This window comes from Pongo abelii, chromosome 12 (assembly GCF_028885655.2).
Source record: "Pongo abelii isolate AG06213 chromosome 12, NHGRI_mPonAbe1-v2.0_pri, whole genome shotgun sequence".
Lineage (NCBI taxonomy): Eukaryota > Metazoa > Chordata > Mammalia > Primates > Hominidae > Pongo > Pongo abelii.
In genome coordinates, this window is record NC_071997.2 from 122,961,360 (window position 1) to 123,105,538 (window position 144,179).

General features: G+C 42.2%; 1 protein-coding gene and 1 long non-coding RNA gene across 7 annotated transcripts; one reads left to right on the forward strand and one right to left on the reverse strand.

The window, feature by feature from the left end:
- Positions 1 to 8,623: 8,623 nt before the first annotated feature.
- Positions 8,624 to 103,051, reverse strand: TAF1B (TATA-box binding protein associated factor, RNA polymerase I subunit B). 6 transcript variants are annotated; one of them, XM_002812302.6, is made up of 15 exons: positions 102,867 to 103,051; positions 101,112 to 101,210; positions 96,956 to 97,043; positions 94,789 to 94,886; positions 92,003 to 92,098; positions 77,935 to 78,088; positions 70,420 to 70,573; positions 63,722 to 63,821; positions 41,519 to 41,666; positions 35,555 to 35,732; positions 34,911 to 34,957; positions 32,779 to 32,869; positions 27,232 to 27,302; positions 26,526 to 26,748; positions 8,624 to 11,351 (listed from the first exon to the last, which is right to left on the reverse strand). In XM_002812302.6, exons 1-15 carry the CDS (start codon positions 102,882 to 102,884, stop codon positions 11,150 to 11,152), a joined length of 1,767 nt encoding a protein of 588 aa, XP_002812348.3. In that variant the 5' UTR covers positions 102,885 to 103,051; the 3' UTR covers positions 8,624 to 11,149. The 6 variants fall into 6 exon arrangements, with proteins under 6 accessions (XP_002812348.3, XP_009235821.1, XP_024098419.1 ...); XM_009237546.4 differs by having other exon boundaries at positions 102,730 to 102,883; XM_024242651.3 differs by lacking the exon at positions 102,867 to 103,051 and adding an exon at positions 102,684 to 102,766.
- A 4,249-nt stretch (positions 103,052 to 107,300) lies between these two features.
- LOC134759670 (uncharacterized) lies at positions 107,301 to 130,509 on the forward strand. Its single transcript, XR_010136226.1, has 3 exons — positions 107,301 to 107,797; positions 127,348 to 127,525; positions 129,463 to 130,509. It is a non-coding gene; the product is annotated as an uncharacterized LOC134759670 (long non-coding RNA).
- Positions 130,510 to 144,179: the final 13,670 nt, after the last annotated feature.

Genomic DNA, 144,179 nt, shown 5'->3' on the forward strand with positions numbered 1-144,179 from the left:
TGTGATCACATACCTGAGCTCATTTGATTCTTAAAACAACCCTTTGAAGTAGGCAGGGTTCTACCCATCTTGTAGATGGAGAAACAAAGTCCAGAGAGATCAAATAATGTATGTAAGTCTCATGGTCAATACGTTTGGGACTAGAACCCAGATATCTTGTTTCCAAACCCCGTATTTTCCTTCTAGTGGTGGTACTGCCAATGGGTGGGTGTTTCTGCATGAGATTTTGGGTTCAGCCCACAGCACTCATTACAGAGCACCTGGACACATGTGGCAGCCATGGCAGGTGCTAGTGACAGTGTCTGGCTTGGAAGATGGCATTTGATTACTCCCTAAGTTGATTCTCAAACTTAGAGAACACACTGACTGTGCAGATTAGCTCTCGGTTGTTTGGTATCCACAGGCTCTGTTTTCCTGTGTCTTCTGCGACACTGTCTTGAGCATGCTTGCTTATGAAGGTTTGATACCTGTCCCCACCATACCTGCCTGCCACTGCCAGGATGACTGGAGTCTCAGGTGAGTCTTGTCAAATACTTGGGACTTGACCCAGACCCAGTCGCCAAGAGGCCAGCAGCCAGCTCTCCCTATTTCAGAATGTAGGCAGAAGAAGCTATGTCATGTTGGGTGTCACCCACTTGTTGGCAGCGAGAAGAACCTAGGTCTCTCACATTCTTTTCCCGTGGCTTCACTGTAGATCGATCATTCCAAGGAAGGCTCAATACTTGCAACACAGTTACCAAAAAGCCCTGGGCTCAAGCACCCTGGCCTTAACCTCCAGTGAACCTCTCTTGCCTCTGACTGACACTGAGCGGGGCGGAGTCATTAGGCTCAATGCCATTGCAAGCAAACACCCCAGACAGGGGAGCTAAGAGGCCGTGGTGAGGCTTGCTGGCTCACAGGTGCATATTTCACTCTTTGAAGAAAGGGTTATTAATGATCAAACATCTCTATTATAAAATAATGTCCACTTAAAATTGTTGGAGCTGCTGGGTGTGGTGGCTCACGCCTATAATCCCAGCACTTAGGGAGGCCAAGGCAGGTGGATCACCCGAGGTCAGGAGTTCAAGACCATCCAGCCTGATCAACATGGTGAAAACCCCATCTCTACTAAAAATACAAAAATTAGCCGGGCATGGTGGTCCATGCCTGTAATCCCAGCTGCTTGGGAGGCTGAAGCAGAAGAATCACTTGAACCTGAGAAGCGGAGGTTGCAGTGAGCGGAGATCGCGCCATTGCACTCCAGCCCGGGCGACAAGAGTGAAACTCCATCTTAAAAAAAAATAAAAAAATTGTTGGAGCATCTAACCACATTTTAGTACAAGAGAGATTTATCTTTGCTTTATAGGTAGGGAAAAAGCAAAGAGGGATTAAATCATCCAACCAAAACTGACATTTTATTAACTGTGTTTTTACAGTAATCCTTCCCCAGCTGTCAGCTCCCTTACTTGAAGTCTGAGCCTTTTGCAAGCCACATTGATATGTCTTTTCTAAACCATGATACTACTGATTTCAATATCTGTACTTTTGAGTTGATTCCCACAGTATTAATATAGTCACTGATTTTAACATTAATTTTAATTTAAAGGTTTTGTTTTAATCTGCTGTGACTAAATCTGGAATCACTATAGCTGTAAATAAGTAGATTTATCTAGTATGTTAAATGAACAAATGTAAAATGTTCAATACAGCACAGGAGCTTTCAAATAAGTGGGCATCACTGTTGGTGATGATTAGAAAAAGGTAGAGGTTGAAAAAAGGTAAAGGGAAAAATCAGGAGAATTTTTTTTTTCCCGCGATGGAGTCTAGCTCTGTCGCCCAGGCTAGAGTACAGTGGCACGATCTTGGCTCACTACAACCTCGCCTCCTGGGTTCAAGCAATTCTCCTGCCTCAGCCTCCCAAGTAGTTGAGATTACAGGTGCCTGCCACCACGCCCAGCTAATTTTTGTATTTTTAGTACAGACGGGGTTTCACTGTGTTGGCCAGGCTTGTCTTGAACTCCTGACCTCAGGTGATCCGCCGGCCTTGACCTCCCAAAGTTGCTGGGATTACAAGCGTGAACCACCGTGCCTGGCCAAATCAGGAGAATTTTGTGATAAGCATCAGAGGGACAAGAAGGGAAGCAGGTCTTGGAGTTTTGGGATTGCTCTTCAGGAGTGGCAGAGACTTGTGTGTGTTTGGCCTGAAATTATCATGGGCATAACCATGCTCTCCTGGTTTAGAACTGGGGAGCTCCTTGAGCATTATTTACTTAGGTATTGTGGTCCTTTTAATAAAAGTTCCTCAAGACATCATAAAACCTCAAGTTACTCTGCTCTGGGGCCATTATGGGGATCAGCAGACGGCAGGCACTAACTCTGACATGAAATTAGAGAGCTGTTCGTGTAGATGGAGGACCAGGCAAAATGCAAAAGCCAAATCTTAGTATGCATAGGATTCTTAATAAAGCTAAATGAATGTAGTCATTGCATTGAAAATGCAGAGAACAGCAAACCTGGAAAGTTTCTGATGAGCTGGTAAGTGGAAATTAATTGTATAAAACTTGTAATTACAAACTAGATGTGTAACATTTCCTAGATATGCTTCTTTGGCATGTGGCCTCTATTATCGTTGTGATATTTTTCCCGTAAGATCTCAAGTTTCTTAATCTTAAAATCTACCAAGCCGTCAGGTTGGGGAGGGAGCACTAACCGGAGTGCCTACCTGCCCTGTGGGTACTGGCGTCTGTGTGCACAGCAAGCTCATGGGCCAGCACAAGGAGGCTCCATCTAGAGACCCGGGCATGTGGCACAGACGGTGCATGCCCTTACGGAGGTCTGAGCTCTGTGCTTGGAAACCATGAACTCTGCTTGGGGAGCTGAGGTGGGGAGGGTTGAAGGGAGATGGCATTGATCAAGAGTCCTAAAGGAAGAAGAGAGAGGACATTTCTGATAGAGCATACAGCACAGGCAGAGGCCTCAGTGTGTGAGAGGCCATGGCTTGCCTGAAATCGAGGGTGCAAGGCAGGGCGGGGGATGGGAAAAGTGTTGGGGCCACACTGATGGCTCAACCAGAACACACTGTCTTGCCTCTAGGCAACAGGAGCCACGGGAAGATGCTGCATCTCGGGGAGTGGGGCGGGGGTTTAGACCCGATTTGGGAAAATAACTGGCAGAGGGGCAATGTGTGTTGGAGGGGAGAGAGCTTTGCAGCCCCTGGGAGAACACGGGGAGCGCCAGAGCTGGGCAGTGACCGTCGAAGGAGGGCGGAGTCCAGAGGTGCTTGGTGGTAGAAAGTCAGCGAAGTGAGGATGAGATTTGGAGGTGACAGGGAGGGAGGGGCTGGAGATTTATGACTTGGCGCAATTAGGTGGACGGGGCTGTCACTGAGTCAGGGAAGGCAGAGGAAGAACAGGTTTGGGGTGGAGGCATGGAGGAGAGGTGGTGAGGATATATGCTAGTTGTAAATGCTCTAGTTTTCTTCTGAGCAGCTTTTGGGCTCCTTAGATTCCAAACTGACATCACCAGGGGTTGAGTCTTGGTGAGGCAGCACGGTAGGCTGGCCAAGCCCACAGACTTCAGCCAACAGCCTGGAATCGGAGCCCGGCTCCATGCTTACCAACATGGCCCTGGGCATGTAACAACCTCTCTGTGTCTCCACGTCCTCCTTTGTACAATATTACAGGACCATAGGGCTGCTAAAAGTATGGATAAAAGAGTCCATACATGTGAAGTGCCTGGCCCACTCTAAGCACTATATAAATATTTGATATGGCCACAGGAATGCCAGGGGTGAAACTTAGGCCCATTTCCTCCTTCTGTCTTCAAATAACTTCAGTTTGACTCAAAACCAACATTTGTAGGCAGACAACTGAGCCCATTCACAGAATGGTGAAATCACTGAATAGTGAAAACAGTACAGCAGTAGCTGATCAGAAAGTGGGAAGCTTTTTGTAATTTTCCCCTTTCTCATCACTACTTTCATCAAAGCATTTACTGAACATCTGTTGGATTTAGGGTTCTGTAGGAGCCGTGTCTCACGAAAGCCTGTCTAGTTAGTAAACCAGGATACACATAAGCAGGCTATGATAATGTCAAAAATAGGCTGTGCTGTAGGTGCGGAGGAATTGAAGGAAGTGAGTGGAGACACAGAATGATCTGAGGGGTGCAGGAACCTGGGTCCCTCCCTTTCCTGGGCAGCAGCGGGAGATGAGAGGGCGTGATAGAGCTGGGTTCTAAGAGGCCATTCCACAGCTCTGACCCTTGGGCTGTGGTGAGGAGGAGCAGGCGAAACCAACATTACTGACTTTACTACCTGATTCCCATTCCACATGAGGGCCGTGGGCTGCACTTAGCACGGGGCAATGGCAACAAAACAAAACAACAACAAAAAACAAAACCAGTTTTAGAGCAGAAGAGCTGACTCTGCAAACTGCTGTGGCAGGATGGACAGTGGAGGGGGAAGAGGCACAGAGCCCACCTCCCTACCCCCGGGGGCTCTGGGGCCCGAGCAGGTGACCGCTTGGGACCAGAGGAACCTTTCCAGGGAGACTTTTGTTCTGGTGTCAGTTGCTAAGGAGAGAAAGGTAAAAATAAGTATTCATGTTTTACAACATTTTCTTATCCTCGAACATGGCAAAGAATACATTTTTTTCCTACTTTAAACCTTGGGGGCAGTTTTAAAAATTCAGAGACCACCTTTTTCATTGTAGGTAATGTTTAACTTACTTAATTTAAATTAATGTGGACAACAATGGTGACAAAAGGCAACTGCGTTTAAGTGGCATTCTAACTAAAAATTCCTTTAGGAGTGTCTGCAAGTCACCCAGTTCAACGCAAATATCCATAAAACATGTACTAATTGTCCCAGAAGGGAATGATTGTTTCAGAAGGGCAGAAGGCCAACTGAGCTGAAATACCAGGTTCTTAATTTATAAAGTCAATAAAAGCACTCTTTTGTAAGCTCTTCTGAAGTCATAGCATATTATCAGGTAAGTCTGGCACTAAAGCTCTTTATGCTTAAATACTTCACAAGGGCACAAAACAAGGGAACATACACTTAGAACTGCTTGAATTCGTTTTGTGAGAGACTTAATACTGTGTGAATTTACTCAGCTTTCAGGAACACAGAGGCATTTTAATTTTTTTAAAAAGTCACCAGCTACATACTCAAGATAAAAACACACACTCTTAACTATCTGCAGTTTATAATAATCCACAAACTTTTACAGCAGGCATACTTTGGAAACTCTATTCAAGGTCTTGCTGAAGATTCGGGAAATCGTGCTCCTTTCTTATTTAAACAATATGTCTTCTCGTGTGAATGGAGGGATGAATTAATTCTCCTTTTTTTTTCTAGGTGGCTTTGCGCCAACGGAGGGAAAAAGAAAAGATAACAAAGAACTAGACACTGTGGGTGAACTCCCGGCCTCCTGCTGCGAGGCGCCTGAGGACCCTGGGCTCTCCCTCCTCGGTTTGGGCTTCAGAAGGTGGCTCCACTTCTGGGTGGCAGTGACAGGCAGACTTGCTGAGAGCCCAGAGAGAAATGCTACCCTGCAGGGAGATAAGGTCATCAACCTGCCACCATTGGTATATTCCCATAATAATGTCCACTGGTCCCAGTTGAGAGGCACCCACTCCTTTTCCTCTTAAGTCTAACACAGGAGTCTCAAGCTGCCTAAAGAAACCCATTTTTGGGAAGAGGATTAAAAACAAACAAACAACAAAACTGTGCTCCAAATGTATATAACCCTGTAGATTAATCAAATATTTGGGCCAAAGTTCTGTATTCTCATAGGCAAAGATTCTCATAGCATTAATATATTCACCGATTTTAACATTATTTTTAACTTAAAGGTTTTGTTTTAATCTGCTGTGACCAAATCTTGGATCACTACAGCTGTAAATGAGTAGATTTATCTAGATATGTTAAATGAACAAATGTAAAATGTTCGATACAGCACAGGTGCTTAATAAGTGGGCTTCAGAGCTGTGTTTTTCCAACATGTTCTGATGATCCAAGTTTGATACTTAAGACAATTAAAAACAAGAAATTTAACTTAGTTTCAGCACATTTATGGTATACATATCTGTACGGCTATGAGCTTAGGCTGGTCATAGACATAAGACAATTGAAGCACTTTTCCACAGGTATCGGCCGCGTTCTATTTCACTTCCTATAAGCATTTGATTGTGCACTACAGGTATTACAGTAGTTACTAAATCTGAGACCATTTGGAATCTCACTTAGTTTTATTTCCCTTTAGGGTAGTTGCCTAAATCAGAAAATTATGCTTCACTGTAGTGGTAAGAAATCTAATTGATTTATTTATTTATAAGATGGAGTCTCATTCTGTTGCCCAGGCTAGAGTGCAGTGGCATGATCTCGGCTCACTGCAACCTCTGCTTCCTGGGTTCAAGCGATTCTCTTGCCTCAGCCTCCCAAGTAGCTGGGATTACAGGCACCTGCCACAACACTCAGCAAATTTTTGTATTTTTAGTAGAGACAGAGTTTCACCATGTTGGCCAGGCTGATCTTGAACTCCTGACCTCAAGTGATGCACCCACCTTGGCCTCCCAAAGTGCTGGGATAGCAGGCGTGAGTCACCCTGTGCCCACACCTGGCCAAGGAATAATCTAATTTTTTTAAAAAAAACATAAAATGTGTTCATGAAAGAGATTCCACCCAAATCAACACATAAATCACTCTAGTGGCAAAGTAGTTTATTTATTATGTTTCCTTAAAGGAGATTAAGACTCAACTCCTCTCCCGGCCAGGGCAGCCTGGGAACTGAGCGCCCCACTCCAGTGGCGCCCAGAGCCTCCCAGCGCCATGTCCATCTCTCTTCCTCTTGGCATCCATTGTGGCACTCAGCCCACCTCTGCCTCATCTCATGGTTGTGTGCTTTTGTAGTTTAGAAACAGCTGCGGCAAGCATTTAGGTAGAGGCCTCAAGCAGACAACCTACAGGGTGCTCCGTGTCAGTGCAGGTGCCTGGGCAGAGGAGCTGCGGCACAGCTGCAGAGGCGGCCCTGGGGGTGGCGGGGGCCTCTGCTATCAGGAGGATGTGGAAGGCCACTGTGGGGCAGCCCTGCAGGGGACGGAGGGCTTTTGGGACCATGGGAACTGAGAGGAGCCATTAGGAGGGGGTCACGGGCTGCAAGTTCCACACTGGGGCCCTGTTGTCCCAGCCGGCAGAAGCACCAGTGACTGTCCCACCCTGGAGCCTGGAGCGAACCAGAGGACTTGTTAAAACAGATTGTTAGACCCACACTGCGTTTCTGGATTGGGAATCAGGAGTAGGCCTGAGAATGTGCATTTCTAAAGAGTGCGCAGGTAATGCTGATGTCACTGGTCCAGGGACCACACTTTGAGAACCAATGTGATAATCAAGAAATGTCTTTTGAATCAAATTTACTAAAATATTCATAAACCTTTCTCCACCCGAAGGATGTGAATGAAAGGGAGACAGAGAGACTGTCAAAGCTATAGGCAGTCTGCAGGTGATGATTTTTTTTTTTAAATGTGGTTTGGAATCTGGAGTCTGAGACCTGGACCCAAATCTCACCACAGCTTTGTGCTGGCTGAGCACCCCGGGAAGGAAGGTTACTTCACAGCGGAACCCCTAGCTCCACACCTATTATCTAAAGACGACTGCATGGCCCCCAGAGCAGCAGAGACTGAATTTCGTATGGCAGGACCTCATCTGAATATATAGTAGGTGCTCAATACGTGCTATTACCCTCTTCCCTTTTTGGCAGTAGACAGATAAGCTTTTTCTATGACCGATACTATTTTTAGATGTGAAAACACTGACTCCTAGAGAGTAACATTTCATCACTAGCTTTCAATGGTAATTCACAAAATTTGAAATGCATGGAAAGCCATATTTTTCACTTACTTCTCCTCTCTTGTTAATCTTATCTCATATTCATGGGTGGTCCAAAACTTTTCATAGCTTTGAGCGCTCTGTCCCAATACTTTTAAGTACATGGAACTTGTTAGCAACTTCGATTTTTTTATTCATATGAAGTGCCATAACACTTCAAATCATGTCAATTCCATGACTCATCTACAAAAAAGATCTTTCAGTTCAAATCTTAGAAAGCAAGTTTTTAAATTATAAAAGATATGCTTCTTATATTCTCCAAATCCTGCTCCTGAGCAGGGATATTGTTTCAATAATTCATTCCTTTTTCACAGCTAAGTAGTGTTTCATTGTATGGATATACCACCATGTGTTTATCCATTCAGCTGCTGATGGCTGTTCGGGTTGTTTTCCTTTTTTTTTTTTGCTATTCCAAATAAAGTTGCTATGAATATTTGTATACAAGTCTTTGTGTGGAAACATGCTTTTATTTTTCTTGGGTAGATACCTAGTAGTGGAATGGCTGGATCACATGGTAGGTCTAATTTTCACTTTTAAGAAACTACCAAACCAGGCAGGGCGCAGTGGCTCACATCTGTAATTCCAGCACTTTGGGAGACAGAGGTGGGAGGATCACTTGAGGTCAGGAGTTCAAGACCATCCTGAGCAGCATAGCAAGACCCCATCATCTTTACAAAAAAATAAAATGTCTATTGAATCAAATTTACTAAATATTCACAAACTTTTCTCCACTCGAAGGATGTGAATGAAGGGGAGACAGAGACTGTTAAAGCTATAGGCAGTCTGCAGGTGATTTTTTTTTTTTTTAATGTGGTTTGGAATCTGGAGTCAGAGACTTGGGCCCAAATCTCACCACAGCTTTGTGCTGGCTGAGCATCCTGTATATAATTTAAATCACTGTATAAGTCTCATTATAAAAAGTTACAAAAATTAGGCCGGGCGCGGTGGCTCATGCCTGTAATCCCAGCACTTTAGGAGGCCAAGGTGGGCGGATCACGAGGTCAGATCGAGACCATCCTGGCTAACATGGTGAAACGCCATCTCTACTAAAAATTCAAAAATTAGCTGGCGTGGTGGCAGGTGCCTGTAGTCCCAGCTACTCGGGAGGCTGAGGCAGGAGAATGGCGTGAAGCCGGGAGGCGGAGCTTGCAGTGAGCCGAGATTGTGCCACTGCACTCCAGCCTGGGTGACAGAGCGAGACTCTGTCTCAAAAAAAAAAGTGCAAAAATTAAAAAATATTAAAAGTTGTAGTCAGCCAGACGTGGTGGCTCACACCTGTAATCCCAGCACTTTGGGAGGCTGAGGTGGGAGGATCACTTGAGCCGAGAATTTCAAGACTAGCCTAGGCAACATACTGAGACCTCTGTCTCTACGAAAAATAAAAAATTTAGCTGGATATGATGGCACATGCCTGTGGTCTCAGCTAGTCAGGCTCAGGAGGAGCATTTGAGCCAGGGAGTCAAAGCTGCAGTGAGCCAAGGTCACGCCACTGCACTCCAGCCTGGGTGACACAGCAAGACCCTGTCTCAAAAAAAAAAAAAAAAGAAAAAAGAAAACCTTACAATAAGTGAAACAGGTAGAGAGTAACAAAATATATTCAATTCAAAATGAACTCTCTAACCACTGCCCACATCCCCACTACAGTGTACTCATCAGAGTAGTCAGTGATACTTTTATGATATACGTTGGATCACATCATTCGTTTAAAAATTTCCAGGGGCTTCCTGTGACATTTGAGATAAAAGCCAACCATGGTAAGGTCATCCTTACCATGACCTCAGAGCAACCTCTACCATCCCATCTGCCCATCTGCTCTCCCTCTCCCCTTTAACCACAGCGCTCCGGCCACTCTGGACACCTTGCCAGTCCTTGACTGCATCCAGTATGCCCCTGCTCAGAGCCTCTGCACGTCTTTCCTCTGCCTGGGCTGATCTCCCCCGGGATGGCTGCATGGCTGCTCGTGCTCGTGCTACTGTGTTCCAGGCAAGTTGGTCTCTGCTCTAATGCCACTGCCCCAGAGGATCCTCCCTCAGCCGCCCTTTATAAAATGGCTTACCTTATCATTTATCTTTTCTTGCTTTTTCTTCATTGTACTTAATTCCCCAAAAAATAATATATATTTTTACTATCAGCTTCCATCTAGTTGGAACCTACGGTCTTTAAAGGTGGGGGTCTTGTTCAGTGCTGTATCCCCAGTGCTTAGAACATGCCTGAACACAGGAGTTGCTATCTGTTGCATGCATAAATGAACTCAGAACAAGAATGCCTGATTTTCCAAAGTCCATAGCAGGTTTTATACATCTTTATAATCTTTGCCAATCCAATATGTGGGAAACAGTATTCATTTCAATTTGTATCTCTTGAGTATAAGTGAGGTCGAGTATCCTATCATGTTTTTTGGCTTGGCCTTCAGAAAACTAATTTTTCTTTTCTTTTTTTTTTTTTTTGAGACGGAATCTTGCACTGTCATCCAGGCTGCAGTGCAGTGGCGCAATCGCGGCTCACTGCAAGCTCCGCCTCCCGGGTTCACGCCATTCTCCTGCCTCAGCCTCCCGAGCAGCTGGGACTACAGGCGCCTGCCACCACGCCTGGCTAATTTTTTGTATTTTTAGTAGAGACGGGGTTTCACCATGTTAGCTAGGATGGTCTCGATCTCCTGACCTCATGATCCGCCCGCCTCAGCCTCCCAAAGTGCAGGAATTACAGGTGTGAGCCACCGCGCCCAGCCTCAGAAAACTAATTTTTCATATCCCTTACTCAGTTTGCTTTTTTCCTTTTGCTTTGCAAGAGCTATTGATACATTAAATAAATTATTTCTTTGTCCACCATATGCTGCAAAAATTGACTTTGCTATTCCAAGATCATCAAAGCATTCATATTTGTTTTCTACTAATACTTTTATATTTTTACATATGAAAGATTATGTTTAGATCTTTGATCCATCTGGGATTTACTCTGGGGCATAAAGAATAAGGAAGGGATCTAGTTTAAAAAATAAATTTAGCTTTAAAATACAAAGAGTATACATTTCTGGATACAATTACACAATTTGCTATTGTTTTAACTTTCCCTTAGAATATTCATACTCTGAAAAATAAAATCAAACAAAGCTCACCTGCTTTACAATATACATTTTTCTAAGCACACTTGATGTATATGTAAATATGTGTCAGAGTCTATACATACATATGCAGTATTTTCCACAATTCTCTGGAATGTTATATTAAAATCTGATGTTACTATCACTATTAAAATATTTTTCCAGAAAGTTTCTATTTCATTTTCTCAATGTCGTCTCACTTTCTTGGATCTTGATTTCTTTCTTGTTACACTGTATTTTTTCTCAAAAAGTTTCTTCTCAACTAAGCTCACTTCTTCATGGAGAAGGGAAGTCTTTATTCTGAGCAGGAAGGAGAAGAGATTTAGTATAAACTGATAACTCAGAGAATAATTTGATTCTTCATAGGTTGTCACGTGTGTACAATAGCTAGAAGGGAAAAAGAAAAAAGAGTTTATCTTTAGATGGTAACCAAGAAATGCACACACTAACCCCTGAACATCCCCCCAAATAACTTAATATATATGGTTAGGCTTAAAACAGTACCCTGAGCTGGAAGGAAACTTAGAAGAATTTGTTAACTCCTTAACTGCACAAAGGAAAACATGTTCACACTGTCCATGGCTACCACACAAGGGCCACAGGTGGTGCTAGGAGCTGGTCCTTCAACTCTTTGCTCAAAGTTTCTTCACTCCAGATGGGCCACCACTCCACCTTCTTACCATGGTCAAGCAAACAAAAGCACACAGGGAGAGATTCTGAACAGATTTCTAAAACAAACTAAAGAAAACAAATAATCCCTGACTTCCACCCAAAATAAGACACTAGACTTTACAACGTAGCTTGCAATACTATATGTATTGTGAGAGAAGAGTTTACCAAGCCATTTCCATTATTTTAAAATAGTAAAGGCTTCCGTTACAAGATGGCTGAACAGGAACAGCTCTGGTCTGCAGCTCCCAGCATGATCAGAAGACGGGTGATTTCTGCATTTCCAGCTGAGGTACCTGGTTCATCTCACTGGGACTGGCTGGACAGTGGGTGCAGCCCACGTAGGGCGAGCCGAAGCAGGGCAGAGCATCGCCTCACCTGGGAAGGGATTTCCCTTTCCTAGCCAAGGGAAGCCATGACAGACTGTACCTGGAAAATCGGGACACTCCCGCCCAAATAGTACGCTTTTCCAATGGTCTTAGCAAACGGCAGAATGGGAGATTATATCCTCAGCCTGGCTCAGCTGGTCCCTCACCCATGGAGCCTTGTTCACTGCTAGTGCAGCAGTCTGAGATTGACCTGCGAGGCAGCAGCCTGGCAGGGGGAGGGGCGTCCGCCATTGCTAAGGCTTGAGTAGGTAAACAAAGCGGCCAGGAAGCTCGAACTGGGCGGAGCCCACTGCAGCTCAGCAAGCCCTGCTGCCTCTGTAAACTCCATCTCTGGGGGCAGCACACAGCTGAACAAAAGGCAGCAGAAACTTCTGCAGACTTAAACGTCCCTGTCTGACAGCTCTGAAGAAAGCAGTGGTTCTCACAGCATGGTGTCTGAGCTCTGAGAACGGACAGACTGCCTCCTCAAGTGGGTCCCTGACCCCCGTGCAGCCTAACTGGGAGACACCTCCCAGTAGGGGCCGACTGACACCTCATACAGGCAGGTGCCCCCTGGGACAAAGCTTCCAGAGGAAGGATCAAGCAGCAATATTTGTTGTTCTGCAGCCTCCACTGGTGATACCCAGGCAAACAGGGTCTGGAGTGGACTTCCAGCAAACTCCAACAGACCTGCAGCTGAGGGACCTGACTGTTAGAAGGAAAACTAACAAACAGAAAGGAGTAGCATCAACATCAACAAAAAGGACATCTACACCAAAACCTCATCTGTAGGTCACCAACATCAAAGACCAAAGGTAGATAAAACCACAAAGGTGGGGAGAAACCAGAGCAGAAAAGCTGAAAATTCTAAAAACTGGAGCACTTCTTCTCCTCCAAAGGATTGCAGCTCCTCGCCAGCAACGGAACAAAGCTGGATGGAGAATGACTTTGACGAGCTGACAGAAGTAGGCTTCAGAAGGTCGGCAATAACAAACTTTTTTGAGCTAAAGGAAGATGTTCGAACCCATCGCAAGGGAGCTAAAAACCTTGAAAAAAGATTAGATGAATGGCTAACTAGAATAAGCAGTGTAGAGAAGACCTTAAATGACCTGATGGAGCTGAAAACCATGGCATGAGAACTATGTGACACATGCACAAGCTTCAATAGCCGATTCCATCAAGTGGAAGAAAGGGTATCAGTGACTGAAGATCAAATTAATGAAATAAAGTGAGAAGAGAAGTTTAGAGAAAAAAGAGTAAAAAGAAACAAAGCCTCCAAGAAATATGGGACTATGTGAAAAGGCCAAATCTACATTTGATTAGTGTACCTGAAAGTGACGGGGAGAATGGAACCAAGTTGGAAAACACTCTGCAGGATATTATCCAGGAGAACTTCCCCAACCTAGCAAGGCAGGCCAACATTCAACTTCAGGAAATACAGAGAACACCACACAAAGATACTCCTTGAGAAGAGCAACCCAAGACACATAACTGTCAGATTCACAAAGGTTGAAATGAAGGAAAAAATGTTAAGGGCAGTCAGAGAGAAAGGTCGGTTACCCATAAAGGGAAGCGGAAAAAATGTTAAGGGCAGTCAGAAAGGTCGGTTACCCACAAAGGGAAGCCCATCAGACTAACAGTGGATCTCTCGGCAGAAACTCTACAAGCCAGAAGAGAGTGGGGCCAATATTCAACATTCTTAAAGAAAAGAATTTTCAACCCAGAATTTCATATTCAGCCAAACTAAGCTTCATAAGTGAAGGAGAAATAAAATCCTTTACAAACAAGCAAATGCTGAGAGATTTTGTCACCACCAGGCCTGCCTTACAAGAGCTCCTGAAGGAAGCACTAAACATGGAAAGGAACAACTGGTATCAGCCACTGCAAAAACATGCCAAATTGTAAAGACCATCAATGCTAGGAAGACACTGCATCAACTAATAGGCAAAATAACCAGCTAACATCATGACGGGATCAAATTCACACGTAACAATATTAACCTTAAATGTAAATGGGCTAAATGCCCCAATTAAAAGATACAGACTGGCAAATTGGATAAAGAGTCAAGATCCATCAATGTGCTGTATTCAGGAGACTCATCTCACATGCAGAGACACAGATGGGCTCAAAAAAAAGGGATGGAGGAAGATCTACCAAGCAAATGGAAAGCAAAAATAGTATGGGTTGCAATCCTAGTCTCTTATAAAACAGACTTTAAACCAACAAAGATCAAAAGAGACAAAGAAGGCCATTACATAATGGTAAAGGTATCAATTCAACAAGAAGAGCTAACTATCCTAAATATATATACCCAATACAGGAGCACTCAGATTCATAAAGCAAGTCCTTAGAGACCTACAAAGACTTAGACTCCCACACAATAATAATGGGAGACTTTAACAACCCACTGTCAATATTAGACAGATTAACGAGACAGGAGGTTAACAAGGATAGATATCCAGGACTTGAACTCAGCTCTGCACCAAGTGGACCTAATAGACATCTATAGAACTCTCCACCCCAAATCAACAGAATATACATTCTTCTCAGCAACACATCGCACTTACTCCAAAACTGACCACATAGTTGGAAGTAAAGCACTCCTCAGGAAATGTAAAAGAACAGAAATCACAACAAACTGTCTCTCAGACCAAATTAGAACTCAGGATTAAGAAACTCACTCAAAACCGCACAACTACTTGGAAATTGAACAACCTGCTCCTGAATGACTACTGGGTAAATAATAAAATGAAGACAGAAATAAGATGTTCTTTGAAACCAATGACAACAAAGACACAACATACCAGAATCTCTGGGACACATTTAAAGCAGTGTGTAGAGGGAAGTTTATAGCACTAAATGCCCACAAGAGAAAGCAGGAAAGATCTAAAATCGACATCTTAACATCACAATTAGAAGAACTAGAGAAGCATGAGCAAACAAATTCAAAAGCTAGCAGAAGGCAAGACATAACTAAGATCAGAGCAGAACTGAAGGAGATAGAGACACAAAAAAACTCTTAAAAAAATCAATGAATCTGGGAGCTGGTTTTTTGAAAAGATGAACCAAATTGATAGACCGCTAGCAAGACTAATAAAGAAGAAAAGAGAAGAATCAAATAGATGCAATGATAAAGGGGATATCACCACTGATCCCACAGAAATACAAAGTACCATCAGAGAATACTATAAACACCTCTATGCAAATAAACTAGAAAATCTAGAAGAAATGGATAAATTCCTAGACACATACACCCTTCCAAGACTAAGCCAGGAAGAAGCTGAATCTCTGAATAGACCAATAACAGGCTCTGAAATTGAGGCAATAATTAATAGCTTACCAACCAAAAAAAGTCCAGGACCAGACGGATTCACAGCTGAATTCTACCAGAGGTACAACGAGGAGCTGGTGCCATTCCTTCTGAAACTATTCCAATCAATAGAAAAAGACGGAATCCTCCCTAACTCATTTTTATGAGGGCAGCATCATCCTGATACCAAAGCCTGGCAGAGACACAACAAAAAAAGAGAATTTTAGATCAATATCCTTGATGAACATTGATGCAAAAATCCTCAATAAAATACTGGAAAACCGAATCCAGCAGCACATCAAAAAGCTTATCCACCACGATCAAGTCAGCTTCATCCCTCGGATGCAAGGCTGGTTCAACATACACAAATCAATAACATAATCCATCACATAAACAGAACCAAAGGCCAGGCACAGTGACTCACGCCTGTAATCCCAGCACTTTGGGAGGCTGACGTGGGTGGATCACGAGGTCAGGAGATCCAGACCATCCTGGCTAACACAGTGAAACCCCGTCTCGACTAAAAATACAAAAACTTAGCCAGGCGTGCAGGCGGGCACCTGTAGTCCCAGCTACTCAGGAGGCTGAGGCAGGAGAATGGCGTGAACCCGGGAGGTGGAGGTTGTAGTTAGCCGAGATCGTGCCACTGCACTCCTGCCTGGGTGACAGAGCAAGACTCCATCTCAAAAACAACAACAACAATAACAACAAAAAACAGAACCAATGACAAAACCACATGATTATCTCAACAGATGCAGAAAAGGCCTTCGACAAAATTCAACAGCCCTTCATGCTAAAAACTCTCAATAAACTAGGTACTGATGGAACATATCTCAAAACAATAAGAGCTATTTATGAGAAACCCACAGCCAATATCATACTGAATGGACAAAAACTGGAAGCATTCCCTTTCAAAACTGGCACAAGACAGGGATGCCCTCTCTCACCACTCCTATTCAACATAGTGCTGGAAGTTCTGGCCAGGGCAATCAGGCAGGAGAAAGAAATACAAGGTATTCAATTAGGAAAAGAGGAGGTCAAATTGTCCCTGTTTGCACATGACATGACTGTATATTCAGAAAACCCCATCATCTCAGCCCAAAGTCTCCTTAAGCTGATTAGCAACTTCAGCAAAGTCTCAGGATACAAAATCAATGTGCAAAAATCACAAGCATTCCTTCACACCAATAACAGACAGAGAGCTAAATCATGAGTGAACTCCCATTCACAACTGCTTCAAAGAGAATAAAATACCTAGGAATCCAACTTACAAGGGATGTGAAGCACCTCTTCAAGGAGAACTACAAACCACTGCTCAACGAAATAAAAGAGGACACAAACAAATGGAAGAACATTCCATGCTCATGGATAGGAACAATCAATATCGTGAAAATGGCCATGCTGCTTAAGGTAATTTATAGATTCAATGCCATCCCCATCAAGCTACCAATGACTTTCTTCACAGAATTGGAAAAAACTAAAGTTCATATGGAACCAAAAAAGAGCCCGCATTGCCAAAACAATCCTAAGCAAAAAGAACAAAGCTGGAGGCATTATACTACCTGACTTCAAATTATACTACAAGGCTACAGTAACCAGAATAGCATGGTACTGGTACCAAAACAGAGATATAGACCAATGGAACAGAACAGAGGCCTCAGAAATAACACCACACATCTACAACTATCTGATCTTTGACAAAACTGACAAAAACAAGAAATGGGGAAAGGATTCCCTATTTAATAAATGGTGCTGGGAAAACTGGCTAGCCATATGTAGAAAACTGAAACTGGATCCCTTCCTTACACCTTATACAAAAATTAATTCAAGATGGGTTAAAGACTTAAATGTTAGACCTAAAATCATAAAAACCCTAAAAGAAAACCTAGGCAATACCATTCAGGACGTAGGCATGGGCAAGGACTTCATGACTAAAACACCAAAAGCAACGGCAACAAAAGCCAAAATAGACAAATGGGATCTAATTAAACTAACAAGCTTCTGCACAGCAGAAGAAACTACCATCAGAGTGAACAACCTACAGAATGGGAGAAAATTTTTTCAATCTACCCATTGGACAAAGGGCTAATATCCAGAATCTACAAAGAACTTAAATTTACAAGAAAAAAACAACCCCATCAAAAAGTGAGCAAAGGATATGAACAGACACTTCTCAAAAGAAGACATTCATGCAGCCAACAGACACATGAAAAAATGCTCATCATCACTGGTCATCAGAGAAATGCAAATCAAAACCACAATGAGATACCATCTCACACCAGTTAGAATGGCGATCATTAAAAAGTCAGGAAACAACAGGTGCTGGAGAGGATGTGAAGAAACAGGAATGCTTTTACACTACTGGTGGGAGTGTAAACTAGTTCAACCATTGTGGAAGACAGTGTGGCAATTCCTCAAGGATCTAGAACTAGAAATACAGTTTGACCCAGTGATCCCCTTACTGAGTATATACCCAAAGGATTATAACTCATGCTGCTATAAAGACACATGCACACGTATGTTTGCTGCAGCACTATTCACAAAAGCAAAGACTTGGAACCAACCCAAATGTCCTTCAATGATAGACTGGATTAAGAAAATGTGGCAAACATACACCATGGAATACTATGCAGCTATAAAAAAGGATGAGTTCATGTCCTTTGCAGGGACATGGATGAAGCTGGAAACCATCATTCTGAGCAAACTATCACAAGGACAGAAAACTAAACACCATATGTTCTCACTCATAGGTGGGAACTGAACAATGAGAACACTTGGACACAGGGCGGGGAACATCACACACTGGGGCCTGTCGTGGGGCGGGAGGCAAGGGGAGGGACAACATTAAGAGAAATACCTAATGTAAATGACCAGTTGATGGGCAGAGCAAACCAACATGGCACATGTATCTATGTAACAAACCTGTACATTGTGCACATGTACCCTAGAACTTAAAGTATATGAAAAAATAAAAGTTAAACCTGAATCTGATCAAATCTCTAACGAATGCTAACTGCCAATCCTTTTTTTTTTTTTTGAGACAGAGTCTCACCCCGCTGACTGCAACCTCCGCCTCCCAGGTTCAAGTGATTCTCCTGCCTCAGCCTCCCAAGTAGCTGGGACTACAGGCATGCACCACCATGCCTGGCTAATTTTTGTATTTTTAGTAGAGATGGGGTTTCACTATGTTGGCCAGTCTGGTCTCGAACTCCTGACATCAGGTGATCCACCCACCTCGGCCTCCCAAAGTGTTGAGATTACAGGCATGAGCCACCGCGCCTGGCCATAACTGCCAATCTCAAACTAACTACATCAACATATAGGCTATCCAGGGATAGAGGAAGAGGTTAGATGGCATCATATGGCACTGTCTATATGCAAAATCTGGACTATGAGAAATTGTATGGGACACATGACCAGGATTACTCAATAAGTACATTGTAAGAAGAAAAAAGAGAGAGATAAAGAGGGGGGGCCTTAAGAACTGAAGCACTTACGAGCCACGTCAACCACTTGCAATATATGGGCCTGATTTGGATTCTGAGTTAAACTCATTCAAAAAATTATATGACAATTGGGAAAATCTAATCACTGACTGCATATTGGAGAATATTAAGAAATGACTATTAGTTTTTTATATCTGATTAATGGTATTATGGTTTTACTTTAAAAAATATGATGTTTGAGATCTGCTTCCAAATAATGGGGGGCAGAGGGGTAAGCCACGTCACAGTTGCTGAGATTGAGTGACAGAGACGGGGGTTTCTTTATTCTACTCTACTTCTGAGTATACCAGAAATTTCCCATCATCAACTTTAAAAAGCAAGTAAAGAAATAACACATAGAAGCTATAGACATTGAGATATTATGACTTACATAACACATATGGCCCTAAATTCCTGAATGTCTATGTTTGCACCACAAAACTCTGCCACTTGGTCGGGCGCCGTGGCTCATGCCTGTAATCCCAGCACTTTAGAAGGCCGAGGTGGGCGGATCACGAGGTCAGTTCGAGACCAGCCTGACTAACATGATGAAACCCCACTTCTACTAAAAATACAAAAATTAGCCAGGGGTGGTAGTGCATGTCCATAGTAGCAGCCACTCGGGAGGCTGAGGCACAAGAATCGCTTGAACCCGGGGAGGTCGCAGTGAGCCAAGATTGTGTCACTGCACTCTAGCCTGGGTGACAGAACAAGCTTCTGTCTCCAAAAAGAAACAAACACCCCAAAACAAAAAACCCAAAACCAATCAACCAACCAAACAAAACCCTCTGCCACCCATCAGCTGTGACTATGTATAACTACTCTTGGTTCTCTCATCTGTAAAACGGAAAAAAATAACAGTACTTACACTTTTCTGTTTTTTTTTTTTTGAGACGGAGTCTCACTCTGTCACCCAGGCTGGAGTGCAGTGGCGCAATCTCAGCTCACTGCAAGCTCCACCTCCCGGGTTCACGCCATTCTCCTACCTCAGCCTCCTGAGTAGCTGGGACTACAGGCGCCTGCCACCAAGCCCGGCTAATTTTTTCTATTTTTAGTAGAGACGGGGTTTCACTGTGTTAGCCAGGATGGTCTTGATCTCCTGACCTCGTGATCCACCCGCCTCGGCCTCCCAAAGTGCTGGGATTACAGGCATGAGCCACTGTGCCTGGCCAACAGTACTTAAAATTGACAGAGTTGACAAGATTAAATAAGAATGTATATTAAACACTTAACCCAATTCTTGGTACACAGCAAGGGCTCAAAAATGTTCACCTCCTCTACAGTCCTTTAAAATTAGTTTTTTTGTATTCACTTAAAATCTTATGGCTATTTTAATACTACACACAGTAAACCCAATGCCCTATTACTAGTAGGAAATATAAAAGCCTCAAATGTTTGTTCAATTGGCTTAATAAAGATAAAAAATAAGCCATTTACAGTAATTCTCGCAAAAATGGCCTCTTGCTCTTCTATATATATATATATATATATATATATATTTTTTTTTTTTTTTTTTTTTTGAGATGGAGTCTCACTCTGTCACCCAGGCTGGAGTGCAGTGGTGCGATCTCAGCTCACTGCAACTTCCATCTCCCAGGTTCAAACGATTCTTGTGCCTTAGTCTCCCAAGTAGCTGGGAGGCATGCCCCTCCACACCAGGCTAATTTTTGTATTTCTAGTAGAGATGGCGATTCGCCATGTTGGCCAGGCTGGTCTTGAATTCCTGACCTCAAGTGATCCGCCCACCTCGGCCTCCCAAAGTGCTGGGATTACAGGCGTGAGCCACTGCGCCTGGCTTAGAGATACATATTTTTAAGAGACAGGGTCTCACTATGCCCAGGCTGGAGTGCAGTGGCTATACACAGTCACAATCATTGTACATCACAGCCTCAAACTCCTGGCTTAGAGATACATATTTTTAAGAGACAGGGTCTCACTATGCCCAGGCTGGAGTGCAGTGGCTATACACAGTCACAATCATTGTACATCACAGCCTCAAACTCCTGGCCTCAAGTGATTCTCCCACCTCAGACTTTCAAGTCGCCGGGACTACAGACATGTGCCACCACACCTGCCTAAGCTAAGCATATGACATATTTGAGTCCTTTTTTTTGAGACTGAGTCTCGTTCTGTCACCAGGCTGGAGTGCAGTGCTGCAATCTCGGCTGACAACAACCTCCAACTCCCGAGTTCAAGTGATTGCCCTGCCTCAGCCTCCTGAGTAGCTGGGACTACAGGCATGCACCACCACGCCCGGCTAATTTTTTGTATTTTAGTAGAGACGGGGTTTCACCATGTTGGCCAGGATGGTCTTGATCTCCTGACCTCATAATCCGCCCGCCTCGGCCTCCCAAAGTGCTAGGATTATAGGTTTGAGCCACCCTGCCCGGCCTGAGTACTGTTTTTTCACTATAGTTTAAAAAAATAGTTAAAAATAATTTTTTAAAAATTAAAACCACATTTTTGTGGGGCAGCCAAAGCACTTCCATTTCCTGTGGAATGCAACTAAAGACCACTGCTCTGCCTCATCTGTGGAACTCCCAGGGAGGTCACGGCCACCACCTACAAGAAGTCAGGTCTTCTGACCTAGCCAACTGTTATAACAATTGGAGGAATAGTAAGGGCATTTCAATTCATTGAAATTGTTAACTCTGCCTCAGCTAGGAAGAATAAACAGCCTCCCATACCTGAAGTACTCTTGTGGCCTTTCTCTGCTTAGTTCCCAAGCTCTGAGTGTTTTCAGTTTTACAGCAAATGTTTTGTTTCTTCTGAACCCTCAGAAATGAGTCCTTCTGCCTAACAAAATTCTCTACATAGCTAAATATTTGCTCTTATAAGCATCACTTTTCATTGTAACCATTTTCAATGGTTGTCTTAGAGCATATTCAGCATATTTTAGCCTTTACAATGATATTATTACAGTTGCCTGTTTTTATTGTAGGAACATTAGAAAACATGCTAATAAAACCCACCACGAAGCCACACAGCGTCTTGGGACATGTGCTGTGCTGAAGCAGGGATGTGGTCCCCTTATTTAGTGGCATGGAGCCATGAACTTCAGGCTCTGCGACTGGAGCTCTGTCTGCTTTGGATTCTGATGCTGGCTCTCCTATTGTTGTCAAAGGGTGTCATTTATGTTTGCCATCAAGATTTCTATCAGCAGAGTGCTTCTCGGACCTCTCCTTTTGTTTCTTTGATGATGAGGAGTTTGGAAATCAGACAACTCAGCCTAAGGGCAGAGTCAGGGGTTCTGAGCGAGGGGCTAAAGGGCTCTCTGAGAAAAAAGGCTGAGTTTTAGTCACGGTCTCTGTGGCATTTTTACGGCCCAGCTGAAGTCTTTTTTGCTTCCTCTGCAGTTCTAGGCTCTGGTCAAGAACAGGTAAGGTTGACAGATAAGTTTGGTGCCTAAAGTCATGGTATCACTGAAACTTCATACAGTTACAATTTAGTTTTATACTTCATGCAGAGAAAAAAACCTCAGCAGTTTCATCGCAGACTATACTAAGCTCTATGTATAACTCCCTGCATTATACTGCAGTACTAAATCTGAGATAATCCACAATCCACCCTTATGCCCTGTGAAAAAGCACAAAGGTACGGATCATGACATAAGCTGCTCAGGACCAACTCTGCAGCTGGAGGAGGCAGGGCGTGGCACACCATGTCTTCACTTGGAGTTGTGGGCAAGCACTCTTCACTGGGGACTACAACTCTTTCTCCTCTTCAGGATAAAATCTGAAAATCATTGACATGACCAATGCAAAGGAATCGATTACCTCAGACATGGAGCTGACCCTGGGTTGGGGTTCTGGCCTTTCCCTGTGGCTGCTATTAAGCAGTGCCACTCTTAAATCAATTTTTTTTTTTTTTTTTTTTGGAGACAGAGTTTCGCTCTTGTTGCCCAGGCTGCAGTGTAATGGCGTGATCTCGGCTCACTGCAACCTCCACCTCCTGGGTTCAAGTGATTCTCCTGCCTCAGCCTACCAAGTAGCTGGGATTACAGGCATGCACCACATCTCTGGCTAATTTTGTATTTTTAGTAGAGACGGGGGTTTCTCCATGTTGATCAGGCTGGTCTCGAACTCCAGACCTCAGGTGATCTGCCCGCCTTGGCCTCCCAAAGTGCTAGGATTACAGGTGTGAGCCACCATGCCCGGCCAACAGTGCCACTCTTTAATCACTGTAGATGCAGCTCAACTTTTTTTTTAAAGCAGCAAATCTTAATATAGACAACTTCATTTTGTCATCTCCCACTGGATTTTCTACAGTTCAATGATCTTTGATTGATACCAACTTAAGAAATAAATTTTTTTTTTTTTTTTTTGAGATGGAGTCTTGCTCTGTCACCCAGGCTAGAGTGCAGTGGTGCGCTCTCAGCTCACTGCAACCAATGCCTCCTGGGTTCAAGTGATTCTCATGCCTCAGCCTCCCGAGTAGATTATAGACGTGCACCACCACACCTGGCTAATTTTGTATTTTTAGTAGAGGCAGGGTTTTGCCATGTTGGCTAGGTTGGTCTCGAACTCCTGGCCTCAAGTGATCCACCTGCCTCAGCCTCCCTAAGTGCTAGGATTACAGGTGGAGCCACCAAGCCCAGACCAGGAAATAACATTCATTAACAGAAAATTAGCTTTGTTTAAAATAATAATGGTCATACTTATGTTTGATTGAGTACTTACTGTGTGACACACATCAAATACCTCATTCAATTCTCACAAGAACTTGGGGCAGGCCCTATTTTCCATTCATTCATTCAATAAATACTTGGTGGGCACCTAGTCTGTGCTAGGCCCTGGTCTAGCCGCTGGGATTTTTCATTAAATAAAACAGAGTCCTTACATTCTAGTAGTCCTTACATTCTCAAGGCCCTTACATTCTAGTGTGGGGAGATGGATGAATAAGCAAAATAAATATATAATAATATATTCTATTAAATAGTGACGAAAACTACAAAGAAAAATGAAATAGGCCAGGGGACAGAGAATAATGAGGGGTGTTGGGGGAATGATTGGAGCTATTTTAGGCAGGAGGGCTAAGAAAAATCTCTCCAAGGAAGTGAAATTTGAGCAAAAACCTGAAAGAAGTGAGCCCATGAGGATACATGGGGGAAAGAGCATTCTAGGCAGGAGGCACAGCAGGTACAAAGGCCCATGTGAGGAGTGTCTGGTAAATTCAAGGAGCAGCTGGGAGGTCACTCGGAACAGAGGGAGACAGCAGGGAGGTCAGAGGACAGCAGAGGGAAGGTCAAGAGGGCCGTGTTGGCTCCACAATGTTTTCTGGGTCTTCCTTTCAATGAGATGGGAGCCACTGAAGGTTTTGAGAAGATGAAAAGATCAGTATTATCCCCACATTTACAACTGGGTCAGCACAGCTGTAGAGAAGTGAGTAACCTTCCTACAATTAGCAAGTGGCAGACTTAGGATAGAAACAGCCCAATTCTATGATTCTACAGCAAGTCCTCTTAGCTACTAGAAAATTCCCTCTTGGGCAATTTCTATGTCAATATGGGGATGAGATTACTTTAAATATAGTCACAATGAGAAAAGCCTTTATGTTTTTATTTTTCACACGTTAATTACTGAGAACTTTAGTGAGGGAATATTAGTCTAGTCTTTTTATTTTTAACAGGAAGACACTGAAAGATAAAGTAACTTCAAAGTCACAGAACTATTTATTGAATGGCCTTTTCACTATTATTATATACAACGGAACTAAAACTTAAAATAGGCAAGGAGGAAAAAACTTTATGGCATAGCCTGAATCTCTTTAGTTTTTCTCCTTAAACTTTGTTATAAAAAATTTCAATCATACAGCAAAGTTGAAAGAATTTTATAGTAAACACCTATATACCCCACCGATTATCTCTGTAATTTTTAATCCATATACTCCTCTCTACAGCTATTAAGACACTACAGAAGGAAAGTGGGGAAAATATACTCTTATTAAAAAAATCTTCTCTTCAAGTGGACTTGGAAAACAAACTTCCTGAGTTACCTTTGTATCTATCTAGGACTTAGGATAATGACTTATTTTTCTCAAGTACTCAAAAAATACTTTTGGAGTTGATTTTCAGTACAATTAAAGAAAAACGAATGTGCTCTGGGGAGTAATATGTTCTTCACTACCTACTGCCTGAGGAAATTTTCTGAGTCATATGAAAATAGATGGCTGGGCGCAGTGGCTCACACCTGTAATCCCAGCACTTTGGGAGGATGGGGCAGGAGGACTGCTTGAGTTCAGGCATTTGAGATGAACCTGGGCAGCATAGGGAGACCCTCATCTCTGCAAAAAATAAAAAATTAGCTGGGTATGGTGGTGCACACCTGTAGTTCCAGCTACTTGGAAGGCTGAGGTGGGAGGACTGCTTGAGCCTAGGAAGTTGAGGCTGCAGTGAGCCATTATCGTGCCACTGTACTCCAGCCTGGGCGACACAGCAAGACCTCATAAATTACTTAAACAAGAATTTACACTGTATTATTCCATTATCTACCGTTTAGAGGGAATATATAACTCTTCTGAAAAAATAAAGCAAAAATAAGAAGGCAGCCTATTACTAAGCCGGAAGTCTAAGAGCCAGTATGCCACAGAGCCGATCATTAATTAAACCTGATGAAGTCAAAAGCCTGTGTCTTACTATTTAGACATACAAGTTTTCCACTATGTCCTACACAGATTCCTCTCCTCAATGCAGCTTCCCATCTTTAGTCCTACTTTATCCAGACCCAATAACCATAAAAGCGCGTGTTGTTTTCTAGACTTCACATGTCCACATTCGACAGATATGAGGACAGAACATAAAACATGAAATCAAGGGGACAAAGTTGAATGAAGATGAGAGTATTTCACTAGCCAAGTATCTCCCTGCAGATTTTTTATTAGTTGTAAGGGGAAACATAGTAACTACACTGTGGAAAAACCACACAGCACCTTGACTGGGTGATCACTATTAACACCTGAGGGGCAAATGGACCCCTAGTCTCCAGATGCCATACCCTGAGAAATGATACCCTGAGGAGGACACAGCACTTGTTTTGGCCAGGGATGCAGACCCTGAATCTAAACATGAGGAACCATCACAACCATACTCAGAAACATTGTATAACATCACTGACATTTCTAAAAAATACAGGCCAATGTCATGAAAGACAAAGAAAGGCTGAGGGACAATCAGATTAAAGGAGACCGAAGAGATAAAATCAATCAATGCCATACCTACTCCTGAACTTGATCCTGCTATAAAAGGACACTGGGGGTTTAATGAGTAAACTGGAATATGGACTGTGGGTGAGATAAAGGTATCGTATCAATATTAAGTTTCCTGAGTTTGATAACTGTACTGTGGTCACTTAAGAGAATATCCTTATTTTTAGGAAATACTTAAGGAAGTATTAAGAGGCAGAAAGACATGATAAAGGTAACTGACTCAGAGAAGTGATATGTACTAAAAAATACAGCACATTCTCCTGATCAGCATTTACAGCCACTTCTATTGCTTGCCTGCCACACTGCAGGTTAATTTAGGTAGAGGGGATAGTTTGTGCTAATTGCCCTGTATCCTCTTTCTTGATTTTTACCAGCTTTCCTAGAACTCTTACACAAAACTCAATGTATAATTCTGATTTTCGTGACTTTAAGCTCACCAGCTTCTAATTCCAACAAAAAACCTATCTGGCTCTTATACAGTCAACTACTTCAATTATATGTGACTTTTTCTAAAAGCACTGATTACCATCTGCAGAATTTCTGTGTACTAAGCCAATATAATGAATTCTTAGTTAGCAGTGATTGGCCTTTCTCTTTCAGGACTCCCTGAAGGCTGTGTCCATGGAAACACGTTCTATCAGTGTCTTCTTCAGTCCAGTTGAACTGAAAACTTGAAGGGCTTTTTTTTCCAGCAGTTGCTGTTGAATCAACCAGTGTGCTAAATTGTTTCTGTAGATTCACCACCATTTCTGGAAATGGAGAAAAAAAGGAAACAAAATAAGTAATGTTAAATCACAAATAAAGCCTGGAATTTACTTGATAGGAATGTACCAATATTGGTTCCTTAGTTTTGGCAGATGTACCATGGTAATGTAACAGGATAACGTTAAGGGAAAATGAAACTGGAAGAGGTGCGTGGGGGAAACCCTACTTCAAAAAGAATGTACAGTCTAAAAGGAATTCTATAAGCAAAGAATTCCCAAAATCATAATGATTTAGGATTTTAGATTTTGGCAGGAACTGAGGCTCTGTTTTGAAGAACGGCATGTTCCTGAAGTAGATTCCTGCAGAGATTTCTTGCAGAGCATGATGCTCCTTTGGATGTACACGTGCCCTGGAACATTTGTTTAAAAAAAGTAAAAAACTTAAACATTCAACATTTCAAGTCCAGATATTTAACTTTTCCACAACTGTGTTGCTACTTGGTATTAACAAGACAAAATTTGACTTACCTCTTTTTTTATATGCTACTGGTTTGTCGATAAACGAGTAGTAGAGTGGCTTTTCACTTTTCCACAGGTACCTGTACAAGGTAAAGAAACAGCTGGAGCAGGATGGAGATGAAACGGACATAAACACATTGTCTGAAGCACTATCTGAGATTTCTGATATTTCGTTATAGTTCTGGCTTAGAATGGCCTATTGGCACATGTCTATATTGTCTATTGAACTTAGGCCCTAGAAGGAACCACTGACTGAGAGCCCAGGCCAAGAGAATGGTGTGCTCCTCTCAAAAGCCACCCAGATGCTGTGACATCTTGAAGAAGCTACTAATTATACAAAAAACATAGAAACGGTTTCCTTCACCATAAATTTCCCTTGCTCCTCATTCTCATAAAGTGAAGCCACCTCAGAAACAACTGTTCCCCATTGCCTTTATCCCAATGCCTTTTTGCTGAGAGTTGTTAGTAGTACTTCTGATTCTGATAACTTACACAGAGTGAACAGTAAATGCGTCTCTCTGGCACCTGATGCCAGGAAATCTATTCTATTCCTGGTGTAAAGGAGAGGAAAAGACTGGATTCCAGGATGACACAGTCCCAGTAGTCCCTGTCCTGACTCAGCCTATTCTTGCCAAGGGAAGGGCGGCCAGGCAGTTTCCACTGTAAAATGGGGATCCTGGATTGCTCTGGCTCTTGGGGTTCCCTCCAGGACAAACACTAAGAGCCATCTAAGGTTCCTGCAGATTAGGGTGATCAGTTCCAGACTCCAAAAGGAAGTGACATGTTCTATTTCTGGTTCTAGTGGCTGTTGCTAAACTTTGCCAAGCAGACACTGCTGCTCTGGAACAGAGACAACAATGTTCATTCTTAGTCTCATTTTCATTATTTCTGTGTTCCCTAGAGCAGAGGACTTTCATAACTTATAATAATTTAAAAAATCCACCTTCTTCTTGATCCCAGGCCATTTCCTTATTTTGAAAGACACTGTGGCAACAAGAAAGAGTACTGAATCAGAAGACCTGGCTCCATCACTTTCTAGTGGTGTGACCTTGAATGACAAATTATGGAGGTTCTCAAAGGCAGAGACTGTCTCAGCCATCCTTATGCCCCTACTGTTATCAGGGAGTGGTGGATAGTAGGAACTCATTTAAACATTTGTTGAAGAATAATTGGGTGAATAAATGAACAAAAAAATGAATTTAGCATCTCTAAACTTATCCTCTACTTTCACAGGGTTATTCTGAGGAATAAGATAATGTATGTATCGGTTCTTTAAATCCTATACAATAATTAGAATTATTATTTAGTACTTGACAAAGTGCCTGGCTAGTAGATACTCAAGAAATATCTGTGAACTTTCCAGAAAAACAGATTAAAAACAGGAAGCCAGAAATACAAATATTTTTAAAATCTGTAGTATCTACAATACTTTCTCACCATTTATTTTTAATACTAGGAAGTAATACATATATAAAAGCACACATTTTTAACAATATTTTAGTAATATCATTTAGCAAATAATAATTTTAACCAATTTAAGAACTGATGTTTTCAAGAATTTTAAAAAATACTTGATCAAGTCAGTAAAATCATGACTATACATAAAACAGATGTTGACTTTTTCTTTTGAATTTCTGCAATGATATTAAATGTTAAGAACAGAAAGGAGTCAGGCACGGTGGCTCATGCCTGTAATCCCAGCACTTTGGGAGGCTGAGGTGGGAGGATCACCTGAGGTTGCGAGTTTGAGACCAGCCTGACCAACATGGAGAAACCCCGTCTCTTTAGTAAATACAAAATTAGCCAGGCATGGTGGCACATGCCTGTAATCTCAGCTACTTGGGAGGCTGAGGCAGAAGAACTGCTTGAACCTGGGAGGCGGAAGTTGCGGTGAGCCGAGATCGTGTCATTGCACTCCAGCACTCCAGCCTGGGCAACAAGAGTGAAAATCCATCTCAAAAAAAAAAAAAAAAAAAAAAAAAACCAGGAAATTTTTCTAATCATTAGGTAGCAGTAGAGATGTAATTAATGTTATACAGGAGATAGTTTCCTGAAAATCATGTGAAACTAAACTTTAGTGAACCATACAATATTTAAAATATATCAGAGAGTTTGTCATTTAATGTTATGGTAAATGAGTTAGCGATTCTTTAAAATATATTTTTTTGCTATTAATTTTCTTAAATAATAAAATCTCAAAGGATAAAGAAGTTCCCTAAACAGTCTAATCCCAATCCCTGGGCACGCTCACTGTTAAACATTCCTTGTGAATACCTAATCTAAACAGAAGTTTCTTATATGTTTACAGTAAATGCCTATGCAAGTGGCAATCATGCCACAGATCAAGAAAGCATTATGATGTCCTTGGGGTGATATGCCCCAAGAATGGGAAAGGTGATCTAAAATAAAAATACTCTAAGTGTTTAGATACCTGAAATGAAAGCTTCTTCCAAAATTGACTTTACCTTGCCTGCCTTTTCTCATTACATAAAACTACAAAAAGAGACACATCACAAACCATGTTTTCCAGCTAGATGTTATCCATATACTTCTCTCTTGTCTGTCTGCATATGTTTTCTCATTTTTAAAAATTAAGGTATAATTTACATTCAGTAAAATTTACTCTTTTTAGTGTAGTTCTGCTAGCACTGACAAACACATACAGTTGCATGTGTGTACTCACCACAATTACTATGCAGAACAGTTCCATCACTCCAAAATATCTCCCACATCCCTTGACAGTCAGCCCTTGATCTCAGGCAACTACGGGTCTGTTTTTCTGTCCCTACAGTTTAGCCTTTTCCAGAATGTCATATAAATGGAATCAAAGCATAAGTAACCTTTTGAGTCTTTCACGTAGCACAATGCACTTAAGATTCACTCATATTGCTGGATGCATCATAAGTCTGTACTGCTAAATGGTATTCCACTGTACGGATATAACAGTTTAGCCAGTTACCAGTTGAAGAACATGTGGTTTGTTGCCAGTTTTTGGCAATTATGAATGAAACCATTAGAAATATTCCTATGCAGATTTTTGTGTGAGCTCGTTTTCATTTCACTAGGGTAAATATCTAGGAGTGAAAAACACTGGATAACATAATAAATGTATGTTTAACTTTGAGAAACTGCCAACTTTTCAAAATAGCTGTACCATTTTGAATTCCCACACTTGGAATGATCAGTTTTTGTTTTTGTTTTGTTTTGAACCATTCTAATTGGTATATAATGATATGTCATTGTCGTTTTAATTTGCATTTCCCTATTAATGATGTTAAACATCTTTTCACATGTCATCTTGATACCATCTTTGGTAAAACGTCTTTTCAAATATTTTGCCATTTAAAAAAATGGAGTTTTTTTCTTATTGCCTAAGAATTCTTTATATACTCTAGATACAAATCTTTTAACAGATATGTGATTTGCATTTAATTTCGTCTAGTCTGTAGCTTCTTATTCTTTTAAGTTCTTTTGTGGAGCAGAGGTTCTTACTTCTGATGAAGTCCAATTTACCAATTGTTTTTCTTTTACAGATCATGCTTTTGGTGTCACATCTAAGAAATTTCTGCCTAAACCAAAAGGGAAGGCAAAAATTAGCAGTGAACTCAAAACCACAATGAGATATCACTATACACCAATTAGGGCATAGAGATTTTCTGCACAGGCTTAATTTTTCTCCATGTTCTTCTCAACATCTTCTATAACAGCTAGAAGTCATCAAAGTAGCCCCTTATGCTGTTTTAGGTTTTCAACTACTGTTTATTAGTGGTTTTCATAATCTCATGCATAGGAACCCATGCTCAGATATAGAAAATGTTTTAATAATTTTCATCTGATAACATGGATGATAACATTCAGAGAAACAGAGAAAAATTAGAAATTTATGTCAACATGGGGGTGGGGAAGGGTGAAACCGACAGGTGACCATCACGCACCGGAGCTCTGTGCCTGAGCAGCAGTTGGTAGTGCTTCGCATATTACTCAGCAGTGACTCACATTGCACGTGTGTGTCAGCTCTCAGCACATACTCTAGGAAGAAGGACCTTGGAAAGGGGTCCCCTCGACAGCCTCCACCTTGGGGCCCGGTACCTCCCTGGAAAGTGCCATTTTATAACCAGACTTACTTTCTTTGGCCGATAAATTATTCCCTAAAGTAGCTAAAAGCCAGTAAGTCTTAAATGTGCAACTGATATAACACTGCAATAACGAACTGGGCCTCCAAGAGCTATGTTTAAAGTGTAGGCTGGTGTCTGGCTTGGGGTAAGGAAAGCCCTGTCACCACTGAGACACCAGGGTGGAATGGCCCCTAGGCACCCAGTCCTCAGGATCCGTCAGGACTAACCCCAGCTAGCACCACAGAAAGGAAGGCTGATTCTCCAAGATGACCTAAGACACATAACAAACTCTTATTCCTGCTGCTATTCTTGTGCCCACTGAGAGCCACTGACTGAAGAGCCACTCCTTCTCTGATGAGGAGGAGGGGGGCCTGGTTTCCTGGGAATCCATGGGCTGTTGGGATAAATTCACCTCCACCCCTCTTCTTCACTGTGCATCAATCCTGCCTACTGAGAGGGAACCTGTCACACTTCCCTGCTTTGGAAAGGATCATCTCCACAGTGCCTTTTCCACCCCAAGAATCTGTTTTTCTATTTAAAAGCCCTCTGAAATTTAGAGGAAAAATAATCTAGTTCTACTCTCATACTGGAAAATTGGGTCTTAATTACAGTATATAAGTGGGCATTATTATGTCTACTTTACTGATGAAGAAATAGGAGCTGAACAAATTCTCATTTCAACTAATTTGGGGAACCTTGATTTTTCTCAAAGGATATAAAATTACTGAGTCGAATTAGTATTACTGTAAATTTACATTAAATACAGAGATGTCACCTTTTTCTTCAAAGCCTCAAAGAGACTCAGACTCAACAAAAGGTTAAGTAACTGGCCCATGGGCACACAGCTAGCTTGTAATGCAGACAGGATTCAAACCTAGCGCTGCTTATGCTCTCTCTACTCTACCACAATGAGCCCACATCAGAATGACAGTTCAAAGAAAGGCAGTGACACTGGCTGAATCAAATGGACTTGCTATCTGCTTTCCTTTGTTTTAATTTTCACAGGGACCTTTATTTTGGGGGAACATTCCAATTACATATGTTGCAAGGTAACATCTGTAATCTTTTTAATATTGGGAAGCATAGATGAGAAATGACTAAATTTGAGAAAGGGAAAGAGGGAGGAGTATTAGAAATATAGGCAAGTCTCATGCAAATTATAAAAAGTTAAATTATAAAAAGTATACTGTGGTATCCTGCATTGGATCATGGAACAGAAAGAGGACATTAATAAAAACACTGGTGAAATACACATCAAATCTAAACTTTGATTAATAGTAATATAAAAAAGAGAAAAGTTAATTAGAGTGTCGGGCTAATATTTCCAGAAAAAAAAGTCACAATGCAGACCAGCGTATACTGATGAAGCTTCAGCTTTCAAATGTAAAGTAACAGACACAGAAGTAAAGCAGGTGCATCTAAACCAGGAAAGAGAACATACTTGGCCCTTGCTTCTTCCCATTTTTGTTTTTTCTCATCAAAAGCTTTCTTCATAATTTGGTACCACTTTCTGAAATCAAACCATGGCTTATCTGAAAGAAATAAAATCCAAGATTATTAACGAAATAAACCACACTATAATAATATACATTGTTCATTTGAGTTTTCATTAATTGACATAGCTAAACATTTATATACTAGCTCTTGGAATCTATGGATGGAGTCATTGTCTCTCTACTCTAACAGGACTCTCCTGAGGAATCTGTCAATCCCTCCTCTAAGATCCTACCTATATTGCAGCCCCAACTAAATTATACTGAAATCATCTTTTTACATGTCTGCTTCTCCTAGACTTGACTATTACCTCCTTGAGAACAGAACACATATTTTGTTTCCCACTACAAAGAAGGCCTGCTCCTCCTCTCAAACCCAACACCCAGCACAGTGCCTGGCACACGGTGGTGTTCCAATATGATGAATACATGTATAAAGGAACAAATGATGGATAAATGTGTAAAATGATACTATAGTAGCTGAACCCAGACTTCCAGTTTCACCAGCTCCTATTCCCATTCTTCATAATCTTAATTCAAAGAATCTAGAGACAAGTAAGAAAGTGGACTGCATTGGACAGTTGGTGTGAGTGTGTGATCAAGATGTAGACATTAGAGAGACAACAGAACTGAATGCAGTAAAGTATAAAAACTCACTCCTCACTCTTTCACTCCATATAGGGATTATTCTCCATATTCTCTGGTGAAGGCAGTCTCTTTCCATGCCTAACTAAAAATCTTTTCAGCTGGTCAATATGATAATTGTTTAATCCAATATGACCTTGTAGACCATACAGCCACAGAGGAGAGGAAACTACCGAAAGAATTATAAGGATAGAGGAAGACTATAGTAATCAATAGAACTCATGGTTCTTTGACCTGGAGTAAATCACAACTTTTCTAAACCTCAATCTCCCCATCAATAATGCTGGGGGCAGGGGATGGTGATTAGCAGACAGAGCAGAGAGAAATGACAGTGATCTTTGTCCTGCTGACAGCATGGATTTATTTTGAGGCTTACAGGGAGACAGGTCAAAGCACTCTGTTTATTCTACATGTCTACGTAGTAAATTATCACCTTTTAGCATTAGAGGGGATATTAGAAGACAGCTAGTTCAACCTTTCACTCTACGTAGAAGTCAACATGAGCAATATACAGAAAGTAGTATTTTATTTTGCACATATTCTGGAAAGAACACACAAACTGATTGCTTCCAATAAATTCAAGCCTCTAAAACCAATGAACATAAATCCTAATGAGAACATTAAGAAACTGGAATTGAATTTAATAATTCACATATTCACCACACTTCACTGAGTTGCTCTTAGGCTAGTCACTATGTTGGGCACTAAAGACACATTAAAAGAAAAAAAAAAAGATATGATCCCTCCCTCCAGAAGCTCACACTTCACTTGTCTATCTGTCTATCACTTATAAAGTACTTACTAGATGCCAGATACTCTTCTAAGCACTTTACAAATATTGGCAATCTAATAGGGACAGAGGTACTTAGGCCATTAGTTAGACCTCAAGGCACTAAACATCTAGCAGAAGTCTGAACAAGAGTGACTGTGGCAGGAGTTATTAGTTCTGATTTGGGAAGAGGTGAAGCATTGTGAAGTGGATAGGTGTGAAGACCAGACAGAAGAGTGGTGTTTATGCTGCATCTTCAAGAATAAAGAGGCATTTGCCAGGGACTGAACAGGAGTTGGGGTAAGAAGGAAAGAGCATTTCAGATAGAGGGACCAACAAGAGCAAAGGCCGAAAGCATCAGAATAGACAGGATGGTCACAAAGCTGCCTGTAAATTCATGATCTAGCATGGCTGGTGAGTAGAAGTTGGGAATACAAAACAGCCTGGTCTTACATATAATACGGACTCACTGATATTTTTTAGTACCCTAGAGATACAAGTAGGTAATTATATGAAAAAACAATGCTGGTACAATATACAATTTGTATACATGTGTTTGTTTATGTGTATATGTGTATTTTTCAAAGTTGTTTGCCTACATTTATTCCATCTTTTAATCTATCATCTATAACCACTTTGAATTTGAATGATAAAAAATTAAAATACCTTTTTTGTTCTTTTCATTATGCTTTTCAGCAAGATTAGACAAAGACCTGGAGATAACAATAAACAAATCAATTTATTTAGAAGTCATGTATTTGGAAAGATAAATTCTGAATTCTTCTGAGAGAAAAGTATAGAACAGTATTTGAAATTGATACCATGTTTTAATGGAGAAGCAATCACTGAAACAGAGGAGGAGACACTATAAATACTGTCACTCTTTGTTGGCATCTGGGAGGGGTGACATATTAAGATTCCTTTACTTTCTAAAATAATCTTTGAGAACACATATTGCCAGGAGCCTAAAGGGATATAGATAGAGATTTATGAAGATACTTTAAAACTAGGAAATCAGTGGAGCAAAGAGGAACATTGCTACCTAAAGAATAACAGGTATAAAACATGATCAAACAACTGACAACCAGCTGAGTCAAAGTACTGTGTAAGAAATAATTGTGACTACTGGTCAATGTTCTGTAACAATTGAGAGTCTCCATTTTTTGAGATAACATATAATTAGGTAAATACAGTACAAATTTTTTCTTTAGCTCCTTTTTTAAAGTGTCTTCATGACATTTAAAGGTTTCTTAAAAAACTAAGATCAGCACCATAAAATGTTACTTGTCATAAAATTGACGTACACTTACCACTCGAAATTGTCATCCAATAGAAAGAGCAGTTTTAATACCACCACAATGATAGCTACAGCTTGTACATCGTACTTAACAGTTTTTGCCATTTTAGCTATAGGATCAAATGTCAGAAAATCCACTTCTCCCATTCCAGTCATTTTTACCACGTGGCAAGTTAAGCTATGCATTTCATCTGAAGAACAAAACAGTAAAATGTAAAGTAAATTATTTGGCAACTAGACCATCCCCAATGTATATATATCCATAAAATAACCTTTATCTTAAAACACGACACTATGCAAGAACTCAGAGACACACATTTTGTGAAGAAAACATCAAAACATGGCATCTGTATAGAAAAATGAATGGTAGAATCTTAAAACGGCGTATCATTCCCTATTCCAACTTCCTAAAACATCTACTATTTCTAGGACACATCCTGGCATCTGGCAGCCACATACCAGTTGTTTCATCCACATCTCTTGTCTGTGTTTCTATAGCAGTGTTTGCTCACCTAAAACTAACTCCCTATATTATAAGACCAAAAGCTTCTCTAGCAATGTATGTGCACTGGCTGGCATTCTGACTAGCACACTGGAAGCCCTCAACAACTGTTTAACTAGATATATTGCTTTCCTAAAGAAATTATATGTTCAGCATAGACTACACCTATTACTCAAGACTGAATAATGTGGGACTTGGAACCAGAAAACCTAGGACCTATATTTAAGCTTTCCAATCACTAGCTTTGTGACTCTTGGATCAGAGTCACTTAGCCTCAGTTTCTTCACTTGTAAAATGGGTTATAATGAGAATAAATTCAGGTTATGCTCAAGTGAATAGACTTTGAAAACTAAACAAAAAATTTCTGTACTTCCCAATCTAAGTATGTAAGCTGTGACCACACCCTACTCTAATCAATTTCAAGTATGATAGCCATTTTTTATAAGAGATAATGAGCTTGCATGGAACTGAACTGAACCTTCTACATGCATTCAGTCACCATGTCCTGTTAATTCCATTCTCTCAATGTGGCATATAGTACCATGGTTGAGAATAGACTACGGAACCAAACTGCCTGGACTAGAGTCCCTGCTCCATCACTTACAAGCTCTATGACTGTGGACATGTTATACAACCTTTCTGTGCCTCAGTTTTTAAACAATCTATCTAAAATAGGAATAAGAATAGTACCTGCTTCATAGCTATTGTGAAGACTGAATTAATCAATACACCTAAGGCACTTGGATCAGTGCTGACTGCTTTCCAATCCATCCCCTTTCTTCCCTTCACTGTTGCTCCTTAGGCCACCCTTATAACTGCTCTCCCTTTCTCTAGTCTTACTCTCCTGTGGCCCAATCATCGTAGTCCCCTGCTCTTATGAACTCACTAAAGCTTTTAGCTCCCAGCCTAATCTCCATAGTTCCCCCAAACAAGCCATATTCTCACTTGCCTCTCTGCTTTGCACAGCTACTTTTGCCCCTTTGCCTAGAAAGCCAGTTTCTTTCCCCCATTCCTCATCTCAGGCTCTGCCTGGCTGAAGCTCACTCATCTTAGAGAACTTGGTTATACCAGTGACCTCCTCTAAGAATAGACATGATACCACAGCCTCCTGTGACTGGCCCTCTTCTGAGTGCTAAAGCAGATGTCCTGGCAGGTACCCTTCTACTGCACACAGTTAAGGGTTTATCTTTCTGTTTCCCTCTTAAACTTGAGGGTGACTCAATCTTGTTTTATTTATCTTCCTAACTGCTACAACTCACACATAATTCGTACTAATTACATGTTTATGACAAAGAATAAATAAAACACAAAATTAATTTCTTTCTTGAAACATTTAAGTAAAAAAATTTTGCTGATTAAAAAATGCTTTGTTACATAGAAACAGAACACATATAACAATGATAATTCAAAATATCGCATCAAAGTATTTTTATGTTTACCAGATTCTGATAGCTTGGCTCAAGTTTTCACTTGGCTTTTATTCTTCCAACAAACATTTATTGAGCAACTAGTGTGTTCTGGGTACTTAAGACACAGATACAGTCCTTTTCCTCAAGTCTTTTTCCTAATGAGAATGCAGTATGGTACAGGCTATGACAAACATGGGATGGTGCTTTCAGGAAATGCAAATAGTCCAACAAGGCTTTAGTGTTGAATGTTAAGAGGCTGGCAGGGCCAGACAGTGCAGGTCTTTGTGAGGCAGAGAATTTGGACTATTATACTATTAAGATAATTTCAATTTACAGGTGTCACCTGAATTTACTCCCGGGCTTTATTCAGATGCAAAAAGATTAGGAGATAGAAAATTAAGCTCAATTCAACAAGCATTTACTGAGTGTCTACTAGGTACAAGACACTGTGCATTAATATAATGGAGGAAATTAGAGAAATGAATGATAGGACTCTTGCACTCAAACATGTACACTTCAAACACGGAAAAAATTAATTTTAAAATACATTCACTAAAATTTTAACCATTATCTATATTAGGTTGCAGAAGGTATAGTCTCTTCTCAGATAATTTAAAAATCAAAACCATATTAGTATTATTATTCTAAAAAATGACATTTCTTGAAATATTTCTCCTTTTAAAATTAATATCTTGGCCAGGCGTGGTGGCTCATGCCTGTAATCCCAGCACTTTGGGAGGCCAAGGCAGGCAGATCACCTGAGGTCAGGAGATCCAGACTCTCCTGGCTAACACAGTGAAACCCCGTCTCTACTAAAGATACAAAAAATTAGCCGGGCATGGTGGCGGGCACCTGTAGTCCCAGCTACACTGGAGGCTGAGGCAGGAGAATGGCGTGAACCCGGGAGGTGGAGCTTGCAGTGAGCGGAGATCACGCCACTGCACTCCAGCCTGGGTGACAGAGTGAGACTTTGTCTCAAAAAAAAAAAAAAAAAAAAGAATTAAGATCTTGAACTGCTCGCCTTATGCCAAAAGTATAGACTAATAAAAAAAGCAACTGGAAGAAATGATGAGAATGGTAGCAAGGACAGTATAGGGTCTTGGAAGGGAGCAGAGGGTGGGAAGAGCACAGGCCCTGGAAGCGGAAGACTGGGTTGTAGGAATCTACTCTGCCATCTACCAGCTGGGTGTCCCTGAACCGCCCTAAGCCTTATCTGTCAAGGGGAAGCCTGCTTGCCCTCTCCTCCCACCTTCACAAAGGAGAGAATTTATATATGGGCACTTTGGAAACTTCAGAAATTACATACATGAAACAGAAATTACATAAATGATCACGAACGCCAACAGAAACTCTATCCAGCAGGCTCGTGGGTGACAATGGGAGGAACCATAGTAGAGGGTGGAGAGTGCATCTGAGCTCATTCGTGGCCATCAAAGGGGCAGCGCTTACTCAGGCAGGGTGTGTGTGACATACTTGCCGAAACCTTTCCCCGAGCCCCAGAGGCTACCTGGTCACCTTTAAAGGCGTTGAGGAGGGGCGGCTATTGTCCCAGCATGTTTAAAACCACTTTTAGCTTTCTGGGAACCCTAACCCTCTCTTTGTAAAAGTACCACGTACATAGATCTCTTCTTTTTGATCAATGGCACCGCACAACTGATGGCATTACCAAGAGCAATATTTGTCATTACAAATGGCACATTCTGGAAATACTCTTATAATCTTATGTATGGGTGGTTTGCAAACCAACTGTAAACATTTTAGAATCTACATCCTAAGGTATAGGGACTATCATAACTTAATTTGTAGATCTATTTTTTGTTAAAAAAAAAAAAAAAATAGGCCAGGCTTGGTGGCTTATGCCTGTAATCCCAGCACTTTGGGAAGTCAAGGCAGGAAGATGGCTTGAGCCTGGAGGTTCAAGACCAGCCTGGGGAATATGGCAAGACCTCGTCTCTATTAAAAATAATAACAATAAAAAAACTAGCCAGGTATGGTGGTGCGTGCCTGTAGTCTCAGTTACTCAGGAGGCTGAGGTGGGAGGATCACTGGAGCCCAGGAGTTCAAGGTTGTAATAAGCTATGATCACGCCACTGCACTTCAGCCTGGTCAACAGAGCAAGATCTTGTCTTCAAAAAAAAAAAGAAAAAGCTTATTGCACTCCCCGTGCCCACTAATAAGTAATACAACTCAATATAGGATATTTATAAGATACATAAAGGTAGGAGAAGAAAAAAATAACATGTGTTACCCTAACGTAGAAATAGCCACTTTAACATTTTGGTATATTTACTTCTAATCTTTTCATGAATGTCTTCATTTTCTGTAGCTGTGGTTATGTTATACATAATTTTGTAATTTGGCTTGTTTGACTTTTTATTATAACATAAACATTTTCCATGCTTTTATGAACTCTTCATAAACATTATTTTAAAAGCTACATACCTAAAGTTCCACTGAACATACACAACACTGTTTACATAACCCTTCCCTTTCTTTTGGATATTTAAGTTGTTTCTGATTTTTTAATATTATAAATAAAGAGACTAATGACATTTATGTGTAATTTTTTTCTATAGTTCAAATTATTTCTATTGAACAGACTGTGAAAAGTGAAATTTTTCTACCTCCATTTATTATAATACTGCCTCCAAAAAGTCACTTAATAAATATCAAATGACAATAATGTCTCTCTGCATATTATAATGGATTTATTTCTACTCCTTACTCACAGGAAATGTTAGGCAAGAAATACAGTTAAACTATAGATATCAGCCAGAAAACCTATCATCCCCTCTCTGTCCAATAATAAACATGTGAGATAGATGCTTGCTTGCTATTAACCAGGCTGCATCAGTTATAGACGCTTGCTTGCTATTAACCAGGCTGCATCAATTATATTTTGATAATCCCTGGTATTCCTTCCATAACCCAGTATTCTCTCTATAAACTCACGATTTAGAACATAACACAGCATACAAGAACTTTCCGCACTTGAGAGACCCATCAAAGAAGCAGAAAGAAAAAAAAATCCAAAATAGTAATTCTGATCTATACAACATGTCCAAATGCAGAAATAAGATCTTCCAAATTCTGGAATCTTAAATAATTACTGATTTCTGGAATCTCAATAAGAGCCATATTCCTTAGCTTTAGAAATGTTACATTTGAAAAATTTAAATTATTTCTGTTCCTGTTTTAAAAAATATTTTTAAATTATGACAATACTTACATTTATATACATGTTACTACATATTTATATTCATATTTATAGTTATTGTACATACAATTTCATATATTGCTTTTTTCACATAACACATGTATTTTACTCTCCTATTAACAATACATTCAATCACATTTTTTACATTGCTTCAGCAATGGTATAGTCACACCACGTTTGTATTCTCTCTTAAGAATATAAGTCCAAAATTTCTCACATTTCTAGTCTAACAAGAAATTCAGGACTGGATTCCACCAGCAGATTCCATTGAGGTTACCTGTGTGTTCGTATACTACAAACCAGGTATAGTGAGGCTCTTTTTACATTCTATGTTTCACTGCCTTAAAGAGTTCAATATGATCTGACCAGACTTTGATCTCCATTTGTTTTATGGACTGGATATATTATCAAACAACAAAAATGTTACCATAGATTAGCTTCTAGGATTTTTTTTAAAATTAGAATTCATTATGTAATAATAATGCCTCATGCAAATTAAAAAGTGCCGTTTTGGGATGGGGGACAGGTCATTAAAAACATATACTGAAACATTTGGTACTTTACTTGCACTCAGCAAACTTACCAAAAAAATCAAACATATTCTCTCAAGCATAAATCCCTCACACCAAAACAGAACTCTTATTTCTGAAAACTCTATTTCTGAATATTGTCCCTTTAATGATTTTAAAAGGTCTGAATTATTTTAAGAAACGATTTTGACATTAAGTTTTATGTTACCATGGACCTTTTCAGGTGGTTCTAATAGTCTGTGATTTGAAAAGATTCTATACTCTGCTTATTATAACTCTACTAGTTAAAGTGTCCCCACAATATATGAAACACACTTACCAGGGAGGTTGACTTCCATCAAGTATTTCATACACAGTATGTTGGGATGAAGATAGCAATCTTCAGTTATGTCTGGAAAACGAGGCAAATCTAAAAATGTGCCAACTTCTATTGTTTTTTTATAGATATCCTCGTAGTCAGGCCAAGACTGAAATAAAAGAGAGACCACCATAGTTGCAATTTTTGCAACAAAAATTATTTTAAAAAATATGTTCTGATTTAGAATGGCTATTATTAAAAAGTAAAAAACTAACAGATGCTGGTGAAGTTGTGCAGAAAAAGGAACACTTATGCACTGCTGGCAGGAATGTAAATTAGTTCAGCCGCTGTAGAAAGCAGTTTGGAGATTTCTCAAAGAACTTAAAACAGAGCTGCCATTCAAGCCAGCAAACCTATTACTAGATATATACCCGAAGGAATATAAGTCACTGACACATGCACGTGTGTGTTCATCACAGCACCATTTACAACAGCAAAGACATGGAATCAACCTAAATGCCTACCAGCAGTGGACTAGATGAAGAAATTGTCGTCTATATGCACCATGGAACATTACACAGCCCTAAGAACAAGATCATGTACTTTGCAGTGACATGGATGGAGCTGGAGGCCATTATCCTAAGCAAATTAATGCAGTAACAAAAATCCAAATACTGCATTTCTCACTTATAAGTGGGAGCTAAACATTGAGTACACATGGACACAAAGAAGGGAACAACAGACACAAGGGCCTACTTGAGGGTGGAGGGTGAGGATCAAAAAACTACCTTTACTGTGCTTGTTACCTGGGTGACAAAATAATCTGTACACCAAACCCCCACAACACGCAATTTACCCATGTTACACAAACCTGCACATGTGCCCCTTGAACCTAAAATCAAAGTTGGAAAGAAAAAAAAAATTTCTGATTTAGCAAGTAATATGTTCCAAGCCAGAGTATTTGGAATGCTTAAGAAAAGAAAAACGAACAGATACAACTAATATGCACTCACTGAATAAAATTTGGAATTTGGAGAAAAGCATGAAGGGAGAAAATCCCCATAAACCCTTAATATTTTAACTCAGCAATTTTAAGTCATAAATACTAAATGTTAAAAGCCATTAAAATTCTATTTGGCTCTTAAAACTCTTATGGGGTTTTCCCATGATATGGTAAAATCACTACTTCTTGCCTTAGAAGAATGTGGAGAAAGGATGAAAGCTACAACCCAATCAGAGTTATAATGTTGTCATGACTGCTCTGATACACAAATTCCCTCTCACCTTTCCCACCTGCACTCTCTCATTACTCTCCAAATTCATAGCTAACAAATGCGGCTCACTGTTACATAATATTCACGTGCTTCCATATGAGAGTAACGCCAGGCTTTAAGTCTAGTAGTTAAAAATCCACAATTCAACTTTGTACTAAACTCGCACATATAAAAGTATATAAGATTCTCTTACAAAGTTCAGAAAAGCTATGAACAAATATTAATATATTAATTCTGTCTAGCACTTACTTTAAGAACTCGAAGTTTTTTGCATATACCATTTGTATTTTTGCAATTTATAAACATTCCTAATATTAATACTGCATGTAATTTTTCACTTACTCATCTATTCAACATAAAAAATTTAGTTTAGAGCAGCTGGGTACGGTGGCCCACGCCTGTAATACCAGCACTTTGGGAGGCCGAGCCAGGCGGATCATGAGGTCAGGAGATCGAGACCATCCTGGCTAACACGGTGAAACCCCATCTCTACTAAAAATACAAAAAATTAACCAGGCGTAGTGGCGGGCGCCTGTAGTCCCAGCTACTTGGGAGGCTGAGGCAGGAGAATGGCGTGAACCCAGGAGGCGGACCTTACAGTGAGCCAAGATCGCGCCACTGCACTCCAGCCTGGGCGACGGAGCCAGACTCCGTCTCAAAAAAAAATAAAATAAAATAAAATTTAGTTTAGACCCTATTCTATGCAAGGAATTGTGCAAAGTACTTTGAGAAATAAAAACATGAATAAGATAATCTCAGAAATAAAAAGATGAATAAGACAATCTCCTTAAGGAGTTGACAATCGAGAAAGGAGATAAGGCTTGGATAAATAACTATAGTACAACACACATGTGCATGTGGGATTTCAGAAAACTAACATTTCTGATATGGAAGAACACTATTAAAATTGAGCCTAATACAAAAATTTTGAAAGTCCATTTTGCAGTATCTATTAAAGTTGAGCATATGTACCTCCTAGGTCAAGGGAATTCTACTCCTAGCTATGTATACCCAGCAGAAATGTGTATGCATGCCCATAAAAGACATGTACTAGGATGTTCGTAACAACACTATTTGTGAAAACTCTACGCTGGAAATTACTCAAATGTCCATAAATTACTTACGTAGAATAGATAAGTGAATTGTGATATAATCTCACAATGGAACAGTATTCAGTAAGTGAATGTGCTACATGCAACAATGAATCAATCTTCAAAACATAATGTTCAAAGAAAAAAGCCAGATGCAAAAGAGAATGATTCCAGTTATATAAAGTATAAAACTCAGTAACTCTGTCCCCAACTTCTGTACTGTTACAAGTCAGGATGTGATTACTCTAAGGGTGGGTAGGACATGACTGGAAGGGAGCACCCAGCAGAGCTCCTGGGGCGCTGGTAACGCTTCTCCATGAAGCTGGGTGCTGTGACTGTGTTCAGGTTGTGAAAATTCATCACACTGTATATACATTTATGATGTGTAGACTTTCCTATGTGTCTATTTTACCTCAATAAAAAGTAAAAAAAAAAAAATGCTTCATACATCACCTTTGTGGGAGAAATCATCGCTCAAATACAAAGGTGGAAAGACCTTAATGGTACAGGGGTATATGCTTATACAGAGACAATTACACTGCTAATTTTTAGAATTTATAACTATGCTTGATTTTACTTTGCCTGAAGCGAAAATCTTCTCTGTATTATATTTATTTTGGTACAACTATTTCCATAGCTAAACTCTTACATTTCCTTAGGAAAAATGCCTTCAGTTTATGTTATATTATCAACATACGATTGATCTGTAGCTGAAGAATACAAAGTAATTTTCTCTTAATCCAAAGTAGCAATGTGGCATTTTAAGTTTTTTTTTTAATGTTGGGATACAGTTATTCTACTTGTACACTAAAATACTATTAATTGTATTTTAATCTGTGAATTTTAAAGAGAGAAAAGAAAAACATAAGTTCTCAGTAACCTTTGAAAAGAAGGTGTCTTCCCTTTTATTTATAAAATTAATTAATTTAGACCTCTGGTTCATTCTGCACAGAATTTGAAGCATCTTTTCAAGCTGAGACAATTTAACACTACTAATAAGATTTATGGCAATCTTAATCCTTTTAAATAATGCAGGTAAGAGATGCAATTAAGTACTTTTATCTGCAAACAAAACACTAGAGCAGTAAATGTTCCCCTTAGAAAAAAAATCATCTAAAAAATGATTTAATGGATGATAAATTCATGACAAGTATGTGTAAGGTCATTAATGAGAAGCAATTTGGTAGGCTAAAAGGATTTAGCATATTTTCAAAACTTCCACACTAAAAGTTGATACATGAAACTCAACATCTGGTGACAAAGAGGCCACTATTCTTTCAAATACGAATTGAGGAGAAAATAATTATTAAGTGTGCATATCTACCTGTTTATCCTATAGATTAGATTCCAGATTCTGCTAGTCTCAATTCAGTATTACAGATTTCATTTTTTAAAATTGCTTTTATTTTTAAACTGAACTAACTTTCCTTTTTGAGTAACACTCAAAATATTTTTTTAAAGGTGGCTAAAGGGTTTTCAGTCCTATCCCATTTTCTTTTAACCAGTCTTGTCTCATTGTTATGCATTTAGGTTGTTTTCCATTTTTAAACCAGTATAAATAATGCCATGATAAATATGTTAGGAACATTTAAATCTGATTATAAAAATAACACATCAACATTATAGAAAATTTAGGAAATATAAAATTCTATACTAAAAGATAATAAAAATCTCTGACAACTTAGAGAAACCCTCTGTTAGGATCTGGGTGGACTTTTCTCTCAGCTCATTTGGGCACATCCATATTTATAACATTGGGATTTAAATTCAACAGCCTATTTGATATCTCTACTTGGATTATCTCTCTAGTATGTCAAACTTATATATCCCAACATCTTCCACATCCCTAAATTTTAATCCCTCCAGCAGTGTTCCTTACCCAGTCGCAAAAAGCAAACATTTAGGAACATCCTTGACACCTCCCTTTCCTCACACACCACATTCATTCCATTCCACAGACTGTTTACTCCACCTCCAAGCCTGGTCTTCAGTGATAGTCTTTCTCATCACTTTAACAACTCTACCCCAGACCCGAACTATCAAAAACCTCCTGACAGCCCTATATCTGCTTCTAGCTCTTTGCAACTGGGAGCCAGGGTAAGATTTTATTTTATTTTATTATTTTTGAGACAGGGTCTCACTCCATTGCCCAGGCTGGAGTGCTGTGGCATGATCACAGCTCACTACAGCCTTGACCTCCTGGGCTCAAGTGATCCTCCTGCCTCAGCCTTCTGGGTAGGCTGGGACCATAGGCATGCACCACCACACCCAGCTAATTTTTTGTATTTTTTGTAGAGATGGAGTTTTGTCATATTGCCCAGGCTGGTCTTGAACTCCTAGGGTCATACAATCTGCCTGCCTTGGCCTCCCAAAGTGTTGGGATTGCAGGCATGAGCCACTGCACCCAGCCCAGGGTAAGATTATAAAATGAAAATCTGGTATGTCATTCCCTTACTAAAATCCCTCTAATAGTTTACACTGCTCTTAGGCTAAGCTCCTGCCTCTCTGAGAGCTTTTGTACAAACTGGATTAGGAATATAGTTTCATCTCCTGAATTTTGACCTAACATTATGTTTTGTGAGAATTTTCTAATGCCACGAGATAGCCTGTGAGAACATCATTTTGAGTGACTGGAAAACATTCTTCTTTATGAATCCATCATTTCCTTATTACTGGATATTTATGTTAGATAGACATATCATGCATCATATTTAGCAGCTAAGAAAACGTGCTTTGATAGGCTGTTTTATGATTTAGGAAAATATTCATAGCACAATACTCAATTTTTAAAATGCAGGAGACAAATTTGTATATATGCTTCAATCCTAATTTTGCAAATATGTTTATGCACATTAAACAAGACAATCAAAAACAGCAAATGTTAATGGCATTCATGAGAAATCAGACTGTGATTTTCATCTCCTTCTTTATACTTCTCATTATTTTCTACATTCCTTCTAATTCTGAATGCATTACTTTTGTAATAAGAAAAAAATAACATTCAAAAATATATTATGGTTGTCTAAAAAATTAAATATAGACTTACTATACGATCCACTAATTGCACTTCTGGAACTGAAAGCAGGGATGCGAACAAGTATTTGTATACCAATGTTCCTACTGGCACTGCTCACAATAGCCAAAAGGTAGAAACGACCCAAATGTACACCAATGAATGGATGAACAAAATGTGGTATGTATGTACGTAAATGTATATATATTTTATATAACACAAAGCTAGATATTAGCAAGTAGTATATATAGATTTTGAATGTTTTATATATATCATAGAATATTATCCAGCCTGAAAAGGAATGAAATTCTGACACGAACTACAATATAGGTGATCCTTAAAGATACTATGCTGAGTGAAATAAGCCAGATGCCAGACACAAAAGGTCAAATGTTGTATGATTCCACATGTTAAGAGATACCTAGAGAAGTCAAATTCCTAGAGACAGAAAGTAGACTGGTGGTTACCAGAGGCTGGAACAAGTGGGGAATGGGAAGTTGGTGTTTAATGGGTATGAGTTTCAACGTGGGAAGATGAAAAAATTCTAGAGATGGATGGTGGTGATGGATGCACAAAAATGTAAATACACTTAATATCACCGAGCTGCACACTTACAAATGGCTAAAATGGTAACTTTTATGTATATTTTGCCACCAAAAAAAGTATAAAATGGAACCTAAGTTCTCAGACAAGGTGGCAGGAGAAAAAAAAAAGAAAAAAGGAATGTAAGTAATGTCTGTCTAAAGGAAAAAAAAAAAAACACAACATGTTAAAGAAGTCATAATTAGAAGTGTAATAAAGCTGAAAATTTAAAAAATTCAGCATATATGAAACCTACAGACATTCAAAATCTATACCACTTGCTAATACCTACTTTTATCTTACACAAAACCTCTTATAAATAGAAATATACTTTCGGGGGAAATATGGAGTTATTAAACTATAATTATTAAAAATGTAACACCAAGATATGTGTCTACATTTCCCAGAATAAGAAGCCTGCCAGAATCTTCTCCATTAGATACAATGTACTCTGTCAATGACAGAGAGTAAGGATTCTTCTATCTTTTCAGCCTTGATTTTCACTATTTTTATATATGTTAAACTCATAGACCAGTTTCTCAATAGACATAGTTCCCAAACAGTTTTAAACAGAATCCTGTTTAAAACAACACATACTTAATAAGGTATAACAGCATTTTGTTTTATACTGACCCGTTGGTTGTCTGCTAATTCTACCTCAAATTTTCTGTGGAACAAGGTGGAATAACAAAACACAGACATAGAGATAAGGCTTATATAATGCACTGCTCAAAGCACAATCTCCACCAGAATCACTTGCAAGTTGCTTACAAAAAACATCTTCTTAGAGCCCACACTATACTTATTGAATCAATTTCTGACACTGGGTCTAAGAATCTGCAGTTTAAACAAGCTCTCCAGGATATTCTTATGCATACTAAAGCCTGAGAGCCTCTAGAGATTAATGAAATTGCTATGGATACCCAGAAAACAGAATATGCCGGTTGTAGGAAACAAAAAATAAAATGCAGAGGCTATTTTTCTGGTAGACAGGAGGAAGTGCTCAGACAGTTTTACTCTCCAAGTTTGGAAAGAGAAGCACACATACACATTCCAGTGAGGCTGAGATGATGGTAGCTGGGGGCGGGGTGGGGGGTGGGGGGAAGTGGGCTAGGAACACAAGAAAACACCAGCTGGCTTCTCTCCCTCATGCTGTCTGGGAGGGAAGAGTAGAAATGAGGGAACCTGATCATTATGCTCACCTCAACTTCCCTCAAGAAGATTTGAAACCTGTCAGGTTTCTAACAAAGATTGCACAAAAAATCCCAAGCATTACATGTGGCCTGCAAGAGTAAGAAGGTGAACAAATCTAGAGTCAGGTTTGAAGGCTCTGGGCAGATCAAAATAATCCAATAAGGCCTTCATTTGAAGGTGCTTAAGAAGTGACTGACAGCTCTGGAGGAGTCTTTTTCTTCCTTCAACCAAAAGAAACCCAGTTTCACAAAGGGTGTAAGATTGCTCCAAGGCAAAGTGAATCATCCTGGCTGAGTGCCACGCAGTGGGTTTGGCTGACCCAGTATTACATCTTTTCTTTTTACTCATTCAGGGAGAAGATCAGAATGCTGTTGATCAACATTCAAAATATTGGAGATGTACTTCAGAACAAATTTCCAGTTTCCTCTTTATCCCTTCTTGCTGAGTCTAGTGAGGGATGATGAAATGACTAATTCTTGAGGGGACTGAGAAACACTGCCAAGGACTGTGGTAGAATAGTATCTATGTTACATATTATCTATTTTTAAACTGACCTGTAGGTTTAAAATATATAAAGAAAATCAAAGCTGAAAAGATAGAAGTAGCCCTATTTTAAGTCACTGACAGAATAAATTGTATCTAATACAGACAAGTATATCTAGACAAGTATATCTAGACAAGTATATCTAGACCCAATACTTTGGTTCAATCAATGATCTGATTATTTGGTATGCTGTGAAGAGATGTTGCCCCTGAAAGATACTAGATTTTCAGTTTATTCTACCAGGTAAACTGAAAGATTTTTGCTAGAAGTAAATACGGCTTCAAGTCAGCACCATACTCCAGAAAGTTGAGTCACAAATGAAGCAGTAGAGGCAGAGGCAGAAAAAGGAGAAGAGGGTTATCTCCAAATTAATTTAAGTAAACGAAATGAACTGGCTATCTACTTGGGCTCAGGAATCACAACTCAGAAAAAGGAGATGGCTGGAAAGACTAAAATTTAATTTGCACACCTATCTCCTCTCCTGAGCTCTGCTCTTAAGTCAGGGTAATGGCAGGAAGACTCAGACTCTCACGGCCTGCTTAGAAAAAGAAAACAAACCACATCAACACTCTCTGTATTCCATGTCCCTCTGCTTTAAGTGAGTTTTGCCAGATTTGTTGTTATTAAGACAGAGGGGCCACTGAAATACTAACAGAACAACTTAATGGAAAGAAACAACTCAGCTGGGATAAAGGTTTGAAAAGGTTTTTAAAGCTTTTTTTTTTTTGGTTTTTAGATGTGCTCTCAACTTTCTGGAATAACAAAAATAAAACAAAACCAAACACAGAAGGAAAACAGTCCCTAGCAGCCCACACACAAAACTCCACTGGCATATCTTCATCGCCATCTCCTAGCACAATTGCACCTTTTGTCATTTCTGGTGGAGGTACAGCTGCTGAAGAAGCCAAGACTTAGCGGAGAAAGCTAAGGCATGGAAGGGGGGAAGAAAATGCTTCCTTTGTTAATGAAAAGCCGTTTCCATTTAAAAGTTTCAACATACTATAGAATAGTGAATGCACTTTTGTGAGCAAAAGCAAAAAGCACACAATGAAGAAAAGCTGCCTGTCAATTAAATCAACAGTCATCCGAAGGCAACACAAACCTCTTCTTCTTGAAAAAAGAGGGAAGGAAGGGAGGGAAGTAGGGAGGGAGTGTGGACATTTACTACACTTGGCTGAGGATGTGTCTAAAAAGTAAAATAAATGTGACATACAGGGCTTCTAGAGTGACACAGGTCCATTTCATTACAATAGTAAGAAATCACAAGTTTAACATGTTTTTTAAAAGACCACAAAGCTACAATAAATTGTTCCAGCATGCATTAAAAACGGAGTGCTTGGGAAAGCATTTTATTGAATTTCACAAATATTACAGCGAGTTTATTTTCCTTCGTGAAGCAATACTTTAAGACAGGTAAGGACAGGCTAGAGTTTCTGTTACACAACAGCAGGCTCCTGTGATAAACCTGATTACAATACCCTGTCAGAGGCAAACTTCCTGCTCAGCTATTAAAAAAAAAAAAAAAAAAAAAAGAGTGCAGTGCCTCACCCTTACTTATCCTTATTGTTGTTTTGAGGCAGATTCAGCTGAGAAAAAGCTAATGCTAAGTGCACCTGTTAATCCAAACTGTTATCAAGACTCTCCATAACAAAGGAAAATTAACAAGGACTAAAACTATCAGAAGTAATGACAAAGCACTGTAATTATGAAAAAAGAATAAAATGATTCCACATGTATCATGATGCATAAATAGTTCACCTTGCATTTTTAATCTGCTAGACTTTTCTTAATGACAGTAAACCTACCATGTAGTAGAAAAAATACTTTTTTTTTTTCTTTTGAGACAGGGTATCACTCTGTCGCCCAGGCTGTAGTGCAGTAGCACAATCACAGCTCACTGCGGCTTCCACTTTCTGGGCTCAGGTGATCCTCCCACCTCAGCTTCCTGAGTAGCTGGGACCACAGGCAGGTGCCGCCACGCCCAGCTAATTTTTGTATTTTTTTGTAGAGCCAGGGTTTCACCATGTTGCCCAGGCTGGTCTCAAACTCCGGGGCTTAAGGGATACTCCCACCTCAGCTTCCCAAAGTGCTGGGATTACAGGCGTAAGCCACCATGCCTAACTACAAACAATTTTTTTGTGTGTTCAAAATCTAGTCTTCTGGGAGTTTGTGGTGAACATATTGCTTTATGTGAAATATAGTCTTGGCCCTGAGGATGAGGCCTTTTTAGAAACGTGTTGTCAACTTGCACAGACAAACACAAACCTTATGAACAAATACAAAATTATGAACTGCTGACCAATGAGGATTTGCCAACTGAACAGGAGATAATAATTTGTTTTGGCCCCAGGATCAGAGCTGGTAAAAACCTATTGGAGTCCTCCTTAAAATGTGTCTGTTCTCCAAACACTCTGCTGATTGTTGCATAGCCATGTTCCAATTTCACATATCTGTAGTAATGAAGTTTAAAAGATGGTATCGAGAAGAGTAGATAATCTCAAAATAATTTCTATTTGATTCTGGAAGGGTTATGTGATTACTGTTGCAGCAGATTTACCTCTGCTGTTACTCGGTTTAGTTTAGTCTAGTGTAAAACCAGGTTCCCATTCTCTCCTCCTGGAGGGAGAGGTGAGGGAAGCCCCAGGTATACTGGGTACTGGGGCATATTGGCCCAGAATGAAACAAAATCACAGGTAATCCACACAAAATTATCAGCTTCACTTAGCAAATATGAGGTATGATTCTAAAAGAATTGTAAATGTAGCCTCAGATACATTTTCTAGCCTGAGTAATTCACTGTTGGTTTCAGCATACTGGTAAGAATATGAACTGGTAACTTTTTCATATGAATGATACTGACACACCCATAACTCTTATTTTTAAATGTCCTTGCTAACAAGCAGAAGTTATATCCTTTATATATTTACCACTAAAATTTAATAGAATGTTTTTTCTTTAAATTTCTCTTAACCAAATGCCACTATTTAGTGGCCTTCTGATATATTGTATAATAAACATAGCAGCAGCAGTCTGGAAATTTCCCACCTATGTGAGAAAAACTCCCCAACAGATCAATTTGAATTTTTCTGAAAATAAAGTGTTTAAGCTTACTGTTTTATAGCTATTTCAAATCATGTAATCAATAAACACAGACTGAGTCCTTATTTTGTAGACGGAATTATAGTAGGTCTTATAGAATCTATAATATAGATAATAAAATAGAAGCATTAAATACAGTCCTTATGCTCAATTAATTTACACTTTCAGTTAGGGATGTAAGACATATACAAACAAATCATGCACGACATATTGTCTTCTACTCTTCTTTTTTATAAATTCTATTTAGACAACATCCTTTAGCTGCCTTTAAAATTTTGAAAAATGCAAAAGAATACATATACTATATCTGTAAGCTATGAAGCCTGGTAATAATAAACGCCTATGAATCCACTACCCAACTTAAGAACTAAAACATTATCAATATTGTTGTATCTACTAGTATACTTCTTCCCTATCCCATCCCTCTGTCTCTGCCTCCAGAGGTAACTAGTTTACTGAATTTTGCTCATTGTTAACGTGCCTTTTAAAAAGACAGTATTATACCATAGTATGTAGTTTTCTGAGCTTTGCCTTTTTTTAAAAGTTATGATTATTATTTGAGACAGGGTCTTGCTCTGTCGTCCAGGCTGGAGTGCAGTGGCATGATCATAGCTCACTGCAGCCTCGACCTCCCAAGGCTCAAGCAGTCTTCCCAGTTCAGCCTCCCTAGTAGCTGAGACTATAGGGCAAGCCACCACGTCTAGCCTGAGCTTTGCCTTTCACATTCTATATAATGTTTCTTAGGTTCATTCACGTTGCTTGTAGCTGCAGTTCATGAATTTTCATAGTAGTTTAATGTACCATTACATGACTATATCACATTTTTTCCATTTTCCTGTTGATAGACATTTAGATTGTTTCTGGTTTTGTTTGGCTTATTTTTTCATTACTTAGCTACCTTGTTTTAGTCTTTTAAGGTACTCAGGAGTAATAGGTCAGGATGGATATAACTTATAATCAGTGATTCAGAAATAAAATTACACAGATACACAAGTAGGTAGGTAGACAGATAGGAAAAATGGCACAAATGATCAAACAATGGCATAAAATGCTAACAGTTAAATCTGGATACAGGATATATGGGCATTCTTTGTACTATTCTTAGTTTTGCAACTTTTCTACAAATCTAAAATTATTCCAAAATAATTTAAGTGCTCTCCAAGACGTAAGTGAAAAAAAGCAAAGTGCAATGGTTGCTACCAAGATGTAATTTCATATTATTTTCTATGCTTGTATCTTCCACCAAAATCTCTAAGAAGTCTCTCTGCTTTTTTACCATCCCTTCACTCAAAATTAATTTGAAAAGATGAAAGGTAAGTGTTGGCAAGGATGCAAAGAAAAGGGAACTCTTGTACATTTTTAGTGGGAATGTAAATTACTATAGCCATCACGGAAATGAAATGGAGTTTACTCAAAAAACTTAAAACAGAACAACCATATGACCCAGCAATCCTACTGCTGGATAATATCCAAAAAAATCAAAATCAATATGTTGACGGGGTTCACTGCAGCATAATTCACAAAAGCCAAGATATGGACTCAACCTAAGTGTCCATCGATGGATGAATGTAAGAAAACGTAGTACTGATATAGAATGGGAAACTATTCAGCTTTAAATTCAGAGGGAAATTCTGTCATTTGTGACAACATGGGTGAACCTGGAGGGCCCATAAGTAAAATAAGCCAGGCACAGAGAGACAAATACTGCATGATCTCACTTATATGAAGAATGTAAGGCTGGGTGAAGCTGAGGAGGGAGGGAATGGGGAGTTGTTGGTCAAAGGGTACAAAGTTTCAGATGACAGAAGGAACAAGTTTTGAGATCTACTGCACAGCAGAGTGACTATAGTCAATAATAATGTATGGTCATGCATAGCTCAATGACAGAGAGTTTCTGAGAAATGCATCATTGGGCAATTTCTTTGTGTGAAGAGTGTACTTACACAAACCTAGATGGTACAGCCCACTACACACCTAGGCTATATGAGATAGCCTATTACTCCCAGGCTACAAACATGTATTACATGTTACATACTGCTGAATGCTATAGGCAACTGTAACACAATGGTAAGTATTTATGTATCTACACATAGAAAAGGTACAGTAAAAATACAGTATAAACAAACTGTACACCTCTATAGGGCACTTACCATGAATGAAGGGTTCAAGACTGAAAGTTGCTCTGGGTGAGCCAGTGAGTGGTGAGTGAATGTGAAGGCTTACAATATTACTGCACACTACATAAATGCTGTACACTTAGGCTACACAAATTTATAAAAAATATGCTTCTTTCTTCAGTAATAAATTAACCTTAGCTTACTGTATCTTTTCTACATAAACTTAAAAATAATTTTAACTTTTTGACTCCTATAATACAACTTAGTTTAAAACACATACTGTACAGCTATACAAAAATGTTTTCTTTATATCCTGATTCCGTAATTTTTTTCTATTTTTAAAATTTTTATTTTTTGTTTTTTCACTCTTTAAACTTTTTTTGTTAAAAACTAAAACACAAACATACACATTAGCCCAGGCCTATATGGGGTTAGGGGCAATAACATGCATGGAGCTGTCATCTCCTGTGGTAACAATGCCTTCTTCTGGAATATCTCCTAAGGAACCTGCCTGAGGCTGTTAACTTTTTTTTAATAAGTAGAAGAAGTACACTTTAAAGTAATGATTACAAGTATAGTAAATGCATAAACCAGTAACAGTAACAGTTATTATCAAGTATTATGTACTCCAAATTATATAAATGTATTAAATTATCACATGTATCCCAGAAATAGGTACATATATCAGGCATCAGTTAAAAAAATTAAGCATACCAAAAAAATTCTTACACCTTACAGGGAAATAAAGTTGGGGAATAAAAGAAACAGGACAGTAATTTTAAAAAAGTATTCTGTATCATACATAATTATATATGCTATACTTTTCTACCACTGGCAGTACAGGTCTGTTTATAGCAGCATCACCACAAACACACAAGTAATGTGTTGTGCTAAGAGGTTATGAAGTCTACAACACCACTAGGTGACAGGAATTTTTCAGCTTCATTACAATCTTATCAGACCACTGTCGTATACCTGATCCATTGTTGACTGAAACAGTTATACAGCACATGACTGTTTTGTATAATTTAAAGTAAGAGAGTAGGCCAGGTGCAGTAGCTCACACCTGTAATCCCAGCACTTGGGGAGGCCGAGGTGGGTGGATCACCTGAGGTCGGGAGTTCGAGACCAGCCTGACCAACATGGAGAAACCCCGTCTCTACTAAAAATACAAAAAATTAGCCAGGCGTGGTGGCGCATGCCTATAATCCCAGCTACTTGGGAGGCTGAGGCAGGAGAATCGCTTGAACCCAGGAGATGGAGGTTGTGGTGAGCACAGATCGTGCAATTGCACTCCAGCCTGGGCAACAAGAGGGAAACTCCGTCCTCCCAAAAAATAAAATAAGAGAGTAAATTTCAGGTGTCTCACCATAAAAATGATAGGTGAGGCGACAGATATGTTAATCAGCTTGATGTAATCATTTCACATGGTAAACATATCTCAGAATATCACTGTACCCCATACATGTATATAATTATAATTTGTCAATTAAAAACAATATTACCTCAAAAAAGAAAACAAATAGATCAACAAAAGGGATTATTACTATGGCAGGTATTTAGGGGAAAAGATTTAAGTAAAGATCAGATTAGTGACAATATTCATGAACAGAGACTACAATTTTTTAAAAAAAAAATCCAAGAATGAGTGAGCAACAAGATGCTTTTAGGCATCTGAGAAAGAACTGTTCCGGTAATACCTAAAAAGCATCTGAATACTGACTCTATTTCTAAATGTCTAAAAATTAGTATTTGGAACACTTCTGTTTCTGCCCATGAAGGATTACCGACCATGGGAACTGAGCTTCCACCGTATCCAACAGAGAACTAGAAAAAATATATGAAAGAACACGTTCAAGCATTGGACAACAGACAGCATCGGACACTAATCCCTTAGAGAAGAGAAACAAATGGCCCAGCTTACTGTCTGGAGGCAGTTTCCAAACTGCAGTACAGTGCAAGGGTGGGAAGTGAAACAGAGCTCAGTGGTCTTGATGAGCTGAGGAGACAGAGACTGGAGTTTCTGGAAGCTGAGGTGGCTAAAATTTGCAAGCTTAGTACCACAAAGGACAAAATTGCATAGACAGAGAGATCCAGAGACCTGCAAAGGTGCCCTCTCATGTGTTTTGCTGAGTATCAATATGTGCATGTATGAGAAAATATCTGAGGCCAGGGAAAAAAATAACAGAAAAGCAGTAGAGCAAACAATTTCCAAAGCTCACGGAAGGCAAACAGCCAAAGTGCAGAGACTTAGTAATACCAGGTGCATTGGGTAGAGTCTTTAGTAGGGATATGCCTTAGTAGTGAGGCTAAAATAAAACAGTCCCAGAAAAAAAGGGACTATTAATAACAAACCACACACAACAAAACTTAAAAACAAGCTTCTAAAGGACTAAACTGTTCTTCAAGTTACTTAATTATACACTAGAACAAAAAATCTAGCACTCAACAACATAAAAATTACAATGATTGCATATAATAAAAAATTACCAGTCATGCAAAGAGGCAGGAAAATATGATACATAACCAATCAATAAAACAGACCCAGAAATAACAAAGACAATGGAATTGGCAGACAAGGGTTTTAAAACATCTATTACAAATATTGGCAATATAGCCAAGAATATAAAAGAAAACAAGAACACAATGAGAAAAGAAAGAGAAAAAATGAGACTAAAATGGAAGTTCCAGAAATGAAAAATGTAGTATCTGAAATGAAAAACACATTGAATGGGTTTAATGACACATTAGAAGATATTCAAGTAAAGATCACTGAATCTGAAGACATAACAATAGAAATTATCAAAACAAAACATAGTAAGCAGAAAGGCCAGAAAAATAAAAAGGAAAAGCCTCAGGGAGCTATGGTACCATATCAAGTGGTCTAGCATGTAATTAGTATCCCAGAAAAATGCAAGGGGAGGCCAAAAAAATTTAAACAAATAATGGGTGAAAATGTCCAAGTTTGATGAAAACTGCACACCCATAAATCTAAGGTAAATAAAACCCAAGCAGAAGGCTGGGTGCAGTGGCTCCCCACCTGTAATCTCAGCACTCTGGGAGGCCGAGGCAGGTGGATCACCTGAGGTCAGGAGTCCGAGACCAGCCTGGCCCACATGGTGAAACCCCATCTCTACTAACAATACCAAATTAGCCGGGTGTGGTGGCCCATGTCTGTAATCCCAGGTACTCAGGAGACTGAGGCAAGAGAATCACTTGAACCCAGGAAGCGAAGGTTGCAGTGAGCCGAGATCGTGCCACTGCACTCCAGCTTGGGCGACAAGAGCAAAACTTTGTCTTTAAAAAAAAAAAAAAAAAACCCAAGCAGAAGAAACATAAAGAAAATTGTGACAAGGCACATAATAATCCAATTGGTGAGATCCAGTGATAAAGAGAAAATCTTAAAAAGCAGCTAAAGGAAAAAACGCACATTATATAAAGAAAAGTAAAGATAAGAATTATAGCAGATTGACATCAGAAATTAGGCAGGCCTGAAGACAATGGAATGACATCTTTAAAGTACTGAAAAAAAGGTATGAAACCAGAATTCTATACCTACTGAAAATATCTTTCAAAAATTAAGGCAAAGTTAGGACTTTTTTTTAGAACAAGAAAAGCAACAATAATTCACTGCCAGCAGATCTGTACTACAAGAAATGTTAAAGGACGTTTTTTAGACAGAAATTGGGATCTAAATAAAAAGATTACCAGAAATGGCAAATACATAGGTAAATATAAAATGATTTTTCTCATTTTAAATCTCTTGAAAAGATAAATGATTGCTTACAGAAAAAAAAAAATCCTAATGCATTAAGGTAGAAGTGAAATGTTTGACACTAAAGGATGGGAGGAGGGAAGTGGAAATACTCTGTTGTAAGGGTCTTACTCTATACAAGTAATGGTATATTATTAGTTGAGGTAGACTGAGAAAAGGTAAAGATGAATACTGTAAACCCTAGAGCAACCACAAAAAAAAAGAAAACAAAGAGGTATAGTTAATAAATCAACAGTGGAGATAAAATGAAATTATTAAAAAATTCTTAATTAAGCCTGGGCATCACTGCAAGACCACGTCTCTAAAAAAAAAATTTTTTTTAATTAGTTGGCTGTGGGGGTATGTGCTTGTAGTCCTAGCTACTAGGGAGGCTGAGGCAAAAGGATTGCTTAAGCCCAGGAGTTTGAGGTTACAGTGAGCTACGATCATGCCACTGTACTCCAGTCTGGGTGACAGAATAAGACCCTATGCCTTAAAAAACATAAAACAACAACAACAAAAAATTCTTAATTAATCCAAAAGAAGGCAGGAAAAGAAGAAAAAAAGAAAAAACAAGAGATGAGACAAGTAATAGCAAGATGGCAGATTCAAACCCAACTATACTGATAATTATGTCAAATGTAAATGGCTTAAACACATGAATTAAAAGGCAGAGATTATCAATTAGATGTTTAAAAATCAAAACCCAACGACATACTAACTACCAGAAAACACTTTTAAATATAAAGACACAGATAGGTCAAAAATAAAAGACTGGAAAAAGATATGCTGTGCAAACATCAATTAAAAAAAACTTGGAGTGGTCATATTAGTATCAGCCAAGTAGAAACAGCACCAGGAGAAAAAAGTGACATTAGATAATGATAAAGGAGTCAATTTATCAAGAAGACAAAATACTGTAAATGTTACACACCTAGTAATAGAGCTCCAGTAACAGAAGCAAAAACTGATAGGATGTGAAACAAAAGTTGCAATCATAGTTGGAGATTTCAAAACTCTTCTCTCAGTAATTGATAGGATGAGTAAAAATTAGTATTTGAATGGTTTCAGATCAAAGAGCAAGTAAACACAACTCATTTCACCTCTTAATTTACAAAACTTGTCTCAAATTGTTAAAACTTAAAAGAGGAAGGAAACAGTTTAGATGTGATACAATACTGAGAAAATAATATTTCAGGTTGAAACTGAATTGCTGTCAGAAATAAATGCGACTATTATAGTTGTAGGTACTTCTTACCACACTGCCCATAGGTGGGCAATGTAAATCTTTTTTTTGAGATGGAGTCTCACTCTGTTTCCTGGCTGGAGTGCAGTGGCACAATCTCGGCTCACTGCAACCTCCACTTCCTGGGTTCAAGTGATTCTCCTGCCTCAGCCTCCCAAGTAGCTGGGACTAAAGGTGTGCGCCACCGCGCTCAGCTAATTTTTGTATTTTTAGTAAAGACAGGGTTTCACCACGTTGGCAAGGATGGTCTCGATCTCCTGAACTCGTGATCCGCCTGCCTCGGCCTCCCAAAGTGCTGGGATTACAGGCGTAAGCCACCGCGCCTGGCCGGCAATGTAAATCTTAACTGAAGGAATGAGCTAGGCTTCTGGGAAATGTAAGCCACAATGGCTATTATAGAAACAGTCCCTTAATTTGGTGTATTATATCTCTCTCTTGCAGTCCCCTAAACATTTAGTAATAATGGGATCTATTACTATTTGAAAGAACACATAGAATAAATTTTTGAAAATAATTACTTTTAAATAGTGAAATTTGAGTGTCTATGTGAGTACATTTAAAATGAAACTAAATCTCTTAAAAAGGAAATTACTGATTAGATACCATTTCCAAGCATATAAACTCAGCACAGGAAGCAATATCCTTTGCAAAAAGTTGCATACATGGTAACTGAAATTATAAAATACCATCATGAGAAACAAGATACATTATCCTTTCCCATATCCATGGACTTCCTGGAACCTAATTTGAGAAAACCTAGAAATGAAGGAGCGGGTATAGCTCAGAAGTAGAGCACTGGACTGCAGATCAAGAGAAAATCTAGAAATGAACACATTCAAAAGTTAACAGAATCTTAAAATGGAAACTTTATTTTCCGAAAGGGTACCTTTTTTTTTTTTTTGATCCAAACAGCTTGATTACCCTCTTAATCCCTATCTTGGGGGAAAAGTTTTTCCAGTCTGGAAGGGAGCCTATTGCCATTTGAATATCTGCAATATGTCTGCATTTTGAATATACTGTCTCAAATAATCCTCATGAAAAATCCTAATGAAGAATAGGTTTACTTATTCCCAAGTCATATTTCTTCTTAGGTTTGTTTCCTTATTGGAAAAATAAGAAAAGTGGACTAAATGATTTCCAAATTTCCCTCCAGCTTTAATAAATAATCCATGATTCTACATAAAATATTCTGATGTCTGTTCCTGAGGAGCTTATAATTTGGTTAGTGAGTTAAAGATAACAACATAATGATTTCAGGCACTAGCAAAATATACAAATAACCTTAACTAAGCAAAAATTATCAATATAACTTGAGTAGTGAATAGCTCTGAGAATTGTTGGCGATTAAGGGAGAGAAGGAGAAAGTGGGGGGCACGGTGGCGAGAAAGAAGGGAGACATACAGAAGAAAGACATTTTTATTAACCAAGACAAAGCTGATAGCTAATGCAAAAGTAATAACTTAGTTCCACTAGTCGCTCTAGGAAAACTGAATAACTATGAAGACATAAAGATACACACCTAGAATGAGGGAACCAAACGTCCAAGCTTGCTTTCCGCTCTCCAAATCTATCGGAATTGCTCCCACTCAAGTTGTTCTAAGGGTGACACCAGTTTTGCTGTAAAAATCTAATGTTTCTACAAATCACTCACAATGACTCACATTCAAAATAAACCATGAATTAATTACATTTATGCAATATCCTTTACAGTTTTTCATGTGGAGGATCAATTATTCTTTCTGTACCAGTGTCACCTTCTATTTGTGTCATGTATAGTTTACAAAGTTCTTTGACATCTGTGATCTCATGTGATCCCTGCTAAACCTCTGCATGATAAACAGTTCAGCTGATATCCCAATTTTACATATAAAGCAGACACCTCAGACAGACAGAATGCCTCGCCAAGGTCACACAGACGGTAATCTGACTTAGAACTACAGTATTTAGGCTTTTTATTCATTGTATCATCTTTTAGCCTGTTTGCCTACTTTTCTGCCCTTCTCACTACCCTAGTTCTCCAAAACACTTAAATAGGTTCTACGAAGACATACTAAGAATTTGTTACACTATACTTCTAAAAGTACTAATTTTGGAGCATTGAGCCAGAAGGAAATGGATGACTAGAAATGCAGCTGAATATGCATGGAACATACCATAACATTTTATCTCAGATTATTAAATATTGGCAGAATTTGCACTGACTTAGAATGTGGGTCACTATGAATGATTTAGAGTGGGAAGCTCCTCTCTGCGGATAGGTCATCCTGAGAGCACAAGGATGCCCACATCCACAGCTGTGGCTTGGGTGGCTGCAGCAGCACCCGGGGAGCTCCCACCCCAACTCAGAAGGGATGACCAGCTTTAGAGAGAAGCAACCCAGTCCAGGGCCTCCTCTCTGCTGAGAGCTGGGAAGACGATGGGATGCAGAGAGGAACAACCTACTCCAGGGCCTCCTCTCTGCTGAGAGAGCTGCAAAGACAATAGGATGACCTGCCTGCAGACAGGAGCTTCCCATTCCAGAGTATCCTTTCTGCTAGGAGCTGAATGCTCATCAGGACACCCCGGCTGCAGAAAGGAGTTGCCTGCTGTGGGAAACTGAGCTGTTCTGTCGCTCAATAAAGCTCCTCTTCATCTCGCTCACCCTCCACTTATCTGTGTACCTCATTCTTCCTGGTTGCAGGACACGAACTCAGGACCGACAGAATGGCAAGGCTAAAACAGCTGTAACACAAACAGGTCTGAGACATGCCCCTTGCTCGCCATGTTGTGGGCAAAGAGAAGGAAAGAAGAGCTGCGGTCCTTCGGGGAGTCCAGACCTGGGAGCTTCCCGAGCCAGGGCTGTGAATCCCTCTTTGAGGCCCTGTGGTTCCTGGCATCTCCAAGCTCTCAGGTACCACCGTGTTCCCCAATGCCAGTTGCAGAAACTGCTTGCAGTGCGACTGCTCCAGTCGCAGCCTCGCAGAGAGCTGGCAATCATGCTGGCACCTGGAGCTGCCTGCCCCGCTGCCGCAGGTGGCATATCTGACTGGCCAGACCCCATGCTTGCTCACACATCCATCACCATTCCACGCCTGACTTGCCCTTGGCAGGCATGAGACCCAGGCCGGTAGCGTGAGCCAAGCACAGCCTGCCAGGCGGAGTGGGCGAAATGTGCCTAGTGCAAAACTCGGGCAAAGATGCCACCGGCCACAAATGTCTTCCAGCCAGAAAAACGGCAACCCAAAGATCCCGCAACAATATGACATCCTTCCTTTTGCCTTTGATATTATAGCATAACTACAAAGAGAATTATTTCACAAAATATTCAGGGGCTCTATCAGCTTTGCCAGGGAGTACTCTTAATCCTTTGACATTCAAATTTTCCCTTTGGAAGCACCTATTGTGCCATCCTCATTATTGGTTTTCTCTTCTTCAACTTTAAATTCTCTTATCAGCTCTGTGTTTGTCAATGGATTTGCATGCAGTTCTCCTACATTAATTTCAAAGATAACATGAAATGCTGAAAATTCCGTAAAATTTGCAAATTCACTTTATGTCTGCATTTATTAACACTGACAGGCTGGAAAGGGATAAACCTCAACATTAAGTTGAACATCAAAGGGTATCTGAATAGAGGTTACCCTTCATCAAAGTCAGGCCACTATTAAACAGCACTTAACAAATGACTCTTACACCGCCAACAATGTCAAGGTCATGAAGTTCTATGAAAATGATTCCTTAAGTAGGTGAATGGAGGAAAATATTCAACATTTAGTACATCAAAAAAACTTCTGATGAGAACCAAGGGGAAATAACCTTTGAGTACCACCAATAGTGACACAAACTCATAATCAAAGGACAGAAACCCTTCCACTGGAGACATCTGAAAACAGATCTAGAAAAAGACAAACTAACATAAGTGAAGAACTTAAAATAGTACCTTTAGAAACACGGTAATAACTTTCTTCTCTTTCTTCCATAGCAATATAGTGTGCAAATAACAACAACAAACACATATTTTATTTTTAAAAAAATTGAAATTACCTAAAGGTCTCTAGATAAAAGTTCTCAAGTTTAGTCTCAACAATATACCTATCTGCAATGCACACACATCACACTACAGCTATATTTTGAGGATAACCTAAAGGATTAGAGGAATCCACATAAGGAAAATAAAAAATAATAATTCTACTCTTTGTTAAATTATGACTGATGTTCTATATTGGGATAAAACACAAAACACCAAATAATAAGTCAAGCAAGAAACAGAAATTATCATACCACTCTTGTGTCTTATCAGAGACTAGAAAGTAAAAAAGAAAGTAACTTACCTCTATACCAAAGATTCCTCTGTCACGTCCATATAATTTCATCTGTTCTGGAAAATGCTGAAAAGCATTTATGTAAGGAATATGGTTCTCTTCAACAAATCTGTATTTTTAAAAAGAAAAAGGTTTAATGAGAGCTATACACTGGTATAGCAGAGTAAATGCTTTAAGAAAAATCTCTTAATTCAAAGACAAGGTAAGAATTAGTTAAGCATATTCTATTTCCCACGATTTTAAGGATAAGAAATCTAATCATATCTATTATTCTCTTTACCCATATGTTGGCCTATTTAGCCAATTACTGAATGATTCTCTTAAGTTCCTGTCTAAATAAATATGTCTAAGAAGGACTGGACACAGTGGCTGTACATGCTTGTACCCCTAGCTATTTGGGAGGCTTCGGCAGTAAGACTGCTTGAGCCCTGGAGTTTCAGCACTGTAATCCCAGCACTTTGGGAGGCCAAGGCAGGCGGATCACGAGGTCAGGAGTTCGAGACCAGCCTGGCCAATATGGTGAAACCTCGTCTCTATTAAAAATACAAAAATTAGGTAGGCATGGTGGCTTGTGCCTGTAGTCCCAGCTACTCGGGAGGCTGAGGCAGAAGAATCGCTTGAACCTGGGAGGCGGAGGTTGCAGTGAGCTAATGCCACTGCACTCCAGCCTGGGCGACAGGGCAAGACTCAGTCTCAAAAAAAAAAAATGTGTCCAAGAAGTGTGTATCCTACTTGTTAGTTCACCACTAGGCTTTCCAACATGGCATTCCCTGTATCCCTAGCTCCCCTCGCATGATAGGCTCCTACTCATAAATCAATCCTTCAAGGAGGTCTACCTTGATCCCCATTTTCTGTGACAGCCTACCTCCCTTGTCTACCCTTCTGTCTCCAATACCTATAATAGTACATGTTAGATGTTTGTTGCTGAAAGAACCATTAAGGAGTGGGACCTTGCCTGTTTGCTCACCACTCCACCCCAATGCCTGGTAAACAGTGGATCAAATATTTTGAGTCAATTATTGAGTTTGAAGAAAATAACACATATATATAGACAAATATATTTATTTACGATTCATTAATTTAACAACAATTTATTGAATACTATATACCTAGTCCTATTCTAGGCTGCAGGGAAACAGCAGGGAACAAAACAGAAAAACATTCTTGTTCCTATGGAGTTTACATTCTAGTGAGAAAAGAAAGATACAAAACAGATAAGTAAAATCTGTAGTATGTTAGGTAGAGTGAAATGTTAAGGAGAAAAATAAAGGAGAACTGAGAATGAGAAATGGGGGTCTTGCAACCATGTCAAATATATACATATACCTATATACATTTAAAATAAGAAAATTAAGGAAAGTGAGCTAAAGACAGGAGTAAGTATACAAAATGCATTGCCTTGAAGAGCTGGGCTGACATTTGGCTTTCAGCTTTGTAGCACTTGAAGGACAAAACTGATTCAACTTTTTTTTTTAAGACGGAGTCTCACTGTCACCCAGCCTGGAGTGCAGTGGCATGATCTCAGCTCACTGCAGCCTCCACCTCCTGGGTTCAAGTGATTTTCCTGCCTCATCCTCCCAAGTAGCTGGAATTACTTACAGGCACCCACTACCATGCCTGGCTAATTTTTGTATTTTTAGTAGAGACAGGGTTTCACCATGTTGGCCAGGCTGTTCTTAAACTCCTGACCTCAAGTGATCTGCCTGCCTTAGCCTCCCACAGTGCTGGAATTACAGAAGTGAGCCACCAGGCCCAGCCTCAACTTTAATTTCAAATTAAAAATGTGTTTTCTTTAATTTTTACTCTACTGAAAGTTGAGAAATATTTACATAAAAATGGTGTTAAAGCTTCCCCAGCTAAGTCTTTATTAGTATATTTCGTTTATATGAAAGTATTTATGCGCAGTCATCAGTATTTGTATTATTTTGAAATTATATTTTTTGTTTAATATTATTTTATGTACAAGATGTAATGTATATCTGTCACTTTTTAAACTACCTAGTATTCCACTATGTTAATGTGCTCATTATTTATGCAGTCTTCACTCCTATGTGATAATACATGCCAGCACTATGTGGAGTGTTAGGAGTCTGCAGAGATAAGTAAGAGATGAAGGGTCCTCCGCACTCTCACCCTAATAGGTCAGACAAACAGCCTGAACATGAGTCAGTAGAGACACTGTCTCAAGCAGCACAACAGAGGCACAGTCAGTTCTGTAGGAGCAGAGGAAGAAATGAGAGGCCTGACTAGGAGAAGCAGAAATGTCCGCAAAGAGCAGGTCTTCAGTATCTGGAGTTCTAACAGTTTTTCACCATTTATAAATAGTTCTGCTCTTAGCCTCGTTCAAAGTTTTTTTTTCTTTTCAACTTTGAATTTCCTTTTAGAAAAGTATTTGTTTTTCCAAAAAAAAAAAAAAAAAAAGCTGCTTACTCCAAGTTCTGAACAATCTATTTCCCTTCCTAGTTATTATCAGCTGGTTCTCTAGATCAATCCAGGAAGTTGACAGAAAAACTGGTATAGACTAAAAGCATCTCATATGCCTCTCCTGACCAACAGACTTTAGCCATGTCCCCTGGAAACACTGTCTCTACTTATAATTATGTAATTTTCCAAAGTTTCAATCTATGATGGGTTAGAAATTTAATAAACTTAACCTTTGTCTCAGATCACTGAAAAAAAGCACTGCATTAGAATTAAGTCATGTCTACCTGTAAAAACAGATCCTGAACCCAGTCACCATTACCACTGCCATAATCCAAGCCACCATCTCTTGCCTGGAGGATAGCAAAAGACCACCTGGTCTCCGTGCTTCCACCCTTCCCTTCCTAGAACTCATTTTCCACAGCTGCCTGAATGATCTTTTAAAAACATCAATCAGATTTTATCTCTCCTGCTGCAATCTTCCAGGGGCTTACTCTCACCCTGAAAACCCGCAGTCCCCCTGGGTATGAGATTTCCTTCCAGAGTGATGTGTCCTGAAAATAGAGACTGCACAGCTTTGCAAACTTCGAAAACCACTGAATTGTATATTTTTAAAGGGTGAATTTTATTATATATAAATTATACCTCAATTTTTAAAAATCCAAATTCCTAACTTGGTTTACAAAGACAGATATCTGCCTCTGATGATCTGTTCACTGTCATCCTCCTACTCCGCCCTAGAATTCTCTGACTCCAGTCACACTAACTCTCCTCTGATCCTTCATCACACAGCTCTTTCTTTAGGGCTTGGCACTAGCAACCTCCTTCTACCTGGAATGCCAGTACAGCAGTCCCCACTCACCCTTTCTTGTGTTGCATGGTTTCAGCTACCTGTGCTCTGAAAATATACAATGGACAATTCCAGAAATAAACAAGTCATAAGTGTTAAATTGTATGCCATTCTAAAGAACATGATGAAATATCATGCCATCTCTCTCTGACCCACGTGAGATGCGAATCCTCTCTTTGTCCAGCACAGCCAAGCTGTAGCGCCACCCAGCCATGAGTTACTTGTAGTTCATTGGCTCATTCTCAGATCTACTGTCAGAGTGTTGCAGTGCTTGCATTCAAGTACCCCTTATATTTTACTTAATAACAGCCTCAAAGCTCAAGAGCAGTAGTACCAGTACACTGTAATAATTATTCTATTTTATTATTAGGTATTGTTGTTAATCTCTTACTAACTTATAAATTAAACTTTATCATAGGAATGTACACATAGGAAAAAACATAGTGTATATAGGGTTCCGTGCTATCTGCATTCTCAGGCATCCAATGTCTTGGAACATATCCTCTGTGGTAAGAGAGGTCTATTGTACTCTTGATATTCACACTGGCTCTATTTTCATTTAAGGTGCAGAGTAAATGCCACCTTCTTGGTGAGGCCTTCCTGAATAACCAATCTAGAGTACCCATCTAGTCATTTTCGATATATCATACCATCCTATTTTAATCTTCTGAATAGCCTTTCCCTGTCTGATCCTTTTCTTATTTATCAGATTAGTGTAAAATTGTGGTTTTTGCCATTAACTGCAATGACCTTTGCACCAACCATATGTATGTGTTTGTTTTTTCCTCCTCTGGTCTTGAAATTTGTGAGAGCAAGGACCTGACCTATATGATTCACAACTGCATCGCAAGGGTCTACATGCCAGAACGACACCTGCATATAGTAGATATTCAATACAAATTACTATGGATGCTGCTAGAGGACTTAAAAAGGGAGTGACATGCACAGTGTTAAGGTATGTGGGTACTTTGGCCAGGCTAATAACGTACTCCCTTAAAACCGTGTTCTTTAAATATTTTTTCAAAGTTTGGCAGTGGTTCTCAAACTTTACCATCCATGAGAATCCTCTGGGCCAGGCATGGTGGCTCATGCCATAATCCCAACATTTTGGGAGGCCAAGGCAGGAGGCCAAGGTAGGAGGCTTGCTTGAGGCCAGAAGTTTGAGACCAACTTGGGCAACATCACAAGACCCCATCTCTACAAAAAAATAAAAATAAACAATTAAAAAAAAAAAAGAATAATCCCCTGAAGGGCTTATTTTAAAGCAGAGATTATCAGGCCCTACCCCAAGGTTTCTGATTCAGAAGGTGTAGGATAGGTCTAAGAATTCACATTTCTAACCAGTTCCCAGGTGATACTGAAGCTCTAAGTCAGGAGGCCACATTTTGAGAACTTATGACTTAGAGCTCTTTCTGGGAGAAAAGCAAAGGAAGAATATCAATGGTGAGAGTCTCTTCTCCTATAGCCCCAAGCAACTAAGCTCTGTTCCCAAACTTGTATATTCCACAGGGCAAAACAAAAGCCCCCCAGCTAACTAGATTTAATCTCCTTGAAGGCATTTTAGAATTGCCCTTGGTGGGGGAGGAGAGGGAAAGAGAGAGAGAGGAGAAAAGAGGGAGGGAGAGAAGAGGGGTGGGTAGTATCGGTATTATCCCTATTCTTCCAACCACATATAATATTCTCCCTGAGAAGAATTCCAGGTAAATACGACTTTCTCCAACTTGTTAGATTTCTAGGAGAGTTCTGTTAGCCCCTTATAGATTGTCCTGGGTAGGATGGGTAGCCCCTTTATCCAGCTCTAATGACATGATTAGATTTATGTTTTTGTAAGATCCTTCTGGTTATCAGGAGGAAAGGATAGAACTGACACAAGATTACAGACACAGAGCTCATCTGGGAGACTATTAAGCAATCCAAATGAGGGTAGAGAGGACAGAGAGAGAGAGGGAATGCAGAGAAGAATGGTTCTGTGAGTTTTTGGACATGTAACTGAGTGGACATAATGACCAACAGTGTACGTAGAGGGGAAAGAGTCAAGGATGATTCCTAGGCTTCTGGATAGGATGCAACAGGGTGGATGGCATTTACTAACAAAGAGAACACTGGAGAAGGAGCTGGATCAAGGAGACAGATGATGAACCTCTAGTCATGCTGATTCTGAGATATCATAAAGACATCTAAGTAGCCGTGTCCAGCAGACAGCTGTACATATGAATCTATGGGTCTGGCCCTCAGTAGACAAGTCTGGGCTAGAGATATAAATTTGAGAATCATCAGTATAGTGGTAATTAAAGCATTGGGAAAAGATGAGATCACCCAATGGGGGCATACAAAGCAAGATCAGGTTTTTAAATTAATAGCAAAACTCACTGAATCATGGGCTATCTGCTTGCAGAGTTAATCAGACCTGAGGAAAGCGTTTTTATTTGGTTGATGTGGCCAAATTCAAAGGCACTATCATCATTTACTGGAGGCATTACATTTAATCAAAGGGGCTGTGCCAATAATGATGATGATGGTGGTGATGATGAAAACAAAAATAATAATGACTAGCACTGAGGTCTTATTATGTGCCAGACACTGCTCTACATGCTTTCCATGTAGCGCTAATTATTGAAAGTAGTTACAACCCTATGAGGTAGTTAATATTAGCCCCATTTTACCAATGAGGAAACAAAAGCAGAGAGAAATTAAATGACTTACTCAAGGTCATATAATAAATAAGTGGCAAAGCCAGGATTCAAACCCAGCAGTTTGGTTCCTAATTTGTGCTGTTAAAAGCACCCTACATATTGATTAAACCCAAATGTTACTATGCAGAACACATATAAAGCAAGGAGAAAAAAATCAGCACATAAGAATTTTGGCACATCTATTAAGTGAGAAATTCTTACACATAAAACTGTAATTTATTCATTAACCAAAACACTCCGTAGATTATCCTGAAAAATATAAATGCTTACTATCTGGATAACACATCCTTTCTACAGTTTTGTCTTCAACTTTTCCTTATAAACATAGACAACCTATATTTTAGCTCTTAACGCCAATATATGCTTTTGTGTAACTACGAATAACCATTTTGCTAATGTAAAGATCACCTGTTTATCTTTTCTTAGAAATGAGAAATATTTACTAATATTACTCAGGTACTTAAATGTCACTTTTCTCTTCAAAAGATTATATTAGATAATTAATTTTCCAATAGCCCATGTGTGGTAAGTACTATAATTTCTACTACATAAATAAGAAAATCAAGAAGATGAATTACTAGTCCAGGGGGGATTACATTTCAGAATTAGAATTCAGGCTACTCAACCTTTCCAGTTCCTTCCTCAAGTTAAGCCTTCTTATAAAAATCAAAATATCCAAAGTTTGTCTACTTAGTTCATGTAGTAACCAGCAAAAATATTATTATACAAGAGGTCTAGCTAACCTCAAAAGATCTGAAAGTGTTATTGCTTCTCTCTGCCAAAGTAAGGACAGATAACAGAAGGCAAGTGTCCGTGGCACGGTCATCTTCACGATTCCCTTCTCCTTTCGTTGTGAGTATTCAACTCCATCCAGAGATCCAGAGCAGACAGACGTTTCTTAGGAGATAAATGGAGATTTTTAAAAATCCAGGTAACTATTTGGATAACAAAAGAAAAACAACAAAAAATCTAAACAGGCATTTTAAATATTGACATGGTTTGGCTGTGTCCCCACCCAAATCTCATCTTGAACTGTAGTTCTCATAATTCCCACGTGTCATGGGAGGGACCTGGGGAAAGTAATTGAATCATGGGGGTGGGTTTTTTCCATGCTGTTCTCATGAGAGTGAATAAATCTCACGAGATCTGATAGTTTGATAAAGGGTAGTTCCCCTGCACACGCTCATCTTGCCTGCTGCCATGTAAGACGTGCCTTTGCTCCTCCTTCACCTTCTACCATGATTGTGAGGCACTCCCAGCCCTGTGGAACTGTGAGTCCATTAAACCTCTTTTTCTGTATAAATGACCCAGTCTTGGGTATTTCTTCATAGCAGTAAGAAAATGGACTAATACAAATATCTTAAAACTAGTTATAAAACCTTTACAAAGAGCAATTTGGCAATAAAGAGTAATGAAAGACTAGAATAAAATCCGCCAAAAACGTAATCATGGTATCTGTGGGAGTGGGATGGGACAGGATTCTAAAGAGGGATTTGAGCCAGGCACGGTGGCTCACATCTGTAATCCTAGCACTTCGGGAGGCCAAGGTGGGTGGATCACTTGAGGTCAGGAGTTCGAAACCAGCCTGGTCAACATGGTGAAATCTCGTCTCTACTAAAAAATACAAAAAATTAGCCGGGTGTGGTGGACGCCTGTAATCCCAGCTACTTGGGAGGCTGAGACAGGATAATTGCTTGAACCGGGGAGGTGGAGGTTGCAGTGAGCCAAGATCATGCCATGGCACTCCAACCTGGGTAACAGAGCAAGACTCTGTCTCCAAAAAAAAAAGCATTTGAACATTTGAATTTTTTAATAGTGAATATAAACAATTTTTTAAATAAAGGAAAGGATACACAATTACAATGCACAACAAAAGATGTGTAACTGCTTTGACTCTGACCTCAACTCCCATGTCCCCTTCTCTACAAGGCCTCTCCAAAACTCCAAAACTTAGCTAGAGCAGCACCTTCTCCTATCCCCATCTTCCAGGTATCCTCTACCATATGACATTATGGTATCTTCATTCATTCACCAGATGCTTATTCATCTCATTCTTTGTGCCACTCTTCTATGTCTCAGGAAATGACAAGTGAACAATGTCTCATCTCTCTTAGAACTTCTATTCTAGTAATGGGAAACAGACCAATAAACAAACAAACAAGAAATACAATTGGCAGAGTCAGGTGCCATGGTGTGCACCTGTAATCCCAGCTACTAGGGAGGATGAGACAGGAGGATCACTTGAGCCCAAGAATGCGAGACTAGCCTGGGCAACACGGAGAGACTTTATCTTAAAAAAAAAAAAAAAAAAAAAAAATTACAATTGACAGATAGTGATGCTACATAGAAAAATAGCAATGTAGAGTCATACTAAGTGATGGGAAGGGAAGAGAGATGTGCTATTTTATATGGGTGTCAGAGAAATCTCATTGAGAAGGTGATATTTGAGCAGATACCTGAATTAATTCAGAAAGTAAGTCTTAAGGATGTTGGGAAGAATACCAAGTATATCAGCAGGAGTGAACTGCAGGAACAGCAAAAAGGCCAGTGTAGTGAGAGCATCATGGGATGCAACATAATATAGTTCCTACATAAATCTGCCAAGATTGTGAGGCCTCCCCAGCCATGTGGAACTATGAGTCCATTAAACCTCTTTCTCTTTATAAGAACAGAAATTTCTGAGGGAAAGTGGTGGGAACGATACTGAAGAGAGATTAAGAACTATATTATGTAGAATTTTGTAGGTCATTATTTGTACTTTGGATTTTATTCTAAGTATAAGAAGTTTCTGGAGAGTTTTAAAACATGGAAGCAACAGGACCTCGTTTATGTATTTAAAAAGGTCACTCCAGCTGCTGTGGGAAGAATGGAGTTATGGGAGGGCAGGAGTAGAAACAGAAGACCACTCTTCCAGGAAAGCCATGACTGGTACTTGGACTGGAGTGGTAGCATTGCAGCTGGTGCGAAATGGTTGGATTCTAGATAGATTTTAAAGGCAGAGTCAAAGAATTTGCTGATAGATTGGATGTAAAGCATGAGAGAAAAGAAGAAAACAAGTATGATTATAAGGCTGTTGGCCTGAGCAACAAGTAGAATGCATTGCCATTTACCAAGACAAGGAAGATGGCAAAAAAAAAAATCCAGTTTGATGAGCGAAATCACAATGTTAGAATTATATGTATTAAGTGTGAATCTTATTAAATACACCAACAGAAATGTTGAGTCAGCAGCTGAATATAAGAATCTATACTTTGAAGGAGAGGTGGGACTAGAGATAGGAATTTTAGTTTCAGCATATAGTTGGTGGTTGGTTAAAGCTATGGTATTAGGTGAAGTCACATAAGGAGTAAGGGTAGAAAAGCAGCAGGACTAGGAATGACCCTGAGAAGCTACACTTTCTTAAACACAAACTCTCAAAATAACTCCTCAAAATCCCTTTCTCCAAATTCTGTAAGTCCTTTATTCATAGCACTTATTAGTGACTAAAATGTTCTTTATTTGGTCGCTTATTGCCTATCTCCTCCTACTACAATATAAACACCTTGAAGGCGGACAGTCTTGTCACCATTATGTCCCAGTGCCCAGAACAGTCTCTAGCACAGAGTAGAAACCTGATGTGCAAATAGGCCCAACAGTTCCACTTTGAAGATTTCATCCCAGTGAAATGATTTGAAACCATGCAAAGGTTTCGGGTCAGGGAATGTTGTGGCAGCACTGTTTATAATATAAAAAAATTTAGAACAACCTAAATGCCAAGAATAGAAGTTTAATTAAGTAATTCCATGCAATGGTATGCTACAAAACAATGTCCATAATACTTTTAGATCAGTGGTTCTCAAAGTACACTCCTGGACCAGCAGTATTAGTATCACCTGAGAATGTAATGGAAATGCAAATTACTGAGGTTTAACAAGCTCTTCAGGTGATTCTGATGGATGCTAAAGTTTAAGGACCATCGGTTTTAAATGAATATATAAAGTCACAGATTTCCATAAAATAAATGTACACACACACAATTTTTTGTATATTCCTTGTAATGTGTAAGGACTTCCAGTTAAGGTGGCAAATTGAAAACACATGTTAGCCTCTGCTCTCTCCTGCTATCACAATTATAAAGAGAATTTTTTAAGCATGTAAACCTGAGGACAAATAACATGAAAAAGGTGACAAGAACAATACAATTTTAGAAGTCAGAAAGCATACAGATAGGTGATTATTGGCTTGGCAGTCCTGGGAAAGCTAGATTCAAAGCCAGCAGCGGGGAATATGCCAAAAAGCAGTTTTCACTGGGGATCCCTAAAGAAGGCTCAGGAATTGGAGAAACTCACACCCCTAGAAACTGGATGAAGGCAGGCCTAACACCAGGATGACTGCTTAAAATCCAGATTAAGAAGCAGTTAGACATCCAGATTCTTTTTTTTTCTTTAGATGGAGTGTCGCTCTGTTGCCCAGACTGGAGTGCAGTGGTGTGATCTCAGCTCACCACAATCTCCAACTCCCGGGTTCAAGCCACTCTCCTGCCTCAGCCTTGTGAGTAGCTGGGACTACAGGCGTGTGCCATCATACCCATCTAATTTTTTGTATTTTAGTAGAGACGGAGTTTCACTACGTTGGCCAGGATGGTCTCAATCTCCTGCCCTTGTGATCCGCCTGCCTCGGCCTCCCAAAGTGCTGGGATTACAGGCGTGAGCCACCACACCCAGCCAGACATCCAGATTCTTATCCCAAATCCATGCAGCTAAGTGATGCCCCTCCCTAGTCTTGGCCAAAAACTGGAAATTTCTTCTCCAGAGAGAAGGGTCTCTAGAATAAGGCATGCCACTCACATGCACTGTTGAGAAGTGAAAACAGGAGGCTTAAGTGAAAGTTTACATACTGAATACTAAAACAATCCCCCCCATTCCCCTCCAGTCTTCTTCTTCCTACCCAGTTCCTAGAACAGTGATAGCCAAGATTACAAACCTGCCAAACAGAAGACTCAAAGAGATTTCTCTGAGGAATCTGATCAGCTCGGGAGGAAAAGATTTAATAATGATAATGCTGGGGTTCACTGAGAAAATAACCTTGCATACAGAGCAGAGCTGACAAGACTAACCGCGGAAATAAAGCCTTTTATCAACTTTTTAGTCTCCATGTTTAAGTAAGAATAGCTATCTTAGGCTCACTAAACATTTGAAGCCTTTCCTGTAAAAAGCAGAGGCCAAAACAATCAAGTCAGGGGTGAAATATCATTAATATTCTCTGTGAAATAAAAGATGCTCCACAAAAATGAGAGTGTAATCCAGGAAAGAAGAAATGGGATGCAGAAAATAAAAAATTCCAACAAAAGAAAAATGACAGAATCTCAGGATGGTGGTAAAGAGAGATCCTGGGCAGGCACAGTAGCTTACGCCTATAATCCCAGCACTTTGAGAGGCCGCGGCAGGCAGATCACAAGGTCAGGAGATCGAGGCCATCCTGGCTAACACGATGAAACCCCGTCTCTACTAAAAATACAAAAAAAAATTAGCTGGGCGCGGTGGCGGGCGCCTGTAGTCCCAGATACTTGGGAAGATGAGAAAGAATGGCATGAACCCGGGAGGCGGAGCTTGCAGTGAGCCAAGATCGCGCCACTGCACTCCAGCCTGGGCGACATAGTAAGACTCCATCTCAAAAAAAACAACAACAAAAAAGGAGAGATCCTAAAGTCAGCCAGGCCACAGGTCTAGCGATATCATTCTAGATCAGAGCAGATCAGAGGCTCCAGGGAGACTTCTTCCAGAAGATGAAACTGATAGAATACGTAAGGTATTAAGAGATTATAAGAACTGGGAGGAAGTGTGGAGATACATTAGTAATAAATTATACAGTAGTAATAAACAGAAAACTAAATAAATAACAATTATCAACTCCAAGAAAACCACAGGATATACAGAAAAAGTAATCATAGTAAGCTATACGGCTCAGTCCAAATAATGTGTATACATTTATAATAATTTAAGCAGTAAATACTGATCTAGTAAAAAATTACAGCAATTATATTGAGAAGAGAGAGAATGAGAAATGCACATGCATGTACTGGTGACTATGTGCAGATAAGGGACGGTGAGGAATGTGTGAAAGAGCTAAAACGGAATTCAATAGCTAATGTCCCAAACCAGAAATCAAGATGTAATACTAGAAGCATGTGATACAGAAATATGGAAGTTACAAAAGAGCTGAAAATGAATGCCTCTTGGGAACAGGACATTAGCTGAAGGTAGACTACAAATTTTATTTTTTTTTAAGACAAGGTTTTGCTCCGTCGGCCAGGATAGATTGCAGTGGCATGATCACGGCGCACTACAGCCTCGACCTCCTGGCTCAAGCACTCCTGCAACCTCAGTCACCTGAGCAGCTGGGACTGTAGGCATGCACCACCATGCCTAGCTAATTTTTATTTTTTGAGAGATGGAGGTCTCATTATGTTGCCCAGGCTGGTTTTGAACTCCTGGGTTCAACTGATCCTCCCTCCTTGGCCTCCCAAAATGCTGGGATTACAATAGGTGCAGTCCACCACCGTGGACTACAACTTTAAACAATTTTTTATTTTTGCGATTTTTTATAACAAGACTTATAGAATGATTTGTAGAATTTTGATTTAAAAATTTAAAGAATGAAAAAATAATTCAAATTTTTACAAAAACAAAATAAATTCTTTCCCTATACATACATGAAGAAAAACTTTCTGGAATGAGCTACAATAGCAGTAGCCGTAATTTCTAGTTGGTACAATAACTGGTGATTTTATTTTCTTTGTGACTATCTGCATTTTATAGTTTTATATTAAGTTTCATTAATAATTACTTTTTTTTTTTGAGATGGAGTCTTGCTCTGTCACCTACACTGGAGTGCAGTGGTGTGATCTTGGTTCACTGAAACCTCTGCCTCCTGGTTCAAGCAATTCTGCCTCAGCCTCCCAAGAAGCTGGGACTACAGGTGCAAACCACCACGCCTAGCTAATTTTTGTATTTTTAGTAGAGATGGTGTTTCACCATGTTGGCCAGGCTGGTCTCAAATTCCTAACCTCAAGTGATCTGCTCGCCTCAGCCTCCCATAGTCCTGGGATTACAGGTGTGAGCCACTACACCCGGCCATTGATTACTTTTAATGTAAAAACTAAAAGAAAGCTCTAGGGATCATCATTCACCGAAAAAAAAAATAAGCAGGCCGGGCACGGTGGCTCACACCTGTAATCCCAGCACTTTGGGAGGCTGAGGCGGGCCGATCACAAGGTCAGGAGTTCGAGACCAGCCTGACCAACATGGTGAAACCCCATCTCTACTAAAAATACAAAAATTAGCAGGGCGTGGTGGCACATGCTTGTAATCCCAGCTATTCAGGAGGCTGAGGCAGGAGAATCACGTGAACCTGGGAGGTGGAGGTTGCAGTGAGCCGAGATTGTGCCACTGCACTCCAGCCTGGGTGACAGAACTAGATTCCATCTGAAAAAAAAAAAAAAAAAAAACAAATAAGCAAACAAAACTGTTACACATAGGTAAACAAAACAATCATGATGCTTTAAAAGGAGCTAATATCTTTTATTAGAAAGTTTCGATGGTTTTACAGTCATGGTCTTCTAGGACTATTTGAGCTCAGGCTTGTCTGAAAAGGTGGAGAAGAAAACTCCAGAAATTCCTTGTTGCCCAATTAGTCAATGATCCTAACACTTTACACCAAAAGTAACTTATTTGATATCCATGTCACTGTGCAGTCCAGCAAGAGATGTGGATACACTGATAAAGGAATGAAGGCCTATACTTTAATCTTAAATATATTCCTTATTTATTTCAAGTTATGGAATTATATCAGAAAGTAAAACACACATGCAACAAGGTAAATTTTACTCAGCTTGCTTTAGTCTATGCTTAGAAACTGGACATATCATCTTTGTCTACTTTACTATATGGCTACATGATAACATTTTTCTGCTACAACTTTTCTTTGAAGACGCTGAGCCCACACATATAGATCTTTTTGAAGTAGCCTCCTTCTTTCTGGATCCACTTGAACTTTATGTCCCTTTAAAATCACACACAAAAAACTCACATGGAGACAATGTGCCTTTTAAAAAATTGCGCTAAGATTTCACTTAGTTTGTCTTAGCCATATGATTCAGTAAGTCATTCTTCCTTGCTAGACCAAATTCCCTTTCCTTGGATTATCAGAAGATTAGACTAAATTATTTTTAAGGGGCATAACAGCTTTAAAATTCTAAATGGTTTGGTTCTCATTTTTACCTGATTGTGATGCTTTGCTGATGGGGAAAGGTTTTCGAGTGTGGATGTCAGACTGAGACTCCGCTCCACTTTCAAGAAAAGGAGGACAGCTGACATCACTTAGCAGCTCAGGCTCACTAGCCCAGTCTGAATGACTTAGATTATCTTCTAATACCTGTTTGCAAAACAATATAAATAAAATTATTGCGTAACAGTTTTAAACAGTTAATTTCTGTGAACTTAAACAACTCCTATCACAAACACCCTAAAAGAAACCACTCTAGAAAACTGCAACTGCCTGCCAAGTCCCTTTACTTCTGAAACATGTTCCTGACAGCTCCCAGCAGTGCTTCTTCGAAAGCAGTCACAGACAAGGATGGGCGAGGAAACCGGCTGCCAGCCTTGCCATCAGGTCTCCTTCTTCCATGAACATCTCTCTTACAGCGCTAATATCTTCACCACTGAAAACTGAAAACATCGTGCATCAATGACTCCACACATGCTAGCTGGCTTCTTTTTACCAAACCTACCTCGGAAATTTTTGCTTTGTATCTTTGTTAATTCTGGTTCTCCTGCCTGAACTATGCCTTTTCCTCCCTCTCTTTAACTCATTACTTACTCATCATGCCATCTTTCCAACCCATTCTTCAGTGATTTCTCCTTTCCTTGAACTCCTATAGCACACATGATTTGTAACATGTAATCAACAAGGATATACTATCTCATACTACTGTTTAACTGTTCACACATGTACTGTTGAAATGACAGAGTGTCCCTAAAAAGGTCAGCTGGCTGGCTACCTAAAGACCTCATTAGCTGACATTACCCAGGCAAACCGATCACAGTCAAAAAGCCATGATTTCAACCCTGCAGGCCAAGAAACTTGATCTTATTACAGGAAGATAAGACTAAGACTCCTGGTAAAGAGGCTCACAAGACAATGAAGCAAAAAAACAAAAACAAAAACAAAAAAACCTCAGAGAATGAAATAAGATGCTTGTGTCCTCTGTCAAGCATATCCCCTCCCTATACGGAAGCCCCGTGAGAAGGAGGCTACACCAGAAAGCTGGCTGATGAGCATGAACACAGAGAAAACTTCCACAGGTTACCACTGCCAGCAACTCTACCACATACTCTGCCTCTGCCTGATTCTTCTGGATGATTCAAACTCCTGTTTAAAGCCAGTTTCTCTGTTTGTGCACTTGATCCCACCTCTCTGTATATTCAAAGATATCTGTTCAAAGATTCACATCTACTCTTTCTCTCCATTGCAAATTTTTCTTCTCTCCTGCATCATTCCTATCACTACACAAATATGCTACCATTTATCCCACTTAAAAAAATTTTTTTTTTATTATTATACTTTAAGTTTTAGGGTACATGTGCACAACGTGCAGGTTTGTTACACATGTATACATGTGCCATGTTGGTGTGCTGCACCCATTAACTCATCATTTAGCATTAGGTATATCTCCTAATGCTATCCCTCCCCCCTCCCCCCACCCCACAACAGTCCCCAGAGTGTGATGTTCCCCTTCCTGTGTCCATGTGTTCTCATTGTTCAATTCCCACCTATGACTGAGAACACGTGGTGTTTGGTTTTTTGTCCTTGCGATAGTTTGCTGAGAATGATGGTTTCCAGCTTCATCCATGTCCCTACAAAGGACATGAATTCATCATTTTTTATGGCTGCATAGTATTCCATTGTGTATATGTGTGCCATATTTTCTTAATCCAGTCTATCATTGTTGGACATTTGGGTTGGTTCCAAGTCTTTGCTATTGTGAATGGTGCCGCAATAAACATACGTGTGCATGTATCTTTATAGCAGCATGATTTATAATCCTTTGGGTATATACCCAGTAATGGGATGGCTGGGTCAAATGGTATTTCTAATTCTAGAACCCTGAGGAATCGCCACACTGACTTCCAAAATGGTTGAACTAGTTTACAGTCCCACCAACAGTGTAAAAGTGTTCCTATTTCTCCACATATTCTCCAGCACCTGTTGTTTCCTGACTTTTTAACGATCGCCATTCTAACTGGTGTGAGATGATATCTCATTGTGGTTTTGATTTGCATTTCTCTGATGGCCAGTGATGATGAGCATTTTTTCACGTGTCTTTTGGCTGCATAAATGTCTTCTTTTGAGAAGTGTCTGTTCATACCGTTCGCCCACATTTGATGGGGTTGTTTTTTCTTGTAAATTTGTTTGAGTTCATTGTAGATTCTGGATGTTAGCCGTTTGTCAGATGAGTAGGTTGCAAAAATTTTTTCCCATTCTGTAGTTTGCCTGTTCACTCTGATGGTAGTTTCTTTTGCTGTGCAGAAGCTCTTTAGTTTAATTAGATCCCATTTGTCAATTTTGGCTTTTGTTGCCATTGTTTTTGGTGTTTTAGACATGAAGTCCCTGCCCATGCCTATGTCCTGAATGGTACTATCTAGGTTTTCTTCTAGGGTTTTTATGGTTTTAGGTCTAACATGTAAGTCTTTAATCATCTTGAATTAATTTTTGTATAAGGTGTAAGGAAGGGATCCAGTTTCAGCTTTCTACATATGGCTAGCCAGTTTTCCCAGCACCATTTATTAAATAGGGAATCCTTTCCCCATTTCTTGTTTTTGTCAGTTTTGTCAAAGATCAGATAGTTGTAGATGTGTGGTGTTATTTCTGAGGCCTCTGTTCTGTTCCATTGGTCTATATCTCTGTTTTGGTACCAGTACCATGCTGTTTTGGTTACTGTAGCCTTGTAGTATAGTTTGAAGTCAGGTAGCGTGATGCCTCCAGCTTTGTTCTTTTTGCTTAGGATTGACTTGGCGAAGCGGGCTGTTTTTTGGTTCCATATGAACTATAAAGTAGTTTTTTTCCAATTCTGTGAAGAAAGTCATTGGTAGCTTGGTGGGGATAGCATTGAATCAATAAATTACCTTGGGCAGTATGGCCATTTTCACAATATTGATTCTTTCTATCGATGAGCATGAAATGTTCTTCCATTTGTTTGTATCCTCCTTTATTTCATTGAGCAGTGGTTTGTAGTTCTCCTTGAAGAGGTCCTTCACATGCCTTGTAAGTTGGATTCCTAGGTACTTTATTCTCTTTGAAGCAATTGTGAACGGGAGTTCACTCATGATTTAGCTCTCTGTTTGTCTGTTATTGGTGTATAAGAATGCTTGTGATTTTTGCACACTGATTTTGTATCCTGAGACTTTGCTGAAGTTGCTTATCAGCTTAAGGAGATTTTGGGCTGAGACGATGGGGTTTTCTAGATATACAATCATGTCATCTGCAAACACAGACAATTTGACTTCCTCTTTTCCTAATTGAATGCCCTTTATTTCCTTCTCCTGCCTGATTGCCCTGGCCAGAACTTCCAACACTATGTTGAATAGGAGTGGTGAGAGAGGGCATCCCTGTCTTGTGCCAGTTTTCAAAGGGATGCTTCCAGTTTTTGTCCACTCAGCATGATATTGGCTGTGAGCTTGTCATACATAGCTCTTATTATTTTGAGATATATCCCATCAATACCTAATTTACTGAGAGTTTTTAACATGAAGGGTTGTTGAATTTTGTCAAAGGCCTTTTCTGCATCTATTGAGATAATCATGTAGTTTTTGTCTTTGGTTCTGTTTATATGCTGGATTATGTTTATTGATTTTCGTATGTTGAACCAGCCTTACATCCCAGGGATGAAGCCCACTTGATCATGGTGGATAAGCTTTTGATGTGCTGCTGGATTTGGTTTTCCAGTATTTTACTGAGGATTTTTGCCTCAATGTTCATCAAGGATATTGATCTAAAATTCTCTTTTTTTGTTGTGTCTCTGCCAGGCTTTGGTGTCAGGATGATGCTGGCCTCATCAAATGAGTTAGGGAGGATTCCCTCTTTTTCTATTGATTGCAATAGTTTCAGAAGGAATGGTACCAGCTCCTCCTTGTACCTCTGGGAGAATTCGACTGTGAATCCATCTGGTCCTGGACTTTTGGTCGGTAAGCTATTAATTATTGCCTCAATTTCAGAGCCTGTTATTGGTCTATTCAGAGACTCAACTTCTTCCTGGTTTAGTCTTGGGAGGGTGTATTTGTCAAGGAATTTATCCATTTCTTCTAGATTTTCTAGTTTATTGGTATAGAGGTGTTTATAGTATTCTCTGATGGTAGTTTGTATTTCTGTGGGATCGGTGGCGAAATCATCTTTATCATTTTTTATTGTGTCTATTTGATTCTTCTCTCTTTTCTTTTTTATTAGTCTTGCTAGCGGTCTATCAATTTTGTTGATCTTTTCAAAAGACCAGCTCTTGGATTCATTGATTTTTTGAAGGGTTTTTTGTGTCTCTGTCTCCTTCAGTTGTGCTCTGATCTTAGTTATTTCTTGCCTTCTGCTAGCTTTTGAATTTGTTTGCTCATGCTTCTCTAGTTCTTCTAATTGTGATGTTAAGATGTCGATTTTAGACCTTTCCTGCTTTCTCTTGTGGGCATTTAGTGCTATAAATTTCCCTCTACACACTGCTACGAATGTGTCCCAGAGATTCTGGTATGTTGTGTCTTTGTTCTCATTGGTTTCAAAGAACATCTTTATTTCTGCCTTCATTTTGTTATGTACCCAGTAGTCATTCAGGAACAGGTTGTTCAGTTTCCACGTAGTTGAGTGGGTTTCAGTGAGTTTCTTAATCTTGAGTTCTAGTTTGATTGCACTGTGGTCTGAGAGACAGTTTGTTATAATTTCTGTTCTTTTACATTTGCTGAGGAGTGCTTTACTTCCAACTATGTGGTCAATTTTGGAATAGGTGTGATGTGGTGCTGAAAAGAATGTATATTCTGTTGATTTGGGGTGGAGAGTTCTATAGATGTCTATTAGGTCCGCTTGGTGCAGAGCTGAGTTCAATTCCTGGGTATCCTTGTTAACTTTCTGTCTCGTTGATCTATCTAAGGTTGACAGTGGGGTGTTAAAGTCTCCCACTATTATTGTATGGGAGTCTAAGTCTCTTTGTAGATCACTAAGGACTTGCTTTATGAATCTGGGTGCTCCTGTATTGGGTGTATATATATTTAGGATAGTTAGCTCTTCTTGTTGAATTGATTCCTTTACCATTATGTAATGGCCTTCTTTGTCTTTTGATCTTTGTTGGTATAAAGTCTGTTTTATCAGAGACTAGGATTGCAACCCCTGCCTTTTTTTGTTTTCCATTTGCTTGGCAGATCTTCCTCCATCCCTTTATTTTGAGCCTATGTGTGTCTCTGCACGTGAGATGGGTTTCCTGAATACAGCACACCGATGGGTCTTGACTCTTTATCCAATTTGCCAGTCTGTGTCTTTTAATTGGAGCATTTAGTCCATTTACATTTAAGGTTAATATTGTTAAGTGTGAATTTGATCTTGTCATTATGATGTTAGCTGGTTATTTTGCTCGTTAGTTGATGCAGTTTCTTCCTAGCCTTGATGGTCTTTACAATTTGGCATGTTTTTGCAGAGGCTGGTACCAGCTGTGCCTTTCCATGTTTAGTGCTTCCTTCAGGAGCTCTTTTAGGGCAGGCCTGGTGGTGACAAAATCTCTCAGCATTTGCTTGTCTGTAAAGGATTTTATTTCTCCTTCACTTATGAAACTTAGTTTGGCTGGATATGAAATTCTGGGTTGAAAATTCTTTTCTTTAAGAATGTTGAATATTGGACCCCACTCTCTTCTGGCTTGTAGAGTTTCTGCCGAGAGATCAGCTGTTAGTCTGATGTGCTTCCCTTTGTGGGTAACCCGACCTTTCTCTTTGGCTGCCCTTAACACGTTTTCCTTCATTTCAACTTTGGTGAATCTGACAATTATGTGTCTTGGAGTTGCTCTTCTCGAGGAGTATCTTTGTGGCCTTCTCTGTATTCCCTGAATTTGAATGTTGGCCTGCCTTGCTAGATTGGGGAAGTTCTCCTGGATAATATCCTGCAGAGTGTTTTCCAACTTGGTTCCATTCTCCCTGTCACTTTCAGGTACACCAATCAGACGTAGATTGGGTCTTTTCACATAGTCCCATATTTCTTGGAGGCTTTGTTCATTTCTTTTTATTCTTTTTTCTCTAAACTTCTCTTCTCGCTTCATTTCATTCATTTCATCATCCATCATTGATACCCTTTCTTCCAGTTGATCGCATCGGCTACTGAGGCTTGTGCATTCGTCACGTAGTTCTTGTGCCATGGTTTTCAGCTCCAACAGGTCCTTTAAGGACTTCTCTGCATTGGTTATTCTAGTTCGCCAATTGTCTAATTTTTTTTCAAGGTTTTTAATCTTCTTTGCCATTGGTTTGAACTTCCTCCTTTAGCTCGGAGTAGTTTGATCTTTTGAAGCATTCTTCTCTCGACTCGTCAAAGTCATTCTCCGTCCAGCTTTGTTCCTTTGCTGGTGAGGAGCTGCGTTCCTTTGGAGGAGAGGCGCTCTGATTTTTAGAGTTTCCAGTTTTTCTGCTCTGTTTTTTCCCCATCTTTGTGGTTTTATCTACCTTTGGTCTTTGATGATGGTGATGTACAGATGGGTTTTTGGTGTGGATGTCCTTTCTATTTGTTAGTTTTCCTTCTAACAGTCAGGACCCTCAGCTGCAGGTCTGTTGGAGTTTGCTGGAGGTCCACTGCAGACCCTGTTTGCCTGGGTATCAGCAGTGGTGGCTGCAGAACAGAGGATATTGGTGAACCGCAAATGCTGCTGCCTGATCACTCCTCTGGAAGTTGTCTCAGAGGAGTACCTGGCCATGTGAGGTGTCAGACCGCCCCTACTGGGGGGTGCCTCCCAGTTAGGCTACTCGGGGGTCAGCGACCCACTTGAGGAGGCAGTCTGCCCGTTCTCAGATCTCAAGCTGCGTGCTGGGAGAACCACTACTCTCTTCAAAGCTGTCAGACAGGGACATGTAAGTCTGCAGAGGTTACTGCTGCCTTTTGTTTGTCTGTGCCCTGCTCCCAGAGGTGGAGCCTACAGAGGCAGGCAGGCCTTCTTGAGCTGTGGTGGGCTCCACCCAGTTTGAGCTTCCCGGCAGCTTTGTTTACCTACTCAAGCCTCGGCAATGGCGGGCGCCCCTCCCCCAGCCTTGCTGCCACCTTGCAGTTTGATCTCAGACTGCTGTGCTAGCAATGAGCGAGGCTCCGTGGGCGTAGGACCCTCCAAGCCAGGTGTGGGATATAATCTTCTGGTGTGCCGTTTGATAAGCCCATTGGAAAAGCGCAGTATTAGGGTGGGAGTGACCTGATTTTCCAGGTGCCATCTGTTACCCCTTTCTCTGACTAGAAAAGGGAATTCCCTGACCCCTTGCACTTCCCGGGTAAGGCGATGCCTCGCCCTGCTTTAGATCATGCACGGTGCGCTGCACCCACTGTCCTGAACCCACTGTTCGGCACTCCCCAGAGAGATGAACCCGGGACTTCTGCACCCACTGTCCAGCACTCCCCAGTGAGATGAACCCGGTACTTCAGTCGGAAATGCAGAAATCACCTGCCTTCTGCGTTGCTCACGCTGGGAGCTGTAGACTGGAGCTGTTCCTATTCGGCCATCTTGGCTCCACCCCTCTATCCCACTTTTTAAAAGCTCTCCCTTGACCCCAGCAACCATGCAATTTCTTTGTACTTGTTGCAGCAAAATGCCTTGAAAAAGTCCAGATCTGTTGTCTCCAATCTCTCTCCTCTCAGTCCACCTTATATTCCATTCTAATCAAGGTTTTGATCCCACTGCTCCACTAACCACTTTGCAGCCCTCTTCCTTCTTGACCTAGTGACAGCATTTATCACAGCTGATCACTGCCCTCTTCTTGAAACACTTTGTTCCCTTGGTTTCCAGAGTGCTCATTCTCTCAGCTGTCCTCTTACTTCACATTGTTCCCAAGAATTTTTTTGCCAGTTCCTCTTTTATCCCAAACATCTTAACCCTAGAATGACCTAGAGCTGAGTTATTGGTCCTCTCTCTGTCCTCATACCTTGGTGATGTCATCTGGTCTTATAGTTTTAAATACTAGCTACTATCTTCAAATTGTAAAATGTCCCCCCCCATACCACAGTTTAATATCCTAGAAATTGAGATTTATCTTACAATCACTGGCATGTCAAATTTGTAGCACTCTTTTCTTTTTTAGCAGTACTTAAAATAATGGTGTATCTTACAAACAATAGCATGTTAGATTTCATGATTATAATATAAAACTAACAGCTTCGAAATTTATGTCTCCAGCCCAGACCTCTCTCCTGAACTGCAGACTTTTACATCTAACTGCATACTTGAAATTTCCTCTTGGATGCTGATATGGTTTGGCTCTGTGTCCCCACCCAAATCTCATCTTGAATTGTAATCCCCATGTCTGGAGGGAGGGACCTAGTGGGAGGTGACTGGATCATGGGGGCAGTCTCCCCCATGCTGTTCTTGTGATAGTGGGGGAGATCTCATGAGATCTGACTGTTTTAAAAGTGGCAGATCCCCCTGCACACTCTCTCTCTCCTGCTGCCATGGAAGACATGCCTTGCTTCACCTTTGCTTTCCACCATGATTTAAGTTTCCTGAGGCCTTGCAGCCATGCAGAACTCTGAGCCCATTAAACCTCTTTTGTTTATAAATTACCCAGTCTCAGGTAATATCTTTATAGTAGTGTGGAAACAAACTAATACAGGAAATTGGTACCAGGAGTGGAATACCACCATAAAGGTACTGGAAAATGGGGAAGCAACTTTGGAACTGGGTAACAAGCAGGGGTTGGAACAGTTTGGAGGGCTCAGAAGAAGACAGGAAGATGAAAGAAAGTTTGGAAATTCCTAGAAACTTGTTGAATGATTGTGATCAAAATGCTGTTAGTGGCCAGGTGCGATGGTTCACGCCTATAATCTCAGCACTTTGAGAGGTGGAGGTGGGCCTGACCTGAGGTCAGGAGTTCAAGACCAGCCTGACCAACACAGTGAAACTCCATCTCTATTAAAAATACAAAAAAGTAGTTGGGCATGGTGGCATGCATCTATAGTCACAGCTACTCAGGAGGCTAAGCCACAAAAATCGCTTGAATCCAGGAGGCGGAGGTTGCAATGAGCCAAGATGGTGCCACTGCACTCCAGCCTGGGCAACAAAGCAACATTCTATCTCAAAAAAAAAAAAAAAAAAAAAAAAAATGCTGATAGTGATATGGACAATGAAGTCCAGGCTGAGGTGGTTTCAGATGGAGATGAGGAACTTATTGGGAAGTGGAGTAAAGGTTACTCTTGCTGTGTTTCAGCAAAGAGACTGGTGGCATTTTGCCCCTGCCCTAGAGATCTGTAGAACTATGAAGTTGAGAAAGATGATTCAGGGTATCTGGCAGAAGAAATTTCTAAGCAGCAAAGCATTCAAGAGGTAACCTGGCTGATCCTGAAAGCATTCTGTCATGTGCGTTCACAAAGACATTATCTGCAACTGGAACTTTTATTTAAAAGGGAAGCAGAGCATAAAAGTTTAGAATATTTCCAGCTGGACAACGAGGTAAAAAAGAAAAACCCATTTTCTGGGGAGAAAATTCAAGCCGGCTACAGAAATTTGCATTAGTAATGAGGAGTGAATGTTAATAGTCAAGACAATGGGGAAAACATCTCCAGGGCATGTCAGAGATCTTCAAGACAGCCCCTCCCATCACAGGCCCAGAGGCCTAGGAGGGAAAAATGGTTTTACGGGCCAGGTCCAGGGCTCAGTTACTTTGTGCAGCCTCAGGATATGGTGCCCTGCATCCCAGCCACTCCAGCTCCAGCCATGGCTAAAAGGCACCAAAGTATAGCTCAGGCCATGGCTTCAGAGGGTGCAAGCCCCAAGCTTTGGCAGCTTCCACGTGGTGATGGGCCTGTGGGTGCATAGAAGACAAGGCCTGAGGTTTGGGAACCTCTGCCTAGATTACAGAGGATGTATGGAAATGCCTGGATATCCAGGCAGAAGTCTGCTGCAGGAGCAGAGCCCTCATGGAGAACCTCTTCTAGGGCAATGCAGAGGAGAAATGTGGGGTTGGAGCCCCAACACAGATTCTCCACTGGAGCACTGCCTAGTGGAGCTGTGAGAAGAGGGCCATCGTCTTGCAGATCCCAGAATGGTAGATCCACTGACATCTTGCACCATGCGCTTGGAAAGCCAGATACTCAACTCTGGCCCATGAAAGCAGCCTCGGGGGCTGTACCCTGCAGAGCCACAGGAGCAGAGCTGCCCAAGACCTTGTGAAATCACCCCTTGCATCAGCATGCCTGGATGTGAGACATGGAGTCAAAGCTTATTTTGAAGCTTTAAGATTTAGTGAATGCCCTGCTGGGTTTCAGACTTGTATTGGCCCCTTTGTTTTGGCCAATTTATCCCATGTGGATTGGGAACATTTCCCCAATGCCTGTAACCTCATTTCATCTTGGAAATAACTAACTTGTTTTTGATTTTACAGGTTCATAGGCAGAAAAGACTTGCCTTGTCTCAGATGAGACTTTGGACTTGGACTTTTGAGTTAATGAGTTAATGCTGGAATGAGTTAAGACTTTGGTAGACTGTTGGGAAGGCACGACTGATTTTGCAATGTGAGAAGGACGTGAGATTTGGCAGGGGCCAGGGGTGGAATGATATGGTTTGGCTCTGTCCCCATCCAAATCGCTCATCTTGAATTGTAATCCCCACATGTTGCAAGAGGGACCTGGTGAGAGGTGACTGGATCATGGGGGTGGTTTCCCCCATGCTGTTCTCATGATAGCGAGAGAGTTCTCATGCAATCTGATGGTTTTAAAAGTGGCAGTTTCCCCCGTATGTGCTTGCTCACATGCACGCATTCTCTCTCTGTCTCTCTCTCTCTCTCTCCTGCTGCCACGTAAGACATGCCTTACTTCCCCTCTCCTTTGGCCATGATTACATGTTTTCTAGGGCCTCCCCAACCATGTGGAACTGTGAGTTAACTAAACTTCTTTTGTTTAGAAATTGCCCTGTCTCAGGTAGTATTTTTATAGCAGTGTGAAAATGGACTAATAGATGCTAACAGCTGTCTCAAACTTAACATGTCCAAAATGGAACCCCTGACCTTCCTGGCCCACTTACCCTTCAGTTGATGGCAACTCCTTCCTTCCAGCTGCTCAGGTCAAAAACCCTACAGTCATCATTGAATCCTATTCCTCTCTTTCTCTCACATCCAATCCATCAGGAAATTCTGTTGGCTCTATCTTCAGACTTTATATAGAATCCTATCACTTATCACCTCCAGTTCTACCACCTGGTACCAGCCACCATCACTTCTCATCTACACCAGTGCTTCTCAAACTTTAGTGTACTGTGTGTAGGAAGCATATACGGACTTCTTAAAATGCATATCTGCATTCAACTGGTCTTGGTAAGACCTGAAATTCTGCATTTCTTGCCCTAGATATCCCATGGTTTACTCTCTCACTTTCTTCATCACTTCAGCTCCCACATCAGCAAGGGCCTCCATGACCACTTTTTATTAAATAGCACCCTTCCCCACTGTCCCCCTCTCTATATTTGCTTGTTAATTTGCTGCTTCTGCACATTTTCAGTAATTTACCTCACCCAAGATAATACAGCTCAAAAGTAGGGACCAGGCCTCTTACTGTTCTCAAAACAGTTATATCCAAAGCACTAAGGAAATATTTAATGGATACACTTGAGAAAACTATGCTTCTAATTAAAAGTAATTGTTTCCATTTCCTTTCAAAATAGAGTATAGCTGTACTCTTGAAGCAGAAATTACCTTACCAATTCATATATCAGCTTAATATTTTACTTATTGCTTATTTATTCACCAAGATTTTAGCATGATGCTAATATTGCTTTACACGAGAATTTACTCAACTCTAGCAAAACCTTTTTTTAAAAAAAACTTAAGTTAACCCAAAAATATTTAAAGGTCAGAGAATCCCAGGTTCTGATGCATATTTTCTATGTGCTAGGCAAAGTCCCAGGGCATAAATACAATCAACAAATACCTTAGATATCAAACTTTAAAGATCAAGTTCTTAGTAGTTTAGGTAATTCTTTCCTTTCTTTTTCAAAGTGTTACCTTAGAACCATATAGCATCTTTCAATTTTCTTGGGAAGTATCTCTCTCATGTATCAAGACAGTATAATGTTTCATAGTTCTATGATTATAAAATATTATCTTTTCTAGTAAATTCAAGTTATTTCTCTTGAGTTTATTTAACTTCATTATCTCATATTTTAAAACATTCCCCAAACGAACTCCTCAGGTTATTCCCCCGCCTTTTTTTTTTTTCAGTTAGCTTTCTCAGGTTGGCCCCCACAACTGCCCCCTAGGATAACATTTAACCATCACTATCCTGTATGACTTGACTACTCTAAATTTCTCATTCTTAGGATTGGTATCACATGAGGATACTGAAGGAGCTCAGAGGTTATCTCTTTTGCTCATCTCTGTAACCTACTCTTCACCCAGACCTGGGTTTCTCAGTACTGGGTCTCTCAACTCTGGATGTGAAACCTATGAGAACCCAAGCAAACAAGGAAACACTGGGCCAAATTCCCAAGCCCTTAACAAATGTGTATCAAACAGATTCAGAATCTCTTCTAGCCATATGAAGAGTAACTATAGATGGTCCCTTACTTGTGATGTTTTGACTTTACTACGGTGCAAGCAATATGCACAAAGTCAAAACTATACTTCAAGCACCCATACAACCATACTGTTTTTTACTTTCAGTATTCAATAAATTACATGAGATATTCAACCCTTTATTATAAAATAGGTTTTGTATTTGATGACTTTTGCCCAACTGTAGTCTAATGTAAGTGTCCTGAGCACGTTCAAAGTGGGCTAGAGTAAGCTATGATGTTCGGTAGGTTGGGTATATTAAATCCATTTTCTTTTTTTTTGAGACAAGTCTCACTCTGTTGCCCAGGCTGGAGTGCAGCGGTGTGATCACAGGTCACTGCAGCCTCAACCTCCTAAGCTCAAACAATCCTCCCACCTCAGCCTCCCAAGTAGCTGGGACTATATAGGGCATGTGTCACCATGCCCGGTACGTATTTTTTAATTTTTTGTAGAGTTGGGATCTCATTATGTTACCCAGGCCAGTCTTGAACTTCTGGGCTCAAGCAATCCTCTTGCCCTAGCCTCTCAAAGTGTTGGGATTACAGGTATGAGTCATAACACTCGGCCTGCATTTTCAACTTAATGATAGTTTCAGTTTACAATGGGTTTATCGGGATGTGACCCCATGGCAAGGGGCATCTGTACCACACAACAAAAATTATCCAACTGGCTGGGCGCAGTGGCTCACGCCTGTAATCCCAGCACTTTGGGAGGCCGAGGAGGAAGGATCACCTGCGGTCAGGAGCTTGAGATCAGCCTGGCCAACATGGTGAAACCACATCTCTACTAAAAATACAAAAATGAACCAGATGTGGTGGTGGGCGCCTGTAATCCCAGCTACTCAGGAGGCTGAGGCAGAAGAATTGCTTGAACCAGGAAGGCAGAGGATGCAGTGAGCCAAGATGGTGCCATTGCACTCCAGCCTGGGCAACAAGAGCGAAACTCCGTCTCAAAAAAAACCAAACAAATGAACAAAAAAAAATTATCAAACTTGCTTTTCTTAGAAGTAGAACCATCTTCGACCCTAAATAAAATGTTACATGGCACATTTATAAAGCAGTTACAAAGAAACTGCTAAAAACAGCTGGTAGATGTGGCAGAATACCCAGATTTTATTTTTCTTCACATAAAGCCTTCTGAGAAGATATGATAACTGAGCTAAATCTCGAAATGCCACATAAAGTAAGTAGGTATTCCAAGCAAACAGAATAAAGACATTATTAAATTAAAAATTATTTTAATAGTACAGTGATAGAAACTCTATCTTCTATCTAGAAAATCAACCACAAATTCCTTTATGTTTCAATTAGTCTGATAAGATGTCAAAATTAATTCCATACTGCAGGAAAAAAGTGAAGAAAAAACTTTATTCCAATGTTTAAATCAGTGACCCTGTCCTCTGGACTGTAACAGAAGCCTCTTAACTGAAAATCCTCTGACAAGCACCATAATCTCAGATACTCAAACTGGTCATGAACCCATCTTCATCTCTACATCTCAACAGACACGTTTTTTAATCCAACTTTTCAGACTTGTGACTTACCGTAGGTTTCCTTCCAGTGGTATAAACTGGGTTTTTACAATATGCCTGCTTGCTCTTCTGAAGGTAGCGCTTCCAAAAATTATGTAAAACATCATTCTAAGGTGGAAGGGAAATGAGTGGTGGGTGATTCAGGTTATGACGACAAATGTACAGGCACATCTATGCCACAGCTCTCTTGTATTTTAAATATTAACTTACATATAAATTTCCAGTAAATGTTTTATGCGGTATTCACAAGTTGAGAACAAAATCTTTGGGGTCTGTATGTAGCATCTATCAGAACATGAGTTCCACAAAATGCACACTGGGGATTAATATGTTGAACCAGTAGTTCTCAAGCTTAAGTGTGCATGAGAATCACCTGGAGGGCTGGTTAAGTCTTCCATCTAAATGTATTCTTACCTGCCTTTCCTCAAAAAGAATTATAATATCATCATAGTATCAGGTACATGAGAAATGCTGAAAAAATCCTTCTTAATTTTAGATAGAGAAAGACATTAAAATCACCAAGTTGAGTCCTCTTCTTTTGCATATTAAGTAAATTAAGGATCAGAGTACAAAGCAACTGATACATGACTACACTTTTAGTTAGGGGCAAAGCTGTTACCAAGTTTACTAACCAGTCCCAAGTGATAGTAAAACTAAACAAAAAACTTTTCCAGCTAGGCACGGTGGCTCATTACTGTATTCCCCAGACTTCAAGGCAGGAGAAACTGCTTGAGCCCAGGAGTTCGAAACCAGCCTGGGCAACATGGTAAGACCTCATCTCTACAAAAAATCAAAGTTAGCCAGGTATGGTGGCACACGCCTGTAGTTCCAGCTACCTGGGAGGCTGAGGTGGGAGGATCATTCGAGTCTAGGAGGTTGGGGCTGCAGTGAGCCATGATCAGGTCACTGCACTCCAGTCTGGGCGACAGAGCAAGACCCTGTCTCAAAAAGAAAAAAAAAAGCAAACAGAAAGACTTTTCCATTTATTCGTCATCTACTAGGTACCAGGCATCCCTTAGCTCCAACACAATATTGTAAGACAGCTATTAGCTTCATTTTACCATTGAAGAAACTGAGTAACTTGTCCAAGATTACCCAGCCAGTAAGTAGAAAAACTATCAACAGGATTTGGAGTCAGTTCTGATTCTGGAGCCTGTGTACATGGCATAACGCCACTCAACTGATCAGGTCTAAACAGTTATGCTCATTGGCTAATTTCAGAAAAATTATTTTCAGAATTAACTCCTAATGAGGTGAGCATAAAGCTACATAGGAATAAACCCTGCTACACCTATATAGTGTAACTATATAAAACTGTTTCTAGACATTTATACATAGAATGACTATGTAAGCAGAAATCAGATCACAACCCCCCCACTATCAGCTATCATACCTAATGCAATGACTATTATGGGTTAGCCTCTGTTGCTTCATGCTTTTGAATTTTTAATTCTTAACGCCTTTCAGGGTAGGCCCAGCATCCATTTAGGTCATGCATTGGAATCGTGGTTGTTCTGTTTGGGCTTGCCCCAACCACCAGTTTGAACAGCAAAGGCTTCTCTACAAATCTTTCCTTGGTGACTGCAGCCCATGTTGATCTTTCTCTGTTCTTTTTTTGCCTTTAATATCACTTATGAGGGCCAGGTGCGGTGGCTCATGCCTATAATCCTAGCACTTTGAGAGGCCGAGGTGGGCAGACTGCCTGAGCTCAGGAGTTTGAGCCCAGCCTGGGCAACATGGTGAAACCCTAAATATACTAAAATATAAAAAATTAGCCGGGTATAGCAGCGTGTGCCTGTAGTCCCAGCTACTCGGGAGGCTGAGACAGGAGAATTGCTTGAACATGGGAGGCGGAGGTTGCAGTGAGCCTAGATTGCGCCACTGAACTCCAGCCTGGGCAACAGAGCGAGACTCCATCTCTCAAAAAAAAAAAAAAAAAAAATCACTTAGTATATCACCATATAAATTCATGTCTATTCATTTCACATATGCATAAATCCCTCTCCCCAACTAGGCTGGACCTCTCAACACTTGGTTTCCAATGAACCATATGAAGCAAGTGAACAACTTGTTGCTAAATAACTGGCTTTTTAAAGCATTCCTTAAATGACTTTTACTAGATGAAGGAATATGAAATTCAAATAATTGCAGAAATACTGTGTTGCTCCAGGAAGGCAGCAAAGTCAAAGAGTGGTCCCCAGACCGGAAGCATGGGTGTCCCATAAGAACTTGTTAGAAATGCACATTCTTGGGCCCTACTCCAGACATACTCAGAAATTCGGGGATTAAGGTCCAGTGATTGGTGTTTTTTCAAGCACTCCAGGTGATTCTGATGCACACTCAGGTGGACGACTGGTTTAGCATATCACTGTCCAAAGTGCATTCTGTGGAACTCAAGTCCTGATAGACGTTATGTACATACACCAAACGATTTTGTTCTCAAATTGTGAATAACACACAGGACATTCCCTGGAAATTAAACAAGCACATTAACACACAAAAGGTACTAATAAACCCCCAAAGTTATTTGAGTTTTACTTTGTTTAACCTGTTGTTTCCTAAGTATCTGAAGACTAAAACCTTCAAATTTTTCTTTTGGATGTATTGCTTATTTACATCCTGTAGAACACACTTGCAGAACTGCTAACCTACTAAAAGGATTAAAGCAAAAACATCAGAAAAATTATTCTTCCAGTAGCCCTAGCGTTATTACTGATTTCTCCTTAGTTCCACTCTAAGTCTTACTGTTCTTTAAACAACAATATGTAAAGCTAACATCTAGTCACAAATGTACTTACCTTTAACTCTGGGCCTACTCCAAGGTTCTTTAAGGCTTCTGCTTGTTGATAAAGAATGTACTGGAAACCTTCACACACATACCAATCCCAGCCTTTTTCTAAATGACAAATAGCATGTTTTAGCATATACATTCTTAATTTACTAACTTTAATGCTACTACAGTTACAATTTGTGTTTTACACATTGCGACTTGAATTTTTCTTTTTTTTTTTAATTAACCCGGAACTTAGCAGCTTAGCAACTTGAATTTTTTTGTACCATTCAAGAGGGCTTCCATTCTTATATTCTCTTGTTTCCAACCTGGCAATGTGTACACAAATGCTGAAACTAAATATTTTGTATAATTTCCGATTTCAAATGTTTTCCATTATCTGTATTTTTCTGAAATATTAACCTAAGAGGCAGAAAAATGAATAGTCACCATGTTAAAAAAAAGTGAAACAAGTTTTAAAAATGTCTATTTTCCCGAACGATGCCCGGCGGAATCCTAAATGATGAACGATGCCCGGCAGAATCCTAAATGAAAGTACTAAGTCACTGCTTCCACCACTTTTCTGTTCCAACTCACAAGGGAACAGTGAACTTTTAGTGAATGAGTGAACAAATGTCAAGATCTCATTATATACAGGAGTATAGAAAAGGGCAGTAAGAACATTCAAAGAAAATAAACTGTTCAATGGCATTCTGCTTTTCCTGAAATGGTTCTAGGTTATAGGGAGAAAATGAAAGCAAGGTACTAATACCGATCTCAGCCTAGGTGCCAAGTGTGTGCCGGGTATTTTAAGTGGGTTATTTTCTGGAATACTCAAAACTACCCTAAGAGATTGTGAAGAAACCTGCCACCACAATAGACAGAGTTACATGTTTAATGACAACTACGAGCTGAAGGAAAAGTCTGTGAAGACCCTTATGTTTTGCCCCTCACTGCTGGACAAATACTGTAACTCCTCCAAAAGCTTGTTATCAGTACTTTTTACACAGAGCTTCTGAGGTATGTTACTGACTTCAAGATTTCTTCTCTGCGGAATGCCAGAGGACTTCAACTCTTCTCCCTTACCTGAATGTCACAAAGTCTCCCCACCTCTGCTGACTAACCCAATTCCTTCCCAGAAAGAGTCTCGAATTGTAAAACAGAAAAGCCAATAATTTTGATGGGTCCATAAGTCGAGGAAGTTTAAACTCTTCAAGCTATGTGCATATACTCCCTCTTCCTGCATACTGTTCTCAGAAACTGATAAAGTTGTATTTTAAATTTTGAGTCTGTGTTCCTATTTTCCATAATGGATGGCATTTTATTCTCATTTTACAAATGAAGAAATTAAGGGTGATGAGGTTGACTATAAGATACTTAACACCTAATATAAAGCACCTGAAGTTCCTTAAGAAATGCATGTTTAAACTACACATTTTAACTATTTAAGTAGGTCAAGGCAAAATTAATCAGGTTTTACTCCAATAAAATTTAAAAGTTAATCAGGTTTTAGCCTAATAAAAAGTCACTACTAAAGGCTAAACAGAAACATGAGATAGCATCTAGGCATTCACTGTTATGCACCTAAGAATGTCAATGTATTTCACATATTTCATAAACACACACACACAAATATATATATATATTTTTTAGTGTGTGTGTATCCTTAAAGCTATCTCATGTAGAAGAGTCCCCATTATCATCAGCCTGGTTTCAAACTTGGGGATTTGGTCCTAGCTACCTAGTCACAAAAATAAAACCCATCAGTTAGACTCTACCTTGATCCTTCTCAACAATGGTTAATTATATGTACTCACTGGATTAATGAAATACTTTGCCTTTCAAAGCACACTCATGCTGAGGCCATTTTAAGGGAAAATAATTTTCCCAATTTTAAAAGGGTGTGTTCAAATTTCAATATGAGAAATGGATTTCTAGAAGTTGACTATCGTATTTAACTCACTTAACAATTCCACGGTTGAATTATTTCAGAAAATAAGCATTTTTTCTATAAAAGAACAGGAAATAATATTTACCCACAATGAATAACAGACACAGGATAGAAGAACGTATGCCAGTAGATAAAATCTGGCATTTTCTCTAGAATCTACTTAAAATTCCATTCCATGTCCTCACATCATGAAGGTGAAAGATGTGAATAAAGAATGTTAAGCATATGTGAAGAAAGAACTTACCAGTATTGCTTTTTTTTTTAAGCCCCCGGTTGAGGGCTTTTATTTGGGTATTAGGAATAAGATCAGTGCTTGTAACTTCCTGAGATCTCTGCAGGAAACAGAAAAAGACCATTAAAAAAGATCGTTTTACATCCCCCTAAGCATATTTCCAGGTATTTTCTGGAAAGTATAATGAACCAGATTGTGAGTGCCAGGACCAAGGATGGTAAAATCTTGGGAAAATTATAAACATTTAACATTCTAGTTAATGTTGATGTTGTTTTTTCATTCAAAATTTCTCAGTAATTAAAACAGTGCCTGGAATACAGTAACCATAAAGTGTTTGTTAAATGAATAACTTTTATTTTAAATCACTTTTTGACTTCTACAAACCAAGCCAAACCAAAAGTTACATGTACTCACTTTTTTCTCCACACAAAATACACTTTGGTATGAAAACAGTTATATGTATTTTTTGTAACTGGTAATGCCTAAACTACAGATAGATTAGTTTTGGCCTACTTTTCCATGTCTTTGAATAATATTCTAAAACTGCTTTCACTTCTGAAATTATAAAAGTACGTATTACATTTTATTTTTAATCAAACTTAGAGAATTTTAGAATGACTAAAATGGTTAGTATAATTCGTATCAGAGTGTTCAATCCTAACTGCTCTCAAGGGCAAGTATCAAAGATTCTGGCTCTCCCACAACTAAAAATAAAGTGTTGAGTCTTTTTTTTTTTAAATGGGGCCACACTTTATTCCATAAAGTAGAATAAATGTTCCTATTATTGAGTCTTTTTTTTTTTTTTTGAGAGGGAGTTTCGCTCTTGTCACCCAGGCTGGAGTGCAATGGCGCGATCTCTGCTCACTGCAACCTTTGCCTCCCGGGTTCAAGCAATTCTCCAGCCTCAGCCTCCTGAGCAGCTGGGATTACAGGCATGTGCCACCATGCCCGGCTAATTTTGTATTTTTAGTAGAGATGGGGTTTCTCCATGTTGGTCAGGCTGGTCTCAAACTCCCAACCTCAGGTGATCTGCCCACCTCCGTCTCCCAAAGTGCTGGGATTACAGGCATGAGTCACAGTGCCCAGCCCCCGTTATTGAGTCTTAATGCCAGAAGAAAGATGAGGATTTTTAACCAACAGAGGACATTACTGTTTTTCTAAATTTAGAGATTTGGAATGAAATTTATCTTTAACCCTCCATAAGAATAAAAGAAATGTCTCTACCAACAGGATTTTTGGAACGTAGTCTCTCTAATCACAGAAACCATATTCAAGGCAATTTCGGTATACTGGGTTGGCCACACTGAAAACATAAGACACGTCAAAATAAATACAAAATATCTAGCAAAGACAGTAACACTTACAAAGGGTAGCCAGGAAAAAAAGACTTAAAATCTGTACTAGACAAAACGTGAAAGAGCAAAAAACCTGAAAAAGTGAAACATCCAAAACTAGAGCTATAATTAATTAAATTACTGAATGGCCATTATGGAATATTTACAGTCTATAAAAAATGTCTGCAAATGTTTAGATAAAGTATTTTTCCAAATTGTTAACGGCAGAAGATTGAACAGTACTCACACATCCCTTTCTCCATTTCATACACAGGAAAAAAGAGACAAATGTAGAGATTACTGGTGATTTTAGCTTTCATCTTCACAATTTCCAAATTTTCTATAGTAAACATGCATTGCTCTTATGATCATAAAAATCTATTACATTCACACAAGTCTAGCCTACACCTTTTTAAATATCCGTGAAACTCTTGCAAAAATATTTATTGTCTAAATTGAACAGATGTATGACCTTACATTTTTTTTTTCCTGAATAAAATATACTAGGATAACATTTTGGTTCCTTTATCAATTCGGAAGGCCTTTCCCAGATTGCAGAGGGTGTCTGGAGCTTGAGAGTTACATGCCGAAGAAGAGGGGGCAATAAAAGGGGCAGAAAAATAGGGCAAGTTGCACCATGACTTCCATTCTTCACAGCTGTAACTGTCTCACCTGCCATTCCCCACCCACTGTATTTCAACATCACCATCACCACACTGCTCACTGCTCAGTTCCAGGGAGCCCCAACCACTTCATATTCTCACAGTCCATGTGAAGAACATGCCTGGATCGCCATAAAGCCAAGAATAACTACTGAAGTTGTGCAACACGTAACTTTTTTTCCTTTAAGCCTGTCGTCTGAAAGGAAGGCACTGAACTAGGTTCTTGGTCTTTATAAAGATGTTGTCCACCTTCATGAACTCTACATTCTTGACAAATTACTCCACAGGAGTTGACAGTCTTTCAAATGTGGAGCTAGGTAGAAGTATTAGGATCTTTCAAACTAAAAAATGACTGCAGCAGATTTGATCAAACAGAATCAAATGGAAACGGTATCAAAATCAAAAATAGAAAAGCAATTAGTTAATGTAGTTCAATTCCTATAAAAATAGTATGCTGACTTCATCTACTAATGGCAAATACTCCATTAGACATAATCTTTCTTCACTGTGTTTACACCTGCACTATAGTACAAAATCAACAGTGAGTAAAACTGCCAGCTCGTTACTACACAATAAGGGTGAGGACCAAACTGCACATCTGTCAGGTGCACAATCTGACATACACAGACACACACACAAAATATATCTCCATGAAACCATCACTATAATCAAGATAATAAATATCTCCATCACCCCAACAATTTCATCAAGTGAGCACATATCTTTTTAATATTCTGTGTGACTAAACAGGAAGCAGAGATAAGCATTCCAGCTGCAGACTCAAGAACACTGCCTCAAGGAAAAGCACTTGTGTGACACACCTGCAAGCTCAATTCACCAGTTTTGTCAAGGGAACATTTTTTTCCTTTTACTCGTTTAATATATTTTGTCCAGGTTTTTCATTGTTTAGGGGACAAAGGTAAGTCTGGTCTCTGTTAGTCCATCTTAGCCAGAAGCAGAAGTCTACACAGTTACTTTTAATGTCCCAAATTTGCCTTTGTTAAGCCTGTATGGTGAAGGTAACATTTGTTCCTTCCTGGCTGTGTAGACTGTGAGGAAATCCTTTTCCACTGAGGAGAGTCCTGGCACATTTAGCCTGTCCAGCAGCAGACTCTCTACACCCTTGATCATTTTGGTGATGCTGGCCCGCAGGTGGGTTCACCACAATAGGACCTAGCACTCACAATGTGAAGGTAGCCTTGTTTACCAAGGTTACACAGGACAGTATGACAATCTCTACTTTAAGAGGCAGGTGTTATGGGTAAAATGAACACTGAAGTCAGAAGACTCACATTCAAGTCCTGGTACTTGGGTAACTTTGGCTAACTCACTCAACTTGTGAGCCCTATCAATAGGCTCTCACAGTTTGTGATGAGGAGGAAATGAGATAATGGATCCAAAAACACTTTGTAATCTGTAAGGTACTATACAAAGATAAAAGGATAACGAAGAATAATTCTAATATTCCCAACAGTCCTCAAGCTTTCTTTCTTTTTTTTAGACAGTCTTGCTCTGTTGCCCAGGCTGGAGAACAGTGGCGTGATCTCGTTTCACTGCAACCTCCGCCTCCTGTGTCCAGGCGATTCTCCTGCCTCAGCCTCCTGAGTAGCTGGGACTACAGGCGCATGCTACCACACCTGGCTAATTGTTGTATTTTTAGTAGAGACGGAGTTTCCCATTGTTGGCCAGGCTGGTCTCGAACTCCTGACCTCAGGTGATCCACCTGCCTCAGCCTCCCAAAGTGCTGGTATTACAGGCGTGAGCCACGGCGCCGGGCCCAGTCCTCAAGTTTTCTAACATTCCATCTTCCAAACCTCTAAGCCACCACGACACATTTAAAAAAATGTAAATAAGTACTAACTAATAAAAAGAAATGCATCATCTTCTAAGTACAATTTTAATTATTTCCCTCAACCATATACTCTGAATAAGAAATCATTTATAAATGGGGCCCAACATAATTTCAAAAACTCATCCTCAATCTAACTGACAAATCCCTTAACCTATGCGTAAGGACCTAAGACCACATACATCCTTGGAATGTTGGCATTGCAGAGTGACAAAAATCAACCCAATTCTTTGGGACTTAGACCACATATCAGGCAATTTTTAAATGGCAATTTTTAAATTTTTGAAACATAAGCAAATTCATAAATGATATTTGTTACTTACCTCTGTAACATTGTGGCAATTAGTGCAATAATATTTGCCTTCATCAGTAAGACCCCATGAGACAGCAGCACACTGAGTACAGCGTTCTTTAAACTCTTCCTATGGAAGAAGAGGACAGAAAAGGTGTTCCCATCAAGCCACATTCAATACATCGTACCTAAACCCTACAGTTCTACTTAATGGGTTCCTGGCAACTTTATAAATAAAAAATCATGGACAATAGAAAATATATCAGAGAGACTATCCGCAAACAAGGAGAGGAGCGGTATGAAACCGAATTAAACTACTGGAGAAAATTTATTGAAATATGCAGTGTCAGAGGAAAAAAAAACAAAAGGAGGTAGTAGTGGTAAACCGGAACCAAAGATGAGTAAACAAAGCTCCTTGAAAATGCTGTGAGAAAGAAGATGACAAACAAGTATAGAGAAGACTTTTAAAAAATGCAAATACCATTTGGAACTCCTCCAGGACACTAAAAGCGCATACCACAGAGGAACTACATTTGTACTGGTTTCAAGTTTCGATTTATTCACTCGGCAGCATAAGGGAGTATCAACGATGTGTCTACCAGGCTTTTTACTAGGTGCTGGGGATTCAATGGTGAGCAAAACAGACCAGACATGGTATGGTCCCTAGTCTGGGTACACGATAGCTAATGGTGAGTTACAATTATTAATTTCATCAGCCTAGCATTTACAGAAGCTAGCCAACCATCATTCAATAAACATTTTTTAAGCCTCTACTGTAAGACCGTACTGCTTCTGTATATACAGGCCTAATTCTCTGATCTCCAACTCTTTGGAGTTTGACTTGTTAGCGTTGATCTAATTATCGAGTATCATTTAATACCATCAAAGTGTGTGCCATTTGGCCGGGTGTGGGGGCTCACCCTACAATCCCAGCACTTTGCGAGGCTGAGGCAGGAAGATCGCCTGAGCCCAGGAGTTCAATACCAGTCTGGACAACATAGCGAGACCCCTGCCCCTACAAAAAATTAAAAAAAAAAAAAAATTAGCCGGGCGTGGTGGTGCACGTCTGTAGTCCTAGCTCATTGGAAGGCTGAGGCGGGAGGATCTCTCGAGCCCAGGAGGTCGAGGCTGCAGTGAGCCATGATCGTGCCACTGCACTCCAGCCTGGGGGACAAAGTGAGATCTTGTCTCAAAAACAAAAACCAAAAATGTGTCATTTTACGTAGTACCTAAAGCAAAACAAAATGCATGCCAAATTAATTTTGGCAACTTGGTAAAGTGTTCAGTGACTACGATGAATGATAGCTGGACAATTTGGGGAGTTCCCAAACCCGAATTTAGAATCCCTGCAGGAGACAGTGGCGAGGATTCCCGGAGAGACCTACAGGGGTTACCCGGAGGCATCTCAGGTTCCAACCCCTGCCCCTCCCTCACCCACCCCAGCATTAAAGGGAACTTGTGGGTGGTCCAGTCTCGAGGATGAGCCCTGTGGGTGGCCACCCCACAAAACCCACAACTTCATCCTTAAACACACCCATAACGACAAACACCACACCCTCCCTCGCCCACAACCTCGCCGAGCCAGAAACTCCAGCCTCTTCACCAAAGCCGCGCGCGCATGCGGCCGGCCGGCCAGCCCCAGTCCTTACCCCGCCCTGCAGCCCTCCGCCCCGCCTTCCTCCAGCCGGTGGCCGCCCCAACCCGCGGCGTCCTTCGCCGCTCCTCCTTAGCTTCTCTCTCCTCCGGCCCCGGCTGTCGGGGCCCGCCAGGCGCACCGCCTCCTTACCGCCTCCTCGAGGTCCATCGTGGCGCCGCGGGAGCTTCCAAAGCCGGGACCCGTTACCCAGGTAGCGAGCGCAGCTTCCGGGAGAGGCTGGAGAAGCCTTCCGGCCGGAAACGCGAGATCCGCGCTTAGGATTCCGTGCGCCTGCGCGGCAGGGAAACCGAGCGCTCGGGGGCGAGGCTTCGCAAAGCCCGCAGCCCCCTCGCGGACTACGTAACTGTCCTACTCTTGAGAACCAAAACCAACCAATAAGAAAGTGGGCGACGCCTACTGCTGAGTGGTTTGATCAAGCTTGGTTCCGACGATCGTTCATTCCAAGATAGACTTGCTCCTCCGGCGGCAGGGGGGCCGCACAAGGCCGTGCTCGCGAGCGCGGCCTATGTCCTCTGTGGGTTTCGCCCTCCGTGGGTTCTGCCCTCCGTGGGTTCTGCCCTCCGAGTCTCGCCCCTCGCTGGCTTTTTTAAGGGGAAGCCTCGGGGCTTGGAGGAAAGCTCACGGACTGTGAGTTAGACCTAGGTTTCTAGTCACGGCTCTCCTGCTTGCTTGTGCCTCAGTTTCCTCCTCTGTAAGAATTAGATGTTATCTGTGAGCCCCTTATAACTCAGTCTCCACCGGGCGTGGTGGTTCACGCCTGTAATCCTGGGGAGGCTGAGCCGGGAGGATTGCTTGAGGCCAGGAGTTGGAGACCAGCCGGGGCAACAAAGCGAGACCCCTTCTCTACATAAGTAAATAACTGAATAAATAAATGCATGAGTGAATATAATTGAGTCTCAGATAGTAAGTGCTCAATAAATTTAGCTCTTATTGTTTCTTCATCTAACACATTCATTCCTCGTTTTATTTATTAAACAGGAACTGGTTTGTGTCCTGGGGATTCAGCAGTGAACAAAGTAAACAAAAGTCCTTGCCTTCATGGAGATTCTATTCTGATGGGGAGAGACAAAAATAAATAAGGAAAATATGTGGTGTGTTAAATGGTGGTGAGTTCCAAGGAGAAAAATAAAGAGGAGAGGAGAATGGGAACAACAAGGTGGTTTCAGTCTGAAATGGGATGTTCAAGAAAGATCTCATTGAGAAGAGGATTTTTGATATAATCATACATCTCAAGAAGTTAGAAAAAAGATTAAACTGAAAAATAATGGGATGAAGGAAATGTTTAAAAAAGAGAAATTAATAAAAGAGAAAGCAAGCTTCGATAGAGAGGCTCCACAAAGGCTTGCTGTGGTGGCTGGTGCCTGTAATCCCATCACTTTGAGAGGTGAAGGCGGGCAGATTGCTGGAGGGCAGGAGTTGGAGACCAGCCTGCCCAACATATTGAGTCCTCATCTCTATAGGCTGGAGTGCAATGGTGCAATCTCAGCTCACTGCAATCTCCACCTCCCAGGTTCAAGCAATTCTCCTGCCTCAGCCTCCCAAGTAGCTGGGATTATAGGCACGCGCCACAACGCCCGGCTAATTTTTGTATTTTTAGTAGAGACGGGGTTTCACCAGGTTGGCTGGGCTGATCTCGAACTCCTGACCTCAAGTGATCTGCCCGCCTCGGCCTTCCAAAGTGCTAGGATTACAGGCGTGAGCCACCACGCCCAGCCTAAAAGATATTTTTTAAGAAGAGAGTCTCAACAAACTAACATTAGCTCTTTGAAAATACTAATACATTCGATAAACTCTGGAAAGATTGATCAAAAAGAAAAGAGCCCAGCTTGGTGATGCACACCTACAGTCCTAGCTACTTGGGAGGATGAGACTGGAGGTTTGCTTGAGCTCAAGGCTGCAGTGAGCTATAATCGGGCCACTGTGCTCCAGTCTGAGCAACGGAGCAAAGAAAATCAAAATAAACTGATATCAGTGTTATCGCTAACCAATATGTAGGGGCATCACTGCAAGTACCACAGACATTAAAAAGATCATAAGGGCATATTCTGAACAACTCTAGGCCAATAAATGTGAAAATTCCACCAATTTTTTTTTTTTAAGACAGAGTCTTGCTCTTTCCCCCAGGCTGGAGTGCAGTGGCACCATCTCAGCCCACTGCAACCTCCGCTTCCCGGGTTCAAGCAATTCTCCTGCCTCAGCCTCCTAAATAGCTGGGACTACAGGCGCCTACCACCATGCCTGGCTAAATTTTGTATTTTTAGTAGAGATGGAGTTTCACCATATTGGCCAGGCTGATCTCGAACTCCTGATCTGCCCACCTCGGCCTCCCAAAGTACTGGGGTTACAGGCGTGAGCCACCATGCCCAGCCTAAAAGATATTTTTTAAGAAGACAGTCTCAACAAACTAACGTTAGCTCTTTGAAAATACTAATACATTCGATAAACTCTGGAAAGATTGATCAAAAAGAAAAGAGCCCAGCTTGGTGATGCACACCTATAGTCCTAGCTACTTGGGAGGATGAGACGGGAGCTTTGCTTGATTTTTTTAAGAAAGAAAGAAATTTTTAAGAAAGAAATAGGCCAGTCATGGTGGCTCGCACCTGTAATCCCAGCGCTTCAGGAGGCTGAGGCAGGAGAATATTTGAGGCCAGGAGTTTGAGACCAGCCTGACCAACATGACAAAACCTCGTCTCTACTAAAAATACAAAAATTAGCTGGGCGTGGTGTTGCACGCCTGTAGTCCTAGCTACCTGGGAGGCTGAGGCACAAGAATTACTTGAACCTGGGAGGCAGAAGTTGCAGTGGGCCGAGATCATGCCATTGCACTCCAGCCTGGTTAATAGAGCGAGACTGTCTCAATAATAATAATAATTTTAAAAAGAAATAAATAACACCCATCTTATACAGATGCTTCCAAATAATGAAAAAAGAAGAGCATTTACCAACACATTTTAGGAGACAAGCATGACCTTGACACAAAAACTTGACAAGGATATTTCAAGAAAAGTCAAAATTAAAAAGCAATTCCTCTCATAAACATACATGCAAAAGTTCCAAACAAAACATCAGTAAATTGAATGTACATCCTGTTGTACTCAGCAATATATAAATAGGATAATAAATCACAGCCAAGTTAGGTTTATTCTAGGAATGCAAGGTTAGTTTAACATCAAGCCTGTAATCTCAGCATTTTGGAAGGCCAAGGTGGACAGAACACTTAAGCCCAGGAATTTGAGATCAGCCTGGGCAATATAATGAGACCTCATTTCTGCAAAAAATTAAAAAATTAGCTGGGTGTGGTGGCACAGTCCAATAGTCCCAGGTACTCAGGAGACTGAGGTGGGAGGATCAGTTGAGGCTGCAGTGAGCTGTGGTCACGCCACTCACTGCATTCCAGCCTGGGTGACAAAGCAAGACCTTTTCTCAAAATTAAAAAATGTTAAAAGAAAAAGTAGAGAAAAAAGAATAAAGATTTAAAAAATAAATAAAAGAGAAAAAATAAATCATACAGTAATCTAGTGTGATGCAAGGATAGACCAAAAAATTGACAGAACTGAATAGAAAGTCCAGAAACGGACCCATAAGTACATATAAAATAATCTGATTTACAACAAAGCTGCTACTAAAATTCAGTGAGGAAAGAATAGCTTTTCTCCTTTTTCTTTGTTTCTTTTTCGAGATAGAGTCTCTCTCTGTTGCCCAGACTAGAGTGCAATGGCACAATCTCGACTCACTGCAACCTCTGCCACTCAGGTTCAAGCAATTCTCGGGCCTTAGCTTCCCAAGTAGAGGTAGCTGGGACTACAGGCATGTGCCACCACACCTGGCTAATTTTTGTATTTTTTAGTAGAGACGGAATTTTGCCATGTTGGCCAGGCTGGTCTCGAACTCATAGCCTCTAGTGATCCACCCACCTTGGCCTCCCACAGTGCTGGGATTATAGGTGTGAGCTGAAAGAATCGTTTTTCAATAAATGGTTCTGAATCAATCAGACATGCATGTGAGAAAATTATTGACCCCTTTCTCACACTGTACACAAAAATTAATTCAAATGGATCCTACATGTGATAGGTAAAACCATAAAGCTTCTAGAAAAAAGACTGGTAAATATCTTTATGATTTGGGGTGGAATAGACTTCATCAACAGGGCACAAAAAGCACTACTCCTAAGAGAAACGGTCATTACATTGGATTTCATTAAATTAAGAACTCTGATTCATCAAAAGATGTTGTTAGGCTGGGCACAGTGGCTCACACCTGGAACCTAGCACTTTCAGAGGCTGAGGTGGGAAGATTGCTTCAGCCCAGAAGTTCAAGATCAGCCTGGGCAACATAGAAAGATCCTATCTCTACAAAATTTTTTAAAAATTTAGTTGGGTGTGGTGGTGCATGCCTGTAGTCCCAGCTACTCAGGAGGCTGGGTCAGGGGGATTGCTTCAGCCCGGGAAGTCAAGGCTGCAGTGAGCTGTGATCATGACACTGCCCTCCAGCCTGGGTGACAGAGACCCTGTCTTTAAAAAAAAAGACGTAATTAAAGCAAACTAAAAACTGAGAGAAGAAATTCACAATACATATTCGACAAGACATGTAACAAAGGTTTCCTACCAATCAATTAAGAAATAATAAACAATCCAGTTAAAAATAGGCAAAAAGATTTGAACAGGTATTTCATAAAAGCTAACAGCTAAATGGTCAATAAATATATGAAAATGTACTCAACATCATTACTTATCAGACAAGTACAAATTAGGTCAGGCTTGGTGGCTCATGCCTGTAATACCAGGATTTTAGGAGGTCAAGGCCTTGCCTTCCGCCATGATTGTGAGGCTTCCCCAGCCACATGGAACTGAGTAAGTCCATTTGAACCTCTTCCTTTTGTAAATTGCCCGGTCTCACGCATGTCTTTGTCAGCAGTGTGAAAACAGACGAATGCAGCGCGTGAGAAGGGAGAGGATCTGCAGCACCATGGAGGGGTCAGCCCTAGCATAGAGGGTTCATCTGCTGCAGAACGAGGAAAGAAGGGAGAGCACGTGGGACAGCGCAGGTGCACGAGGTGGAAGGTCTGTTCTCTGAGCTTCATTGAAATGGAAGCAAGTCATCAGTTGAGAGTGGGGATGGGGAGGGCTGTGGGAAGTTTGAGAGGAGACCAGAGGTGTAATAACTCTTGGAAATGAAAGAATGGAATCAGGAATCTAGCAAAAATTGCCAGCAGCATGAGGGCCTACTTGACATTTGCAATCATAAATATAAAGATAAGGCAGTCAAGACACCCAGCCATTCTGATGCTCACTTTGTTAAAACATTCCCTTTACCCTGAAGGGACAAATTAAGTGTATTCCCCATTTCAAAAATATCTGCCAATACTACTGACAACTACTTGTCATCCCAGGAATACTTACTTTCCTGTTTTTTAAAAAAGAAGATAACTAGCTCATCTGTGGGTCTGGCAGGTCTTTGAAATGTTTTGCCGTGAGGTATCCAAAAGCCTTCTGTGGGGACACAGGACTTTTGTGGGTATTCATGCTCAGTCCAGATGACGGCGATGCCCGCACTATATCTGCACAGTCTTGTCTTCATAAAATTGACTACATCCTGACACCCTCCAGCAGTGTGCACCTTCTGCCTTTAACTTCTGCTGCCACTTGCTGCTGGTGGATGAGGCAGTGGGTGAATTGCCCCCGTGGTGCTATCAATGTCTTGTCTCAGAGCTCTTCTAGTATTCTAGGTTCTTTCACGGTTACACAGACACAATTTTACCACAAAGTGTTGTTTATAAAAAGAAATGGTTTATTGTCTAGAATAGGTGTTTCCTGGTGCATCTTCCCATTACAAGTGGTTTTTTTTTTTCCTATGTTCCATTGTGGAAATAGAATCTAGCAACTCTCATGCAGAGACATGTTTGAAACATCTGCATCTTATCCATCTGCGTCTTATCCAGCAGCATTGCAAAGCTTCGAATGGCAGACCAGTGTAATTTGTTCTAAGATTTGTCTCTTCTAAATTTTCCGCACTGTTTTCTACATCTTCCAGGGGTATTTGTGACAGTATTTGTCATCTTGTCTTTTGGCCATAGTTATCATGGCAGGATGATAGAAAACAGATACAAATAAAAAATAATTTTAGAGAGGACTAAAAACATTGTAAGGAAAAACACCACACAGCAAGGTATATACCTATATAGGGTGACTTGTGTGGAAGATAGTGAAGAGAATTTTTATAGGGTCATCAGAGAGACCTCTCTGAAGAAGGGCCAGTTGAGCAGAAATGGGAATGGAGAGCTGGGTGCGGTGGCTCACACCTGTAATCCCAGCACTTTGGGAGGCTGAGGTGGGTGGATCACTTGAGGTCAGGAGTTCATGACCAGCCTGGCCAATATTGTGAAACCCCATCTCTACTAAAAATACAAAAATTAGCTGGGCATGGTGGCACACGCCTGTAATCCCAGCTACTCGGGAAGCTGAGGCCAGAGAATTGCTGGAACCCAGGAGGCGGAGGTTGCAGTGAGCCGAGATCGCACCACTGCATTCCAGCCTGGGTGACAGAGCAAGACTCTGTCTCAAAAAAAAAAAAAAGAAATGGGAATGGAGTGAGAGACTTGCAAGAATATGAGGGAATGAGTCTTAGGGAGATGAAAATGCCAGCTAGATGAGGACCCAATGGCCAAAGGTCTCCTGGGCCTACGGGGCTGATGTTCAGCCAATGCACCCATAGTGCCTGTTCCATTTGTTAAAATATTTACACCGGGTGTCCCCTGAAAGTCTCACCTCTTGGCCACCATCATTGGCTCCCACCAGGGAAGAGAGGACAGACTCCTGGTGAGCCAACTGGTGGCCAGCCAGCCGGCAATGACTGCCTCGGACTGCCCACTTACCTCATATCTGGGTGTGGAGATTACAGCCTTCATGGGATTCGGGCTTAGGGAGAGCCAGGGAGAGAATTTCCTCAGTAGGGGCCCTACCCAGGCCCCAGCCAGGCATTGAGGGCTTCATTGGAATAGTGGATGCTCCATGACAGGAGGGAGGCTATGGGGGAAGGAAGGGACCAAGGGGATGATTTGGGGCCTGAGGACACCAGGGTGTATGGGACTCCCTCTTTTCACTGTTCTTATTTAACCTCACCTCCGTTTAAGGGGACATGGTCGTTAAAACCCACCACACACCTTTGAGTCAAGGGTATTGACGTTGATTTTATTAATAAAGTGAGAGCTAATGCATGTTTAGCATTTTGTGAGCCAAGCACCAATCTAAATGTATTTTGCTCATTTGAAGTATCATCATCATCATCATCACCCCATTTTACAGATGAGAAAACTGAAACAAAGAGAAGTCATTTAAAATTTATGTAAGCAGCTGAGCCAGTGAACAAAAGAAAGTAGCCTGATGGGGACACACACCCAGTTTGAGCCACCCTACTATGACCCTCTCAGGAAGGATTAGGCTGAACCTAACTAAATATGACGTTTCACAAAAGACTTTTGTGACTTAGCCAATGAAAAGATGTTGAATAACAAGCTCAGATGAAATTGGATAAGGATCCAAAAAAAATTTTAATACAATTGCTCTTAGTCCACCGGAAGCTCAGGAACAATTCATTATCATAAAAATATTGTTATTTGAGAAATTCTCTATTTTGAGACTCTTAGTTACCTAGAAACCACTGATTTGAAGGGAAGTTACTGGAGGATTTTGGAGCATTTCCCTCTGTCAAATCATAACTCCGATTAAGTCATCATCTCATTAGTGAGAATGTATCAAACAAAAGATCATACCAATGACTTGTTTTTCTTTTTTTAACTTTTAAAAACTTTTTCGATTTTTAATTTTTGTAGGTACATAGTAAGTGTACGTAGTTATGGGGCACATGAGATGTTTTGTTACAGGCACACAATGCATAATCCATCATGGAAAATGAGGTATCCGTCCTCCCAAGCATTTATCCCTTCTTACAATCCTTTTTTCCAATTACACTCTCTTAGTTATTTTAAAATGCACAAGTAAATTATTATTGGCTATAGTCACCCTGTTGTGCTAGCAAATACTAGGTTTCATTCTTTCTATTACTTTTGTATTCATTAACCATCCCCACCTCCCTCTTCACCATTCCCTGCCCCTGACCAACTACCCTGCCCAGCCTTTGATAACCAATCTTCTACTCTCTATCTCCATAAAGTGACTTGTTTTGATTTTTAGATCCCACAAATAAGTGAGAACGTGACGTTTGTCTTCCTGTGCCTGGCTTACTTCACTTAACATAATGACTTCCAGTTCCATTCATGTTATTACAAATGACAGGATTTCATTCTTTTGCATGGCTAAATAGTATTCCGTCGTGAATATGTACCACACTTTCTTTATCCATTCATCTGGTGACGGACACTTAGGTGGCTTCTAAATCTTGGCTATTGTAAACAGTGCTGCAATAAACATGGGAGTGCAGGTATCTCTTCAGTATATTGATTTCCTTTCTTTTGAGTATATAACCAGCAGTGGGATTGCTGGATCATATGGTAACTCTATTTTTAGTTTTTTGAGGAACCTCCAAACTGTTCTCCCTAATGCTTGTACTAATTTGCATCCCCACTGACAGTATTTGAGGGTTCTCTTTTCTCTACATCCTCACCAGTGTTTGTTATTGCCTGTCTTTTGGATATAAACCATTTTAACTGGGATGAGATTGTAGGTTTTTGTTGTTGCTGTTGTTGTTGTTTGTTTGTTTGTTTTGAAACAGAGTCTTGCTCTGTTGCCCAGGCTGGAGTGCAGTGGCGCGAATTCAGCTCACTGCAACTTCCGCCTCCCAGGTTCAAGCGATTCTCCTGCCTCAGCCTCCCGAGTAGCTGGGACTACAGGCATGTGCCACCACACCCAGCGGAGATTGTAGTTTTGATTTTAATTTCTCTGATGATCGATGATGTTGCGCACCTTTTCATATACCTGTTTGCCATTTGTATGTTTTCTTTTGAGAAATGTCTATTAAAATATTTTGCCAATTTCTTTATTGGATTATTAGAGTTTTTTTTCTATAGAGTTGTTTGAGCTCCTTATATATTCTGGCTAATAATCACTTGTCAGATGGATAGTTTGCAAATATTTTCTCCCATTCTGTGGGTTGTCTCTTCACTTTGTTGATTGTTTCCTCTGCTGTGCAGAAGCTTTTTAATTTGATGTGATCCAATTTGTCCATTTTTGCTTTGGTTGCCTGTGCTTGTGGGGTATTAATCAAGAAATTTTTGCCCAGACCAATGTCCTGGAGAGTTTCCCCAATGTTTTCTTTTAGTAGTTTCATAGTTTGATGTCTTAGATTTAAGTCTTTAATCCATTTCAATTTGATTTTTGTATGTGGTGAGAGATAGGGGTCTAGTTTTGTTCTTTATTGAAGAGACTGTCTTTTCCTCAGTGTATGTTCTTGGCCCCTTTGTCAAAAATTAGTTTGCTGTAGGTGTGTGGATTTGTTTCTGGGTTCTCTATTCTGTTCTGTTGGGCTATGTGAGTGTTTTTATGCTAATAGCATGCTATTTTGATTACTATAGCTCTGTAGTATAATTTGAAGTCAGTTAATGTGATTCCTCCAGCTTTGTTCTTTTTGCTTAGGATAGCTTTGGCATTCTGGGTCTTTTGTGGTTCCATATAAATTTTAGGACAGTTATTTCTATTTCTGTGAAGAATGTCATTGGTATTTTGATAGGGATTGCATTGAATCTGTAGATTGCTTTGGGTAGTATGGACATTTTAACAGTATTGATTCTTCCAATCCATGAACATAGAGTATGTCTCCATTTTTTGGTGTCCTCTTCAATTCCTTTCATCAGTGTTTTATAGTTTACATTATAGAGATCTTTTACTTCTTTGGTTAATTCCTAGGTATTTAATTTTGTTTGGCTATTGTAAATGGGATTAGTTTTTTTATTTCTTTTTCAGATTGTTCACTGTTCACACCAATTATTTCTGAAAACCAATACATGACTTAGAGTATTAGGCTGATTTGATGCATGTTCTGTGTTATATTAATATCATTTTGTAAGCAGTTTTTATTTATTTATTTTTTTTGAGATGCAGTCTCGCTCTGTTACCCAGGCTGGAGTGCAGTGGCACAATCTCGGCTTACCGCAACCTCTGCCTCCTGAGTTCCAGCGATACTCCTGCCTCAGCCTCTGGAGTAGCTGGGATTACAGGCTTGTGCCACCATGCCCAGCTAATTTTTGTATTTTTAGTAGAGATGGGGTTTCCCCATGTTGGCCAGGCTGGCCTTGAACTCCTGACCTCAAGTGATCCTCCTGCCTCGGCCTCCCAAGGTGCTGGGATTACAGGTGTAAGCCACCACACCCGGCCAGCAGTTTTATTATATAGATAAATATAGTTTGGTTCATTTGGAAAATAGAAGATAATATATTTAAAATTTTTGATTTATATAGAAACTTATATATGACTATGCATTCCTCTACCAGTTGTTAAGTATGAGTATTTTGAATATTCTGTCTGGGACCATGGTTAGGTATTTTGATCTAATTCTAAGTCAGTGGAAAAGTCATTGAAGGATTTTGAGCAGAGGAATGATGCAGTCTGATTTACGCCTTGAAGTCTTACTCAGACTGACTATAAAGGATAAGGGCACAATGGAGATGACTAATTGGGAGGCTGTACCAGGAATCCAGCCTAAAGATGTATGTGGTGCCTGTTAGGACACTAGAGAAGGGCAATGAGAAACAGATGTGTTTTGAAGGTAGAGCCAACCATGGACTGGATGTAGTTGTGAGCAAAAGAGAGGAATCAAGGGTGCCAAACTGTAGTGAGTGGAGGAGACTATGAGATGATGGTGAGAAGATATTGGGGTGAAAACTCAAGATTTGGGACAAAATTTGACATGTCTATCGGAAATACAAGAGAAAATATTGAGGAGGAAGTCAACACATGAGTCTGGAATTCCAAGGAGATGTTCTGGCTGGAGATATGAATTTGGAAGTCATCAGTGTCTGTGGGGGATATAAAGCCATGGACAAAGTGAAGACACCTAGGAAGTGAGGGCAGATGGCAGGTGGGAGAAGAGAGCCCAGGGCTAAGTCACAGGACACCATAGCATTAGAAGTCAGGGACAGCAGAAGCATCCGGCAAAGATGATGGAGAAGGAGGAGAACCAGAGGAGTGTGGTGACCGGAAGCCACATGTGGTGACCGGAAGCAAGTTTCAAGAAGAAAGAAATGTCAAATGCTATTAAGAGTTTGAGTGAGTTCAGCATAGGACTTAGCAAGATACACAGCATTGACACGGTGATTTCAGGAAAGTGATAAGGATAAAAGTTTAATTGGAGCAGGTTTAAGGCAGAATGGGAGGAGGGAAAGGGGACACAAGTGGTGACAACTCCCTGAAAGGGGGAGCAGAAACTTGGGCAAGAGCCGAAGGGAGCTGAAGGGAATATGAACGACTGCAGCCTTTTGTATGCTAGTGGAAATCAATTGTGGGTTACGTAGGAGAGAGGCAGAATTACAGGAGTGAGCCCTTGAGGGTGAGATGGACAGATCTGGCTCTGATGAGACCACCCCTAGGGCTGCATTATTCTTATGTGACCAGGTCATGGAAATTCAAGGAATGTGGCCACAACTCAGCTAGGCTGCAGCCCTGATACCCTGATATTCAGGGTGTGGCCACATTGGAGCTGGTCCCACTGCCTCCTCCTCACCCCCTGATACTGCCAACATCCCAGGACTTAGAACTCAGGACAAGTCAGCTAAAAGTTTAGCTAAAGAGGTGTGGCAATAGCTAAATACTACCTTGAGGCAGCAGAGCAGGGTCTCTGGACCCAAGAGAGTAGATTTAAGTCCTGGCCCTCCTACTTCCCTGCTAGCTATAGGGCCTGGACAAATCGCTTCAGTGAGTCTCAGTTTTCTCATCTGCAGTATGGGGGTGATAACTTTGTCAGACCACCTTATGGGGCTTGAAGGCACGAATGGGATGCTGGATATACAAGGGCTTTGTCAAAACTTTGTACACGGAAAAGTGAGGTACAAAGACCATAAATTGTCATTAGGCTTATTTTACCATATCATCATCCCCTGTTCATTCCCACAAAACAGCTTTGTGGTGGAGGCATTTCTGAAGACAAATTCCGGTGCCACTCCATTGTGGGCTGAATTTTCACTAGACTTTAAATTTTTGAAAGCTAAAGAGCAACTCCTGGCTCATTGCAAGAGCCTCCCAATTTCCTCACTGACATAAGTGTATATCACGTCAAGATCATCAGTCAAAAGGGAGGGGTAGACATATGATTATCTTCAAAGCTTTCTGGGAGTCTATTAAATGCTAATCACAAGGCACAGGGATGATCCAGAAAGCAAACACCCTTGTTGCTTCTCATCCACCCTCCATGTTCCTGCTGGAGAGAAGAGAGTATCCAGCACTTGCCCTCTGAATGGATCCTCCAGGCGCTCCAAGGCCTGCTGGTAGGCTGGTCTGCCCATAACTGAAACTGAAACCACTTGCAGTTTGCATAGCCCTGGGGAAGGATAAGGAGTGGGTATTTGCTAGGCACAGACTCTGTCAGGCACTGTACCAGGCCCATTACCCAAATGATCTCTTAACTGTTGTCATTAAACAGTAAAGGAAACTGAGGCTCAGGAGGACTAATCAGGTCACCCAACCAGCAAGAGGCCAAGAGGGAACTTAACTCAGTTCTGCCTGTTCCAAAGAGCCTACTTTTTCTGCTAACAGACCAAGTGCTTAATAAAGGTTTCTTAGTGAATGAATGGATGAATGAATAAAGTACTCTGGATGCAAAATCACTTTGTCAAAGGAGCTCGACAGCCAGAAGGCACAGCCCCAATTAAACAGAAGCAAAACAACCTTCTAAGAGTGTGCTTAACTCAAGAGTTTCCCAAACTCACGAGTGATAAGATCTCAGGCAAGTTGCAGAACCTGCTGGGGACTGGTTTATTCCATTTATAGGCTTGGGGCAAACCGGTCTTGCTCCTCCCTCCCTTCCAGGAAGGAGAGTAACAGAGCCACAGAAGTCTCATTTTAAATAAAAATCTAGGGCTGGGCACGGTGACTCACGCCTGTAATCCCAGCACTTTGGGAGACCGAGGTGGGTGGATCACAAGGTCAGGAGTTTGAGACCAGCCTGGCCAACATGGTGAAACCCCATCTCTAATAAAAATACAAAAGTTAGCTGGGCATGGTGGTGTGCGCCTGTAGTCCCAGCTACTCAGGAGGCTGAGGCAGGAGAATCACTTGAACCTGGGAGGCGGAGCTTGCAGTGAGCCGAGATTGCGCCTCTGTACTCCAGTCTGGTGACAGAGCGAGACTCCATCTCAAACAAACAAACAAAACAAAAAACAAACAAACAAAAAACAAGGGAGTAACCAAGAAAAGAACACATGGAACAAGATATCAGGAAGCAAGAGATCCAAAATATACAAGGCAACATGAACCCCCAGGATGATGGGGACTAGAAACCAGGATGACATCCACCCAGCATCCAGTCTCAACAGAATAAATGGAAGGAAGGCTGGCTCTGAGAAAGAGATCTCCGGGAATTAGAGGAATATATGCAATGTTTGAGATTATGGAAAACATTACTGATGGAGTTGAGGCTGACTTGTTGGGGCATTAGGAAAAATTAATGGTGGATGTGTAGAAAATGAGACAAGTGAGAAAAAGGTGGCAAATGAACAACTCTAGTAAAAATGAAGAACTGAGGAAGAAAGGTGTTATGGGCATTAAGTTACTGGTTTTCTAGTGAATGACATTTGCACAATCATAATAAAGTATATCCTAACTACTGATATAACTAACACTGTTTTATAACTATATTGGGGGGATGGTGCAGAGGAAGTGGGGAGATATGTGAGATTGGAGACCTTATTCATCATTGTGGGAACTCATTCGTAGTCTCAAAATGTACATGAATATGCGAAGGAATAGGGATAACTCCAGCCCCATGACTTTAACTAACATCTATAGGACTTCCAAATTTAAGATGATGAGGGAAAAATGTTCCCACTTATTTTTTCTCTGAAAAATTACCCCAAAATAAGAAAAGTAACTAAACAGAAACACAAACTCTATCCTTGTAACAGCAGACATGGCAGTCCTGAACCTTTAAATGTGAAGCGACTAAGTGGCTAGAGGAATGACAAAAAAGTGGACAAAGAGGAATTCAAATGTCAGCAGAAGTAGAATTTATATACAACAACACTGACCGATTTTAAGTATACAACGATGAGTTTTGACATCTGTATACAGCAGTGCAACCAGTACCAAAAATGTAATTTTAAATTCTATCCCCAAATCCCCTAACTGCTAGCAACTGCTGATCTGCTATCACTATAGGTTTGCCTTTTCTAGAACTTCATGCAGTGGGCGCATACAGGGAGTTGTCTTTTTTGCCTTAGTAGTGCTTTGCAATTCATCTATTTTGCTGCATGTACCAGCTCATACCTAGTAATTGCTGAGTAGTATTCCACTTAGTAATTTTTCTTTATCTATTTACCAACTGATGGACATTTGGATCACTTCCAGTGGCTACTCTGAACAAAGCTGCTGTGAAAACTCAGGCACATGTCTCAGGTGTAGACTTGTTTTCACTAGAGTTGAGAAAATATTTAAGAATAGAATTTCCAAGTCATATGGTAAGTGAATAGTTAACTTTATAAGTGAATGCTAAACTTCTCTCCTTTCCTTTCCTGTCCTGTCCTCTCCTCTCCTCTCCTCTCATCCTCTTCCATCCCCTCCCCTCCCCTCCCCTCCCCTCCCATCCCATCCCCTCCCCTCACCTCCTCTCCTTTCCTTTCCTTTCTTTTTCTTCTTTTTTTTCTTACTTTTTTTTTTTTGGGACAGGGTCTCACTCTGTCCACCCAGGCTGGAGTGCAGTGGTGCAATCACGGCTCATTGCAGCCTAGCCCTCCTGGCCTCAAGTAATCCTCCTACCTCAGCCTCCTGAGTAGCTAAGACTACAGGCATGTGCCACCATGCCCAGCTAATTTTTTTTTTTAATTTTTTTAAAAATTTTTTTGTAGAGACAGGGTCTGTCTATGTTGCCTATGCTGGTCTTGAACTCCTGGGCTCAAGTGATCCTCCTGCCTCAGCCTCCCAAATGCTGAGATTACAGGCATGAGCCCTTGTGCCAGCCTAGGCTAAGCTGTTTTCTAAAATGATTGTACAGTTTTGTATTCAGCAGTGTATGAGAGTTCAAGTTGTTCCATTCTAATGCTTGGCATTATCAATCTTTTAAATGTTATCCATTTCAGTGTGTATGTAGTGGTATCTCCTTTTGGTTTAAAGTTACATTTCTCTAATGACTAATGATGTTCAGCATTTTTTTCATGTGCTTATTTGACATCTGTGGTTTTTTCTTTGATAAAATGTCTGCTCAAATCTTCTACACAATTTTAATTGTCTTTTATCATTACTGAGTTGTGAGAATTCTTTTTTTTTTTTGAGTCAGTCTCACTTTGTTGCCTAGGCTGGAGTGCAGTGGTATGATCTTGGCTCACTGCAACCTCTGCCTCCTGGGTTCAAGTGATTCTCCCGCCTCAGCCTCTCAAGTAGCTGGGATTATAGGCACGCACCACCACAGCAGGCTGATTTTTGTATTTTTAGTAGGACGGGGTTTCACCATGTTGGCCAAGCTGGTCTCAAACTCCTGACCTCAGGTGATCCGCCTGCCTCAGTCTCCCGAAGTGCTGGGATTACGGGCATGAGCCACCATGCCCGGCCATGAGAATTCTTTGTATATTCTGGTACAAGTCATTTATATAGTCTGGTACAAGCCAATGAGGCTTGCCTTTTCATTTTCCTAATGGTGCTTTCAAAGAGCAGACATTTTAATTTCTGATGAAGTCCAAATTTGATGTAGTTTTGTATTTTCTTTTGTAGTTTTTGCTTTTTGTGCCCTATTTTAAAAATATTTGCCTTGCCCAGGATCACTAACATTTTCTTCTTCTTTTTTTTTTAAAAAAAAAAGTTCATAATTTTAGCTCTTACATATAGTTTATGTTCCGCTTCAAGTTAATTTTTGAATTGGTGTGAGGTAAGGTTAAGATTCATTTTTGTACATAGAGTCAACCAATGATTTCATTACCTTTTATCGAAAAGATTGTCTTTCCCCCCATTTAATTGTCTTGACACCTTTGCTGAAAATCAATTGACCATATGTGTGGGTGGGTCTATTTCTGAATTTTCTATTCTGTTTTATTGATCTGTATGTCAAAATTTACTTGAATACCAAATTATCTTGATTACTATTAGCTTCATAGTAAGTTTTGAAACCAGAGAGCATAACTCTTCCAATTTTTTTCCTCTTCACAATTGTTTTGGCTATTCTATGTAAAAAATTTTTTAAATTTCTTATTAAATTTCTTTCTTTCTTTTATTAAAATTGAGATGGGGTCTTGCTATGTTGGCCAGGCTGGTCCCAAACCTCTGGGCTCAAACAACCTTCCATCTTGGCCTCTTAAAGTGCTGGGATTACAAGTGTGAGCACCACACCTGGTCTGCTTATTAAATATTTTTTTTTTAAAAAAAAGACCTGCTAAGATTTTGAATATTATTGTGTTGAATCTAGAGAATCAATTTTAGGGAGAACTGGCATTTAAGGAATATTGAGTCTTTCAATCCATGAGTGTGGTATATCTTACCATTTACACTCACCTTCCTTCATTTCTCTCAGTAATGTTTTATAGTTTTCAGAGTATACCTATTGCACATATTTATTAAATTTATTCCTATTTCATAACTCTGTGTGTGTGTGTGTGTGTGTGAGAAAGAGAGACAGAGAGAAAGAGAGGTTTCTTTATGTTCTGAAAGTTGAGCAAAAGAAAATTTGTTAATTAAGGATTGCGGTTAGCTGAATTCCAGTTAGGTAAGATTTTACCATATTTGGTACTCACAATAATACCTTCAAATTATATCACACCCCATGTTCAAAAACCTTTATTGAGAAATAATCAATTTACAAAGGGAATAATTGGAAACAGCTGGACGGGCTGATTAAATAAGTGATGCTCTATTCTTGCAGTGCAGTCATACAAATCACATTATGCAACAATGATTTTCAGATGGAGTCAGGGTGTCTTACCGGGTCAGGCAGGCATCACGTCTCCTGCTTCTGCTGTGATCCCAGGAGCTCTATTTTTACCCATTTTGGCTCTTGAGGTCCCTAGTAAAATTTTATTTCAAACAGAGCTCCAATGAAGAAAATTTTTAAAGATCATTATTGAAAAAGAATTTTTAATGACTGAGAAAGATGATAATAGAATTATAAGCAGATTACAAAAGAATGTCTTTTATGTCCCTTTTGGGGGAAAAAAGAAGAAATATGTGTATAGAAAACAATCAGGGCTGGGTGCGGTGGCTCATGCCTGTAATCCCAGCGCTTTGGAAGGCCAAGGTAGGTGGATCACAAGGCCAGGAGTTCGAGAACAGCCTGGCCAATATGGTGAAACCCCATCTCTACTAAAAATACAAAAATTAGCCAGGCGTAGTGGTGGGTACCTGTAGTCCCAGCTACTCGGGAGGCTGAGGCAGGAGAATCACTTGAACCTGGGAGGCAGAGGTTGCAGTGAGCCGAGATCACACCACTGCACTCCAGCCTGGGCGACAGAGCAAGACTCTGTCTTAAAAAAATAAAAAAGAAAAAGAAAAAGAAAAGAAAACAATCAGAAGGCTACACATGTATAAAAATATTTATAACAATTATTTCTGTGCAATTGGCTTATGAATTATTTCTAGATGTTTGTCCTCATTTGTATTTTTCTAAATATATATAATGTAGCATGTATTATTATTCTCTCATGAAAACAGAATAAACTAAAATTCCTTAATATATTACTCAAACTCTCCATCATCTGACATAAAATGTCTTTCTAGACTCCTTGCTAAGCCTCAATTCATCAGGGTCACGAGTTCTAGCCTCAAAGAATTATTCACTGTTTCCTGAATACACCCTGTGTTCCCTGGTCCACACCTTTTCAAGGGCTATGTTCTTAGTCAAGAATTCCCTAATCATGCACTACCACTTCCTATAGGAATTCAACCATTCAAAATATATATAATAAAATAAGTTAAAGCAGTAAACAATATTCAAGTATACTACACAGAGAGTATAACTTTAACCAGTTAAAGAAAAAAATGCAAAGAGAAAACTGGAAGGGATGCTGTAAATAATGTATAGTGATGGCCTCCTGCATACTGGGATTATAAGGTTTCTGGTTATTTGTTTGTTTGGCTTGGCAAATCACTTTACCCTCTGAGTTTTTGATTCCTTGCAGCCTGTGGGAAGGATTAAATGCGAGAACGTGAATGTGCTCTGTAAACTGTAAAGGGATGTTGGAATGTGAGCGACACATTTGAAATGTGAGCTGTGTGAAGCTGTCCCCTTTGAGGCTGAGGCTCCATCACCCCACATTGTCTACCATGCCCCATTCAACAAATGGCTGCTAATTTAAATCTTACACTAATCCTGAAAATAGAGCAAAAATCCCTTTGCATCCTGAAATGTTAACAATAGACCTGAGATTTCACAAAGGTCTGTGCTCCAGAGGGCCTAGGATTTTCATAAAGATTGGATTTTCCTCTGCTGTTCCCAGGACTTGTGGCCTTCATAAGCCATCCAGTCCCCAGGCCAGTAATCCATGGGCTCTGGTACAGCCCAGGGGTGCACTTCAGTCTTTTTTAAAAATAGAAAACTCTAGGCCAGAGAAACACTTACACTGAAGATGGCTCTGGAGCCCTGGGCAGAGTCACTCACTCCCCGCCTCTCTAAGCAAGATGATGCCTAGAACAACCTGTGTGCAAGTCCACCTGCCAATGGCCGTTATCAACCGAACAGACTCCAGGAGCACCGAGAGGATGGCAGCCACCACCTCCCATTCCTCAGAGTCACAAGTGGGGAAGCAACTTACCAAAAGCATATGCTAGTTAGTGCAGCTAGCTGGCACTGGAACCAGAGCCTACCCAAGTGTTGTTCATTTCAGCTGAGATTGCTTTAGGGAAGCAGGGATTCTACTCTGCTTGATACCCTCAGCACCAGGCAGAGCCTGGCCACAGCTGGTCCCCCTGAATCTTTGCTGGACACAACTGTGCATAAGGAGACATCAGCATGTTACTTTCCTGACACCCAACTACTGCCCCCAGAAGAGATTTTTTCCAGGCTGAGAAGGACCTGGCTGCCTGTCCAGGAGTGGGGCTCAGTAAGCCATGAAGTGATTTACAAACATCGGCCACCATGGTTTATTACAGGTAGAAGCAACAGTGAAAATCACGACGGTGAGACCAAGCAAAGCGGATGGACTGAAGGACAAGGACAACCCTGCCCAGCAGAGGGAGGGAAAGCCCAGGCTGGACTCCATGTGGCCGGAGCTTCCAGAGTTGGTTTTTATTTTATTTGATCTTTTTTTGAGACGGAGTGTTGCTCTTGTCGCCCGGGCTGGAGTGCAGTGGCACCATCTCGGCTCACTGCAACCTCCCCTTCTCGGGTTCAAGCAATTCTCTTGCTTCAGCCTCCTGAGTAGCTGGGATTACAGGTGCCCGCCGCCACACCCGGATAATTTTTGTATTTTTAGTAGAGACGAGGTTTCACCATATTGGCCAGGTTGCTCTTGAACTCTTGACCTCAGGTGATCTGCCGCCTTGTTGGGATTACAGGCATGAGCCACCCTGCCTGGCCCAGGGTTGGCTTTTAAATGCAGAAATCCTTACTTTTAAAGACGTCCTTGGACTTCTTCTTTTTTTTTTTTTTTTTTTTTTTTGAGATGGAGTCTTACTCTGTTGCCCAGGCTGGACTGCAATAGCACAATCTCGGCTCACTGCAACCTCTGCCTCCCAGGTTCAAGCGATTCTCCTGCCTCAGCCTCCCGAATAGCTGGGATTACAGGTGCCTACCACCATGCCTGGTAATTTTTGTATTTTTAGTAGAGACAGGATTTCATCATATTGGCCAGGCTGTTCTCGAACTCCTGACCTCAGGTGATCCGCCTGCCTCAGCCTCCCAAGGTGCTGGGATTATAGGCGTGAGCCACTGCACCCAGCCATCCTTGGACTTTTAAATGCTGACTCAGGGTGCTTTAGAACAGTGTAAGGCCAACCAAAATAAGTCTGACCATGGTGTCCAGTAGTCTGCCACCTCCAGGATGGACATCTCTCTGACTGATGGCAACCGAGTCTAGGCTCTTGACATCCAACTACTGGGGCAAAACCTCTGGGGTGTGGGGGAAAGATCGCTGCCAACAGAGGGACCCGCTTCATCTGTGTAAGCCTCAGGCTCCTCATTTGCAAGACAGAAACCATAATATCTACCCCGTAGGGCTGTTGGGAGGGTTAAATAAGGTGATGTAGGGGAAACTGTAAAATAATGTACTGAGTGTAAATATACAAATAATAATGTCAGTATGTAGTATCTTTAAGCCACTAAGGTTAGATGATTCTGGGTTTAAGATCCACAACCCTGGCCAGGTGCCGTGGCTTAAGCCTATAATCCCAGCGCTTTGGGAGGCCGAGATGGACAGATCACTCGAGGTCAGGAGTTCAAGACCAGCCTGGCCAACGTGGTGAAACCCTGTCTCTACTAAAAGTACAAAAATGAGCCTGGTGTGGTGGCGTGTGCCTGTAATCCCAGCTACTCGAGCGACTGAGGCAGGAGAATCGCTTGAACACGGGAAGCGGAGGTTGCAATGAGCCAAGATCGCGCCATTGCATTCCATCCAGCCTGGGCGACAGAGCCCAGAGACTCCATCTCAAAAAAACAAAAACCAAAAGAAAAACGAGACTATTTTGGGGGGATAAGCATTTGTGAGTTCAGAATGAACCACGTCCACATTGCAGTCTCCACATATCAGAATTTTCATACAAAGGGTACCATGTGGAAGAGAGAGAATGGAGTGTTGCCACCATAGGGCCATGTGCCTCAGAGTAAGTTCTTTCTTCTCTCTCTGGGTCTCAGTTTTTCATCAAGAATATGAGTGATTGAACCAGCCTCCTTCCAGCTCCGAAGTTCTTAGATGTTAGCCTCCACATCAGTCCTGTTTAATAAGGGCGAAGGCAACAGATGCAGATGGGCTCCTCTGGGGTTCCATTCTGGCATTTCTGGCAGGTAGGAGAGAAAGGAACCTGACAGCCTGGAATCTTCCACGCCCTGACTCATGCCAGCTCAGCTTCACGGTGCCCGGCCTGTGCCCTGCCCTGGGCCCTGCCTACATGGACGGCTGGCACAGCAGCCAGGCCCTCATGAGCTGATGCTGTCACGTCCCCAAGTACAGGTGACCCAGGAACGGGACTCTTTGAAGGAGTTGGGGTGGGGGCTCAGTACAGACATGGGCTGCCTTGGGCTAGGATTGACTTCTCAGATTAAAGTCAGACAGACGGGCTGCTGGTGAGGGCCTCGTGCTGCCTCCTAACACAGCAGGGAGCATCACAGGGCAAGGGTGCACGAGAGAGCTCGCTCTCCAGGTAAACAACCCACTCCTGGGATAATCCATTAATCCATTCACCCACTCAGCAGGGCGGATCTCTCACCCAATCACCTCTTAAAGGCCCCACCTCTTAATATGGAAACATTGGGGATTAAGTTTCAACATGAGTTTCGGAAGGGACAAACATACAAATCACAGCCACCTGGGTCTGTACTTAGGACCAGATCACTGATAATAGTAATCACAGCAAAGTCATCCCTCACTGTCCATGGGGGATTGGTCCCAGGACCTTCTGTGGATACCAAAATCCATGGATGCTCAAGTCACCAATAGGAAATGGTGTAGTATTTGCATATAACCTTCTCATGTCTTCCGTATACTTTAAATCATCTCAAGATGACTTATAATACCTAGTACAATGTAAGTGCTATGTAAATTGTTGTTATACTGTATTCATGTCTTTTTGGGTTTTGCTTGTTTGTTCATTTTGAGATAGAGCCTCATTCTGTCACCCAGGCAGGATTGCAGTGGCTCACTGCAACCTCTGCCTCCTGGGTTCAAGCGATTCTTGGGCCTCACCCCAAACAGCTGGGATTATAGGCACATGTCCCCACTTCTGGCTAATTTTTTGTATTTTAAATAGAGACAGGGTTTTGCCATGTTGGCTAGGCTGGTCTCGTGCAATCCTCCTGGCCTCAAGTGATCCACCCACCTCAGCCTCCCAGACAGCTGTGATTACAGGCATGAGCCACCGTGACCAGCCATTCATATATATTTTTTTAATTGTTAAATTGTGCGGTGGCTCACACCTGTAATCCCAGCCCTTTGGGAGGCCAAGATGGGTGGATTACCTGAGGTCAGGAGTTTGAGACCAGCATGGCCAACATGGTGAAACCCCGTCTCTACTAAAAATACAAAAAATTAGCCGGGCATGGTGGTGGGCACCTGTAATCCCAGCCACTCGGGAGGCTGAGGCAGGAGAATCCCTTGAACCTGGGAGGCGGAGGTTGCAGTGAGCCGAGATCGCACCATTGCACTCCAGCCTAGGCAACGAGAGCGAAATTCCACCTCAAAAAAAAAAAAAAGAAAAAGAAATAAATTTTAATTTTTTTGTTTTTAAACATCTTTTTCAAATGTTTTCCATCTGCAGTTCATTGAATCCATGGATAAGGAGGGCCGACTGCCCTGGGCCCCGGCCTGTGCGCAGCGCTTCCCAAGGTGCTTCCACACGCATGGTCTCCTTACAGAGTGGGCTTCCTCACCCCGAGGGGACAGTGGGGGAGACGGAAGCTCAGAGAGGCTTCCAGATTCTGCCTTAGACACAGTCATTGGGCGGGGTGGCAGCAACTGGCTTGCCTCTCCCTGAAATGCCATGAGCCGTATGTACTGTGCGCCTCCAAGGTGCCTGGCATTGTGCTTAATGCTGTCTGCAGAGTCGTTCTGTCTTTACGGCACCTCCGTGGGGCATGGGTTGTTTTACTAAGGAGAAAAGCAAGAGACAGAGAAGGTGTGTAACTTGCCCATGTTCATGAAGCCACTGGGATCTGGAATCATCAATCGGATCCTTCTAAGTCCAGAGTCTGAGCTCTTACCCCTTCCCCTGCACCTGCTCCCCACCCCCACTCCCGCCTCCACCCCCAGCTTCCTGAAGGAGCAGGGCGGTCTCTCCCAAAGCCAGCATTCCGATTCTGTGACTTCATCTGTGATTTCATCGTGGGAGTTGGTAGCAGTTCTCTTAGGTCTGCTGTCATGATCTCACCCTTTCTCTCCTAACCGGCTCTCCTCCGCGTGACCTTGGGCAAGTCCTTTAACCTGGCTGGGTTGGTTCCTGGTGTAAGAAGGGAGAAGAGAGGCCCACGGTGACTGCCGACACCTGGCAGGCTGATATCCAGGGCTCTTGTGTGGACTTGTGGGTCTCCCTGGGACCAAACCCTGTGTGAAGATCAGGCTCCAGGTTGGCCCCGTGTCAAGCAGGACCTTGAGAACCCATAGACCCGTGTTCTAGAAGCATATACAACCCCAGATCCGCACATACCAGCAGAGCATTAATGTCTCCCCATCACGAATGCCAAACGCTAGAGCTGAGAACGCTGGAGGGACCCTGGGATCTTTAATGGGCCCAGCGTTGCTGCAGAGGAGGCCTGGGGACCCATGGCCGCACCGAGGTATGGTCAGGCCTGGTTCTGACATCACTCAGTTCCCTGGCTCTGGGCCCCAGCCACCCGATGGATGACACCTTGCCGAGTGTGGCGGCTCCCAGGGTTGCTCTTGTGGAACAAGGACTCCAAGCAGAAAATTCTCTGAAGGCAGGAACCACCTAGGGGTCTTGGGTCCTGAAAGGCGAGCATCCTCTTTCCCCACCTCCAGGAAGCCCTTTTCAATATTTCTCACACTTGGGAGGCTAAGGCAGGAGGATAGCTTGAGCCCAGGAGGATCGAGGCTACAGTGACCTATAATCACGCCACTGCACTCCAGCCTGGGTGCCAGAGTGAGACTCTGTCTCTTTAAAAAAAAAAAAACTGGGGAGGGGGGGCGGGCGGGACATGCAATTTGGACATAGAAACACACAGGAAAATGCCATGTGAAGATAAATACAGATGTGGGGGATGCTTTCTTTTGTCCCCTATGGTTGATGTTTAGTTCAACTTATTTGTTTTGGTTTTACTCTGTTTTAGGGATCACCCCTCCCCATACAATCTGACTGAATTTTATTTACTGAATATGTAACACATTAACGATGTTACAAAAGTTTGTTGAAACTATGCAAAAAAGGTATAGTCAGAGAAATATCCTTCTGTCCCCTTTCCCTTCTACTCCATTCCCTCCCACCTCTGTAGGTAATTAATTTCATTAGTTTCTAGTTTATCTTTCTTGTGTTTCTTTTTGCAAAAATAAACAGATTTGTATATTTTTAAAAATTTCTCTTTCTTACACAAAAAGTAACATACGACATGTGGATTTTATTTTTTCTACCTACTAACAGATTCTGAAAATAATTCCATAACAATTTATAGAGCCCTTCCTCATTCCTTTTTCAGCCACCTTCTTAATTCACTAGGTTGCTTTAGGGGAATGGAGGCAGAAATCCAGGTGAGTTTGCCACCTTTGTAACAACAAAACCCTAATGTTCTTCTTTTCCTAATCATTGTTATTGAAGTATTAAGCACTATTTATTTCCCTCCCTCCCTCCCTCCCTTCCTTCCTTTTTTTTTCTAGGTTAAACACACATAGTAGATAGAAGTCTACTGCTTGCCAGGTCTTGGTCAAGGCGGCTGTTCCTGGGCGTGGGAAGCTTTCCTCCACTGAGTGACTCAAGGATTGAGGCTCCTCCCGGCCTCTTGCTCCACCATCCCCTATGGTCTCATCATCATCTGCAAGCAGCTGGGAGAAGAGGGTTTGTGAAGGAAGCACACTCAGGCCTTACTTTTTAACTAAAAAAGTCAAAGTGCACAAATCACATACAAAGAGTGCACAAGTCATAAGTATATATCTTGTTGAACTTTAACAAAGTGAAAACATCATGTAAATCACTACCCATGTTAAGAAACAAGACATTATAATATTATCATCATCCAGTCCTTACCTCCCAAAAGTAGCCAGTCTCCTGACTACTATGCATTAGTTTTGTTTGCTTTTGAACTTTATATAAATGTAGTCACAGTTTATACACACTCGGGTCTGGTTTCTTGGACTCGAGACTCATGTCATTGTGTGTAGTAGTATTAATAGTTTGCTTCCCTTCATTGTCATATAGCACTCCATTTTATAAACATATATTTATCCATTCTCTTGCTGATGGACATATGGGAAGAGCAATGGCTGCTGAGTACTGTACTTGTTTCTTGGTACATCTGCATGCATTTCTGTTGGCTGTAAACCTATAAGTGGACTTGCTGGCTCATAGGGTATGCAGATATTCAATTTAGTAGACAGAGTTTTGATCTTGTTGCCCAGGCTGGAGTGCAATGGCACAATCTTGGCTCACCGCAACCTCCGCCTCCCAGGTTCAAGCGATTCTCCTGTCTCAGCCTCCTGAGTAGCTGGGATTACATGCGCCTGCCACTACGCCTGGCTAATTTTTTTGTTTTTTTAGTAGAGACAGGGTTTCACCATGTTGGTCAGGCTGGTCTCGAACTCTTGACCTCAGGTGAACCGCCTACCTCGGCCTCCCAAAGTGCTGGGATTACAGGTGTGAGCCACAGTGCCTGGCCATCTTTTTTTTTTTTTTAAACTCTGGCCAGAGGAATTATAGAAGGTTCTTGAGAAGGTGGCTTTAAAAAGACCATACATAGGCCAGACACAGTGGCTCATGCTTATAATCCCAGCACTTTGGGAGGCCGAGGCCGAGGCAAGAGAATGACTTCAGGCCAGGAGTTCAAGACCAGCCTGGGCAACCTAGTGAGATCTCCAGCTACACAAAAAATTTAAAAATTAGCCAGGCATGACGATGTTTGCCTGTAGCCGTAACTACTTGGGAGGCTGAGGCGGGAGGATTGCTTGAGCCCAGGAGGTACAGTGAGTTGTGGTCATGCCACTGCACTACAGCCTGGGCAACAGAGTAAGACCCTGTCTCAAAAATAAAAGCCTATAAACAACGATCAGGACCAGGACTGTACTGGGGGAGAAAAGGAAAAGAAATGCCGGGAAGAGGGAGTCCACGGGCAAGATCTGCAGGCCAGAAAGTGACTGGTGGATTTTAGGAATAGTCCAGACTAGTGTGTAGGACTATAGGCCCCTGCAGATTGGACATGGGCAAGCTGTCCTTAAGAAACATCTGGCCAGGCACGGTGGCTCAGGCCTGTAATGCCAGCACTTTGGGAGGCCGAGGTGGGCAGATCACTTGAGGTCAGGAGTTCGAGACCAGCCTGGCCAACATGGTGAAACCCCATCTCTACTAAAAATACAAAAAAAATTTAGCCAGCCGTGGCGGCCAGCGCCTGTAATCCCAACTACTTGAGAGGCTGAGGCGGGAGAATTGCTTGAACCCAGGAGGTGGAGGTTGCAGTGAGTCGAGTAACAGAGCGAGACTCTGTCTCTCTCTCTCTCTCTCTCTCACACACACACACACACACACACACACACACACACACAGAAACATCCCAGTGTGGTTAAACCTCCGGGCCTCTTCCTGCTTCTAATTTTCATCAGTGAGAATGGGAGAATACTAACTTCTCTCACAGGATACAGAGTATGTTAGGGAGTCGTAATTCATCAATGTTGTATTGGTTTTTCTTTTTCTTTCTTTCTTGTTTTTTTTTTAGCCTTTGTTGGTGCTTTGCTGTCTGTGTGGAGGACACAGAGAGTCATAAACCACGATCTCCTCTCTTCCAGAGTTCCTTCTTGGCGTTAGAGTCATCGGCCGGCTGTGTCGTAGCCAATGTACTGAGCTTTGTGGCTCTTGGAGCTGGCTCCCTCCCTCTCCGCTGCCTCCATGCGTGGAGGTCACTTGCTGGAACGCAGATGTGTGCAATGCCCAGAGATCCAAGTAAAATATCTCAACCGGTTCTTGTTGTTGTGGAAACAGCTTTGGCTCCCAGATGGTTGACACAGACAAACAGAAGTCCCTGCTCCGTCTGACATCACGTGGCTCAGCTGCCATCTCAAAAAGTGAGCTTCCTGTGTGGATAAGGCAGCCCCATAGCCAGCCTGGCAACAGACAGCTTCATGAGAAGGGAAAAGATGAAGACGGATTCCTGGGCGAGGCCGACAGTGGATCCGCCATTCCTGCCTGAGCCTCTTCCACAGCTGTCCTTTTTAGAGGTCACCAGACCATCCTCACACAGACCTCATGGTGCCTGCACCTGGACTCATTAGAAGGTTCTGTTGCCTTAGCTTAGTAAATTTTCATGGAGAGCTTTAAGTTTTCCTTTTTGCATGTTATCCTCATAGTTGTACTCTCCAGGGGACTTGTTCCTTCGGTAATTATCTTTAACGAAGGTATTTCCATATTGACGCGAGGTGGGTGGGGTGTTGAAGAGAGAGGGAGACTCAAGATGGTGCATTGACTCTGGATTACATTAGAGGGGTTAGATGGATGAGTGCTAGTTACATCCCAATCAGAACATTTGCACCACTAGGTTTCACCAAATGCCAATCATACTGGACTGAGCTCCTCTGCTCCTCTCCCTGAAACATTAACAAAAAGTCATTAACAAAAAGCCTTCCTTTTCTGAAGGCAAATATCTATCTATCTATCTCATCAGTCTTAGGGCTGGAAGAGATGCAGCTCTGGGCTGGCTCTGATGAGGACTTGTCACAAAGGCTTGGGTAAGTGACTTCATCTTGCTGGGGAGAAATGGTCTCTTGCCCCAGGTTCAAATGGTCGCCACCTTCCAGCTGTAGTAGGGATCTTGGGTGGGGCAGAGTTGAAGGCTAACCCTGGGCCAACGGGTCAACATGATGTCATGTGCATTAAGCAGGAGATTGTCCTTGGGGACCCGAGAAGACGCCTAGGGTCAAAGGAAGCTGATTTTTCTGGTTATTAGAATGGTCCCATTTCTCTGATTTCAGGGACTTCAGAAGACTTCTAGATTTGGTCACCCCCAAAGCCTGAAATGTCACTAGGGGTCACTCCCTTGACTAAGAGTTTGATTGCCGAGGGCTCCTGTTAAAATGCTCAGCCTCACCAAGCAGGGCTGTCTGCATGCACAACGCCTGCTCATAGCCGCACATTCACCCGCGAGCTTCCCTGGCTGTCTCTTAGCAGAGCCTGGACGGAATGGGATTAGGGAGGCCAATTCTGATAGAAAGACTGAGCCTGGGGCCGGGGGACAGGACATTGGGAGGACATGTCCTTGTATGGCCTGTTAGGGAGGGTGTGGCAGACAGGACACTGGGCGGGCATGCCGGGGCAGCAGACGGTGGCCAGCGGCTCTTGGAGCCGTCCCTCTCCACTCCACCTCCTTGTACCGTGTTTCACTGCAGGACACTCTCACCTCGAATATTGCAGCAGCCCCTTCCCTGGTCTCCCGTAGCGCCCACCCCGCACTGAGGCGTCCCTGGGGATGGCAGAGGCCAGGCGGCTGGAGTCTGCTTCCTGTGGGGGCTGCCCCTGGTCTCCGGCCTCCTCCCTTCTCCTCCAGTCCTGCCCTCATAGGTAGCCAGAGGGGTCGAGGGCCTTTAAGAAGCTTCCCAAGATCTGAATCCTCAGCAAACTCCTGCCCTGGCATTCAACGCCTGCCTGTCTAGGATCCTGTCTCTGCAGCTCTGCCCACATGACCGTATCCTTGGAAGAAAAAAAAAATGGGGATGCACAAAGTGACCAGCACAGGGTATTCGTAATGACCAGGGAACAGCGACTGAGAAAGCAAGAGCCTTCCCTGCAAATCTGGGTTCAGACGCGGCAGAGGTGGGTACTGTGCCACGTAGTACCCACGCGGCAGAGGTGGGTACGTTTTCACAGCTCAGTTCTCACGGAGTCCCCAACACTGGGCTGACTGAGCCCCTCATCCTGAAAGGCCAGGGGGCCTCCTTTAGCGAGGCCGTCTCGCTCTCCGGTGTCCCCCTCGCCCTTGCTGGTTCATCCAGGGGGGCCAGTGCGCTTAGCCCTAAGTGAGGGGTTGATGGCGCCACCTGGTGGCCCCGCGCCTCCATCGCGCTGAACGCTGCTGATTCCAAAGCTTCGGAGCTCGGGGTCTCTGACCGGAAGACCTCACTCTTCCAGCTAGTGTGTCCTGGCTTCCCAGGCCATGGCAGTGCTGGCGCACTTAAAGTACCTTTGGGCCTCCACACAGACTTCTAACTCAGGGTGGACAGAGGAGAGAGCATTCTGGAACCTGCTGGGCTGTCCCAACCCCATCCCCTGGGAGTTTCAGCACAGGATGCACTGGGGCTGGCCAGGCCTTTGGAGGAAGGGCGTACCCGGGGGTGAGGCCACAGCCCCCACTTGCCATGGCACCCAGGGGTTCCCAGGGAGCCTGGGCAGCCTGCTGGCCAGCGCTTGGAACGGAGGCGTCCCTGGGGAAGGGAGAGGCCAGGCAGCTGGAGTCTTTGCTTCCAGGAGAACCACTGGCAGCCTTCCTGTGGGCGCTGCCCTCAGATCAGGACTGGGCCTGGGTAGCATGCGTCCTGCCAGAGAGGAGATGTGGGCAGAGCTTGGCCAGGCCACTCAGGCATCCCTTTCCTGTGGGTGAGTGGGCTTCCCTTCCTGAGCCCCAGACGTGAGAGATCATTGCCAGGACTTTCTGCCAGCAGCCATGGCAGTGATAGGACACTTAAAGCAACTTTGGGCCTCCACCAGGATGGGGGACAGGGGTCCTTGCCAGCCCCTCCTCCCCCACGCTCCCTCCACAGCATTGTCTGTTCCCTGGATGCTGTGCTGAACCTCCGCTCCAGTGCTCGTCTTGGCTCCAGCCTCATAGAATCTCCTTCCCTTTCTTCCCAACCAGCTTCTTCAGCTTCTTCTTTCTGCTTCTTCTTCCTCTTCCTCTTCCTCTTCCTCCTTGTCTTCCTCCTCTTCCTCTTCTTCTTCTTCCTTTTTTTGAGATGGAGTTTCACTCTTGTCGCCCAGGCTGGAGTGCAATGGTGCTATCTTGGCTCACCGCAACCTCTGCCTCCCGGGTTCAAGTGATTCTCCTGCCTCAGCCTCCTGAGTAGCTGGAATTACAAGTGCCCGCCACCATGCCCAGCTAATTTTTGTATTTTTAGTAGAGACGGGGGTTTCACCATGTTGGCCAGGCTGGTTTCGAACTCCTGATCTCAAGTGATCCGCCTACCTCCGTGTCCCAAAGTGCTGGGATTACAGGCATGAGCCACCGCGCCCAGCCTTCCATCTAGCTTTGATTAACCTCAACAAACGTTTTCCAATTCCCATGCCCTGGGCCTGGGCGACCTGAATCCCGTTCCAGCCCTGTGAGCTTATGGTGATGCCGGAGAAGGCAGGTGGGTAAACAGACTCTGTCAGTGAAACTGCCCCTCTCTGAGTCGGCCTAAACCCCACTTCCTCTAGGAAACCCTCCCTGCCCCACTGTGCACAGTTGGTTTGTTTGAGAGCAGGGAGGCGCCCAGCTCCAGTGGGGGCTCAAGGATGCTGCCCTAGCCAGGGAGCAGACACCTCACTGCTGCCATGTGTGGGGAGTCAGGGGTGGGGGACTTCTCTGGGGTCTGGTCTGGGCCCCTAGGTGTGGCCCCTTGCTAATTTCAGGCCCAAGAGTCTGGGGGCAGCTTCTCCGAGCTCTCAAGCTGTGAGGGCCTGAGCGGCCAGCCCTTCTCCAGGGCAGCACTGGGAAGGGTGCACAGGCTTGCCAGCTTGAGGCCCGCCACCTGCGATAATGGCCCGGATTTGGATTCTGCTACTACAGGCGTAAATGTGTGGCAGGAGGAGGCCAACAGCGGCTAACAGAGCAGTGGCGCCCGGAGCATCTGCCGGGAACCAGCAGGACACACAGGAGGGGGACACCGGGGCTCCCAGGGGGAACTGGCCCGGCCGCCGGGGCAGGATAACAGGCCTGAAACGGGTCTGCCGGTTCTCTCTGGCCAGCTGCTGGACTTCCCACACTTTTCCCGGTCAGGGAGTGTGTGATACTGCGCCACTGCCACGGAGCGCAGACTGGGGTGGCTGAGACTCTGCCATTTACTCCCTCACAGTTTGGGAGCCAGGAGGTCCAAAATCAAGACAGGGGCAGGGCCAGGCCCTCTGATATTCTGGGCAGAATCCTGCCTGCCTTTCCAGCTGCTGGCCTGGCCGGGAGCCCCTGGTGTCCTGGCCTGCAGCGGCAGTGCCTCGGCCTCTGCCTGTCCCCACGAGGCGTCTCCCTGTGTGTCCTCATGTACCATTGTCTTCCTCTTATAAGGACAGTTGTACTGGATGACAGTCCATCCTAATGGCCTCATCTGAACTTGATTACTCTGCAAAGATTCAGTTTCCAAATAGGTTCACCTTCACAAATACCGGGGGTCAGGACAAAAACATCTCTTTTTGGGGGGCACAATTCAACCCTGAACGGGGGAGAAACTGAGCTTTGGTGAGATGAGGGGCAGAGCCTGGCACTACGAGTTCCAAGCTTGACGTTTCTTTCCAATCCTGAGTTTGAGCTTGCATTTCTGCATTATTCCCTATTCTGAGTCATGTTTGCTTTAACAGGAAATACAGTATGATTTCTTCAAATCTTTGCCACTTCAATATGAAGAAACGTGTTTATCCTGTGGCTCCAAAAACTTCAGTGCATTTCTGAATTTTCTCAAGGGAATTTATCCCCAATTTGAAAAGTATAAACCAACCTGAATTCGTGTAGTTCTCATAAAAACCCAGGCCAGGCACGATGGCTCAGGCCTGTAATCCCAGTACTTTGGGAGGCTGAGGCAGGCGGATCACCTGAGGTCAGGAGTTCAAGAGCAGCTTGGTCAACATAATGAAACCCCGTCTCTACTAAAAATACAAAAATGAGCCAGGCGTGGTGGCACTTGCCTGTAATCCCAGCTACTCGGGAGGCTGAGGCTGGAGAAATGCTTGAACCCAGGAGGCGGAGGTTGCAGTGAGCCGAGATCACACCACTGCACGCTAGCCTGGCCGACAGAGCGAGATCCCATCTTATAAAAACAAACAAACAAACAAACAAAACAACCCAGTGAAGTATGCATAGTTAACAGAAGAGGAAACTGAGGTGAATCTGCTAAGGTCACACCTCATAGGTATAGGTAGGGAAGTCCACATGAGAATTCAGTTCTTTTTTGGCTTCTTGGTCAGGTTAGGGTTTTTTTTGTTTGTCTGTCTGTCGCCAGGCTGGAGTGCAGTGGCACAATCTCGGCTCACTGCAACCCCCGTCTCCCGGGTTCAAGCGATTCTCCTGCCTCAACCTCCCCAGTAGCTGGGATTACAGGCGTGCGCCACCATGCCCAGCTAATTTTTGTATTTTTAGTAGAGACGGGGTTTCATCATGTTGGCCAGGATGGTCTGCTGACCTCGTGATCTGCCCGCCTTGGCCTCCCAAAGTGCTGGGATTACAGGCATGAGACACTGCGCCCGGCCTGTTTTGTTTTTTACCATAAGTGCATGATGAGGGGAGATGAGGAAAGGGGAAGAGAGAGAGAGCACTGTGACCACCCCCTAGCCCGGGAGAGAGATTTGTGTGCCTGTTGTGAAAAGCAGGGATGGAAATTCTGAAATAAAAACACAGTTGGACAGTTTCCCACGGAGTGGTAACATAGGCCAACCGTATTCAAGTGCTGTCTATCTACCCAAACGCCCATGTCAGAAATGCCCTTCGGTGCTTCCATGTAGAAGGGAGGGAAGCACTTTTACATTTTAGTTCTGCTTGTTATTTGGAAGTTATTTTAAAGGTCATTGAAGTGGGCTTTTTTTGTTGTTGTGGTTAACAGACAGCTGTTTCCAGCCACTGCTATGAGCCCATCTAAGTGAAACTGTGAGGATTAAGGAGAGAGGCACCCATGACTGCCTTAATCCACCCCTACCCGTCATCTGTTCACCCATCCACCCATCCTTGCTGCAGACTTTTACTGGGCACCTGTGCCAGGAGACCATCACTGCCCATCAGAAGCTCATACAGGGAGAAGCAGTGGCCACAGCAGAGGGCGTCCCGGGTCCTAGAGAGCACTTGGAGAACAAGGGAGGGCTGCAGAAACCGCCCTGTCCGCATGCGTGCACGCATGTTCTTGGGTGCATGTCTGTGTGTTTGCGTGTGTGTTTGCTTATGTGCATGTGCAGTGTGTGTGTGTTCGAGACAGAGACTGAGAGTGCAAGTGGGTGTAAGCACACACACCCGCCCGTCAGCCCTGCCTGTCTGCTCAGAGTTTCACCTGTCACCCGGCCACGCCCTGTGACCCCCCTCCTGGGCTGGGTGAAGCCAGGACACCTGTTGCCAGCCTCGAGCACCTGCCTGGTTGCTGCGCCCGTGTCCTGTGCATGTTCCAAGCCAGCCCCCTGAGGTAATCCAGGCCATGACTCAGGAACGTCATGTTGGGACACCCGAGGACCCCCTAGCCCCTGCCCTAGGGGTCAGGGCAGCAGGTCCCGTCTCCCTTAGCTGGGCTGGGCCCAGGCAGCCTGTATCTCTGTTTGCTCCAGAGGCTGGGTGCGTCCCGCTTGGGGGCTGTGTGAGGCCCGCTTGTTTTCACCCACAGATTCCCAGGGTTCTCAAGGCAGAGGAAAGCGACAATTAGGGCAACACCCATGTTGGTTGGATCAGAGTGAATCCCAGGCCTGCTTGGGAGGCTTTAGGCACTCAGCTCGGCCATCTCTGAGGGTGAGGGCATGTCAGCCACTCTGCTGGGGCATCTCTGTGCTCAGCATCATGTGGGCTCATCACAGACACGAGAGTGTATCCTCTCAGAGGGAATGGCCTGGCAGGTTTTGCCTGTTTTCCTGCTCACAGGTTGAATTTCTTGGCCAGCATCACACAGCCAGGCCAGAGTGGAGCAGGGCTGCCTGCTGCACCCAGTGGCTTCTTGTCAATCTCGGCCTCTCGTTCCCTGCCTGGGAGAGGGTCTCAGTGCGAAGGGCAGAGGGGTCTTCTGGAACCAGCCAGTGCTGTGTCGGTGAGAAAGGCCAGGAGGAAATTGGAGGAGCACAGGCCTGAAACTCTCCTGCTGCCTTGCCGGGTGCCCGAACCTGCTCGACCTGGGTGTCTTTCCGGCAGGGGAAAGGGGGGCGGGGCGCGCTGCATCGCTTACTCTGCCTGTGTCTTAGGGGAGCCTACCCATTGCCCTCCAGCACCGGTGAACAAAGACCCCCACGGTGGCCAGGCCTGTGCGGGGTGTACACAGTGTCCCAGGGTGTCTTGGTGTCCTCACTACTACATCCTCCACGTTCCAGAGGAGAAACTGAGGCCCCGAGGACACCCAGAATTGCCGAAGGTCACACCAAGGGGGAAGAGGTGACATTGAAGTGGACACGGGGTGATGAGAGGGGTGCAGAAAAGGAGATATCCTGGCATGCCAAGCCTGGGGCTGGTTGTTCACATCCAGGAAGGTCCCTGCAAGATTGTGGCACCTTTTCATGGCAAGCAGACATAGCACCATGAATACCCACGGCCACTCCCAAGGGCCCCTTCATGTGGTGGCTGTGCCCAGCACTAGGCACACAGGAACCGAGGCCCAGAGAGTTCTGGGTGGGTGGGGAGAGCTAGAGCCTTCCTCCTGGGCTCCAGGGCTTTTCAGTAGCACCACTGGCTTTCTAGAAGGTTGCTGTGTGATTGGAAACTTGTGCTTTGAAATACGATTATCTGTATGGGGAGGAGGTTGTACTGGAGGCAGCAGTGAGGGGTGGCAGCACCAGGCCAGAAATGGATGTGGGGTCCCCTTGCCTGGAGCTGCCACTCCCCCAGCCACTCTGTCCTTACAACCAAAACCCCAAAAGGGGGCTGAGCCGGCTCTTGTGAGTGAGAGTAGAGGAGAAGGAAGGGGCTGTGGGGGGAGAGGAGCACATGGAGCTGGCCCACATGGAGAGAGGGACCCCGGGTGGCAGGGTGGCATTGGGGGAGATTTGCCATCAGAGTGACCTTATTGACTGTGCCACCTCGGCCCTGACCTGGGCAATGCCTGTGAGGGCACTGGGGCCCAAGGTCCCAGAGGAGCAGGTGAACTAAGATGTGGCTCTCACAGAACCTCAAATGTATCTCCAGACATCCACATATCTGTGCACCTGACACATGTTTCTGGAACAGCTACTTGGCCAAGCACCACCAGCTTGTCTCTATGCCCCTCTTGCTGGGGAGCCCAGGCTGGGGCAAAGGAAGGCACAGGGGCATCCATTCCGGGCTTTCCAGAATAGGCAGAGCACAGAAGGGGTGCCCACTGGACATGCGGAGGGAGGAGATGAGAAGAGTCCCCAGCGCCAGAAGGGGTGGAGACGGCCTTGCTGGGGGAGGGGGCACAGATAACCTGCTGCTAGGCTCTGGCTGCAGTTGGAAACAACCAAAGTTTTAAAAAGAGGGTGAACCTCTTAGGAAAGGAAATGACATTTGTAAAGAGGTAGGGACGTGAGGGCAGGGACGATGGCCTTGGTGGCCACAGCTCTTAAACCAGTGGGGAGGAGGCAGCCATGCCAGCACGGTGAGATCCAAGCCACAGTGACGGGGCTGCACTCGCTCCAGGTAGATTGCTCAAATGGAAGCTTCTGGATGGATAACTAAGGCAGTACAACCCCCAGTCATTGTCTGAGGGCCACCCCGGGGGATGGAGGGAGTGCAGGCCAAGTGGATGCAGGGCCCACGGCCAGTTTCCAGGGTGAGCTGCAGGGCAAGCTGTGGGAAGCCCCAGAGGCAGACGCTGAGGGATGGGCACCCCAAGAGAGTCCAGGGATCTGAGGCCATCTGGGTGGAGCCTGGACAGCGTCTACTCCAGGGAGCAAAGCTGAGGCAGGAGCCGAGGGCCTTCCAGTGGATGTGGAGACTTCGGCTTACTCCCGCACTGACTTTATCCCATTTCTGAGCCTGTCGCCACGTGTAGAGCCTTTTGGGTTCAGTTTCTCTAGAGACTAACTGTGGCCTCCCATGGGGTGTGGACAGGACAGTCACCCGGCTGCATGGAATGGGATGCCGACCGAGGGACGGGCTCTCTCTTAAAGACTTGCCACCACACCTCTCTTTTCCATGCCAGGCTTCTGGGGTCCCCTCTGCTGCAGATGCTTCGGGAGTCTCAGTGGTTCTGCAGGGCAAAGCTGGCCCTGACCGTGTGCTGCATGCCCGGAGGTCTGACATCGGTGCTGCTGAGTGGGCTGCCGTGGTTTCCCGTCTTGCAAAGAGTCGGTGAACTCTCACCCTCTCTTGTCTCCTCGTCTCTGTGCCCTGTCCTCCTGCGGGGCTTGGGAAACCATAGGTGATAAACACATGAGCCAATCTGCCATCTCCACTGGAGACAATGCTCTTTCTGTGTTCCCATCGGCCTGCCTAGGACTGAGGTCAGCTCCAGGGTCAGAGGCAGGACTGGAGTTGGATTCTAACTCAGGCAGAGACAGGGCTTGGGAGAAGAAATCAAGGTGGAGGGCAGAGGCTGCAGGTCTTTGCCAGGCTCACCTCAGAAGTGGGTGTGTCAGGCTGTCCAGAGTAGACTGCATAGAGGCTGGGGCTTTGACAAGGGGGTGACCAGTCCAGGCTGGCCTCAAAGGCAAGAACTTGACTGCAGGGCCAGCAGGCATCGACGTGGGTGGGCCCTAAGGAGGCTGAGGGAGATGATAAACTGTGAAGAGCCAGCAGCCCAGAAGCCAAATACAGGGAGGCAGAGAAGACAGGAGAGACGGAGGCTTGCAGGACCTGGTGGTCGGGGAGGGCCAGTGACCAGGTGTTTAGAAGCAGCACCTCCTGTGATTGGGGCTGAGGGTGAACTCTGCTTTCAAGCAGAGGTGGTTTGTCCTGGGTCTTCCGTGATGACACCAGGTCAAGGTGGGCCGTGAGCACTGAGGCCTGTGGGGAGGCAAGGCCTGTGGGGAGGCACAGAACAGGAGGAAAATGAAGACAGACACGCAGGGACTCGGGTGTCACTCTGAAGGAAACCACTTAATGGTAGCCTTTCCTCTGGGGGAGCCCAGAGACAAGGGGGCTTTGCCACTTGGGGGAGGCTCTCGGAGAAGGAGAGCTGATGCATTCAGACTTCTATTAATATTCATTTCTGGGCTGGGTGCAGTGGCTCACGCCTGTAATCTCAGCACTTTGGAGCCCCAGGTGGGCAGATAATGAGGTCAGGAGTTTGAGACCAGCCTGGCCAACATGGTGAAACCCTGTCTGTACTAAAGATACAAAAAGTTAGCTGGGTGTGGTGGCACACACCTGTAATCCCAGCTACTCGGGAGGCTGAGGCAGGAGAATCACTCGAACCCAGGAGGTGGAGGTTGCAGTAAGCCGAGATCGCGCCATTGCACTCCAGCCTGGGCAACAAGGCAAGACTCTGTCTAAAAAGAAAATAAAAATAAAAATTCACCTGTGGCTGCCCCAATGGGGGGAAGGCACAGCCCACGCCTGGATGATGCTTTACCCTTTACAAAGCACTCAAGGGCAACATCATGGCCTGTCTTAGTCTATTTCATGCTGCTGTTTAGAATACCTGAGGCTGGGAACTTACAAAGAAGAGAGATTTACTTCTCACAGTTCTGGGGGCTGGGAAGTCCAAAATCAAGGCTCAGTCATCTGGAGAGGGCTGCACCCTCCAGAGGGGAGGAGTGCTGTGTCCTCATGTGGTAGAAAGTGGGAGGCAAATGAGCTAGAGGCTGCGTGAAGCCCCTTCTATGAGGGTCTTGATTGATCTTATTAACAAGGGAGAGACCTTCTTGGCCTAATCACCTCTTAGAGGCCATACTCTTCAAGCCATTACATTGGCCACACCTGAATGTTGGAGGGGAGACATTCAAACCATAGCATGGCCCATTCTTTATTTTAATTTTATTTTTGAGACAGGGTCTCACTCTGTTGCTCAGGCTGGAGCACAGTAGCGTGATCTTGGCTCACTGCAAACTCTGCCTCCTGAATTCAAGTGATTCTTCTGCCTCAGCCTCCCAAGTAGCTGGGATTATAGGCGCCCACCAACTCGTCTGCCTAATTGCATGGCCCATTCTTAACCATAGCCTATGGTGGGAAGGAGCGCCCAGCTTGGGGCCAACACAGGCAGGTCAGGGAGGGGCTGTGCCCAGCGGGGAATGGATGGCACACTCTCTCCCAGAAAGGCTGCTGCAGGGTTCAGCACTCTGAACCTTAAAAGGTTTACCCAACAGAGCCTCCAGATGCTCAGAGTCTTGCAGGCTCAGAACCAGAATTGTCAACTTGCCAAGATGAATCTGTCTCTCGGGGGAGGACCCACACAGAACAAGCATTTGTGAGTGATGTATACAATTTATGTTGAGGCATGAATGTTAGAAGAACTGACTTTTTGCATAGGCATGACCAGAGCATTTTTCTTTCTAGGAAGCAGAAGTTTGCTTGGTAAACATGGAATCGGAACGTGGGAATTGGGCCACTGGGATATTCAATTGCGTCAGACCGTTGTAGCTGATACTCTTGGACAGAGGGGCTTTGCCAACTGGACAGATGTCTGAAGTGTTGCTGACCGAGCTCCTTGCTCTGTGTGGGAGGGATCTTGCCAGCTCCAGCCTTGGTGGTTCTCCTTTTTCTGTTTCCAAGCTTAAATAAGCACTTGGCTGTTCTGATTAGCACTTTTAAAAGCTGTGTTAATAAGTTCAATTAAAATAGAAGAATCTCTCATTCTGTCATATCGGGGTTTTTTTTTTTAATTGCAAACCAATAAAACTTAAATGAACTTGAGCAAAAGTTAATTTATTGGAAGGATATATGGGAGACTGTACTAGGGTTCTCAAGAGAAACAGAGACTGAGGCAGAGAGAGAGACTGACTTTAACAATGATCTCACACAATTGTGGGGGCTGGCAAGTCTGAAATTTGGCCAGCAGGCTGACAGGCTGAACATTCAGGCGAGTTGATGTTGCAGCTTGAGTCCAAACTCCACAGGACGGCAGGTTGGAAACTCAGGCAGGACTTCTGTGTTGCAGTCTCAAGAATTCCTTCTTCAATGTATCTATCTCCTCTCAAATTTAAGTCCTGGAGGCTGGAAGTCTGAAATCAAGGTGTCAACAGGGTTGGTTCCTTCCAAGGGCTCTGAGGGAAGAGTCTGTTCCAGGCCCCTCTCCTCAGCTTGCAGATGGCCATCTTCACCTTTATGTGGCATTTTCCCTGTATATGTTCCTGTGTCCACATTTCCCCTTTCTATAAGAACACCAGCCATATTGGATCAGGAGCCCACTTACTGTTAACTAATTACATCTGCAATGATCCTAGTTCTAAACAAGGTCACATTCTGAGGTACTGGGGTTAGAACTTCCACATATGAGTTTTGAGGGAACCATCTTAGTTTGTTCAGGCTGCTATAATAAGATACCATAAATTGAGTAGCTTATAAATAGCAGACATTTATTTCTTGCAATTCTGGAGGCTGGGAAGTCCAAGAACAAGATGCTGGTGGATGTGGTGGCTGGTGAGGGTCTGCTTTCTGACTCATACATGGCACCTTCTAGCTGTGTCCACACTTAGTGGAAGGGGGCATGGATGAGCTCCCTTGGCCCTCTTTGATAAGGGCACTAACCCCATTCACAAGGGCTCCACTCCCTTGACCTAATCACCTCCTGAAGGCCCCACGCCTTATACCATCACGTTGGAGGATAAGATTTCAACATATGAATTTTGAGGGGACATAAACATTCAGAGCACAGCAAGACAAATTAAACCATAACAGGCCCAGGTGCAGTGGTTCACGCCTGTAATCCCAGCACTTTGGGAGGCCAAGGCAGGCAGATCATCAGAGATCAGGAGTTCGGGACCAGCCTGGCCAACATGGTGAAACCCTGTCTCCACTAAAAATACAAAAAGTAGCTGGGTGTGGTGGTGGGTGCCTGTAATTCTAGCTACTTGGGAGGCTGAGACAGGAGAATTGCTTGAACTCGGGAGGCAGAGGTTGCAGTGAGCCGAGATCGCACCATTGCACTCCAGCCTGGAAAACAAGAGCGAAACTCCATCTCAAAAAAAAAAAAAAAAAAAAAAGAGTTAGCTGGGTGTGGTGGTGCACACCTGTAATCCCAGCTACTCAGAAGGCTGAGAGGCAGGAGAATCACTGGAACTCAGGAGGCAGAGGTTGCAGTGAGCTGAGATCATGCCATTGCACTCCAGCATGGACAAAAAGAGTGAAACTCCATCTCAAAAAAATCAAAAACAAAAACGAAACCAAAAAACACCATAATGGAACATAATTCAAATAATAACAGGAACCAAGTTCAGAGGAGGGTGGAACTCAGGCTTGGGCATGGCCAACACCCAGGACAATTCCAGAGGCTTTGGAGCAAGAATCACAACCTCTGACTCAGAGCCCAGCAATCAGGGCAGGCAGCTGTCTCTTAGCCTCTTGAGAGGACTGAGGCACCCCAGCCAGTTTCTTTGTCCCTCTTTTCAATAGCCAGACTCCAGGAGGGAGCAGTGACTGACGAGGCTGAGCAGGAGCCTGTCCCTTACCTGCAAGAGGGCAGCAGGGGCAGTGGGGAGGGAGGGCCTTGAATGGTGGTCCCACCAGATCCTCTCCTGTGTGGAAGAGGTCATTCCAATTTTGCACTCTGGGATACTGTTAGGAAGAGGAGATGCAGGCAGGTAGCGAATGTGGCCAGCCCTGCTTCTCGAGTGACTCTCCCACCTCTTCCTGGATGCTTAGGTGTTGATTCCATGGCCTAATTCTCAGAGAGCACAGGCAGATGTGGATGCTGAGGCACACAGGTATTGGAGCTGTTGCCCAACATCTGGCCGGGAGCCAAGAAGCCCAGGTGTCCCTGACAGTGCACCTTGAACCTGGGCCCGCCGTCTTATGTGGAGCAATCAGCCAAGTGTGCGCCGAAGACCTTCCAGTCCAAATGTCTACAGTGGCTGTGTGTGCAGAGAAAGCGCTGGGCTCGGTCCCTGGAGCCGTTTCTCCAGCTCTCACATTTCTTTTTCCCAATCCTCTTGTAAGAAACTAAGGCAGCACCCTTTCCTGGCTTCGGGGGAAGAGCGGAGGCCAGGGGAAGAGCGGAGGCCAGGGGAAGAGCGGAGGCCAGGTTTCAGGTGGGCCACAGAGGAGAGAGTACTGGGCTCTCAGGACTTCTCTCCCAGGGCCCTTGAGGATGTGGCCGGCATTCCCCCTAGGGACAGCACCCTGTGCTGCCCAGACCCCTGTCCCCTCCTTGATGGGGAACACGGAGCTTTCCTGGGCTGCTGGCCTACCAATGCCAAGAGGCTGGCCCACAGCCTCTCCAGACTCAGCCAAGAGCCTTGCCTGAAGCCCAGTGTCAGCTGCAGGGCCTGGGACATTTCTGAGGAATCAGAGGCAAGGATGCCAGAGCTACGAGGAGCCTTAGATTCAGAAACAAGGCTCAGAGAAGGCAGCACCTCAGATAACTGGCTCAGAGAAGGTGGCCCCTCAACGCTGCACAGCCAGCCCCAGGCTGATCCCACACCAAATCCCTGTTCCCTCAACACGGCTCAAACTGGAGTCCCCCTGGATCTGTTTGGGGGGCATTTGGGAGTCCAAAATTATTTAGAAATACTTTTTTTTTTTTTTTGAGACAAAGTCTCT

Excerpts from the sequence above, each read along its gene's own strand:
- TAF1B (XM_002812302.6), bottom strand. Across the intron at positions 92,099-94,788 it reads GAGTAGGCCCAGAGTTAAAG|AATGATGTTTTACATAATTT; the intron begins GTAAGTACATTT and ends CTTCCACCTTAG. Across the intron at positions 70,574-77,934 it reads CAGCAAAGCATCACAATCAG|AAACGTCTGTCTGCTCTGGA; the intron begins GTAAAAATGAGA and ends TTATCTCCTAAG.